The sequence below is a fragment of the Mobula hypostoma genome, chromosome 2 (genome assembly GCF_963921235.1).
Source record: "Mobula hypostoma chromosome 2, sMobHyp1.1, whole genome shotgun sequence".
Classification (NCBI taxonomy): Eukaryota; Metazoa; Chordata; class Chondrichthyes; order Myliobatiformes; family Myliobatidae; genus Mobula; species Mobula hypostoma.
In genome coordinates this window covers 144,370,265-144,514,443 of record NC_086098.1, presented here as the reverse complement: position 1 = coordinate 144,514,443, position 144,179 = coordinate 144,370,265, and the positions used below count along the sequence as shown (strand labels likewise).

General features: G+C 42.3%; 2 protein-coding genes and 1 long non-coding RNA gene across 3 annotated transcripts in view; 1 reads left to right on the top strand and 2 right to left on the bottom strand.

Annotated features, from left to right (window-relative positions):
* LOC134359628 (uncharacterized) overlaps positions 1-11,086 on the bottom strand; it is a 22,816-nt gene extending 11,730 nt beyond the window's left edge. Inside the window, exons 1-3 of the long non-coding RNA XR_010021155.1 lie at positions 9,642-11,086; positions 7,524-7,612; positions 5,528-5,693 (exon numbers count right to left, since the gene is read on the bottom strand). This is a non-coding gene — a long non-coding RNA (uncharacterized LOC134359628). The remainder of the gene's footprint in view (positions 1-5,527; positions 5,694-7,523; positions 7,613-9,641) is intronic.
* A 17,776-nt stretch (positions 11,087-28,862) lies between these two features.
* On the top strand, positions 28,863-39,503 carry mrps25 (mitochondrial ribosomal protein S25). Its single transcript, XM_063040832.1, has 4 exons — positions 28,863-29,029; positions 34,615-34,721; positions 38,854-38,941; positions 39,288-39,503. The coding sequence occupies exons 1-4, from the start codon at positions 28,881-28,883 to the stop codon at positions 39,478-39,480; spliced, it is 537 nt and encodes a 178-aa protein (XP_062896902.1). The 5' UTR covers positions 28,863-28,880; the 3' UTR covers positions 39,481-39,503.
* Positions 39,504-45,943: 6,440 nt separating this feature from the next.
* On the bottom strand, positions 45,944-110,694 carry LOC134357470 (uncharacterized). Its single transcript, XM_063069085.1, has 8 exons — positions 110,291-110,694; positions 109,535-109,720; positions 103,439-103,592; positions 89,492-89,694; positions 84,291-84,504; positions 81,638-81,737; positions 71,278-71,309; positions 45,944-45,999 (listed from the first exon to the last, which is right to left on the bottom strand). Exons 1-8 carry the CDS (start codon positions 110,630-110,632, stop codon positions 45,944-45,946), a joined length of 1,287 nt encoding a protein of 428 aa, XP_062925155.1. The 5' UTR covers positions 110,633-110,694.
* Between the last annotated feature and the right edge of the window lie 33,485 nt (positions 110,695-144,179).

Genomic DNA, 144,179 nt, shown 5'->3' with positions numbered 1-144,179 from the left:
TGTGGAACATTTGCGGTGTGAATGCCATAGGTCACTTGATACCCAAAGCAGAGATGTTTGTTATCGTTATAAACCTAGACAGAATAGAAGGAACAACAGTCTCACCTTGCAGAAGAATCCAGAACCAGATGACGTCCAACAAAAGTGATCTCTTAAAGAACCAAAAGACACAAGGAGTTTTAAACACAAAATAACCTGCAGATGTTGGGATCAAAGTAACACTCACAACATGCTGGAGGAACTCAGCAGGTCGGGCAGCATCCGTGGAAACAATGAGTCGATGTTTCGGGCTGGAACCCTTCGTCAGGACTGTAGGGGGAAAGGGCAGAGGCCCTATAAAGAAGGTGGGGGAGGGTGGGAAGGAGAAGGCTGGTAGGTCCAGTTGAAAAACCAGTAATTTGAAAGACAGAGGGGTGGGGGCGGGGAAGCAGGGAGGTGATAGGCAGGAAAGGTGAAGAAGGAACAGGGGAAAACACAATGGGTAGTAGAAGGAGGCGGAACCATGAGGGAGGTGATAGGCAGCTGGGGGAGGGGGCAGAGTGAAATAGGGATAGAGGGGAAGGGAATTACCGGAAGTTGGAGAATTCTATGTTCATACCAAGGGGCTGGAGACTACCTAGACGGTATATGAGGTGTTGCTCCTCCAACCTGAGTTTAGCCTTATCATGGCAGCAGAGGAGGCCATGTATGGACACAAGGAGTTTGTTTATCCCATGCAGCTCTAATTGACAGTTTAATTCACCAGAAGTTGGACCCAGTTCTTTCCTGTAGGCCTCAGTCTCAACTATTCCTATTATCTACCAGGGTATGAACATCAGCTGGTTCAGGATATCAGATCTGATCTCAATGTTCCACTTCAGTTGGTGGAAAATCAAGAACAAGATCTCAGCTCTGTCTGGGAGTTCAATCACATCCATTCCTGGAGCCTTTTTCCCAATGAATTCATACACACCTTGTGACACAACTTTAAACTCCCAGTGCATGTGTACTCGATTCACAGTGATAGTAAATTCTGAAGCTCAGAGATTTCTGGGTAAGAACAGAGCCATTGGAAGTGTTTACAAGAATTGCCTTCACTCTGCCAAATGACACCAGTCTATGTTATGAGAACTCAGTAGCCAGTTTAACACAATAAGCACTGTACTCAATGTCAACAGGCATTATGTCAACAAAGCCAATCCAATTGTTTTTCTGTCAATCAGCTTCCAAATGTTGCTCTAGTATTCATTGCCACGGACCCCCTGTTTTATTTCCCTGCTCCCTATCATATGCTCTTACACCTACCACTGAACAGAGCCCAAAGCTCTGTGCTCTGCTGACCAGTTTCTGGTTTCTAACCCTGCTCCATTGAACATCGAACTAATGGTTCTCCATTCTGCTTTCAGACTTTAGAGGACAGTGCTGTATTCTAACAACTCAGCTGTGTGAGATACAGTCCTTTTGAAGCAGTGAAAATGACCCAATCCATTCAAAAGAGCAGGGAATAATGAGAGAGTTATATGGATGTACCCTTGTAATAATGATCAGAGAGGTGCAGAGAGAATCTGTATTTCCCAACAAGTAACCTTTATTGTCTCAACTGAAAAGCACCTGGGTTCACAAATTAATTAACTGTGTGCACTCTGACTAGAATTCCCTGACCCTCCACGAACAGTCAATGAAGAGAAAAGGTATTACACAGCAAAGGAGTCTACGCTGACCAGGCGTTCCTTGTGATCCTCATCTCCACGTGTCTGTGGGGTCTTCCTCAGCCATGATGGTTGGACTCTGGTTGCTGGAGTGTTATCACCATTATATATTTGGATCTCCTGACTCTTATTGTGTTCATCATCAGTTGAACTGATGGATCTTCATCCCCATGGCTCAAGATCACCTAACCTACTGTTGTAAGTGCAGGGAAAGGGAGGACCCAAATGCAGAATGCAAGCACGTCCTGAAGCGTTAACAGAATAGAGTTTATTAATAGTTACTAGAAAGGTTGGGAAGCAAGGGTTGATCAGAGTGAAATCCAGGAGAGAGAGCTAAACAGAAGCGGGAAGAAGCAGGCTGATTTATACTTCAGCGTCAAATTGCTGCTGTAGGTACGGCATAGCCGCGAACCCTATGCAGTGCCTACACGGTTCCCTACACCACAGCCTGACGCGCACCTCTCCCAAAATGTAAATACGCATCGCCGCAACACAGACCGCAACAACTGTGATTGGTCCGCTTGGTAGCATCGCATTTCCTCCTACACTGAAATAGATTCCCATTGGACGTCTGAAGGGCAGGAAGGAACTCTGGCTGCAATGCTTTCCATAAAGCTTTACAGACCTCCAAAATTATGGAGGACCCTGTGCTTGACGCCAGTTTGTAGCTAGCTGCTACAGCCTGTTGACCTCCACCTGAAGCTAAAACTCGAATGGTAATTGCCAGTCTCTGAGTATACTGTGTGTACACTGATGCGAAATAAATGGTTGGAGATTCAACACAAAGAAACTCAACACAGTGGCACAGAAACCCCACCACCAACTAGCATTTTGGCGGTGAATTGCCGACCAATGCAGACATACCAACACACAAGTATAAATGCTTACACGGCGTAGGCTACTATGCAGAAGCATAAATCAGCCTTTAGACACAAGACGCAGTATGCTGAGAGACAGGATTCCTTACTTCAAAGTAGGGGCAAACGGCCGGACCTACTCAGTGGAGGCAAGGACACGAAGAGACAAAACCACACAACGATAGACAGTTCTTTTAACTTGACATGAAATGGCTCCAAGAAGCGACGAGCTCACCACTCAGCCCGGGAACTAAAGACAACAACTAGTGCCTCACTCTGGCAGGTTAACTTGACGGACCCACTCCAGTGAGGCTGAGGCAACATAGGAGGCTTGCATAGGCGAGGAGAGTCGACTTACTGGAATTCACGCCGGCAATGTAACTTGGCTCGTTCCAACAAGATGGCTTGTCGCACTTGCTTCGGTGACGATCTAGCCCTGAGCAGCTGAAAACCCAAAACTGTATAGTGCTGGTTCAGCTGAGAATCAAGTACCTTTAATTACATAGCCCGAGAAACACAGAGAAACAATGAATAAAGGAGAACAAGGAGTAAATGGTCCCAATCGTGACACAAACAAAGGAAATTTAAAGGGAATCAGGGAATTGCCGATCAGGACCGTGACACCTACCTGGGTCAACTTCTTACTGGTTCTAGTCCAGGGCTACACCCAATGTTGTTCCATGCTTTCTCCCTCCTCCCACCCCAGCCTTCTGAATATGTGTCTTTCAACTCTGACTGGTCCAAACCAGTTAAACTAGGTGGCTCAGGCACTCAGTCTAATGAGATTATAGATTGCTTTTTTGGTAGGTATGGCACTTTACATAATAAATAGCAGCTCATCTGAGAATGGTCTCAGGTTTAGCAGGTCATTATCTGAAGCTCCTCGTCTCCACATCCAATTGCTGTGATTAGATTACCCCAGAGCAAGAATCAGTTCGGAGTTCACAAAATGAGGGAAACAAAGACAATTGGTTCATCTGCGTCCCCCTGTTCTCGATTCATCTGAATCCACTGATTTGTAAACTGCTGTTCCTTCTGGCCAAGATCTCCCTACTCTTGATCAAAAGATATTTACCTTAGGATCCTTTCCTCCTCTCATTCAGTTGGCTTCCAAGGAACCCCAGTTGGTGTGCAACATTTACATTCTATAAATTATACTAACACTTATTTCCTAAATTTACACACTTCATAGTCTCTACTGTTTCATGAAAATATTATCCTAGGTTTCGCATTATTTCAGCCTTCACCTTCTCAGTTGATATCAGTGTACATACAATTTGTATTACAGCAGCATGCAATACTATTCTTACCCACAGATGTATTTCAACATTTGTTCCCCAATTCCAAAACTTACTCCAAAAGGCTAGCTCCCACAATATTTCATTTGCCTTACCAGCATGTGTTTTAATTATTTTAGTGTGTTTAGTCTATTGGTGGATCATCTCCCTCGCCCCCTCCACAACACTTGTCCAGATTGCAGTCAAGTGAGGAACTAGTGGCAACTCAGTAACAATCTAGTCCCACAGATATTGATCCGCATCAGAGCATTGGATCTTGATGTTCTCCTTCATTACTGTCTCCTGCTGGCTGAGGCAAAGTTTATCCTCCAATGGCCAGATCTAATGTCGCATTCCCAGTGGCAACATAGTGACTTTCCAAACGGCATACAGCTTTGTATCACTTGTGTCCACTGTTGCTGTATAATGTCTGTCCATCAATGCATATTGTAAGAAAGACAGATTATTCACAGGCAAAGTAGACAATGAACAGTTTTCTTGAGAACTGAAACCACAATTTGTAAGTTTCTGTTTTGTCATTTCTTCCGGACAGGACCAGTGGCCTCTTGATAAATCTATCCCTTTCCCAGTACCATTCCTAACAATAGCATGTGTTGGTGGGGAACAGAAGGATATCCATGCAGACCCATTCTTCTAGCTGCTCATCCGATACCCAGTTTGGTACTTCATGTGCATCAAGTTATAATAAATTAGTGCCAATCATGGTAGAAACCAACTAGTATTTGTAGCACAGATCTCAGCTTTATGCATTTTCTTAGACATTAGGTCTATGCGGTCAATAATCATATTTGTTGTATCTTGAAGGGGCTTCAGAAATTTAACCACATCCAGAGTTAGCTGGGATACATTTCAACCTATCAGGATACTTTGTACCTAATCTTTATAATTTTCTCCAGTAATATCTCATATTTTCTGCTGGAGAGACTGTATCTGGCTTTCTAATTCTGCTATATCTAGGATGATGACTCTCGCTATCCCTTCTACTTTTGACGGACTCAAATTCACTGATGCCTAGTTATCCTCCAAAAAGGTGAGTAAATAATTGCTTCATTGTTGGTGAGCACCATTATTTCAGTGAGATTAAAAATTACCTGCAAATGCTGGTACCCTGGTACTGAAGTGACAAATTCCACATATCTTCTAACACTAACCCTTTGTATTACACTGGTTATCAGTACATTTAGGCTCTGGTGTAGTTTCCATCCTTGAGGGTGTGAGGTAGAGATTTTTCTAATTTTAAAAACCTGGAATGGGCCTGGGCCCTGACAGAAACTCTTTCCCATCTCCTTTAGGGCTTTCTCCATTCTACTCTCCCAGTGTATTATATTCTCCTGTGGACAGTTTATAATAATAGAAGCAACCCTTGAGAAACACTTGGAATGGCCAGCCCAGTCATCATACCTCTTGTATAGCTCACTACACCACTCAAAATTCTCTTGAGTGTGATCCCATGGAACTGTAATCTTACCATGGCCATCATTACCTGAAGGCTGCTCAGTAATCGGACCTAAAGACCGATTTATGATTATCCCCTCTAGGATACTGAATAATGCCACTTCTTGAATTTTACCACATAGGAATTGTAGCTTTGTACCTGCTGGAATACCTAAGGTTTTGTCAAGCCTTCTACCCCAGTAAAATGCAAATTCGAGTCCTCCATTTCTCCTTTGTTGGTCCACATTACCTGTATCCATTGAGTAGATTTGTTTTTGTTCACTGAGTGTTCTCGAAGCAATGACCTCACCATTGATATGTTTGTGGAATAGCTCTGGAGCAAGACTGGCCATGGCTCCAGTCATGGTTAATTCCATTGCAACAAAATACATTTTTCTCTCCATGTTGAATTAAACCTGTAACACACAATGGTAATTTCTCTTCTTATTTCAAGTTTAAATCTTAAGTTATTTTATGTCTAATTTTCGATTTGTTTTTCTATACCATCCAATCTGGACTCCCAATTGTCTTTGGACTCAAGGTGTCCATTTTTCTTCACCCAACTTAATTTCAAGATAAGAGAGACAAGCACTAGCACATTTTCCTTTTCCTTTTTTTTGACAGAACTCCCCCAGTTCTCAGGATGAGTTAACTGAAAATCACCTCTTGCTGGGACCTGTCCCCATCTTCTTGGAAAAGTTGTTCCATCCTGAAGTCTCCCAAATCAGGGCTACATCAATTGTTATGTACCAATGGTCATAACATTCCCGTTTCTCGCCCACCCATTTCAACTGGTTTACATGGTACCAACCCACTTTTATATGGAGAAGTCAGTACTTTGTACACTGAAGGACTTACTTTGTCTATAATGTCATAGACCCCTGCAAACCTTGGATTTAAAAATGAGGTGGTTTGGTGTCGTTGAATTATCACTCATTGTCCTGGGCTTAATACTAGGAGACTGACTTTTGAGTCACAGTAGGCTTTACTTTTTTACTACTTTTTTTTCCTGTTTGGTGGGCTGCCACATAATTAGGCTCTTTCGCTGTCTCTACCAATTGTTGTACCCACTTTTCCAACACAACCCCATCAATTTCGTATTCTGACAAATCTAATCCTAACAACTCCTCCAATCCTTTTATTTTTATTTTTAAAAATCCTTTTGATACATAATCTTCTACAGCTTTAAAGTAGTACAAGATTTCAGCAAATTGATATACATAGTTAATAAAGCTGAGGAAAAAAACTTATCAAAAAGAATAATATATGATAATGAAAAAAAATTTTTAGAAAGAAAAGAAGGAAAAAGAGAACCCCAACTACTAAAAGAAAAAAAACCCCAGTAACTACAAGAGAAAGAAAAAGAAAAAAGAAAAAAGAGAGAAAAAAAAACTATTAGGAACCAACTCCCAGAGCAATACGTCTTACAATCATCTATATATATAAAGAAGAAAAATCATCAACCGCCAATTCACATTTATATAAAATAAGAATTGGAAGGAAACAATATAAGTTAATTAAAATTAAGTGATAATATTTGGCAGAAGAGCCCCATCTTCTCTCAAAATGGAATCCAGGATCAAAAGTTCTACTTCTAATTTTTCCAAGCTAAGACATAACATTACTTGTAAAAACCATTGTAATGTAGGGACAGAGGTATCTTTCCATTTCATCAAAACAGCCCTTCTTGCCAACAGTGTGACAAATGCAATTACATGTTGGTCTGAAGATGAAATGCCCTGAATATGATATGGAACTATTCCAAAGAAGACAGTCAATGTATTAGGTTGTAAATTAATTTTCAGAGCTTTAGAATTTGTAGAAAATTCAGATTTCCAAAAAGATTTTAATGAAGAACATGACCAGAACATATGTGAACAAAGTGTCTACTTCATTTTTACACCTATCACAATAGTTGTCTATGTTAGGAAATATTTTGGATCGTCTCTCCTTCGTTAAATAATAACGAACAATTTTGAATTGAATTAAACAGTGATTGTCACATATCGAAGAGGAATTGAACACTTTCAAAACTTGCAACCAATCTTCATTAACAAAGGTCATGTTAAGTTCTCTCTCCCAATCTTGTTTAATATTTAGTGAGAGGTTATCTTTTTGTAGTAAGAATAAATTATAAATTCTGCCAATGAAACCTCTCACTAAAGGATTCATATTTAAAATAGTAGCCAACAAATCAGATTCTTGCATATATGGAAACTTAGATATTTTTGTAAAAAATGTCTAACCTGAAAATATCGCAGGAAGTGTGTCTGAGAGAGAGAATATTTGTGAATTAACTCTTCAAAAGTCATCAATCGACCATCACAATATAAATCTGCAAAAGAACAGATCCCGTTATTTCTCCATAAGAGAAACATGGGATCAGTTATTGATGGTTTAAACAAAAAATTTCGATATGAAGATCTAGACAATTTAAATTGTTTAAAATTTCAAAAGTTGCAAAAATTGAAATCAAATCCGTAAGGACTGTTTCATAACAGGGTAGTCTGGAATCTTAGCAAGTTGTAAAGGTAATGGACCTCCTAATAATTAGGTTAAAATAATTGTTTGATAGCTTTTAATTCCAAATCAATCCAAGCTGGTTTTTGTCTCTTGCCTCCAATCCTTTTATATCCTTTCCAGTCATGAGCTTATAAGGGGTGTAACCTGTTGAAGATGCCTCTGTATTCCTTATCATCATCAGGGCATAAGGCAAAACTACCTGCCATGTTGCTGCACCATTTTTTGCAATTATATTTTTTAGTGTTCGATTCATCCTTTCCACAATTCCACTGGACTGTGGTCTACAGGGTATATGAAATCTCTGCTTGATCCCTTAAACTGCCATGACATCATCTTGCATTATCTGGGCTATGAAATATATGCCTTGATCCCCAGCGAGTGAATATCCTTTCCAATAAGATTTTTACAGAGCCTTTGCTGTGTTTCTCTTAGCTGGGAAAGCATCCCCCACTTCACAAAGGTCTCTATTATTACCAAAATATACTTGTACCCCCCTGGGGTGGACAGTTAGGGACAACTTAATCTATCTGGAAATTAGTCCAAGGCCCTTCTACTGGTCTGGTGTATTGGAGGGCTCCTTTCTTTACGTTTCTGTCAGGATTATATGGTGCACAGATCAAGCACTTCTTGACATACTGCCCCATGTCATCCTTCATCTTAGGGTACCAGCACACTTCCGATATCTTTTCCAGAGTGCTTTTGCACCCCTGATGTCCCCATAGATGATATAGGACTACTTCATCTTTAACAAACACTCCCTTGTTGTCTTTCTATATTTTAGACCCTGCTCTTTCTATTAATTGTTTGAATTCTTTATCTTTTTTCTGGTCCTTGGTTAAATCCATAATCTGTCATTCCTTCTGCCTCCCAATCTCACCAATGTAAAGTGCTCCCTTTGGTAGGATGTTGGTGAGAGTTCCTTAGCAAAATTAAAACATTCATAATTATCAAATCCATTATCTAGTGGCTTCATCTGTGAAATCATACCAATTAATATCTCCAAATTCACCTTCCTCCCCTCTTTCAGATCCGAAAGCACATATTATTCCTCGCTGCACAGCAGGTTGGTCCTGCAGCTTTTGTATCTGCTTTAAACACTTTGCATGATCGCCAGTGTTACTCTTTCTTCCCTGTGCTGATTTCCTCAATCACATTCATTGCCATCTTCAAATCTTTAACCTATCTTAGTCAGCTCCTACTTTATGCCGATTTTCTAATATTTCCTGTTGTAACCTATCTCACTTGGCTTCTGCTTTATGCCAACATTCGTTTTCTGTTTCTAATCTGTGCAGTTCTGCCTTAGCATTCTGTGGTAATTGTATCAGATCCTCAATTCAACAGCCAACTGTGACTGGTTTTAGTAGTTGTTTAAACTTTTTGCCTGACAGCTTTCTTGGGCAATTTTCCAAAGGATATACCCAGTAGTTTTCCTTTCGTAGCCAGGATGACAAACCATCCCTCATATTTTAGCCAGTTCCTCAACACAAATTTCGAGAGCAACCCCTTCCAATCAAAACAATCCAAGTCCTTCGAACTTGCAGATTTTCCTGAAATCTTCATTCGGGTTAGTAACTGCTAACTACCTATCTCCATGGCCCGACTTGAACAAAAAGAAAGATTTATCATCAAACCGCCAACAGGGATGCCAATTTTGTTATACGGATCTTGTAATAATGATCATTATTACATGATCAGAGAGGCAGACAGAATCTGTATTTACCAACAAGTAACCTTTATTGTCTCAACTAAAGAACACGTGGGTTCACAAACTAGCTAACTGTGGATATCCACTAGAATTCCCTGACCCTCCATGAACAGTTAATGAAGAAAAAAGAAATTACCCAGTAAAGGAGTCTACGTTGGGCAGGTGTTCCTTGCGGTCCCCATCTCCACGTGTCTGTATGGTCCTCCTCATCCGTGATGGTTGGTCTCTAGTTGCTGGTGTTACGTAACAGCAGCAGTAGATCACAAATTGAGTCCGGTTTTGATGTTAAACCACTATATTTATTAACATCTACTCAAAAATATAGAAAATTGAACAAACTACTATCTTAAACAGAACCTAACAGTGTTATGCATCTGTAGCTCCCAAACAGTCAAGCTTATTAACAGTTCTTAACAAATCTTACTCAAGCACAGTCTGAGAATGGCAATTTAGAAAGTTCCAGTAATCCGCAAGGTAGGTGAGAGGAGAAACTTGTAAATTCACAATGCAACGAAGAGGCGATCACAAAGTCTTCAAAAGGGTCCACGCTGGGTAAACGAAGTAACAGTCACCAAAGATCTTATCCGTCAAGTCGTTCCGAAATCCACATAGAGATATCACATGGTGACAGTCACAGACTATCTCTTAGCACGAGTGGTTACCATATAACATACCTGAAACCATACAAGGGTTAACAAAAGTGGTTGCCACAAAATATTCTAATGAATCCACATATAGATCATACGAAGTGACAGTCTCATCTCCAAAATGCACAGTGTGCTGCTGATTAACCCAATCCTTTGGGCATGGGTAAGTATCAGACTTCACCCTTTTCGGTAGCGAGCCGTTCCCTGACAGCTCGAATTCCACAGTCTTAACACTCTCGCTCTTTCCTTCGAAATGAAAGACTCCAGCAATCTGTCCGCATGTCTTTTTATACTGACATCATGTGTCATAAAGTGACACTCTCAGAAAACGAAACTGTGAACTCACAGAAAATGAAACTATGGACACGTCACACTGGAGAGTTATCACCATTATGTATTTGAAGCTCCAGACTATTACAGTTTCCCTCATCAGTTGAACTAATGGATTTCCATCCGATTGGCTCAAGGTCAGCTGACCTACTTTGGTCACCTTCTTACTGGCTCTGGTACAGGGCTACAACCAATATTGTTCCATGGTTCCTACCCCTATCTTTGTGTATTTGTGTCTTTTAACTCTGACTGGTCCAAACCAGTTAAACAAGGTAACCCAGACACATTATTACAGATTGCTTCTTTGGTAGGACTGGCACTTTACATAATAAATAGCTACTTGTCTGAGAATGATCTCAGGTTCAGCAGGTCATCACTTGAACCTCCTTATGTCCACATTCAATTGCTCTGATTAGATTATCCCCAAGCAAGTATCAGTTCAGAGTTCACAAAATGGGGGGAAACAAAGACATTTGGATTGTCTGCTACTTCTGTCCTGATTCATCTGAATCCACTGATTTGTAGACTGTTGTTCTTTTTGTCTACTTCCACTGTCCCTGATTCATTCAAATCCAATAATTTGTAGACTGTATTCCCTTCTGGCCAACAAGGATATTCTTCCCCAGACAAGAGATCTGAGAGAGAAACATAACTGCAGTCAGCTTGTCTTCTTCTTCAGTCTGTAGAAAGTCACGCAGGAAATTCAAGGGAAACCTCTTCACCCACAGTGAAGACTGTCTGGAACCCATCACCAAAGGGAAATTCAGAGGTGAACAGCAGGATAGATTTAAAAGGATTATCATGGAGCAGAAACACTGGAAGGGTCGAGCTCAGTGGTCCCCAACCTCCAGGCCACAGGCCGATACCAGGCCGCGAAGCATGCAGGGGTGCAGCGGTAGCCTGAACGCACCCAGCACATCTTCAAGAAAAAAGCAGAAATAAACAAGCTAATGAATTAGGGGCCACCTGGCACGTAAATGTCGGCCCAGGTCAGAGGCAATCGTTGATTTCACTTGCTCTACACAATTGTACCTTATTGATTACCTTGTTTATTTCGGCTTTTTTCTTAAAGATGTGCTGGGTGCGTTCCGGCCACCGCTGCACCCCTGCTTGCCTTCTGGCCCGATATTGGTCTGTGGTCCGGAGGTTAGGGACCACTGGTCTAGTTGGACTGAGTTGACTTCTTACTACACATGGGGTGAGTTGTAAATTCAGCAACTACCTGAGGCAAAGCTTAAAATAGAGACTTCCACCTGCGGCTGGATGGACTAATACATAAATTTTGCAACTGCCTTTAATTCCTCCTTTTCCCCAGTTTAAACCTTGAATTTTAAAATTTTATTTCTCAGATCTTAGAGGGAAATAGTTGTCATTATGTCATATCCTTTAAGAAGTGGAAAGCTGCCTTTTGAATCCAGCAATGGAAAGGGAAAAACTTTGAAAGAAAACTCAGAAGATATGCCTGACTGGGCTGAGCATTTGGAATGTGCGTTGATGGCTCTCGACAACAAAATAGACAATAACACTTCTGAGTTGAAGTCGTTCCGACATAGTTTTCAGACTATTGAGGAAAACATTATTTCCTTGAATACTGAGTTTAAAGAATCGAAACGTCAGATTGTGGATATTTCAACCTGCTTGGAACAAGCTCAACGTAAAATTGTCGATTTAGAGGCGAAGTTTCGTCGGAATAATATACGAATTATCAGACTCAAGGAAGGTTCTGAGAGTGGGAATTTATTGGACTCTTTTGCCAATTTGTTTCAATCTTTGTTTCCAGATATTCTCCCTCAACCTCCCGATATTGAAAGAGCTCATAGAATTTTCATATCAAATTCTCAGACTTCAGGCAAACCTCAGCCTATTTTGGTCAACTTTCTTCGCTTTAAAGTTAAAGACCAAATCATAAAATGTGCAAGGAAACAAGAGAGTTTTTAAATTTAACGGTTCCGAGATCCGTTTTTACTAAGTTTATCCACGGGAAATTATGGAATAGCGGATCAAATTTGCCCCAGCGATGAAAATTGCTCATGCAAAGGGATTTTTTCCATTGCTTTGCTACCCCACTAGATTAAAATTATTTCCTAAAGATTCTACACCACGTGTGTTTTCAGATCCCCAAGCGGCATTGGACTTTGTTAACTCTGTCGTGGAGTCGGCTGACGCTTGAAGGATATTTGGGTTGCTGAATAATTTTCTGAAAGAAAACAGGCTTTGAAGATTTTTGATATGCTGAAGATTTCCTTTGATCGATGAACTATTTAAACAAGAGGTGAACTTCTTGGTTTGACTAATGAATGACTTTTTTGAAGTCTGTTTGGTATATGGAGTGAGCTAACACAGTGGACAGATTATTAACTGGTTTGATTATCTGCTTCTTTCTTCCTTTTCTTTTATTAATTAAGTGATAGCTTTCATAGTTTATATAGACTTTTGCTTATATAGTGAGGAGTGTTTGGAATAGATAATTAGCTTTAGTTTTAAGCTAAAGGAATAATGGTGTCTTTTTCTTGTTAGAGAATGTATTGTTTAGGTTTAATAGCGTTGTTTTGACGCCTCTGAAGACTGTTTTTGCATTCCTATTTTATTTTCAGTAATTAACTATAAACATCTTTTTTCTGCATCTCTGCTGAGCTTCTTATCTTAGGGTCATGTGATTTCTTCGTAAAGGGGAGGGAGGGGATTTGGGAGAAAAGCTTTTAAATCACTATTTATATTGAGCCGTACGCGGAGTTCTGCTTTTCTCTTCTCTTTGGGGAGGTATTCCTGCTTTTTCCTTCCTTTTTGCCGGATTTCTACCTTTTGGGGTGGGGGGAGGATTCGGTTTTTTTTGCATTTTGGGATTTATTATAGGATTTCTTTTTCAGGTTTTTCCCCATCATGGAGCTCCGGAGCATGCGTGTTTTCTATATGGTTCTATTTATCACCGCCATCTTTGATTAGCCCACGATGGTATGCGTGTATTTTCATGTTTAAAACAATATACTATGGTTATTAAACAGATAAACGTTATTAGTTGGAACGTACGTGGCTGGAATCACCCTATTAAGCAAAAGAAGACTTTTAAAATTATTAATCGATTCCTGCCCGGTATAATTTTTGTTCAAGAAACGCATATCAGAATGGGCGATCAAAATAGATTTTTTAAAACGTGGAAGGGCCTTCAATATCATGCTACTTGTCAAAATAAAACAAAGAGAGTATCTATTTTATTAAAGCTAATATTGTATTTATCCAAGAAGATCTCGTCTCAGCAAAGGTAGATTTTTAATTATTAAAGGAACAATTTGTAACAGAAAATTGTTTTGGTTAATCTATATGGACCTAATGTAGATGATCCTTTTTTTAAAAATGTATTTGGTTTATTACCAGATTTAAATGAATATATGTTGCTGATGGGAGGTGACTTCAGCGGTTGTTTAAACCCTTTGATTGACAAGAGTTCAACCAATCAGCAGCTTCCGTGGTGTTCAGCGTCATTTATTAATTCCTTTTAAATTGATTATGGTTTGATAGAAATGTGGAGAAATCTACATCCTAATGATAGAGATTATTCTTTTTATTCACATGTCCATAACAAATACTCGCGAATTGATTATTTTATAGCTGATTTCCGATTTTTGTCCAAAGTCCAGAAATGTGACTATGATGCTATTGCTGTCTTGGATCATGCATCTTTATGCTTAACTTTTGAATTGAATGATGTTAGTAATGTAAACTTGCCTTGGCGTTTTCCAGAAAACTTATTACAAAGTTTGGACTTTGTCAAATTTATAGAGATTCAAATAATAGACTTTTTTCTTTTTAATAACACAGAAGATATGTCGAAATTGATTATATGGGATACATTAAAGCGTATTTGCGAGGTCAGATAATCTCCTATTTGGCTAAGCTTAAGAAACATACAAAAATAGAGTTAGATAGGATTTCAAAACCAATTAAAGATTTGGGTAACACTTATGCAGTTTCTCCCAATATTGATTTATTTAAACAAAGGGTTGAACTTCAATCACAATATAATTTATTATTAACATCCTATTGAAATAAATTTGCTTAAATTAAAAAGTCAATTTTATGTGTTTGGAGATAAAAGTAATAAGCTACTCGCATCCCAACTAAAAGCAGTTAGAGCTAAAAGACAAATTTTAAAAATTCGTAAGGGAGATGGTAGCTTTGCTTGTAACTATGAAGATATTAATAAAAATTTTCAAGATTGTTACAGTAAACTCTATAAATCAGAGTTTCCAGCTGATCCTTCTAAAATGAATGCCTTTTTACAGAAGATTGATTTTCCTAGAATATCTGTTGAAGATCAACAAATTCTTGATACTCTTTTTACTGAAAGAGAAATTCAGAAAGCTATTTTTTCCAATGCAGTCTGGTAAAGCTCCTGGACCAGATGGTTTTTCTGTAGGATTTTATAAAAATTTTGAAAATTTGCTTACTCCTTCTATGTTGGAAATGTTTAAAGATTCTTTTTTGTTAGGAGAGTTACCTTCTACATTTTATGAAGCTTCTATTTCTTTAATTCTTAAGATAAAGACTCTACGGATTGTGCTTCATATACACCTATCTCATTATTAAATGTAGGTGCCAAAATTCTTTCAAAAATAATGGCCAATCGGTTGGAGAATATACTAGCTAAAATTATTTCTCAGGACCAAACAGGTTTTATAAAAGGCCATTATTCTTTTTCTAACACTTGGAGACTGTTAAATGTTATATACTCATCCCCCTCGAAAACTCCCCAATGTGTTGTTTCTCTTGATGCTGAAAAGGCATAGAGTTGAATGCAAATATTTATTTAATGTTTTAGAGAAATTTAGCTTTGGTACTAATTTTAATAAGTGGATTAGAATGATATATAAAAACCCTATTGCCACTGTGATTACTAATAATTGTAGATCCCCCTTTTTTCGACTTTTGTGGGGTATGAGACAAGGATGTCCGTTAAGTCCTTTGTTATTTAATTTGGTGCTGGAACCTTTGGCTATTGCACTTCGTGAAACTAAGGATATTCAAGGAATTTCCATAAATGGGATTATTCAAAAGATTTCCCTTTATGCTGATAATCTCTTAGTTTATATTTCGAATCCTGAAGAATCTATTCCTAGTTTATTGAAATTATTAAATGAATTTGGAAAGTTTTCAGGATATAAATTAAACCTGCATAAAAGTGAATTATTTCCTTTAAATGATTCTGCTTTTATATATGATGATATTCCTTTTAAAGTTATGGATTCTTTTAAATATTTGGGTACTATTATCACTAAAAATTATGGAGACCTTTATAGAGCTAATTTAGTTCCCTTAGTGGATTTTATGAAGCAATTATTTTCTAGTTGGAATCCTCTTACACTTTCATTAGTTGGTCGAATTCATACAGTTAAAATGATGATCTTACCAAAATTTTTTTACGTATTTCAAAATATTCCTATTTTTTAACTAAGAAATTTTTTGATCAGGTTGATTCTATTATTTCATCTTTTGTTTGGAATAATAAAAGACCAAGAATTGGAAAATGTCATTTACAAAAATTAAAAAAGGATGGAGGCCTTGCCTTGCCTAATTTAAGAATGTATTATTGGGTGGCTAATATACGCTATGCGTGTTCTTGGTTATATTGGACCAATAAAAATGAACGTCCACCATGGGTTAGAAGCATAGAAACATAGAAAATAGGTGCAGGAGTAGGCCATTCGGCCCTTCAGCCTGCACCGCCATTTATTATGATCATGGCTGATCCTCCAACTCAGAACCCCGTCCCAGCCTTCCCTCCATACCCCCTGACCCCCGTAGCCACAAGGGCCATATCTAACTCCCTCTTAAATATAGCCAATGAACTGGCCTCAACTGTTTCCTGTGACAGAGAATTCCACAGATTCACCACTCTCTGTGTGAAGAAGTTTTTCCTAATCTCGGTCCTAAAAGGCTTCCCCTCTATCCTCAAACTGTGGCCCCTCATTCTGGACTTCCCCAACATCGGGAACAATTTTCCTGCATCTAGCTTGTCCAATCCCTTTAGGATCTTGTACGTTTCAATCAGATCCCCCCTCAATCTTCTAAATTCCAACGAGTACAAGCCCAGTTCATCCAGTCTTTCTTCATATGAAAGTCCTGCCATCCCAGGAATCAATCTGGTGAACCTTCTTTGTACTCCTTCTATGGCAAGGATGTCTTTCCTCAGATTAGGGGACCAAAACTGCACACAATACTCCAGGTGTGGTCTCACCAAGGCCTTGTACAACTGCAGTAGTACCTCCCTGCTCCTGTACTCGAATCTCTCGCTATAAATGCCAGCATACCATTTGCCTTTTTCACCGCCTGCTGTACCTGCATACCCACTTTCAATGACTGGTGTATAATGACACCCAGGTCTCGTTGCACCTCCCCTTTTCCTAATCGGCCACCATTCAGATAATAATCTGTTTTCCTATTTTTGCCACCAAAGTGGATAACTTCACATTTATCCACATTAAATTGCATCTGCCATGGATTTGCCCACTCACCCAACCTATCCAAGTCACCCTGCATCCTCTTAGCATCCTCCTCACAGCTAACACTGCCACCCAGCTTCGTGTCATCCGCAAACTTGGAGATGCTGCATTTAATTCCCTCATCCAAGTCATTAATATATATTGTAAACAACTGGGGTCCCAGCACTGAGCCTTGCGGTACCCCACTAGTCACCGCCTGCCATTCTGAAAAGGTCCCGTTTAGGAAAAGGGGAGGTGCAACGAGACCTGGGTGTCATTATACACCAGTCATTGAAAGTGGGCATGCAGGTACAGCAGGCGGTGAAAAAGGCAAATGGTATGCTGGCATTTATAGCGAGAGGATTCGAGTACAGGAGCAGGGAGGTACTGCTGCAGTTGTACAAGGCCTTGGTGAGACCACACCTAGAGTATTGTGTGCAGTTTTGGTCCCCTAATCTGAGAAAAGACATCTTTGCCATAGAGGGAGTACAAAGAAGGTTCACCAGATTGATTCCTGGGATGGCAGGACTTTCATATGAAGAAAGACTGGATGAACTGGGCTTGTACTCGTTGGAATTTAGAAGATTGAGGGGGGATCTGATTGAAACGTATAAGATCCTAAAGGGATTGGACAGGCTGGATGCAGGAAGATTGTTCCCAATGTTGGGGAAGTCCAGAACGAGGGGTCACAGTTTGAGGATAGAGGGGAAGCCTTTTAGGACCGAGATTAGGAAAAACTTCTTCACACAGAGAGTGGTGAATCTGTGGAATTCTCTGCCACAGGAAACTGTTGAGGCCAGTTCATTGGCTATGTTTAAGAGGGAGTTAGATATGGCCCTTGTGGCTACAGGGGTCAGGGGGTATGGAGGGAAGGCTGGGGCGGGGTTCTGAGTTGGATGATCAGCCATGATCATAATAAATGGCGGTGCAGGCTCGAAGGGACGAATGGCCTACTCCTGCACCTATTTTCTATGTTTCTATGAATCCTTTCCCACAATTTGAGCAGGTGAACAACCACTCCCCAGTGTGAACTGACTGGTGTCTCAGAAGATCAGATGACTGAGTGAATCCCTTCCCACAGTCTGAGCAGGTGAATGGTTTCTCCCCAGTGTGAACTAACTGATGTGTCTGCAGGTGAGATGGGCGAGTGAATCCCTTCCCACAGTCTGAGCAAGTGAATGGTTTCTCCCCAGTGTGAACTCGCTGATGTCTATATAAGTTGGATGAGAAAGTGAATCCCTTTCCACAGTCTGAGCAGCTAAACAGCCTCTCCCCAGTGTGAACTCGCTCATGTACCTTCAGCTGATATGATGATTTGAATCCTTTCCCACAGTCTGAGCAGGTGAATGGTTTCTTACTAGTGTGAACTCGTTGATGTAGCTTCAGTTGAGATGACCGTGGAAATCCCTTCCCACGGTCTGAGCAAGTAAATGGCATCTTCCCAGTGTGAACTGATTAGTGTGTCAATAGGTCAGATCCCACATTCTGAGGTGAACAGCCTCTCCCCAAAGTGAACTGAACAGTGAGCCAGTTGGTCAGATAACTGAGTGAATCCCTTCCACATGACAGAACGAGAATGATATCTCCCTACTGTCAATTCTCTAGCAATTCATTGTCAGATGCCTGACATAGTGACTCCCTTGTGCAATCAATGCAGTTGAAGACCTAGTGTTCTCAGCACGTCAGTTCTCGTGGATTCACTGAGTCACAACAGAAAACTTCACCTCAGTCACAATGCAAATTCCCAGCTGGAATGAGATAATTCTTCATCTCCAAGGATCAACAATAAATATATTGGTGTTACAGAGGAACTATCTGGTCACTCCCTAAAATGTGCACAGAGACAGCAAACCTGAGGTGCTCGAGTTTGAGATTCCCGTTCACAAATTCTTCGCCATTTCTAACCCTGTAAGATTTATAAAAGACATCAATGTGTGAGGGACAGCATTTTAGATGTGATAATTTGAATCTTTATGGTGAGTTCTGACATCACACTGTAACAGCGTAGTTCAACCCACGTTGAAGGAACACCTCTTCCTCCTCTAACTGGGCACAGATCACTCATCTGGACTGACCATCAAATTCTCTGATTGCTCTTCTGTCTGTATCAGAATGAGCCATTTCTGCCCATCTTCAACCTGTGTTCGGAGTTTTAGAGGTCAAGGAAGAGGAAGTTTTGGGCCTTCTGAGGGGTATTAAGATGGATTAATCCCCAGGGCCTGATGGGATTTACCCCAGTTTACTAATGGTGGCCCTTGACCAGTATTTTTGTGTTCTCTCTAACAACAGGCGAGGTCCTGGAGACTGGAGAGTGGATAATGTTGTACCTGTACTTAAGAAGGGAACAAGGGAAAATCCTGGGAACTATAGACCAGTGAGTGTCACGTCAGTTGTAGGGAAATTGTTGCAGAAAATTCTTAAGGATAAAATATATAAGCATTTGGAAACATATGGCCTAATTAGGGAGAACCAGAATGGCTTTGAGCACGGCAAGCCAAGGCTTACCAGCTTGATTGAGTTTTTTGACAAGGTGATGAGAGAGATTAGTCATAGTCATACTTTATTAATCCCGGGGGAAATTGGTTTTCCTTACAGTTGCTCCATAAATAATAAATAGTAATAGAACCATAAATAGTTAAATATTAATATGTAAATTATGCCAGGAAGTAAGTCCAGGACCAGCCTATTGGCTCAGGGTGTCTGACCCTCCAAGGGAGAAGTTGTAAAGTTTGATGGCCACAGGCAGGAATGACTTCCTATGATGCTCTGTGTTGCATCTCGGTGGAATGAGTCTCTGGCCGAATGTACTCCTGTGCCCACCCAGTATATTACGTAGTGGATGGGAGACATTGGCCAAGATGGCATGCAACTTAGACAGCATCCTCTTTTCAGACACCACCGTGAGAGGGTAGTAGGGCAGTGGCTGTTGTCTACATGGATTTTAGTAAGGCCTTTGACAAAGTCCCTCATGGATGAAAGTCCCCCAGAAGATTAAAATGTATGGGATCTGCAGCAAGTTGCCTGTTTAGATTCAGAACAGGTTTGCACATAGAAGACAAGAGGGTAATGGTGGAAGTGACTTATTTGAGCTGGAGGTCTGTAATTAGTGGTGTTCCACAGGGATCTGTGCTGGGATCTCTGCTGTTCGTAATGTATATGAATGACCTGGATGAAAATATAGATGAGTGGGTTAGTAAATTTGCAGATGACACCAAGATTAATGGAGTTGTGGATAGTGTAGAAGACTGGCAAACAATACAGTACAATGTAAATCAGTTGCAGATATGGGCTGAGAAATGGCAGATGGAGTTTCACCCAGATAAATGTGAGGCGTTTCACCTCGATAGGCAAATATAAGGATACAGTGCACTGTTAAGGCCAAGTGTTGCTGAGCAGAGAGATCTTGGGTTCAAAGTTCATAGCTCCTTGAAAGTGGCTTCACAGGTTGACAAGGTGGTTAAGAAGGCTCATGGAATGCTTGTTTTTATTAGTTGAGGCACTGAGTTCTAAAGTCAGAACGTTATGTTGCAACTTTATAAAACTTTGGTTTGGCCACATCTGGAGTACAGTTCTGGTCATCCAACTTTAGGAAGGATATTGAGACTTTGGAGAGGGTGCAGAAGTAGTTCACCAGGACGCTGCCTGGCTTAGAACACACGTGCTATCACAAGAGGCTGGATAAACTTGGGTTGGTTTCTCTGGAGCATTGGAGGCTGAGAGGAGATTTGATACATGTTTATAAGATTATGAGAGGCATAGATAGAATGGACAGAGGGTACGTGTTTCCCAGGGTTGAATTGCCAAATACCAGAGGGCATGCATTGATGGTGAGAGGGGGTAGGTTAAGGGGGTGGGAGGGGTAAGTTTTTTACTCAGAGTGATTCATGCCTGGAATGCACTGCCTAGTATGGTGGATTTCGTTCTATTTCTCCATACAGCACTAATTGGTATTTTAAGTGACTGTAAATTAAGATTCCTCATTGGAGATTAAATTGGAACGATATTTTTGTTGCGAGTCCCTAATCCTTGGAATTCGGTCGCTGGAACTCGGGAGTTTTTGGAGACCCATGCACTCATATTCCCTCCGCCTGTGCTGCCAAACACACCCTACGGACTGGTACAGAAAGTGGTAAAATGTCACCCATGACAGCCACTTTACCCAGAAATCCCCACGAATAAGATACCCATCTATCCGTCACGCATCTAGTAATGCGCATGCGCAGTGTAATGGCGCCAACTCCATTGCAGGTCAGCAGAAATCTCAGTGGAGCCCGAATTCGGAGGTGGGATGACAGACAGGGAAAGGAGCGAGAGTGTTCCGAATTTGCGAGGCCACCATATTTCCGGAACTCACAGGAGTCTTCCCTCAGCCGCGGTGCCGACACCAGTACTGATGGATCCCCAACCCGCAACCCTGCCTCTACCTGCCGCCGATCCGCCAGAGCCGTTTGTCCGCTGAGCGCATGCGCAATTTCGGGAACTTTCATCACGCTTCACGCCTGCGCATTTGATCGCTGGGTCATTGACGGCGACTTGTGTTGAGCGCTACGCTGTTTGGAGCTACAAACACGAAATGTTGGAGAAACTCAGGCCTCGGCCCGAAATATCAACAGGCATCCCCTACCTTGAGAGAAAAAAAACTGACTATCTGCTTTATTTACACACTTAGTGATAATATATACTTCTGCATCATCACCCTGAGCGTCTTACGTTCTCAGGAAAACAATCTGTGACAGAGACGGAGAACACTCGTTCAACGCACTTTGTACACACACACACACACCTGTAGTTCTGCTGTCATTCTTAGAAGGTATTGGCTTTATGGTACTTCCCCGCCATATACGGGGAAATGTTCTGTTTCTTTAGTGATGGGATGTGCAAATGTGTATATATTGTTTGTGTGCTGTATGTAGCGTTGATACTTTTGTTTATTTTGTAATATGATTGTAACTACATTGTGGCGTGCATCTAGTCTAAATCGTGTGTAGTCCTAATTTAACTTTGTGCATAATTGACAGGGTTCTTCGCTCTCAGATCTGCTGCGATGAGTTCAAACTGGACAAATAACATGGAGCTGTTTATTGTGTCGTGATAGATATCTTTTTGTAAATATTGGCAGTTTTCTTTTCGCTAATTTTTGTAAGCTTGATTTTTGACACGAAAGTGCAAAGCGACTCCAGTGGTTTTTTCGCTTTGGTCAGAACCCACACCTTTAACACAGTCGCAGTGTATCCAGCTTTCCTTTGTAACTCAAGCTCTCCAGTCCTGGTATGAATCTTTTCTGCACCCTTTCCAACTTAATGACATCCTTTCTGTAGCTGGGAGACGAGAACTGTGTGCGGTATTCCAAGTGTGGAATCACCCTTGGGTATTTGCGAGAATGGTTCTGGGATTGAAAGGTTTATCATATGAAAAATGTTTGGTGGCTCTGCGCCTGTACTCACTGGAATTCAGAAGAATGACGGGGAATCTCCTTGAAATCTATTGAGTGGTGAAAAGCCCAGAAAAATTTGACGTGGAGAGTATGTTTCCTTCAATGGGGGAGTCTCAGACCAGAGGGCACAGCTCCAGAATAAAGGGTCATCCCTTTCGAAAGGGGAGGAGGAGGAAGAATTTCTTTATTCAGAGAGTAATGAATCTGTGGAATTGGTTGCCACAGGCGGCTGTAGAGACCAGGTCATTGGGTATATTTAAAGTGGAAGTTGATAGGTTCTTTATAAGTGAGGCCATGAAAGGTTATGGGGAGAAGGCAGGAGAATGGAGTTGAGAGCAATAAATCAGCCATAATGAAATGGCAGAGCAGACTCAATGAGCTGAGTGGCCTAAGTCTGCTCCATGTCTTATGGTCTTACAGGCTCAAGCCACACCATTATCCACCCTCCATTCATCTGGCCTAAAATTACATAAATTTCTCTTTTAGGACACATACAAACACTTTCGTTGCTTCTCCACAGCATCCAAGGATAAACTTGATCAAACATTGGTGATTTATTCTCCTTAATGTGGCTTAAAGTTTCCAGTACTCCCTGTTTTGTAATATCAATATGCACAAAGACATGATGATTCATTCCCTTAAATCATTAGCTTTCATCATATTCACTGGACTAAATACAAACAAGAAGTATTCATTTAAAATCTCTTCCATCCCCTGAGCTTCCACATGTGGATGACCACACTGATCTATAAGGGACATGTCTCTCACTTATTAAAGATTAGCTCTCATTATTTGTCAGGTATACATCAAAACATTAAACCATACAGTTAAATGTGTTACTTGCATCAGAGATATGCTGCGGTCACCCACATATGTCGCACCACTTCCGGCACTAACATAGCATACTCACAACTTCGAACCCTAACTCATGCATCTTTAGAAGTGGGAAGAAAGTTCAAAATGCCTTTATTAAATTTTAGAGTAAAATTATCAGAATACATACACATCACCACGTACAATCTTGAGATTTTTTTTTCCTGCAGGGATACTTAGGAAATCTATAGAATAGTCACTGTAAACAGGATCAATGAACAACAAACTGCGCAAATAGAAATAAATTGCAATAAATAATGAGCATGAAATATAAGATAAAGAGCCCTTAAAGGGAGACCACTGGTTGTGGGAACACCTGAAATCGAATGATTATCAATGATTAACACCAAAATCGAATGATTAACACCTGAAATCACGTGAAAAATCAATCAATTTACACTTTCAAACTTATTGATATCTTTCCTATAAGTAGATAACCAGAATTGTGCAAAATACTCCAAATATAACCCACAACTCACCCATCACTCCCAAAAGTAGATAGCATAGGACTAAATGAGAGGGGGAAAATTTAATTTTGTCCAATGCATACCAGTTCAAAAAAAATTGAATTTTGTCCAATGTATACCGGTTCAAAACAGTCGAACCAGGTCAGCCAGACACTGGGCCCAGATGACCAAATCACAGGCTGCTCCTTCAAACCTGCTGTTTTACATAATAAACAGCATCCTATCAGAGAATGCTCTTAAGTTTAGCAGATCATTAGCAGAACTTCCACTTCTCGAAGTTCTCCGAGTTTTTTTCTAGCCAACATACGAATTTGCAGAACAAGGATTTTGTTAGGTCTCTTGTCTGAAGGACCTTTACTTGCTGAACTGCATTTTTTCAATTTCTCGGATGCTTCATAATCTTCTGGGGCTCAAAACAAAAGGCTTTTCATTTCTCAGTGTCCATTTGTCCTATAATGGTTTTGACAACTGAGCAGTCTGGTATGAAAGCTCTCGTGTAATTCAATAATTCTTGGGTTAATTGTAAGATTAGATTATGAGGACACTCAGTCCTCATTTATTGTCATTTAGAAATGCATGTATTAAGAAATGATACAATGTTCCTCCAGAGTGATATCACAAAAAAAACCAGAACAAACCAAAGACTAACACTGACAAAACCACATAATTATATAGTTACAGCAGTTTGATAAAGAACAGAACATGGGCACAGTAAAAAAAAGCCTCAAAGTTCCAATCGACTCCCGATAGTCGGCGGCAGAAGGGAGAAACTCTCCCTGTCATAATCCTCCAGGCGCCGAGAACTGTCGATGCATTGGAAGCACCAGACCACAGCTGACTCTGAGTCCGTCCGAAAACTTTGAGCCTCTGACACCGAGCACTGAGCACCATCTCTGCCGAGCGCCTCGACCCCGCCCCGGCCGCCGAGCAACGAGCAAAACCGAGGACTCGGGGCCTTCTCCTCCAGAGATTCTGGATCACACAGTAGCAGCGGCAGCGAAAAAGGCATTTCAGAAGTTTCTCCAGATGTTCCTCCGTTCTCTCACGCCTGTCTCCATCAAATCAGGATTGTGCACGGCGCCCTACTTGGCAGATTACAGATATCATTCACCGGAGTGGCCGCTGCGCGCTACATTGCACCGCCATCCTTTCCTCCTCCTCCTTGGATATCTCTAGTTCTAGTCCCACTCAAACTCTGCGTGAAAAGCCTGCTTCCATTTACCCTATCTATACCCTTCATAGTTTTTGTATATCTCTATTGAATCTCCTATCTTCTGTATTCCAAGGAGTAAAGTCCTAACCTATTCAATCTTTACTTATAACTCAGTTCCTCCAGACCAATCACCATTTTTGTAAATTTTCTCTGTACTCTTTCAACCTTTCCTGTAGGTAGGTGACCAAAAGTGCACACAATTCTCTAAATTAGGTCTCACCAATATCTTATACAGCTTCAACATAACATAACATCTCCTGTACTCAGTACTTTGATTTATGTAGGCCAATCTCCCTCAATGTCTAAAAAATGAGACTGATTGTGGATTACAGGAGGAACAGAGACAGGCTCGCCCTGATCAATATCAATGGGATTGCTGTTGAGAGAGTGAGTAGTTTCAAGTTCCTCAGTATACACATCACCAAAGATCTTACCCGGACAGCACAACAGCGTCTCTACAGCGACTGAAGAAGTTCGGCATGAGCCCTCAAATCCTCAAGACCTTCTACAGGGGCACTATTGAGAGCATCCTGACTGGCCATGTCACCACCTGGTACAGGAACTGCACCAACCCTGATCGCTGGGCACTGCAGAGAGTGCTACGGACAGCTCAGTGTATATGTAGATGTGAGCTTGCCTCCATTGAGGACATTTACAGCAGCAGGTGCGTAAAGAAGGCCTGGCTGATCATCAGGGACACCAGTCACCCCAACCATAAACTGTTTCAGCTGCTTCCGTCTGGCAAATGGTACTGTAGCATTAAAGCCAGGACCAACAGTCTATGGGACAGCTTCTTTCTACAGGCTATTGGACTTATAAATTCACAGGTCTGTACATTGTGACGGAGTCATAACGCAAAGATTTTTACTCCCTCGCATTGTGGGGTGGATGTGCAATTTAAATAAAGTCAATTCAGTTGTTCCAAAAGCTTTCTCTACAACCCTATCTACCTGTGACATCACTTCCAAAAAATTATAAACTTGTATTCCCAGATCCCTTTGTACCACTGCACTCCTCAGTGCCCTGCCGTTCACTGTGTTTGCCTGGTTTGCCCTACCAAAGTGCAACATCTTGTCTGCATTATATTACATCTGCCATTTTTCTAGCTGGTCCAGACCTCACTGCAAGCCAGATAGCTTCCTCGCTGTCCACTACACCCTAATCTTGTCATCCCCAAATATTCTGATCCAGTTATCCACTTTATCATCCGAATCATTGATATTACCAACTGTAGACTAGATCCCATTTACGATCAGAAACTAAACACTTAATATTAGTTGGAACTTTAACTTATAATTGTTTGATCTTTACAAGTGGCAGCTGCTGTATTTAGAAAAGCAAAGCTTGGCAAAAACAAAGCACCCCCAGCCCAGCAAGCAAATATCCATCACAATGATAGGAATTTATGGGAGACTTTTCAGGTATGCATGACTGTCTGTGGTGAGGGCCGTAAGGTCTGGGTCCTATGAGCAATTCTGGACAAGTGGGAGGTTAGCTAGTCAGGATCACCCAAGATTCATGAGCCCTCTCAATACAGGATGGCAAGAGGCCTTGGAGACAAGACCCATGTAATAGCACTAAGCCGATCACAGTCTGGTAAAAGACAGACAACACCTGCACAGCCCACTGGCTGATGTTTACCACCCAGACTGTTAAAAGACTTCACAGTGCTGCCATTTAGGAAGAGTTGCATGTGCACAAATTTCTGCTGGATTAGAAGGTGGAGACTTGCAACTTGGAATCAAATACACAGCAGCCACTGTTCTTAGCAAAGAGACTCCAAACCATGGCAAAGACCCATTGCTTCTTCAACCAAAACAGAAAATGCTGCAAATATTCAGCACTTCAGGCTACATCTGTAGGAAGAAAAATAAAGCCAATGTTTCAGGTCAAGAAACATTCAGGTTAAAAAACCTAATTGAAACCGTTTAACTCTGTTTCCCTCTCCACAAATGTGGCTTCATATGCTCAGTATGTCGATTATGTTCTGTTTTTCAGTTTTCCAAAGCTGCATTTTTCTTTTTTTTCAACCAGTGTTTAAATCCAAAAATCAAATGGGACTAAAGTGACCCACTGTGACCACTACATGGTGGGGTGGTGGTGGTGAAGAGGGTATCACAGTTGGAAAGAGCTGCAGTGGAGGTATATTAGGGCAAGATGGACATTCAATGCCAACACACACACAATGCTGGAGGATGTAAATAATCAACACTTCGTGCTGAGACCCTTCATCAGAACATCATTCAATTGCGTTATACTTTGCCGAATTTATACTCCAAAATTAGAACCACGAAACATAATATGAAATGAATTACCAATAATTAAAGTACGTAACAAGTCAATCACAATTATATAATCAAGATTGTGGGTGCAGGACAACGAGAGGAATAGAGGCCCAATCAGTCCTTTCAAGTTTGGTGACACTTCACCTGTGAGTCCGTTGGGATCATCTACTATATCCCATGCTCTAGGTGTGGTCTCCTGTATATCGGTGAGGCCACGTCGGCGAGCAGCTTCACTTCATCTGCCTCAAAGGGTAACATTTCTCGGTGGCCACCCATTTCAATTCTACTTTCCATTTCCATTCTGACATTCAGTCCATGGCATTCTCTACTGTCACGATGAAGCCACCCTCAGGTTGGAGAAGCATCACCTTATATTCCATCTTGATAGCCTCCAATCTGATGATATGAACATCGATTTCTCGAACTTCCGGGTAATGCCCTCCCCCTTCACGAACCCCCAATCTCTTGTCCCTCTCTCCCCTTATATCTTTACCTGCCCATCACCTCCCTCTAGTGCTCCACCCCTTCCCTTTCTTCCAGGGTCTTCTATCAGATTTTCCTTCCAGCCCTTTTCTCTTTCACGAATGGACTTTCCAACTCTTTACTTCACCCCTACCCACCTCCCCGTTTCACATATCCCCTACTATCTTGTACTTCTTCCTCCGCTTCCCTCATCTTCTTTGACTGACTTCTCTGCCTTTCCAGTCTTGGTGAAGAGCCTCGGCCCGAAATATCTGCTGTTTACTCATTTCCATAGATGCTGCCTGACTTAGAAACATAGAAAACCTACAGCACAATACAGGCCCTTCGGCCCACAATACTGTGCCAAACATGTACTTACTTTGAAATTACCTAGGGTTACCTATAGCCTTCTATTTTTCTAAGCTCCATGTACCTATCCAGGAGTCTCTTAAAAGACCGTCATAATCGCCTTCACCACCGTCGCTGGCAGCCCATTCCACGGACTCACCACTCCCTGCGTAAAAAACTTACCCCTATGGACTTGGACCCCAAGATCCCTCTGATCCTCCACACTGCCAAGAGTCTTGCCATTAACACTATATTCTGCCATCATATTTGACCTACCAAAATGAACCACCTCACAGTTATCTGGGTTGAACTCCATCAGCCACTTCTCAGCCTGGTTTTACATCCTATCAATGTTCCGCTGCAACCTCTGACAGCCCTCCACAGTGTCCACAACACCCCCAACCTTTGTGTCATCGGCGAATTTACTAACCCATCCCTCCACTTCCTCATCCAGGTCATTTATAAAAATCATGAAGAGTAGGGGTCCCATAACGGATCCTTGAGGCACACCACTGGTCACCGACTTCCATGCAGAATATGACTCGTCTACAACCACTCTTTGCCATCTGTGGGCAAGCTAGTTCTGGATCCACAAAGCAAGGTCCCGTTGGATCTCCTGCCTCCTTACTTTCTGAATAAGCTTCGCATGGGGTATCTTATCAAATGCCTTGCTGCGTTCGTCCAGCATTTTGTGTGTGTTGAGAGAAATAGCGAAATCAGAGAACGCAGAACGAGCAAAGCCGGCTTTAGCATTGTACGCAGGCGCAAGTAAGATATCTATGAGCGCATGCGCACGCAAGAGCACATCAGCGCATGCGTGGAAGCGAGGATGCCTGATGGATGACAGAGGCAGCCATGCTGATGAAAGGACGATTCCCGGTACGCCGGACACTGGAGTATCTGCGGAGTGGGGCACTGGCACTTAAAGATTCGGTGAAGGTGATGACTGTTAATTATAACACCCATGGGCAGCTGAGTGAAGGAGCAAGGTGAGTGTCACGAAGGAACACTGGAACTGAATGGAATAGTCCACAATGGCTTGGATTTGGGGAAACACAGAACAGCGCAGCACAAGAACAGGCTCTTATGCCCACAATGTAGTGCTGAACCAGCTTAAAAAGGAAATAAAAATTCCCCAAAAAACTCATCCCTCCAAACTATGCAATGTCTATATTCTTCCGTCTTCCTTACATCCCCGTAAATGTCTCTTAAAAGCCTCCAATGTATTTTCCTCTACCGTCATACCAGATATCCACGAATCTGAGTCAAAAACTTCATCTTCGCGTCTCCCCTTGAATCTATCCCCCTCTCAGCTTCAATGCGTGCCTTCTGGTTGAAACATAGAATACCTACAGCACAATACAGGCCCTTTGGCCCATAAAGCTGTGCCGAACATGCCCTTACTTTAGAAATTACCTAGGGTTACCCATAGCCTCTATTTTTCTAAGCTCCATGTACTTATCAAGGAGCCTCTTAAAAGACCCTATCGTATCCACCTCCACCACCGTCGCCGGCAGCCCATTCCACGCGCTCACCACTTTCTGCGTAAAAAAACTTACCCCGACCTCTCCTCTGTAACTACTTACAAGCACCTTAAAACTGTGCCCTCTTATGTAACCTCTGACAGCGCTCCACACTATTCACAACACCCCCAACCTTTGTGTCATCGGCAAATTTACTAACCCATCCCTCCACTTCCTCATCCAGGTCATTTATAAAAATCACAAAGGTTAGGGGTCCCAGAACAGATCCCTGAGGCACTCCACTGGTCACTGGCCTCTATGCAGAATATGACCCATCTACAACTACTCTTTGCCTTCTGCGGGCAAGCCCTTTGTGGACCCACTAAGTAATGTCCCCTTGGATCCCATGCCTCCTAACTTTCTCAATAAGCCTTGCATGGGGTACCTTATCAAATACCTTGCTGAAATCCATATACACTACATCTTCTGCTTTACCTTTATCAATGTCTTTAGTCACATCCTCAAAAAATTCAATCAGGCTCGTAAGGCATGACCTGCCTTTGACAAAGCTATGCTGACTATTCCTAATTGTGTTATGCCTCTCCAAATATTCATAAATCTTGCCTCTTAGGATCTTCTCCATCAACTTACCAACCACTGAAGTAAGAATCACTGGTCTATAATTTCCTGGGCTATCTCTACTCCCTTCCTTGAATAAGGGAACAATATCCGCAACCCTCCAATCCTCAGGAACCTCTCCCATCCCCATTGATGGTGCAAAGATCATCGCCAGAGGCTCAGCAATCTCCTCCCTCGCCTCCCACAGTAGCCTGGGGTACATCTCGTCCGGTCCCGGTGACCTATCCAACTGTATACTCAAGTATACTGTATATACAGTATACGCAAGCTTTTCAGTCCGCTGTAAGTCATCCCTACATTTCCGAGATTCTATTCCATAGTGAATACTGAAGCAAAGTATTCATTAAGTACCTCTGCAATCTCCTCTGGTTCCATACACACACTTCTACTGTCACACTTGATTGGTCCTAATCTCTTACATCTTATCCTCTTGCTCTTCACATACTTGTAGAATGGCTTGGGGTTTTCGTTAATCCTGTCTGCCAAGGCCTTCTCATGGCCCCTTCTGGCTCTCCTAATTTCTTTCTTAAGCTCCTTCCTGCTGGCCTTATAATCTTCTAGATCTCTATCAATACCTGGTTTTTTGAACCTTTTGTAAGCTCTTTTTTTCTTGACCAGATTTAGAACAGTCTTTGTACACCACAGTTCCTGTACCCTACCATCTTTTACCTGTCTCATTGGAACGTATCTATGCAGACCTCCACGCAAATATCTCCTGAACAGTTGCCACATTTGTTCCGTACATTTCCCTGAGAACATCTGTTCCCAATTTATGCTTCCCAGTTCCTGCCTAATAGCTTCATATTTTCCCTTACTCCAATTAAATGCTGTCCTAACTTGTCTATTCCTATCCTTCTCCCATGCTATGGTAAAGGTGATAGAACTGCAATCACAGTCTCCAAAATGCTGTCTCACTGAGAGATCTGACACCTTACCAGGTTGATTTCCCAATACCAGATAAAGTACAGCCTCTCCTCTTGTAGGCTTATCTACATATTGTGTCAGGAAACCTTCCTGAACACACCTAACAAACTCCACTCCATCTAAACCCCTCGCTCTAGGGAGATGCCAATCGATATTTGGGAAATTAAAATCTCCCACCACGACAACCCTGTTATTATTACACCTTTCCAGAATCTGACTCCTTATCTCCGCCTCAATATCCCTGTTACTATTGGGTGGTCTGTAAAAAAACACCCAGTAGAGTTATTGACCCCTTCCTGTTCCTCTCTTCCACTCACAGAGACTCCGTAGACAATCCCTCCATGACTTCCTCCTTTTCTGTAGCCGTGACACTATCTCTGATCAACAGTGCCACGCCTCCTTCCCTGTCCTTTCTGAAGCATCTAAAGCCTGGCACTTAAAGTGACCATTCCTGCCCCTGAGCCATCCAAGTCTCTGTAATGGCCACAACGTCATAGCTCCAAGTATGATCCATGCTGTAAGCTCATCCACTTTGTTCATGATACTCCTTGCATTAAAATAGACACACCTCAAACCACTGGTCTGAGCGCGTCCCTTCTCTATCACCTGCCTATTCTTCCTCTCGCACAGTCTACATGCTTTCTCTATTAGACATTTCAACTTTGAGAAACAGATACTTCCAGTCTACTCTATCAGAATCAGAATTGGGTTCAATATCACTGCATATATCGTGAAATTTGTTAACTTAGCACCAGCAATACATGATAAATATAGAAAGAAAACTAAGTAAATGAATTGCAGTAAGAAATATATGCATATTAAACAATTAAATTTAAGAATAGTACAAAAGAGAAATAATAAAAAAGTGAGGTAGTGTTCATGGGTTCAATGTCCATTTAGAAATCAGTTGGCAGAGAGGAAGAAGCTTTTCCTTAATCACTGAGTCTGTGCCTTCACGCTTCAATACCTTCTTCCTGATGGTGAAGAGGGCATGTCTTCTCACACAGTTGAAGTCAGAAGTTTACATACACCTTAGCCAAATACATTTAAACTCAGTTTTTCACAATTCCTGACATTTAATCCTAGAAAACGTTCCCTGTCTTAGGTCAGTTAGGATCAGTACTTTATTTTAAGAATGTGAAATGTCAGAATAATAGTAGAGAGAATGATTTATTTTAGCTTTTATTTCTTTCATCACTTTCCCAGTGGGTCAGAAGTTTACATACACTTTGTAGTATTTGGTAGCATAGCATTGCCTTGAAATTGTTTAACTTAGGTCAAACGTTTTGGGTAGCCTTCTCACAGTAAGTTGCTGGAATTTTGTTCCATTCCTCCAGACAGAACAGGTGTAACTGAGTCAGGTTTGTAGGCCTCCTTGCTCGCTCACGTTTTTTCAGTTCTGCCCACAAATTTTCTGTCGGATTGAGGTCAGGGCTTTATGATGGCCACTCCAATACCTTGACTTTGTTTTCCTTAATCAATTATAGGACGGGAGGCCTAGGGAGAAAGAAAGCGGGAGGGGGGAAGTGCAGAGGATGGGCAAGGAGTATAGTGAGAGGGACAGAGGGAGAAAAACAGAGAAAAAAAAATAATAATAAATAAATAACGGATGGGTTATGAAGGGGAGGTGGGGTATTAACAGAAGTTAGAGAAGTCAGTGTTCATGCCATCAGGTTGGAGGCTACCCAGACGGAATATAAGGTGTTGTTCCTCCAACCTGAGTGTGGCTTCATCTTGACATTAGAGGAGGCCGTGGATAGACATATCAGAATGTGAATGGGACGTGGAATCGAAATGTGTGGCCACTGGGAGATCCTGCTTTCTCTGGCGGACAGAGCGTAGGTGTTCAGCGAAACGGTCTCCCAGCCTGACTTGGTCCAACCAAACAGAGTTCACTGCCAAGAAGGCCCACCAGCGCCTTTACTTCCTGAGAAAGCTAAAGAAATTTGGCCTGTCCCCTAAAACCCTCACTAATTTTTATAGATGCACGGTAGAAAGCATTCTTCTCGGGTGCATCACAACCTGGTATGGAAGTTGTCCTGTCCAAGACCGAAAGAAGCTGCAGAGGATCGTGAATACGGCGCAGCACGTCACACAAACCAATCTTCCGTCCTTGGACTCACTTTACACCGCACGCTGTCGGAGCAGTGCTGCCAGGATAATCAAGGACACGACCCACCCAGCCAACACACTTTTCGTCCCTCTTCCCTCCGGGAGAAGGCTCAGGAGCTTGAAGACTCGTACGGCCAGATTTGGGAACAGCTTCTTTCCAACTGTGATAAGACTGCTGAACGGATCCTGACCCGGATCTGGGCCGTACCCCCCAAATATCCGGACCTGCCTCTCGGTTTTTTTTGCTCTACCTTACTTTCCATTTTTCTATTTTCTATTTATGTAAATTTAAATTTTTAATATTTAATATTTACTATTTTAACTATTTTTAATGTTTAACATTTGCAATCCAGGGAGCGGGAAGCGCAGAATCAAATATCGCTGTGATGATCGTATGTTCTAGTATGAATTGTTTGGTGACAATAAAGTATAAAGTATTCTGTCATATTACGATCACAGCCTTTTAAGGTTTCCATTACCTTAAACTCCCTTATCAAATCTGGTTCATTACACAACACTCAACCTGAAATTGCCATTTCCCAAGTGGGCTCCTCCACAAGCTGCTCTAAAATGCCATCTCATACGCATTCTTCAAATTCCTTCCCTTGAGATCCAGCACCAATCTGATCATCCATTGAAATCCCCAGTTACCTTGATAACATTGCCTTTTATACATTTCCTGTTGTAATATGTACCCAACATCCTGGCTACTCTTTGGAGGCCTGTATATATAAACTCTCATCAAAATCATTTTTAGCTTTGCAGTTTTATAATTCTACCTGCAAGAATTCTACATGTTCAGATCCTATGACATCTCCTTCTAAGGATCTGATTTTGTTTTTTCACCAGCAGAGCCACCCTACCCCTCTGTCTGCCTGCCTGGCCTTTATGTACAATGTGTATTCTTGGATGCTAAGGTCCCAACTGTAATCGTCTTTCAACCAGGACTCAGTGATGCCCGTAACCTCAATCCTGCCAATCTCTAACTGCACTACAAGATCATCTGCTTTTTTCCATATACTGTGTACATTCAAATGTAACACCTTCAGTCTTGTATTTATCACCCTTTTCAATTTGTTACCTGATTGAACCACTTTTAAATATAAGCACTTAAGATACTGGAAATGTCAGGCATCAGTCACACCAAAAGAAACATTGTACACAAATACCTCTAATCTTGCTGTTCCATTGCCCTGCTTTTAAAACTGCATTATTCATTCATACTTTCTTGTCCTTCTGAAAGTAAATTGTCTACATACTCTTCCATACTGAATTATTGGCCAGTTGTCAAAAGAAACTCTTTGTGGTTTTTGCAGGTTGGTAAAAGCAAACCTAATGGAGTACTCTGCTTTGGAAAGCTGTGTTGATACTTATTACAAATATGATATAAGCTTATTAAGATTGTGGTGCCAATGTGTTTAAATTTGTCTTTTCAGAAAATTTGTTTTTTTCAACATACCTCAAATCCAGTATCAGAATCCTTGGGTTCAGATTGTTATGTTCAAAAACCAGACCCCGTCATCATTTCTGAGGTTTTATTTGGGTAAGTTTTTCTTTTTCCCATGTTCTGAAGGTAGTGACACTACTTTGAAACCACGGGTAGACAAGCTGTGTGGACCAGTTATATGCTACTTGGCTGGGAATGGGAGGAGGGGAAGGTTGCTGTCAGATACTTCAGAATGTATGTATGAGAGAGCCGTGACAGCGCAATTGGACAGTCTTGAATGGCAGTGAGGGAATATGTGTGTGGAAGCAGTTTTGGGAAGGGATGGGGAAAGAAAAGGCATGTTGGGATATCTCAGTCTGTCTCACTGTGTGCTGTCACATAGATTCAGTGACACATGGCCAGATTGTTGAGATGCTGGGTAAGCCCGGTTTGATGTTCTCACACTACCTGTCGTGAGGTACAGCTAAAGAACAAAATATGAAGACTTGTGTCCCGATCGCTGCCTTGGGACCACAGTGTCTCACTTTGAGGGCAAATGAACGCATGCTTGAAGACCACATCACCATGGAGGGATTGGTGCATGAAGGTGCATCTTGTACATGATATATGCATACTTCTTGAAACTGGGAGGAAGGAATGCTGGTATGGATGTTACGTTGCCTCCCATGTGCCAGGGTCAGAGATGTTATGGATTGGGTCCACAGCATTCTAAAGTCATGGTACATATCAGTTCCAATCATCTACTGTAGGTAGGAAAAGGGAGGAGGTCCTGAAGAGATAATGTAGGGAGTTAACTAGAAAGCTGAAAAGCAGGATATCCTTGGAAGTGAAGTCTGGATTGCCATCTGTGCCACACGCAGGTGAGGGTAAGAATGGAATGATTTGGCAGATGACTGCGTGGCCGAAGAATTGGTGTAGGGGACAGGAATTTGGATTTCTGGATTATTGGGATCTCCTCTGGGTCACGTATGACCTGTACAGGAAGGACCAGTTACAAATGAACTCGATGAGGACCAATATCCTTGTGGGCACATTTGCTAGAGCTGTTGGAAAGGGTTTAAACCAGGGGTTCCCAACCTTTTTTATGCCACGGACCTCTGCCATTAACCGAGGGCTTCATGGACCAGAGGTTGGGAAACCCCTGGTTTAGACTAATTTGACGGGGAAGGCAACCGGAGGGATGGTGCTGAGGATGTGGCAGTTGGTATACAACTAGATGCAGTGGGTAGTGAACCTGTGAGGAAGGATTGGCAAATGACAGGGCAACATTGCAGTCAGTAGAATGAGTTGAAGTGTAAAAAGGGGACAAAATTGAGAAGGATGATGAATACAGGACTGGAGGTGTTATATTTGAATGCACGCTGGAAATGGAATAAAGTAGATGATCTTGTAGCGCAGTTCATGATGGATAGGTATGATGTTATGAGCATCACTGAGTTGTGGCTGAAAGATGATCATAGTTGGGAGCTTAACATCCAATGACACGTTGTATCAAAATTATAGGCGGGTAGGCAGAAGGGGTGGGCTGGCTCTGCTGGTAAAAATTGAAATCAAATCCTGAGAAAGAAGTGACAAAGGATTGGAAGATATAAAATCTTTGTGGGTGGAGTTAAGAAACTGCAAGCGTAAAAAAACCCTGATGGCCTCCAAACAGTAGCCAGGATATGGGCTAGCAGTTACAATAGGAGATAGAAAAGGCATGTTAAAAAGGGGAATGTTGCCATAGTCATGGGGTACTTCAGTATGCAGGTAGATCGGGAAAATCAGTTTGTGTTGGATCCCAAGAGAGGGAATTTGTAGAATGCCTACAAGATGAGTTTTTAGAACAGTTTGTGGTTGAGCCCACTTGGAAAAAGGCAATTCTGAACTGGATGTTGTGCAGTTAACCTGTTTTGATTAGGGAGCTTAAAGTAAAGGAAGCCTTGGGAGCCAGTGACCATAGTATGATAGAATTTGTCCTGCTGTTGGAGAGGGAGAAACTAAAGTCATATATATCAGTATTACAGTGGAGTATAGGGAATCACCAGAGGCATGAGAGAGGAGCTGGCCAAAGTTGATTGGAAGTGGTCACTGGCAGGGATGATGGCAGAACAACAATGATTGGGGTTCCTGGGCAGAATTCAGAAGGTGAGGAAGGTACATCGCAAAGTACGAAGAATAGTACCGCACAGTACAAACCCTTCGGCCCACAATGTTGTGCCGACTCTTAAACCCTGCCTCCCATATAACCTCCCACCTTAAATTCCTCCCAAAGATAAAGAAGTATTCTAAAGTCAGGATGAGGCAACCGTGCCTGACAAGGGAACCCTTTAAAAACCAACAGAAACGAACTTGGAAAAAGCCACGGAGAGAGAAAAGATGAAGTCTGAAGTTAAGCTAGCTAATAATATAAAAGAGGAAGCAAATTTTTTCCAACATGTAATGAGTAAAAGAGAGACTAGAGTGGATATCGGATTGTTGGAAAATAACAACGGAGAGATAGTAATGGGGAATAAATAGATGGCGGATGAACTTAATAAATATTTTGCATCTGTCTTCACTGAAAGATATTAGCATAATGCCGGAAATGTGAGCATGTCAGGGGGCAGAAGTGAGTATCGTTGCAGTTACTTAAGAAAAGGTGCTTGGGAAGCTGCAAAGTCTGAAGGTAGATAAGTCACCTGGACCAGATGGACTACGCCCTGGGGTTCTGAAAGAGGTAGCTGTAGAGATCGTGGAGGCATTAGTATTGATCTTTCAGGAATCGCTAACTAGATTCCGGAATGGTTCTGGAGGACTGGAAAGTTGCAAATCTTATTCCACTCTTGAAGAAAGGAGGAGGAAGAATTATAGGCCAATGAGTAGAAAGATATTAAATCTGTTAAGGATGAGGTTTTGGGGTATTTGGAGGCACATGATAAAATAGGTCAGGGTCAACATGGTTTCCTTCAGGGAAAATCTTGCCTGACAAATGTGTTGGAACTCTTTAAGGAAATAACTGGCAGGTCAGACAAAGATGTTGTTCATTTGGATTTTCAGAAGGCCTTTGACGTTGCTGCAGATCAGGCTGCTAAACAAGATAAGAACTCATGGCATTGCAGGAAAGGCATTAGCAAGGATTATTGGCTGACAGAAGGCAAAGAGTGGGGGGAAAAAGGGTGCCTTTTCTGGTTGGCTGCCAATGACTAGTGGTGTTCTGCAGAGGCTGGCATTGGGACTGTGAAATTAACTTGCTAGTTGAGTCAGTGGTAAGGAAGACAACTGCAAGGCTAGCATTCATTTTGTATTCATTAGAATACAAAAGCAAGGATTTGATTCTGAGGCTTTATAAAGTGCTGGAGTATTGTAAGCAGTTTTGGGCCCCTTGTCTAAGAAAAGATGCACTGGCGTTGGACAGGGTTCACAGGAGGTTCACAAGATCCCAGGATGAAGGGCTTAACATGTGTGGCTCTGGGCCTGTACTTGCTGGAGTTTAGAAGAATGGTGGGGGTGGGGGGGGGTCTCATTGAAACTCATTGGCTATTGTATGGGCTCGATAGAGTGGATGTGGAGAAGATGTTTCCTATGGTGGGGGGAGCCTCGAGCCAGAGGGCACGGCCTCAGGATAAACGAGCATCCATTTAGAACAAAGACGATGAAAAATTTCTTTAGCCAGAGGGTGGTGAATCTGTGGAATTCATTGCCACAGATGGCTGTGCGGGCCAAATCATTGGGTTTCTTTAAGGCAGAGGTTGATAGGTTCTTGATTAATCAAAGGTTGCAGGGAGAAGGCAGGTGAATGGGATTAAGAGGGATAGCATATCAGTCGTGAGAGAATGGTGGAACATACTCGATGGGCCAAATAGCCTAATTCTGCTCCTGTACTTTGTGGTCTTATGGAATGCAGGGTGTGGGAACAAATGTTCCTGGGATCCTTTAGCTTTTCTTGGTTTTGGTGATGAGGATGATGTTTCTCACAGGATGAAACTGACTAAAAGGGGATGTGGTAGGCAGTTTGCTTGTTCAGCATCTTGGGTGGTAGCTTTCACAATCATACTGGCTCTGTTATCGGGTAAGGTGGGTTCAGGTGCAGCATTGCAGCCCAAGGGATCAGAGCGATGGTCTTGAGGGTAATGGTAGAGTTCATGGTGAGCGGTCCAACTTGAGGGTTGGGCTTACCTGTGTGATGCGCCGGATAATGTCATCCTCTTCTACAGTAGGGGCAGATTGATCAGTATAATGTCCAAATTAATGTCTTTGGCTTCCCCAGGTGACGGCAAACAAGTCTTGGTTGACGTAGAAGGAAAGAATCACAGAGAAATCACTGAGCATGTCAAGACAATCTTGGGAAAGAGCCCGTAAGCCTTTGTTTAGTTCTTCCTTGGAATCGTATTGTATTAATTTGGAAATTGCGCCAAAATATTTCATTAGCCTAATACCTTGACCAGTTCTTTCCCAATAACATTTCACATTTAGAAATGACTGAAGTTATGTCCTTTCAATATAGACTGCTCTATTGTGAGGAAAGGCTTTTTGTTAACGATCTGTGCTTCTCATAATTTGAGAAAAATAACCCAGCCTTGTAGATCTCTTCTCAGAACTTAAAACCCAGATGTGATGCCTAAACCCAGTGCAATTCTTCTGAATTAATTGCCCTTCTAATTTGTTGAGTAGCTCCTGACTATGTCTTCTATCTTTCCACAGAGAGTTGCAGCATGCAGAAGAACTAGCAAAGAATGAGTATTCACACCCTGCGCACTTTGGAAATAAAAAGTACTGTCTGCGGGAATGCATTTGTGAAGTAGAAGGGCAAGTTCCCTGTCCAGGTCTGGTACCTTTACCCAAGGAGCTGACTGGGAAATTTCGTGCTGCCCAGCAAACAGAGAAAACTATGTAAATAAAGCTTTCAGCAAGAATTTACTATTTCCTGAAGCCAGTGACTTGTCATTATATTTGTCCATCTATGCTCATTCAGTGTAATTCAAAGTTGAGTAGTTCAGGGCAAGATCAATAAGGACTATTAAGTTTTTGATTCAGAAGCAGACATATTTGTGTTGTCACATAATCCTTGTTCAAGCAGCATTGTGTTCCTAAAATGAAAACAAATGCTGAAAATCCTCAGCTCATCAGTCAATATCCTCAATATATATACAACATGGGGACAAATTATGCTGGCTATCAAATTTATTTTCTTTCCAAGATTTTTTTTCTCAAACTTATCCTGTGAACCAGTGCAACCCAATGGTTCTGCGGTATGAGTGATAGCTTAGAGCTGACCTTTTGAGTCACATAGCATTCAAGTAGGCTGCTTGGTCCAACTTGTTCATGCCAACTAAATTGTCTACCTGAGCGAGTACTATTTGCCCTATCCCTCTTTATCTTTCCTGTCCAGATAACTTCTGAGCATTGTAGTTGCTGTCATCTCTGCAATTCCCATGCACGTGGCATGTTGCAGCTCATCTCATGTTTGCATCATCTTCTGAGTAGAAGTTGTTGCTCTTTGGGCCCTGTTTAATCAGTTCTCTCTCACTTTAGACCTACCCTTATCTCTGCCCTGCATGAATTTACATGTTTCTGTAAAGTCAATCCTCAGGCTCCCACACTCCAGGGAAGAAAGCCCCAGCCTGTCCATATAACTCGAGCCACCTATTGTCAGTCTCTTTGGCACTCTTTCCAGCGGAATGACATCCTTCCTCTAGATCAGCAATCAGAAATGCACCTTATACTAAAAGTGTGTTCTTACCAACATCTTGTACAGTTGTAACGTAAAGTGACATCACAGTTCTTGTATTTGAAAAAAATGTACTATTTTCAGTTGGAGTGGTGCAGATGAAAACAAGATTGCCATCATTCCTGAAGTTGAACAGTGTTTGTTTCACAGAGTCAGTGGTATTATTCTGACTACAAGCTACTAATTATCTTGCAAATGCCTGCTAGAGTATTTGCAGTCCTCCAGAACTGAGGCACACAACTTCATAGTTGACACCAGCGGCACTTTAATGAAAGAGTCTGATGCGCACAAGTTGGAGTTCTCAGTTTCCCCTTCGCCGATCCTCCTTCGATCTCTCCGGGCTTCGTCAGATCATGGCCCCGCTCTGGGTCGAGTCCTACGACCTCTTCTCCTTCCATTTCCCGCCAAACAAAAAACAGCTCACCCCAGTGTCAGGCACAGAACACAAAAACCTCCTCCCTTCATTGGATGGCTCACATTCCAAAGCTCCTGTTATCTGCCATTTCTCTGCCCACGTCTGCAGCTGATCTAATTGTGCTGTATTCTTTGCCAGTCTTCTACACCATCCACAACTCCTCCAATCTTGATATCATACGCATACTTACTAACACACCCATTTATGTACATCTTCATCCAGGCCATTTGTATGTGCATCACAAGCAGCAGATGTCTCGGCGCAGGTCCCTGCAGAATACCACTAATTACAGACCTCTAGCTCAAATAAGTCCATTCAGCCACGACCCTCTGACTTCTATACACGAGCCAGTTCTGAATTCCCATGCATCTTCATCTTACAGATTAGCCTCCCATTAGGTACTTCCTCAAATACTATTAAAATCCATGCCCCAGAAAAGCCATGCTGGCTTTCCCTAATTAGGCCTGGGGTATTTTATATGCTCATACACTGTATCTTATCCATAAGAATTTTCTCCAGCAATTTCTCTACAACTGAAGTGAGACTCACCAGGCTATATTTCTCAGGATTTTCCCTGGTTCCCTTAAAAGCAGAGGTACAACATTAACCACTCATCTGTCCTTCAGGACCTCACCTTTGCACAAAGATACTGGGCGAGGCCCAGCAATCTTGTCTCTTGCTTCCTTAATAACCTGTGGTAAATCCCATCAGGCACTGGGGACTTGCCCACCTTAATACTCCTGAAAAGGCCCAGCACTCCCTCTTTGATCTCTAAATGCCCTAACATATTTATACACTTAGCACTGATCTCCTGGTCCTAATTAGGCCTGGGGTTTCCATATGCTCATATACCAGCTGTTTACCATTTACATTGATGATTTGGAAGAGGGGACTGAGTATAGCGTAGCAAAATTTACTAATGATACTAAACTGAGTGGAAAGCAAATTGTACAGAGGATGTGGAGAGTCTGCAGAGGAATATAGATAGGTTAAGTGAGTGGGCCAAGGTCTGGCAGATGGAATACAACATTGGTAAATGTGAGATCATCCACTTTGGAAGGATTAATAGAAGAGCAGATTATTATTTAAATGGTGAAAGATTGCAGCATGCTGTTGTGCAGAGGGACTTGGGAGTGCTTGTTCATGAATCGCAAAAAGTTGGCTTGCAGGTACAACAGGTTATTAAAAAGGTAAACGGAATGTTGGCCTTTATTGCTAGAGGGATTGAATTCAAGAGCAGGGAGGTCATGCTGCAACTATACAGGGTACTGGTGAGGCCGCACCTGGAGTACTGTTTGCAGTTCTGGTCTCCATACTTGAGGAAGGATATACTGACTTTGGAGGTAGTGCAGAGGAGGTTCACCAGGTTGATTCCAGAGATGAAGGGGTTAACCTATGAGGAGAGATTGAGTCGACTGTGACTATGCTCTCTGGAATTCAGAAGAATGAGAGAGGATCTTATAGAAACATACGGCATTTTGAAAGGGATAGATAAGATAGAAGTAGAAAAGTTGCTTCTATTGGTAGGTAAGACTAGAACTAGGGGACATTGCCTCAAGATTCAGGGGAGAAGATTTAGGATGGAGATGAGGGGAAACTGTTTTCCCAGAGAGTGGTGAATCTGTGGAATTCTCTGCCTAGGGAAGCAGATGAGGCTTCTTCACTAAATATTTTAAAGATACAGTTAGACAGATTTTTACATAGTAGGGGAATTATGGGTTATGGGGAAAAGGCAGGTAGATGGAGCTGAGTTTATGGACAGATCAGCCATGATCATGTTGAATGGTGGAATAGGCTCGATGGGCCAGATGACCTACTCCTGCTCCTATTTCTTATGTTCCTCCATATCCTTTCCCTTGGTAAATATGAGAACAAAGTATTCATTAAGTACCTCACTCACATTCTCTGTATCCAAGCAAACGTTCCCCTATTTACCCTTAAGTGGTCCTACTCTCTGCCTAGTTATCCTCTTGCTGTTGGTGTATGTATAGAATAGAATACCTTGGGATTCGCCTTAATGCTACTTGCCAAGGACTTCATGGCCCTTCCTGGCTTTCTAATTCCTTTCGTTATTTTTTTTTCTGGCTTTTTTTATACTCCTCACGTGCCTTATTTGATCCTGACTTCTGAAGCTTTGCATAGTTTTCCTTTTTCTTCTTGACTACTTTCATCATTCTCTGGACATCTAAGGTTCTCTTTTCTCTCCATCCCTGTCCTTTCTTCTAACAGGAACATACCTTTCCTGTAATCTGTGCAATTGATCTTTAAACACCCTCCTCCACATGTCTGATGTGGACTTGCCAGAAAAAATGTCTTCCCAATTAACTCTTCTTAGTTCCTGTGTAATGCCCTCATAATTTGCCCTACTCTAATTTAAAACTCTCCCACAAAGACCATACCTGTCCTTATCTACAGCTGTCCTGAAAGTTGAGGGTTGTGGTTACTATTCTCTAACTGCTCAACCACTGAAAGATCAGTCACCTGGTCATTTTTTTACAGTACCAAGCTTTATGTCTTTACACCAAAGCTTTCTTTACCACTCTGTCTATCTGTGCTTTCACTTTCAAAAACCATATCCTTGTATTCCATGTCACTCTCTTCTACAACACCCCAGAGCCCTGTCATTCACTGTGAAAGTCCACATAGAATCGACTTTCCAAAATGCAATACCTCACACTTATCTAAATTAAACTCCATTTGCCATTTGTTAGCCTGCTTGCTCTCTTTCAGTATTTTTATTAATATTATATAAGTTGCATGAATACAAATACAAAATTCATAAGGATACAAGTAATATGAATTACATTACATTTAAATCACAGTAATGTGATCGCAGTATTCCATATTCCAAATCAATCATGTAGAAAAATAAATTGAATTATGAAATGAAATAAAATAAAATTATTTTATTAAAAATAAATCTACCCCCACTACCAAAATGAGCTGGTTGGTTAAAAAAAAAGAGAAGAAAAAAAACATGTAATATTATTATTATATTGACTCAGATCCATACTTTAATAACAGTTCAAAGATTATGAAAATAACTCAGAATGGGTCCCCATAACATTAGAAAATCATGTTTAGAATCAGAAATCAAACAACAAATCTCTAGATCTAGGCATAACAGAACATCCGATAGCCATTGAACATGAGTGGGCGAGTCGGCCTCCTTCCACTTGAGCAAAATCGCCCTCCTGGCCATAAGAGACATAAAGGCCAATACCCGCAAATTAGATGGCTTCAGTATTGTAGCACTATCCTCAACAATACCAAACAAGGCAGTCAGAGTACTGGGCTTAAAACTAACATTGAAAAGTACAGAAAAAGTTTGAAATACATCTTTGCAAAATTTTTCAAGGCTCGGATATGTCCCAAACATTTGAATTAGTGTGGCCACTCCATTAGTACATCTATCACAGTAAGGGGAGATATCTGCGTAGAAACGAGAGAGCTTGTCTTTAGACATATGGACTCTATGTACCACCTTAAATTGCAATAAAGAATAACGAGCACAATGATGAAGAATTAATCAATTTTAAAATAATCTTCCAGCTCACTTCAGATATGAAAATCCATAAATCCTTTTCCCAGCCTCCTTTAATTTTATCTAGAGAAGTCTTTTTCAGTCCCAATAGCAGATCGTAAATGTAAGATATTGAACTGTTGTCAAAGGGTTTCAGATTAAAAATTGTATCTATTATATTCTTATCTGGACTTGTAGGAAATGTATGTAATTGAGATCTTAAAAAAATCTCCAATCTGTAAGTAACGAAAAATGTGGATATTGGAAAGGTTAAATTTCATTGAAAGTTGCACAAAAGAAGAGAGATTCCCTCCATCAAACAAATCCTGAAATTCTTTAATACCCAATCTATCCCATTCTTTAAAAGATAAGCCAATTATAGATGGTTTTAAAAAACAATTAGAAAAGATGGGACTTGAGAGGGAGAATCTCAATAAACCGAAATGTTTTCTAAACTGTAGCCAAATCCTCAAAGTACGTTTGACCACCACATTGTCAGTTAGTTTATTTAAAGATAAAGGAAGCAAGGATCCAAGTAAAGAAATAATGGAAAATTTCATAACAGAGTTGACTTCCAAAGAAACCCATATAGGACAATTCTCATGGTTAATGCAATATATCCAGAACGTAATATTTCATATATTAACTGCCCAATAATAATATAACCTAAAATTGGGTAACCATTCTGTTTTTGGTTTTTGAAGGTGAGCTTTATTTATTCGAGGTTTTTTATTCTTCCATATATAGGAAGAAAGAATTGAATCCAAAGAGTCAAAAAAAGATTTAGGGATAAAAACAGGCACAGCTCGAAAAAGGTATATAAATTTAGGTAAGATATTCATTTTAGTAGAATTAAGTCAGCCAATCAACGATAAAGAGAGAGGCAACCAATTAGAAAGTGTTTTTTAACATAATTAATTAAAGTTTAAAAATTTTCCTTAAATAAATCTTTATAATTCTTGGTAATCCTGACCCGGATCTGGGCCGTACTCTCCAAATATCCAGACCTGCATCTCATTTTTTTTGTACTACCTTACTTTCCATTTTTCTAATTTTTCTATTTACGATTTATAATTTAAATGTTTAATATTTACTATCGACTTGTAATCCAGGGAGCGGGAAGCGCAGAATCAAATATCGCTATGATGAATGTACGTTCTAGTATCAATTGTTTGGTGACAATAAAGTATAAAGTATAAAGTAATTGTTACTCCTGAATACGTAAATTGTTTTCTTAAAATTTTAAAAGGAAGGTTAATATCAGTTGGTATTAAATTGTTTAAAGGAAACAGTTCACTCTTATGTAAATTTAATTTATATCCTGAGAACTGACTAAAATTAGTCAGTAAATGGAACAGAAATGGTAAAGAGGTTGTAATATTAGATATAAAAGGCAATAAGTCATCAGCATAGAGTGACACGTTATGAGTAGTACTTCTCCTTGAAATACTAGTAATCTCTTTAGACTCTCGAAAAGCAATTGCTAAGGGTTCTAATACCAAATCAAAAAGCAGAGGGCTTAAAGGACAACCTTGTCTAGTCCCACGTTGGAGTTTAAAGTGTTTAGAATTCTGAAGATTACTAAGAACCCGAGCGGAGGGAAATAAATAAATTAATAAAGTAATTAAAGTACAGTAATAAAATTAGGTCCAAAATTAAATTTTTCAAAGGATGTAAAAAGATAATTCCATTCAACTCTGTAAAAGGCCTTCTTCGCGTCCAAAGATATCACACGTTCCGATATTTCCTTAAATGGAGAATGCATAACATTTAACAAATGCCGTATATTAAAATGGGAATATCGATTTTTAATAAATCCTGTCTGATCATCCGAAACTATAGAAAATATTATATTTTCAAGTCTGTGAGCCAACACTTTAGATAAAATTTTAGTATCAAAATTGAGTAAAGAGATAGGTGTATATGAAGAACATTCAGTAGGATTCTTAATTCTTTTTAAGAATAAGTGAAATGGAAGTTTTTTAAAAAGACTGCAGTAACCTTCCTACCTTAAAGGAATCTGTAAGGGTACAACATAAATGTGGTATAAGCAAGGAGGAGAAAGCCTTATAAAACTCTGCAGAGAATCCATTGGGTCCTGGGGATTTCCCAGAATGCAATTCTCGAATAGACCCCGCTTGCTCAACTGTTCAAGATGCCATGGCATTCATTGTTTGCTATACCATGTGTTTTACTGTTATCTGCAAACTTACTAACCATGCTTGTACATTCTTATCCGTATCATTGATATAGGTGACAGACAACAAAGGTCCCAGCACTGATTCCTGAGGCATACAGGCCACTAGTCTGAAAAACAATCTTTCTACCATCACACTCTGTACTCTGCCATTAGGCTGATTAAACAGCTCTCCCTGGTTTGCATATGATCTAAATTTTCAGAGCAGTCTACCATGTAGAACCTTATCAAAGATCTACTGCCTCACCCTCATCAGCTTTCTTCATCAGGTTCATAAGATTGATCTCCCCCACACCATGCCATGCTTATTAACCCATCTTTTCATCCCTCAGAATCCTCTCCAGTACCTCACCTACCACAAGTATTATACATTGTTCTATAGTGCCCAGCTTTTTCTTTGCTGCACTTCTGAAATAAGGAGTTAGCATTAGCTACCTATCAGTCTATCAGAACCTCACCCTTGGCCAATGATGATACAAATACTTCAGCCAGTGCTCCAGTAATTTCTTTGTAATTTCTCCAGTAATTTCCCAATCCTCTTTGATATAGCTGGTGGGTCTTGGAGATTTAACTACCTTAGCAACTTTTAAAACATTTAGTACCTACTCTACTCGAATGGAGACAATCCCCAAGACCTTCCCATTTACTTTTCCTAGTTGTGAAGTCTTCATGTCTTTCTCGACAGTCGAAACAGAGGAGAAATATTCATAAAGGACCTTGCCCATTTCTTATGGCTTCATCCAAAGATGTCTATTGTTACGATGGGTGGGTTTCAACCCAAAGAAGGAAAAAAAATGGCTGGAGTCACTTATCATTTTCATGCAAGGGTTTTTATTCAGTGCATCTAATAACAAACTTACAAAAATTTGTGAAAATAGTGAAAAGAAAAATGCCAATTTTACAAAATGATTTCTGCTAGAAAACAATAAATTGCTCCATACTATTAGACCAGTGTAAACTCCTGGCAGCTCAATCTCTCCACTCTGCTTTTTTTTAGGCACCAGGGTATACCATTTCTAATTGCCCAGAAAGTTAACTTAAAACCACACATAGACTGTGATTCATCCCATAATGTAGTTTACAATCACATTACAGAATAAACAGAAGTATGTAGCCTAAATTCAACTTACAAACAGTATATACATATTTACACATCACCATTACTAAAGAAATTGAATATTCCACCATGTATGGTCGGAAAGGCACCATAAAACCAAACCCTCAAGGACCCATTAGTCGAATAAATCAGGAAGTGTGCACACTCAGCTCACGACAGCAGAATGATAAGGCAGTGTTTGTGTGTGTAAATGCGCATGTTACAGAGTGCTCTCCATCACATCCACTTTGGCCCTATTCTCTCTTGAATTACTATCCTCCTTTAACTTACTTACCAAATCTCTTTGGATTCTACTGTCAAAGCTATCTCATGTCTTTTTTGGTTTCCTGATTTCATTCTTGAGTAAGCATCTGCACCTGTACGTTCCTCCAGGGATTTCCTTGATCCCAGTTGCCTGTTCCTGACTCTTGACCCCTCTTTTTGCCTGTCAAGAGCCTCAGCATCCAAAATTAACCAGGAATCTCTATTCCTATCAGCTTTGTCTTTCACTGTAATGGCACAGGTAAACCTTGAGCTCTCTCTAACTCCCCTTTAACATCCTCCTACTTGCCTGTGATCCCTTTGCCCTCCTCATAACATCCTTTGGAAGATCCTGTATCATACTGCCAAAATTTGCCTTGCCCTAATTTAGCTCAAATTCATTTTAATTAGCATTCAACCATCCATAAATACAGCCAAACGAAACAGCGTCCCACTGGGCCCGTGATGCAAAACACAGTACTGACAGACACACACAGATCAAGGCACATATACAGCACATATAAGATAGCAGTTACACAAAAAATATACAGCCCAAGTTCCTAAGTGACATGTCCTGTAAATTGATAGTGCATATGTGTTATCGACAAGAACAAGTAGTTCTCAATAGTCCGTAGACAAATATACGAATGCAATCCAGCTTGTCATTCCATTAATCGAACACTGGAGGGCAGCACCAGCACAAGGGGCCAGCTTCCAACCCAGCATGAACACCATGCTACACTGCCTCTGATGATCCCTCTCCTGGACTGTTGTAACAGGCAAGCCCATAGCTTGAGGCCAAGTCCTTGCCAGGCAACTCTCCCACCGTCTGTCTCACAATAAACAAGGGAAACAGATTTGCACCATTTTATATTATCAATGTCCAACAGGGTCTTGCAAGAGAAACATCTGGGACAATCATTTGCTGTTAGACCACACACACTGCCTTCACACATTGACTCTGTTGTACCAAGCAGTAACACAATCCGCACCAGGTCCAGCTCCTCCCCCAACAAGTAGCTCACTGATGGGGTCGACCTGCAGTACCTTAACTTCTTAATGTCCAGCAATTGTAAAAATAAATGTTTTAAAAAGATTTTTTAAAAAGCACCTTTGTTTGGCCGCCGCGAGAGGTGCCTGCATCCAAAAGCACCTCCCTCTTGGTTATCCCCCATTTGGAATTTAAACCTGGGGAGTATTACCGTCCCTTTCCACAAATAGTTTAAAACTAACTGAATTGTGGCTGATTCCCTCTAAGAGCTCTCCCATTATCCATTCAGTCACCTATCCCACCCTATTACACAAGCATAGCTCGAGCTTTCCCCTCCTTCTGGTATGACCCTCTACATTTTGTCTAAGGAAACTTTCCTGAATACACTCATACTACGCCCTATCTAACTCCTTAATAGTATGGCAAGTCCCACTCCATGTTAGGAAAATTAAGATCCCCCACTATGACAAATGGTTGGCAGGGTGGAGATGAGTCTTTACCAAAGGAGGTGTAAGGCAGTCCTTCCCTCTGCAGGTCACCCTTGGGCAAGGTATAGCACCTGCTCAGCCCCACCCCTTCTCCATGATCAGGGTCACATGAAGCCATGGGAGCAGGTGGTGGATGATCGGATGAGCAACTGGTGCATGTCACAAGTCCTGGTTATGCGATCACTGATTCCAGGCAGGCAGTCTCTGGAGAGTATCGATCATGGCTGGGGTTACCCGTCATGTAAAGACACTGCCCAGAAGGCGGCAATGGCAAACCACTTCTGAAGAAAATTTGCCAGGTCATGTACTATGATCACTTACACCATACAACACAGCACTTGACGATGATGATAATGATGACGATGACCATGAAAAAGCTAGTGTTTTGAACTCTTGTTGCATATTTGCTTTTCTAATTCCCAGTGACTCTTAGAGGACCTATTATAGTAGAACCTCAAAATGTTATCAACCCCATCTTACTTCTCGGATCCATCTCTAAAGCCATATGACATAGAGCAGAATTAGGCCATCCTGGCTGATTTCTTATCCTTCTCAACCCCATTCATCTGCCTTCTCATCGTAAACTTTGACACCCTGACTATCAGCTTATCAACCCCTGCTTTAAATATACCCAATGACTTGGCCTCCACAGCCATCTGTAGCGATGAATTCCACAGATTCATTATCATCTGGCTAAATAAATTCTCTTCATCTCTGTTCAAAGTGGATGTCCCTCCACTGAGTCTGCTCCCTCTGGTCTCCCCCACTAGAGGAAACATCCTCTATATATCCACTCTATCTGGGCCTCTCCATGAGATTTTTCCTCATTGCCCTAAACTCCAGTGAGGACAGAAGAGCCATCAAATGCTCCTCATACATTAACCCTTTCATTCCTGGAATCATTCTTGTGAACCTCTATGCAGGGGCCCAAAACTGCTCACAATACTCCAAATGTGGTCTGATCAATGCCTCAGCATTACGTTTTTGCTTTTCTATTCTATTCTAGTTCTCTGGAAATGAATGCTTTCCTTACCAACCTGCAAGTTAACCTTTAGGGAATGCTGCACAAGGACTCCCAAGCCCCTTCATACAGCTGAATTTTTAGTTTCTTCCCCATTTAGCAAATAGTCTATGCCTTTATTCCTTCTGCCAAAGTGCATGACCCTACACTTCCCTGCACTATATTCCATCTGCCACTTCTTTGCCCATTCTCCTAATCTGTCTAAGTCCTTCTACAGACCCCCTGATTCCTTACACCTATCTTCATTACATTTACAAACGTGACCCCAAACACATCACTTCTGGTAAGACGGCAGCGCATTTAGACACAGTGACTTCTTGGAGTCCAACCAGAGGTGTTTTTGTCCTTTTTCACAATTGGAAGACAATTCTGGACTTTAAGAACCTTGGATACTTCAGGCCCACCCCGTCAATAATCTGCCTGTTGGTGGAGGAGCTGGATCTGATGCAGTTCGCGTTACTGCTGCTACAGGAATTGGTGTACAAAGGAGGTGTGCAGTGTAACAGTGGGTGTTTGCTTAGGACATTTCTCTTGTGATCACAAGACCCTGTTGGACATTAATGATATAAAATACTGCATGCCCGTTTCTCTTGTTTGTTTGGCGTGACAGAGATGGGGGAGCTGCGTGGCCTTGGATGTAGTGCTACAGTTCAGGAGAGGAGACACCAGGGGTTGTGTAGCGTGGCATCTATGCTCTGTTAGGGGCTGGCAGCTCCTGTCATTGCTGCCCTCCAAAGTTCAGTTGGTGGAATGACAACCTGGATCGCATGTGTGCATTCGTGTGTGGCCTGCTGGGAACCGCACCACCAATTTGATTTTGGCTTATTTTATCCTGTACCTTCAAGTACTCCAAACCACATCCTTAATAATTGACCCCAACATCTTCCCATCCGCTGAGGTCAGACTAAATGGCATATCATTTCCTTTTTTCTGCCTGCTTCCCTTCTTAAAGAATGGGTGACATTTTCATTTTTTCCAGTCATCCAGAACCATTCCAGAATCTAGCAGATTCTTGAAAGATCGTTATTAAGGCCTCCAAAATCTCTTCAGCTACCTCTTTCAGAACCCTATGGTGTAGTTCACCTGGTCCAGGTGACTTATCTACCTTTAGATCTTTCAGCTTCCCAAACACCTCCTTAGTAATTGCAACTACACCCACTTTTGCCCCCAACAGTCTCAAATTTCTGGCATACTTCTAGTGTCTTCCACAGTGAAGACTGGTGCAAAATAACTATTAAGTTTGTCCACCATTTCTTTGTCCCACAGTACTACCGCTCTAGTGAGATTTTCCAACAGCTGATATCCATTTTTGCCTCTCTTTTACTCTTCATAAATCTGAAAAACTTTTGGTATCCTCTTTTATATCATTGACTAGTTTACCCTCATATTTCATATTTTCTCATCTTATAGCTTTTTTAGTTGCTTTCTTATCTTACTGCCCATTACGCCACTGGAGTTTAGGACAACAATGAAGGTTCTCCATCTCTGTCTGTCCATACTGTTGCACATAGATGTAAAAGGATACTTCATTGTTGTTTCCATAACAATTTTTTAAGCAGTCTGGGTTATCTGCCTTGAGTTGAACCCCCATATTTGGAAGATTGGTGGACCTCTCTTAATCTGGCCTCTACCCTTTGACCTGTTTGGCATGGGTGACCCTACCAAGAGCCATAGCACAAGGCCCTGACTCTAGCCAATATAGCTCTTCAGGTCACTGAGGCATGCAAGCCTCCAAACCACGACAAGATTGTGGTCCTTTTGGAGGTTAGTTGCCTTCTGTTGTTTTTTTTTAAAGGTTTCCTGTCCTCTAACTTCACACAGATTTTTGCTATATTATATTTGCCCATTTTTGCTTTTATACCCTCCTTAACTTCCCTTGTCTACCACAGTTGCCTCATCCTCCCTTTAGAATACTTCTTCAACTTTGTGATGCATCTATCCTTCGCCATCTGAACTTCTACCAGAAACTCTAGCATTTGCTGCTCTGCCATCATCACTACTAGTGTACATTTCCAATCAACTTTGGCCAGCTCCTCTCTCATGCCTCCATAATTCCCTTTACTTCACTGTAGTACTGAAACATCTGACGTTAGCTTCTCCCTCTTAAACTGCAGTGCAAATTCTGTCATTGTATAATCACTTCCTCCTAAGTGTTCTTTTACCTTAAGCTCCCTAATCAATTAGAGTCACAGAGTCATAGAAATGTGCAGCACTAACATAGGCCCTTTGGAGCTTCTAGTCTGTGCCAAATCATTTAAACTGCCTAGTCCCATTGACCTGCACCTGGACTATATCCCTCCAAATCCTACCATCTACTGTATATACCTCCAAGCCTCTCTTAAATTTTGAAGTCAAGCTTGCATGCACCACTTGCACTGGCTGCTCATTCATACTCTCACACTCTTATGACCCTCTGAGTGAAAAAGTTTCCTCTCGTGTTCCCCCTAAACTTCTCACACCTCGCCCTTAACCCATGACCTCTAGTTGTATGCTGACCTAACCTCAGTGTAAAGTGCCTGCTTGCATTTACCCTGTCTGTATCCCTCGTAATTTTGCATACCTCTTTTAAATCTTTGCTCAATCTTCTATGTACCAAGGGTGAATTCTGTCATGTAATGATTACTTTTCCTTAGGGGTTCCTTTACTTTAAGCTCTAATCAATTCCAGTTTGTTCCACAACCCAATCCAGAGTACCTGATCCTCCAGCGGGCTCAGCTATGGGCTGCTCTAAAAAGCCATCTCAAAGGCACTCTACAAATTCCCCTCTTGGTACCCAGCACCAACCTGATTTTCCCATTCTACCTGCATACTGGAATCCCCTATGACTATTGTAATAGTGCCCTTTCGACATGCACTTTCTATCTCCCATTGTGACTTGTAGCCCACATCTTTCCTACTGTTCAGAGGAGGACTCCCATCTGGGTCTTTTTATCCTTGCAGTTGCTTAGCGCTACCTACAACGATTCTACACCTCCTGATCCCATGTCACCTCTTTCTAATGACTTGATTTAATTTTTTGCCAACAGAGCCACCCCAATCCCTCCGCCTACCTGTCTGTCCTTCCGATACAATGTGTATCTTTGGACGTTAGCGATAATGTTCTTTCGGCTATGATTCAGTGATGCTCACAACCTCTTACATGCCAATCTGTAACTGTGCTACAAGTTCATCTACCTTATTCCATTTACTATGTGCATTCAAATATAACGCCTTCAGTTCCGTATTCATCACCCTATTCGATTTTATCCTTCTTTGACAATACAACTCATCCCATTGACTGCACCTTTGCCCTATCATTAGCCTCTCCTTGGCGGCAGCCTCACTATATACTGCCTCTGCTTGTAAACCAACTACCCTGTTCTCAGCCCGATCACTCCAGTGCCCATCCTGCGCCAAATTAGATTAAACCCTGCTGAACAGCTTCAGTAAACCTGCCCGCAAGGATATTGGTCCCCCCTCAGGTTCGAGTGTAACCTGTTCCTTTCGTACAGGTCATACCTTTCCCAGAAGAGATCCCAATGATCCAGAAATCTGAACTTTGCCCACTGCACCAGTTTCTCAGCCATGCATTCATCTGCAAAATCGTCCTATTCTTTACCCTCACTGGTGTGTGATACAGGCAGCAATCCGGAGATTACTTCCCTGGAAGTCCTGCTTTCCAGCTTTCTACCTAGCTCCCGTAAGATCTCTCATCAGGATTTCCTCACCTTTCCTACCTATGTCATTGGTGCCAATATGTACCAAGACTTCTGGCTGCTCATCCTCGCCCTTGAGAATGCCATGGATCCGATCCAAGACAACCCTGACCTTGGCGCCTGCATGGCAACATACCAACCGGGTGTCACTATCACATCTACAGGATCTTAACTCTATTCCTCTGACAATGGAATCTCCTATCTCTGCTTCTTCACTTCTGAGCCACAGCACCATATTCAGTACCAGAGACCTGATCACTGTGGTTACCCCCTCAACAATATCCAAAGTGGCATAGGGAATGGTCATAGGGGCACTCTGACTTGGCTGCATATTTCCCCTTCCTTCTCCTGACAGTCACCCAGTTACCTGCCTGCTGTAACCCAGGGGTGACCACCTCCCTGTGGCTTCTGTCCGCCTGTAAGGAGTCTGTACATCCTTCCTGTGACCGTGGGGGTTTCCTCGGCTGCTCCGGTTTCCTCTTACAGTCCAAAGACATCCCGGTTGGCAGGTTATCAGCATGTGGCACGGGTGGCAGTCCTGAGGTTACAACGTTCCTTTAAATTAACTCTTGGAACTCACTTTGCAGGGCCTCACCACTGTTCCTACCTGTGTCATTGATAATGACTTGTACTACGATATCTGCCTGCTCACCCTCACACTTAAGAATGCCACGGGTTCAATCTAACATGTCCCTGACCTTGGCACCTGGAAGGCAACATAGCTTCCTGGAATCTCGTACTCAGGCACAGAATCCCCTGTTGCCCCAGCCAATGAATCCTCCATCACTGCAGCCGGCCTCTTCTTCTCCCTTCCCTCCTGAACCACAGAAGCAGAATTAGTGCCAGAGACCTAACTACTGGGGATCCCTTAAAGAAACCCAATGACTTGGCCTCCACAGCCACCTGTGGGAATGAATTCCACAGATTCACCACTCTTTGGCTAAAGAAATTCCTCCTCATCTCCCTTCTAAAAGAACACCCCTCTATTCTGAGGCTGTATCCTCCAGTCTTAGACTCCACACCCACACTCTCGAGCCTTTCAACAACCATCATCAAGGAGAAAGTATATAGTTAATGGTAGACCCCTTTAATAGCACTGAAGTACAGGGGCATCTTGGGCCCAAGTCCATAGTGCACTGAAAGTGGCTACACAGGTGGATAATGTGGTAATGAAGGCATATTGCATGTCAGAAGGGATGATGAATATAGGAGTTAGGAAGTCATAGAGTCATAGAAACAGACCATTCTGCCCATCTAGTCCATGCTAAAACCATTTAAATTGCCTACTTCCATCGACCTGCACCGGGGACCCCTACCATCCATCTACCTGTCTAAATTGTGCTGAACATTGAAATCGAGCTTGCATGCACCACTTGCACTCTCACGCCACTCCGAGTGAAGAAGTTTACCCTCGTGTTCATCCACCTAACCTCAGTGGAGAAAGCCTGCTTGCGTTTACCCTATCTCTATCCCTCATAATTTTGTATACCTCTAACAAATCTCCTCTCAGTCTTCTATGTTCCAGGGAATAAAGTCGGAACCTGTTCAATCTTTCCCGATAACTCAGGTCCTCCAGACCCGGCGACATCCTTGTCAATTTTATCTGCGCTCTTTCAACCTGATCTACACCTTTCCTGTAGGTAGGTTATCAAAACTGCACACAATCCTCCAAACCAGGCCTCACCAGTGCCTTATACAATTTAAACACAACATCCCATCTCCTGTACTCAATACTTTGATTTATGAAGGCCAATCTTCAGCGAATTAAGGATCTATATTCCCAGACCTATATTCCCAGATCCTGCAATGCTGCAGCTAACTGCAACTTTAGTTAGAGCGCACTTGGAGTATTGTACACAGTTCTGGTCACCCCATTGTACAGAGGACGGAAAAATGCAGGTTTACTGGGATGCTGCCTAGATTAGAGGGTATGAACAATGAAGGCAGTTCGGACAGACTTGGATTATTGTCCCTGAAGCATCGGAGGCAGAGGGGAGACCTGATAAATGCTTTTAAAAGTATGAGACAGCTAGAATCTTTTCTCCAGTGTGGAAATGTCAAACACCAGAGGATGAGTTTTCAAGGTAAGGCAGGGGTGGTTTAAAAGATACCTGTGGGGCATTTTTTCTAGGCAGAGCATGATAGTTGTTGGAATGGGTTGCTAGGCAGTTTAGATAGAGGCTTTTAGATAGGCACATGAGTAAGAAGAGAATGGAGCGAAAAAGATGATGAACAGGAAGAGGATATTTAATATAAATTGGCACCAGAATCAGCAGAATATCATGAGCCAAATGGTCTGACCTGTGCTGTATGGTTTGAAGAGGGTGCAATAGAGATTTACCAGGATGGTGCCTAGAATAGAGTGTGTGAGCTGTAAAGAGAGTTGGACAGTACTTTTCTGGTGTGGTGAAGTTCGAGGGAAGAACTGAAAGAAGTCTATAAGATTATGAGAGTAGTCCACCCGTTTACTCGAGGAAATTCCCAGGGAAAGGATGGTAGGTGAAAGGAACTACAGTTGACAAGAGAGGTGGAATGCACAAGAAAATGAAAGAAGCACATTTGATGATTAGGAAGTAAATTTCAGACAGGGCTCTTGAGAGTTATAGGGTAGTGAGGAAGGAGCATAAGGAAGAGCTAGAAGAGAGATGACTGGCTGACAAAAAGAAGGCAAAGAGTGGGAATAAAGGGAGCCTTTTCTGTTTGGCTGCTGGGGCGAGTGGTGTTCCTCAAGGTCTGGGCTCAAATCATTATATGACCAATGACCTATGGTTCTAGTTTCACCCAACTTCAGTGGAAAATGCCTGTTTGCTTTTACCATTTCCCTATAACTCACAACCCTCATGTCCCGGCAATATCATTGGAAGTTTTCTCTGTCGTTTTTCAAACTTATTGATATAATCTATATACTACTAAAACTCTCATGCTCTGTCTGTCTGTCTGCGACCTTCAATTAGCGCAAACGGTGCATTACAGCAACACTTTTTTTGGCTAAATTGAATTAAAATGCGCTAACTTACAGAATACAGGCAAAGTTCAGGGTTATATATTCGTATAAAATTTCTCACTCGCCAAAATCGACAGGCTTCCTTCCACCCAAGAGCCAATCCGCTATCATGGAAATTGGGACGCAACAGCCCGACGCATGCACACGGCCAGCCTCAGCAGCGACACCCACCAGAGCAAAATGGCAGGGCAGCTCTATTTAGAGAGGCATAATATGATTAGGAATAGTCAGCATGGCTTTGTCAAAGTCAGGTCGTGCCTTATGAGCCTGACTAAATTTTTTGAGGATGTGACTGAACACATTGATGAGGGTAGAGCCGTATATGTAGTGTATATGGATTTCAGCAAGGCATTTGACAAGGTACCCCATGCAAGGCTTATTGAGAAAGTAAGGAGGCATGGGATCCAAGGGGACATTGCTTTGTGGATTCAGAACTGGCTTGCCCACAGAAGGCAAGTGGTTGTAGATGGGTCATTTTCTGCATGGAGGTTGGTGACCAATGGTGTGCCTCAGGGATCTGTTCTGGGACCCCTACTCTTTGTGATTTTTATAATTGACCTGGATGAGGAAGTGGAGGGATGGGTTAGTAAATTTGCTGATGACACAAAGGTTGGGGGTGTTGTGGATAGTGTGGAGGGCTGTCAAAGGTTACAGCGGGACATTGATAGGTTGCAAAACTCAGCTGAGAAGTGGCAGATGGAGTTCAACCCAGATAAGTGTGAGGTGGTTCAGTTTGGTAGGTCAAATATGATGGCAGAATTTAGCATTAATGGTAAGACTCTTGGCCGTGTGGAGGATCAGAGGGATCTTGGGGTCTGAGTCCATAGGATGCTCAAAGCTGTTGTGCAGGTTGACTCTGTGGTTAAGAAGGCATACGGTGCATTGGCCTTCATCAATCATGGGATTGAGTTTAAGAGCCAAGAGGTAATGTTGCAGCTCTATAGAACCCTGGTCAGACCCCACTTGAGGTACTGTGCTCAATTCTGGTTGCTTCACTATAGGAAGGATGTGGAAACCATAGAAAGGATGCAGAGGAAACTTACAAGGATGTTGCCTGGATTGGGGAGCATGCCTTATGAGAATAGGTTGAGTGAACTCAGCCTTTTCTCCTTGGAGCGATGGAGGATGAGAGGTGACCTGATAGAGGTGTACAAAATAATGAGAGGCATTGATTGTGTGGATAGTCAGAGACTTTTCCCCAGGGCTGAAATGGCTAGCACGAGAGGGCAGAGTTTTAAGGTGCTTGGAAGTAGGTACAGAGGAGTTGTCAGCGGTAAGTTTTTTATGCAGAGAGTGGTGAGTGTGTGGAGTGGGCTGCCAGCGGGAGTGGTGGAGGTGGAAATGATAGGGTCTTTTAAGAGACTTCTGGTGGCTACATGGAGCTTAGAAAAATAGAGGGTTATGGGTAAAGCCTAGGTAGTTCTAAGGTAGGGACATGTTCGGCACAGCTTTGCGGGCCAAAGGGCCTGTATTATGCTGTAGGTTTTCTATGTTCTATTGAATAGTTATATTAAATAAGTAGTGCAAATATTAAAATAAAAAAGTAGTGAGGTAGTGTTCATGGGTTCTATGTCCATTCAGAAATCAGAAATCAGATAGCAGAGGGGAAGAAGCTGTTCCTGAATCACTGAATGTGTGTCTTCAGGCTTCTGTACCTCCTTCCTGGCGGTAGCAGTGAGAACAAGGCATGACCTGGGTGACGGGGGTCCTTAATGATGGATGCTGCCTTTTTGAGGAATTGTTCCTTGAAAATGAACTTAGTTCCATCATGGGCTACGGAAGCTAATGTCCATGATGGAACTAAGTTTACAACTCTGTGCAGTGTATTTCGTTCCCCACCACCCCTGCCCTCCCCATACCAGAAGGTGATGCATTCAGTTAGAATGCTCACCATGGTTAATTCGTAGAAATTTGTGAGTATCTTTGGTGATACACTAAGTCTCCTCAGATTCTTAATGAGGTATAGCTGATGCCATGCCTTCCTTGTAAGTGCATCAATATGTTGGGTCCAGGATAGATCCTCAGAGATGTTGACACCCTGTAACTTGAAATTGCTCACTCTTTCCACTATTGATCCCTCCATGAGAACTAGTGTGTGTTCCCTCATCTTACCCTTTCTGAAGTCCACAATCAGTTCTTTGAAGTTATCTGAATAAAAGAAAGGATCTAGTGCTTTCCCGGTGTATATGATGAATAAACTCTTCTTGGGCTTGCAGCCGGGTGCAAGTATCAATTTTTACCGATAAACAAACCGATGACAAACTCTGCCATCTTCATCAGAGATGATGCCTAGACATGTCTAGTCCAGTGGTATATATACCCGCATCTTCTGTCCCTCTTGATTGGTTAATCTTCAACCAAACAGGTTTCTGCTTTGACGTGCCTAGGCATCATCCCTGATGAAGACGGCAGAGTTCTGTGGTTTATATTTGTAATTAATTTAGATCACTTTGTAGAGATCTGTTTTCACTTTGACACAAAAGAGTCTTTTTCTGTTGATCAGTGTCAAAAAAAGCCAAATTAAACCCACTGTGATTCAAAGTTGTAAAACAACATAACATGAAAACTTCCAAAGTGGGGGGCGGGGGTGGTGAATACTTTTTATAGTCACTGCAGGTCAGTGGAGGGGGCAATTGGTGTAGAAGTAAATGAAATGTCTAGAGAGACTGTGAGGGAAGACAGGCAGTTGGTAGGGCAAAATTGTATTCAGTGGGATGAGTTGAAGTGTGTCTATTTCAATGTAGGAAGTATAAGAAACAAGGGTGATGAACTTAGAGCACGGAAGTGCACATGAATCTATGACATTTTGACCATTACAGAGACTTGGCTGTCACAAGGGCAGGAATGGTTGCTGGATGTTCCAGGGATAGATGCTTCAAAAATGACAGGAAGGGCATTAATAGAGGTGAGGGACTGGCATTACTAATCAGAGATAGTATCACAGCAGCAGAAAGGGATTCTGGTCGATTTGTCCCAATGAGGCAGGGTGAAGGAAAAACGCTTGACAAGAAATGTGAAACATCTAGTCAAGAGGAAGAACAAACTTTACTTAAGGTTTAGGAAGCTTCCTTAAGGTTTAGGGTAAGATTGATTAGGGATATAAGAGGAAACATATGCCTGGAGTTGAAGGAGGTCCACAATGAATACTTCTGTTCACTATTTACCAGTGAGAGGGAATTTGATAATTGTGAGGACAGCATAAACAGGCTGATACACCAGAACATGATGACATTAAGAAAGAGAATGTGCTGGAGCCTTTAAAACAACATTAGGCTAGTTAAGTCCCTGGAGCTGGATGGGACACACCCCATGTTACATTGGGAAGCAAGGTGAGAGACTGCTGTATACTTGGCGATGGTCTCTGCTTCCTCACTATGACAAGGGAGCGGTACCAGATGATTGGAGAGCGGCAAATGTTATTTCTTTTTTTCAAAAAAAAGGGAGTAGGTTATAGACCAGCAAGTCTTACCTCAGTGGTGGTCAAATTATTGGAGAAGATTGTTGGAGACAGGATTTATGAACATTTGGAGAAGCAAAGTATCATTGTGGATTGTCATCAAGGTTTTGTAGGGGCAGATCATACCTCACAAGCCTGATTGAATTCTTCAAGGATGTGATAAAGCACATTGGTTGAGCTGGGGATGTGGTGCATATGGATTTTATCTTGGTGAGGATCCCTATGAACCCCATTCATTCAGGAATTCAGGAAGGCATGGGATCCAGGGAAATTTGACTGTGTGCATTCAGAATTGGCTTGCCTATAGAATGCATGGGGTGGTTCTAGACTGAGAGTACTCTGCCTCGAGCTCAGTGACCAGTGGTGTTCAGCAGAGATCGTATAACAGTTTTAACAACTGAGCATTGTCAGGTATGAAAGTTCGAACATAATTCAATATGAGAAGGGTTTTGAGGCTTTTGAGAGTCTTTGGATAACCCATCTGAGTGACCTTCAGTCTAAATTCAGGGGCTAAACTATGTCCCTGACTGGTAATTGTCATACCTAGGAAATATATTTCTGTATGAGAGTTGAGATTTTTTAATATTAATTACATAGCCTCTGTCTGTTACTTTCAGAAAGTGGGTGTGACCAGAAGCCATCAGCTAGATCTATGCAGGTTTTATACTTATAGGAGTCAGTATTTGTAGTAATGTCTGTTGCTGGACTGAATTAATTTCTGTGTTTATTCAGGACAATGTAATCACCATCACCCATCAGATTTGGCTATGAAGTACATGGGCAAGGTAAACCGAGAAGGTTCTTTCTCAAAACACTGTTTTTCAAGGGAGTTTACAGTTTCCTGCAGGGATTACTTTCCTCAATGTTTTGGAATATACCATTATTCCTGGTTAAGATATTAATGTATGTGGTTGAAATATTTGCACAAAATATGTTTCAATTTTGCTCTAATTGTTTTATCCTGATGACAGTTAAGCTGTTTCTGAATATGTAGGTGCATTTCATTCATTTGGTGTAGTTGCATTGGTTGTTCAGTTTAGTATGTATCCAACAGGAAGTTTCTGTTGTACAGTATGTGCTAGTTTGTTACAATCTCGAGCAAGCTAGTGTAAAACCTTTAATCCCATATATCCGTATGAGAGCTTTATAAATTGGGCACTCTTGTGCATTTCGATGTATGCACACAATTATAATTTTCCTGTTAGCTGCCACAGTTTGTCCTATCAATGGAGATGCACTATCTACCAATATCTTTTATAAACCAACTGATTCCCACAGCTATCTTGACTATACCTCATCCCACTCTGCCTCCTGTAAAAATGCTATTCCTTTTTCTCAGCTCCTTCAACTCCAATGCATCGAGTCCCAAGATGAGGCTTTCCATTCCAGGACATCAGGGATGTCTTCCTTCTTCAAAGAATGGTGTTTCCCTTCCTCCACCATCAATGCTGCCTTCACCTGCATCTCCTCCATTTCCTGGACATCCACGTTCACCCTATCTTTCTGCCACCTTAACAGGGATAGAGTTCCTTTTGTCCTCACCTACCACCCTATAAACCTTCATATCCAAATCATAATTCTCCACAACTTCATCATCATCTTCAATGGGACCCTGCCATCAAACACATCTTTACCTCCCCTCACTCATTCTCTGCTTTCCACAGAAATCACTCCCTTCATGATTCCTTTGTCCATTTGTCTTTCCCCACCAATCTCCTTCCCGGCATTTATCCCCACAAGTGGCCAAAGTGCTACACCTGTCCATTTACCTCCTCTCTCACCTCCATTCCGGGCCCCAGTTCTTCCAGGTGAGGCAATACTCCACCTGAAAATCTGTTAGGGTCGTCCACTGTATCCAGTGCTTCCAACGCAGCCTCCTTTACATTGGTGAGATTTGACATAGATTGGAGGCTACTTTGTCCAGCACTCCAGCTCCATTAAAACTCTACTCTCCTAACAGCTATCTTCTTCTCCAGCCCTTTGCCTTTTCCACCTCCCAGCTTATTACTTCATCCTCCCCTCCCCACCACCTGACTTCTCTTTTCACCTCCTACCTTGTACTCCTTACCCTCCTCCCACACCTTCCTATTCTGATATCTCCCCCCTTTCTTTCCAGCCTCAGGTCTCAGCCCAAAATGTTGACTGTTTATTCATTTCCATAGATGCTGCCTTCCCTGCTGAGTTCCTCCAACATTTTGTGTGTGTGGCTCCGCTAGTTTATCGCCCTGAATAATATAAGAATTTAGCATTGAAATGTCCGTACCTGTATCAAAATAGCAGCGTTGAATTTTTCCAATAAACTACAAGCTTTGACACGTGGAAAGACGAGACTGGATTTACCTGTATCCTATTCATCAGCTGGAATATTTTGAGTAGAGCTGTCACTGAAATTCTCCTGTGTGGTTTCTATTACATTACCATTGACCTTCCCCTTCTTTACAGTTTGCCTTCCCTGAGCTGCAGAGGTTGGAGTGGAGATTTTGGATGTGCTTTGTCCATTTGTATACTTAAAGGGTGGAGGATGAAACAGGCCTCACGGTGTGTGCTCAGCTTCATATTCTTCTCCAGAATAATGACGGGGTCTCTGAATATTCCCTCTGTCCCAGGAGTATCTTGGTCTAAGACTTTCTTCTGCGAAGAAAAGGGATGAAGCTAATGGTCATGATTTGATGTCTAGCCATCAAAGTGAGTGAGTATCTCTTCCTTAGGGAGGTGGTCTCCAGGGAACTTGTTTGGTTTGTTGGTTCAGACTTCCCTGCTGAGGGGCTGCTGTAGGATGCTGTGAATGTTATCCTTTGAGTTGCTTTGATGACTTTGTTTCTGACCCTACATTCCCTTTAGAGTTAAAAGGGGGGGAGCCTCTGCTGGCACCACGTTGCCCTCGTGTGGGAACGAGCAGTAATCCTGCTACCATCATGTCAGTGTGCAGGACCTCTTAAACAACCTGAAATCATTCATGTATTGGGTGTTGATGAATGGCACAGAGATTTTCACTGGGATAAAGGGGTAACATTACAGAATGAACTGGATCTCCGTCTGCCCTTGCCATTTCTTTTACAATCTTATAAACTGTTATTAAGCCCTGGCTTTTGACTATTTTACTCAATACAGTACCAAGTCCTCCACATACATCTCCAACATTTATTTGTTTATAAATCCACGTACATCTGATACGGATTTCCACACTCGTGTGAAGGTGGTATTTAGGCTATGGGAAATCTATTTAATTAATTAGTTAATTAATTATTGTGATACAATGTGGATTAGGCCCTTTTGGCCCTTTGAGCTGTGCCACCCAGCAACCCCCCATTTACAATGACCAATTAACCTACCAAAATGTGTGTCTTTGGACCGTGGGAGCAAAATGGAGAATTCAGGGGAGACCCATGCAGTCATGGTGAGAATGTACAAACTCCTTAAAGAATTAGTACTGTAAAATGTTGTGCTAACCATTACATTACTATGCTGCCCTAATAACATTAATGAGAATTGCTGAATATGCTGGGGAGTATGACTGGCCCAGAAGGCCCGTAACCTCCCAGCATTCTGAAGTAGCTACTTCAGAATACCTTCAGCATCAACTGGAGATGTGTGCATACTACCTGCAAACTTTGAATAGTCAAAGGTCCAAAAACTTGATGGGGAGTTTGCACTGGGGAAGCTGCAATGGCTTCCTGTCTCAGGATTCTTCTTTTACTGGCCATAGTCAATCTTTTTTTAGTAATTCTAGTGCATGTTCCCAAGCATCTGTTCTCCAGATTTTATTAGTACCTCCAGGGTTTGCTGAGGTGGGCGCTACCTTATGTGTATCTGGAATGAATACATGATGTCCCCAAGGATCAGGATTAAGATATGGGTCATCAGGTTCTATCACATAAAGACATGGTCCCTACCATTTCTATCTAAAAATGGGCCATTTTGTTGTCTCCGGGCATGGATTATTGCTAAATCTGGTACAAACTGCGATGGTCCAAGTCCAGTTGGTTATACAGCGGAGTTTGGTACTTGAAGAATAAAATATTTGAGAAGCAGTTGTGGTATTATCCAATACTTCTGCTATATTATTAAGACTTTCATGATTAAGACTTATTATATTGACTTGCGCAACTACCAGAACCAGTATGTCAGTCATTTGATAGTACCAAGTACAGTGCCATTGCACTTGTCAAGAGCTCCAGGAGTTGGACTATGCTAAATAATAATTCTTTTCAAAACTATACTTATGGTATAATGTGACCACTTTGGGTGCCAACTATAATGGTATTGGATTTGCTGACTGAAATTCCAAACTCAGATGAAGACCTTAAGCTTTGTCAGATATAAATATCCCTCACTAACTATTATTATAACTACCCAATCTTCCCATACTCCTGGGTGTTTGGGGTGTTCAAGGAGGGGTGGCGGGCTTGTTGTGCTCCGCTCAGGGGAAGCTCATCCGACTTTGATCCGCAATTGCCACCCAGCTCTCACCTGTGGCTCCAAGTAACTGTTTGCATGTGACAGTGGCCACACCCGGGCACACTGCTTCTACAGGTGGGCTAAACCAGCTGAGGGTAGCTGGGAACCTCCAACCCTGGCGAGATAGGGATATGTCTACCCCAGCAGGTGAAACCAGTTCTGGCAGACTGGGCAGATGAGATCAGCTACAAGATCCAATGGTCAAGAAGGCGGTGCTGCAATACTTCGTGGAGAGTGAAGGGCATGACAAGGCGCTGAAGGCGTCATGGCCAAACACTGCAACCAAGGAAGTCTCCCATCATGACAATTTTTTGTATCATTGGACCAAGATTTTTGAGGCTGAGAGAGTGGAACTGTCCCAGCGCAAAAGCTTTTTCACTGTAAAACTCCTCCTGCACAAGTTTACATCATCGTCGGAAACGACGGACAACCAAGACCCAATCTTCAAAAGCCAATTCACTGGCCCGTTTATTCTCCAAATGTAGGCACTAATACCCACTATTTGAGGGGTGGGTTCCCCACCCTCCCCATTAAGGGGAAGATATTTCTAGCTAACGAAGTAGTTTAAAACACAATTCATTTATTTTCAGTGGCACAAGTTTAAATCCAAACAACATTGCTTAACACTCAGACAATTTCTATCTTATAAAACATTCCCAAATAAGAAAGTGTTTCTAAAACACAAAGGATTTCCAAAACACAGGTGCAATTCTTATAAACTAAAAAGACACAACAATGATGCAGACGATGAATCGTCTTTCGCAGAAACTGAAGGTAGAAAAATGAATGCTGGTTCACCCCATGTTTATTTTACCTCACTCCTAATCAGCCTGAACTATAGTTTACATTTACACCCTTTTTCTTCCACTTAGGTGATTTCATACTTATATATTTCCTCAGATGCCCTTTTTACACAAATGGTCTAAAAGCTTCTTGGAGACACATATCCCAGCTACCCACAATTAATGTTGTAAAGCCAATTTCTTTCTCGTGAATCTTTTTATTAGTTTCATAAACATAAGATAGCAATAATACAAATAGTTGGAGATACATTGTTGTACTTAAAATGAGTAATTATAAGACCAAATGGTATAAGTTGACCAAACTCCCAATCGTGTAGGATAACAATGAATAATACAGGACAAAAAAAAACCTGGAGAAAAATCATGAAAAAGAAAAAAAAAATAGAAAAAAAAACAGACCCCACCCCAAAAAAAAATAAACTAAACAGAATTAGTCAACTAAACTAAAAGACTTGGGCAATTCTAACAACGTCAAAATGGAAGAGAAGAAAACCTTAGTGTCGACGACTCCATTCCTCTCAACCAGCAGTACAGGGAAATAAAATAAGTTTGGAAATGGTCAAATTACATCATATGAAAATGCTGAATGAATGGCCTCCAAGTTTTTTCAAATTTAATGGAAGGGTCATAAACCACACTTCTAATTTTTTCCAAATTCAAACACAACATAGTTTGTGAAAAGCAGTGAAATACAGTAGGAGGGTTAATCTCTTTCCAATTCAGCAAAATGGATCTTCTAGCCATTAAAGTAAGAAATGCAATCATCCGGCGTGCTGAAGAGATTAAATAACTTGAGTCTATCATTGGTAATCCAAAAATAGCAGTAATTGGATGAGGTTGTAAATCTGTATTCAAAACCGTTGAAATAATATCAAAAATATCTTTCCAATATTTTTCCAACAAAGGACATGACAAAAACATGTGAGTTAAAGAGGCTATCTCAAAATGACATCTATCACATATAGGATTAATATAAGATTAATTACAAGATAGTTTATATCTGGACATATGAGCCCTGTGCACTATTTTAAACTGTATCAACACATGTTTAGCACATATAGAGGATGAATTAACCAACTGAATTTTTTTTCTATTTTTCGATCGGTATAATAATCTTAAATTCTCTTTCCCAATCAGCTTTAATCTTATTGGAAACATCAGGACATAAATTCAAAATTATATTACAAATAATTGCTACAACACTTTTCTGAGAGAGATTTAGATCTAAAATTTTTTCCAAAGTATCCATTGGATATGAGTGTGGAAAATTAGGAGAAACAGTAATTAAAAAGTTTCTAATCTGCAGCTATCTAAAAAAGTGAGATCTGGGTAAGTTATATTTATTAGAAAGTTGATCAAAAGACATGAAACAATTATCCAAAAATAAATCACGAAAACATATTATACCTTTGGTTTTCCAATCAAAGTAAGCTTGATCCATAATGGAAGGTTGAAAAAGGAAATTAGATATAATAGGACTTGCTAAAATAAATTGATTAAACCCAAAGAATCTTCGAAATTGAAACCATATACATAAAGTATGCTTAACTATTGGATTATTCATTTGTTTATACAATTTAGAGGAAGTAAAAGGAAGCGAAGTTCCTAAAACCGAACCCAAAGAAGACCCTTGTAATGAATTACATTCAAGATTTACCCGGTCCGGACAGGTTTACAGTGGAATTTTTAAAATTCTTTTCCTCTATTCTCTCTCCAAGGTTGTCTAGAATATTCAAAGAAGCAATCAGTTTAGGTAAATTACCACAGTCATTTTATGAAGCCTCTATCTCCTTAATTCTTAAAAAGAATAAAGATCCTACTGATTGTGCATCATACAGACTGATATCTCTTTTGAATGTAGATTCAAAAATTTTAGCAACTAGGTTGGAGAAGGTATTACCTCAAGTTATATCTATGGATCAAACCGGATTTATTAAAAATCGTTATTCATCCTTTAATATTAGGAGGTTAATGAATATCGTTTATACACTTTCACTTATTACCCCGGAATGTATTATCTCATTAGATGCTGAGAAAGCCTTTGACAGAGTCGAATGGCCTTATTTATTTAGTGTGCTTGAGAAATTTAATTTTAGCTTGACATTTATATCTTGGATTAAATTGTTATATTACTCCCCGGTAGCCTCGGTTTGTACTAATAATCAAAGATCTCCCCTTTTTCGTCTTTTTCGTGGTACTAGGCAAGGATGCCCTCTTAGTCCTTTACTATTTAATATCGCCCTTGAACCTTTAGCAATTGCTATCCGTGACTCGCCCAATATTTTTGGTATTACCCGCGGAAATGAAATACATAAATTATCACTATATGCAGATGATTTGCTGTTATACATCTCTAATCCAGAGAAGTCAATTCCTGCTGTTCTAGCTTTGTTGGCTCAATTTAGTAATTTTTCTGGCTACAAATTGAATCTTAATAAGAGTGAACTATTCTCCTAAATAAGCAGGTACCTATTTATGGACGTTTACCATTTAAATTGGTTACTGACTCATTTATATATTTAGGGATAATAATTACGAAAAAGTATAAAGACTTATTTAAAGCTAATTTTTTACCTTTAATTGATCAGATTAAACTTTTGTTTACTAAATGGTCACCAATTTCTTTGCCTTTGATTGGTCGGATTAATGCTATCAAGATGATTATTTTGCCCAAATTTCTATATGTATTTCAATCGGTTCCAATTTTTATCCCAAAATCTTTTTTTGATAATGTTGATTCAAAAATTTCCTCATATATATGGCAGAACAAAAAATCCTAGGTTAGAACATAGAACATAGAATAGTACAGCACAGTACAGGCCCTTCGGCCCACAATGTTGTGCCGACCCTCAAACCCTGCCTCCCATATAAGCCCCCACCTTGGATTCCTCCATATACCTGTCTAGTAGTCTCTTAAACTTCACTAGTGTATCTGCCTCCACCACTGACTCAGGCAGTGCATTCCACGCACCAACCACTCTCTGAGTAAAAAACCTTCCTCTAATATCCCCCTTGAACTTCCCACCCCTTACCTTAAAGCCATGTCCTCTTGTATTGAGCAGTGGTGCCCTGGGGAAGAGGCGCTGGCTATCCACTCTATTTATTCCTCTTGTTATCTTGTATACCTCTATCATGTCTCCTCTCATCTTCCTTCTCTCCAAAGAGTAAAACCCTAGCTCCCTTAATCTTTGATCATAATGCATACTTTCTAAACCAGGCAGCATCCTGGTAAATCTCCTCTGTACCCTTTCCAATGCTTCCACATCCTTCCTATAGTGAGGTGACCAGAACTGGACACAATACTCCAAGTGTGGCCTAACCAGAGTTTTATAGAGCTGCATCATTACATCGCGACTCTTAAACTCTATCCCTCGACTTATGAAAGTGAACACCCCATAAGCTTTCTTAACTACCCTATCCACCTGTGAGGCAACTTTCAGGGATCTGTGGACATGTACCCCGAGATCCCCCTGCTCCTCCACACTACCAAGTATCCTGCCATTTATTTTGTACTCTGCCTTGGAGTTTGTCCTTCCAAAGTGTACCACCTCACACTTCTCCGGGTTGAACTCCATCTGCCACTTCTCAGCCCACTTCTGCATCCTATTAATGTCTCTCTGCAATCTTTGACAATCCTCTACACTATCTACAACACCACCAACCTTTGTGTCGTCTGCAAAAGGTATTTACAGAAATCTAAAAAGGAGGGGGGGCTCGCCCTCCCGAATTTTAGATTTTATTATTAGGCAATTAATATTCGATATTTAAAATTTTGGTTACGAGATTTGGATGTAAAGCCAATTTCTTTGAGTATATAAAACTCCCAACTTATTTATTAGCTATTGATATGCCAAACAGTTGTCTCCATCTGGCTACAAGCTTCCTTGAACTAAGCAACTTAGCCAGCATTGTCTGTTTAAAAAGAAGCCAAATATAGTTGTTAAAACTCACACTATTTGATCTTTATAAGTGGCAGCTGCAGTGCTTAGAAAGCTAAGCTTGGGAGAAAAACAGAGACCCCCTGGCCAAGGAAGCAAACAACCATCACACCTGAACCAGCATGGACAACTTTACTCGCCACAACAATGAACTGATCATTGAATACAGCCTTTAGACTCATTTTGTAAGGACTCTACAACACAAGTTCTGCTTTATTTACTTGTTTCCTTATGTACTTGCACAACTTGTCAGTCTGCTGGTGTGGAGTTTTTCCTTCATTCTATTGTACTTTGTTCTTCTGTGAATGTCTACAAGAAAACAAATCTCAGGGTAGTATTTGGTGACATATACTTACTTTCATCATAAAATTTATTTTGACTTTTGACTTTGATCTTTTGCTAGTCTGGCTCCCACTCACTTGCAGCTCCAATGCAAATTCCCTGAACAGTACTAGTTTCCCACAAGGACATCGGTCCCCATGCAGTTCAGGTCCAGCCCATTTGTACAGCTCCCAGCTGCCGTGGAAGAGAGCCCAGTGATCCAACAATCTGAAGCTCTCCCTCCTGCATCATTTCCGAAGCCACAAGTTAAACTTCAATACTTTTATGTTTTTTACCTCAATGATTAGTATACTTGCCTCAATGTGTCATGGGTAATAATCCTGAGATCACCACCTTGGAGGTGCGGGCTTTTAACTTAGCACCTAACTCCCTCAAACACACACAAAATGCAGAAGGAACTTAGCAGGCTATATGGAAAGGAGTACAGTCAACATTTCAGGCCGAGCCCCTTCATCATTTTGTGTGTGTTGCTTGGATTTCCAACATCTGCAGATTTTCTCTTGTTTGTAACCCAACTCCCTGAACTCACTTTGCAGGACCTCATCGTCTGCTCATGTTATTGGGACCAATGTGGACCATGGTTTATTGCTGCACATCCTCCCCCTGTTGTGGGCTCAATTTATGGCATCCCTGACCCTGGCAACATACCATCTGGGAATCTCATTCCTAACCACAGGTTAGGAATGTCTGTACCCATAACCAATGAATCCCTTATTATGACTGCATCCCCTCTATTCCTCATTCACCTCAGAGCCACAGAACATCTCAATGCTAGAGATCTGGTAGCATTCCCATAGTAGGCTGTTCCCTGCCCCCCAATAATTCTTATGGAGCTGAATGGCTGTAAGAATACTCTGCCATGTCACTCCTGCACTGGAAACTGAATCACATCTATAAAATGTACACTGTGACAATCATAATGTGTGGAGGTGATGGAAAACTTACAGTGGGAGCATGGCAAGACATTCTGAACACTGAATGGCTTGTGCCATGTGTAGTCCAAAGCCACCGTAAAGTATGTGACTATTGAGGATCCAGTGAGTATATGCATAATATAGAGACACTACGATCTTTGTCAGCCATGCTAATGAATAGAAACGCAACAGCTAAAATTATGGCAGAATCTGTGGCAAAATACTTCATGCCTCAGCAGGGACCTCTTATTCATACCTTTTTGAACCATGACCTTGGCTCCATGCTCTATTGTCAATTAAAATTAAAGATCATAGTTTGCACATTATTGTTCCAATTTCTCTGGGTAAGGAAAAGTTTACCTTTGATGAAGTTGTCACTTGTATGAGAATCCCTGAAAATGGGAATAGAATAGAAATATTAAAAATGAAAACTCATCATGGTTTGACCATGTAATTAATTCGATATGCACCTGTCTCTAGGCAAATGGCCCTTCTGCACAGACAGAACAGTGGGAATGGAACATAGAGCAGTGGTGCTTCTCTTGCATGGCGTGGGAAGTCAGGGAGATCTCCAGTGTCCCTGTTAACACACCTGTGAGAAGTGAATCTGGTTGCAGCTCATTGTAGACCTTGTTAAGAAATTGGGAGCTGGAGATGGACGACCTTCGGATCATTTGGAAGACTAAAAGATTGATAGATAGGAGTTACAAGGAGGCAGTTACATCTAAGCTACAAGAAGCAGGTAGGTGGATTACTGTCTTGGTAAAGAAAAGGAAAAGGCACTCAGTGCCTGGTACCCTTGTGGCCATTCCCCTCAACAATAAGTATATAGTTTTAGATGGTATTGTTGGCACAACCAACCAGAGGAAAGCCACAGTGGCCAGGTCTCAGGGTCTGTAGATCAGAAGGGAAGATGCAAGCAGTAGTGATAGGGGATTCGTTGAATAGGGGATCAGACAAGTGGTTCTGTGGAACATAACAAGACTCCCAGGCAGTATGTTGTCTCCTAGGTGCCAGGGAAGTCTCAGATCGAGTGCACAGCATAATTAAGGAGAATGGTGAGCAGCCAGATGTCATGGCACCAACGGCATAAATAAAAAGAATGATAAGGTCCTTCAAAGTGAGTTCAGGGAGTTAGGCTCCCTGGACAGGAACTCCAGCGTGGACTTGCAAGGTAAATAAGAGGGCCCCAAGAATGCTACCCATGCTACATGCTTGTGAGGGAAGCAATAGGAAGATAGTGCAATTTAACAGGCGGCTAAGCAGATGGCACAGGACAGAGGCTTCAGCTTTATGGATCACTGTGTTCTCTTCCAGGGAAGGTAGGATCTGTACAAATAGGATAGTTTGCTCCTAAACTAGAGGACCACCAATATTCCACCAGGAATGTTTTCTGGTCCTACTTAGGTGGGGGGGGGGGCGGTGGGAATGGGAGTGATTTAATCTAGAGCTTCAGAGGGGTAGGAACCACAGTGACAGGATATCAAATGGAGTGGCTGTGGAAAAACCACAAGTAAAGATGGAAACCAAAAGGTTGAGCATGGTGGGACAAAGGTTCTTGAGTCGTATCAATTTCAATGCAAGGTGTAATGTAGGTAAGGCAGATGAACTAAGAACATGAATCCATATATAGAATTATGATGTTGTAGCAATTAGTGAGAATTGGTAGCAGGAGGGGCAAGACTGGCAGTTCAATGTTCCAGGGTCTATTGTTTTAGACATGATAGAGGTGGAGGCATTAAAGGGAAGGTGTGTCATTACCTATCAGGGAGAATGTCACAGCAAAGTTTAGTGAGGAAATACTGGGGGGCTTGTCTACTAAGGCAATTTGGGTGGAACTGAATAATAATAACAACAATAATTCTGTCCCCCATCGGACACATGTTTAGGTGGCAGATTAGGGAACGCTTCACAGATATTCAGGGCAAGTAGGAAATAAAATACCATGGACCAAATCAGGAACAAATCTAGGCACATCTGTACCCAGATCGGGTGGTGCTTTGGGCAGTGTCTGTTCTCCATGTTAGAGGTGGCTGAAACCAAAAGCTGGGTGTAGGTATAAAAAGCAATACCTTTTCTCTTTAGAAATGGAGGGATGTGTATGGAATAGAGTAATACGGCCGCTGCCTGGGGATCACCAGGGCATGCCAGGAAGCAAAGAGCTAGTGAACTCTGCTGAACAGGCAGGCAGGCATCAGGAAACCCGAAAAAGATATTGCCAGCATTTAAATTAGCCCACCAATGTACGACTGCTGTACGTGTTTCTCAGGGGAGCAGTCCACTTTGAAATGAGACCACTCAAGCAGTTACGAGAAGAAAGGCACCTATTAATTGGTCATTAGAAGTGAACATATTCAAAATCTATCTATATTATTAAGAAATGGAATTCGAGACTGACATGATAGCATACAGTGACAAACTTCAACAGTTTATAGTACAATATCCCTTCACGCAACGAATACAGATCAACATAGACTGATAATAAAAAAATAACATAATCCCTATAGACATATTAAACCAAGTAAAACATGAAATAGCACAAGAACCAGAAAGAAACCAATCCAAAGACAACAATGCTATACTAGAAAATAATTAAGACACCATCCCTCAAAGCACTGATGAAAACAGAATTCTTTCAACAACTTACTCCACAACCTGCAACAGCAATAACACAGATGTAGAGCCTCTATAGAATGCTGATGACAAAGCTAAGCTCACAGACAAAATTATCATTACATTTAAAACCACACTAACAGAATACATAGGCACTGACCCAACAAAAAGATCACACATACCCAAACAAAACGTCATCAAAATTTGCAAAAATTGTTAATACTCTCAACAATGTTACATTACCACACTTGGAGCACTCTGTACAGTTTTGGTCACCCTATCATCAAAAAGGTGTGGTTAAACTGGAAAGAGTACAGAGAAAATTTACTGGGATATTGCCAGGGCCAGAAAGCCTGAGTTAGTTATAGTGAGATGTCAAGCCAGATTAGGTTCTTATTTTTTGGAATGTTAGAGAATGAGGGGCAATCTTTAGAAGTGTTTAAATTATGAGAGGTGGATAAGGTGGACAGTAGCAGTCTCTTCCCCAGCAGAGGAGAGTTCAAACATATGGGGCATAGGTTTAGTATGGAAGGGGAATGTTTGAAAACCGACAGGATGGCAGTTCTCCACACAGAGGGTGGAATGAGCTGCTAGGGGAAGTGATTAATGCAGGTGCAATAGTATCATTTAAGAAACAGTTGGATGGATACAAGGAAGGGTGGAGGTTGAAGAGATATCAAAGTCAGGAAATTATGACTAATTGGGTAGCCAAGTGGTCAGCATGGACTCACTGGGACAAAGACGTGCATCCATGCTGTATTGCTCTATGACTCTGTCTTCATACAATACAAATTTTAGTGATGCTCTGAAATCCACACTGCTTCTTTGGCTGCTAATTCTACTGGATGTCAGCCAGTGCCTTTTTCCCAGGGTGGTGATGGCTAACACAATAGACATACTTTTGATAGTGATTGGAGGATAGTATAGGGGGGTGTCAGAGATAGGTTCTTATATATACAGAGAATGGTAATTGCATGAGATGCACTACTGGGGGCGGAGGCAGAGGCAGATGCATCAAGAACAAATAAATCCTTCTTGGATTTCGAGCCAAGTAAAGGTATCGATTTCAATTGACGTTTCAATGACAAACTGCCATTTTCATCAGGGATAATGCAAAGGCATGTCGAGTCCAGTGGTATAAATACCCAGTCATCCATCCCTCCTGATTGATTCATCCTCATCCAATCGGGTTCATCATATCCACCGGGAAAGCACATTAGGAACATTTAAAATACTTTTAGATAGGCACATAGATGACAGAAAAATGGAGGAGTATGTGGGAAGGATAATTAGATTGGTTTTAGAGCACGTTAAAAGTCAGCATAGCATTATAGGACGAAGAGCTGTTCTGTGTTCTAAGTCCCTTGGAGATAGTCAGCTGTATATCACTGTACGAAAAAATTATTGCTAGTTCAGAATTTGCAATGACATAGAACATAATATAGTACAGAACAACACAGTACAGGCCTTTGTTCCATGATGTTGTGCTGACCTTTTAATCTATTCTAATATCAATCTAACTCTTCCCTCTTGCATAACCCACTATTTCTCTATCATCCAAGTCCTATCCAAGAGTTCCTAAATGTTCCTTATGTATCTATCTCTACCACCACTCCCGGCAGGACATTCAATACAGTCACCACTCTCTCTAAGAAACTTACCTTTGACACATAAACTCTTCTCTGGCTTCCAGCTGGGTACAGGTATTGATTTTAACCAACATTTCGATGACAAACTCTGCCATCTTTGCCAAGGATGATGCCTAGGCATATCTAGCTTGGTGCAATATATACCACTATTGTCCGTCCCTCCTGATTGGTTAGTCCTCAATCAATCAGGTTTCTGCTGTCCCACTTTGTTTACAATCGAATAAAAAGACGAAGGTCTCGCTCTAAGTAAGAACTGGAATGCGATTGTAAACAAGTGGGATGGCAGCAACCTGACTGGTTGAGGACTAACCATACAGAAGGGACAGATGACAGGGATATATATAACTGCCAGAAGAGTCATGCCTAGGCAGCATCCCTGTTGAAGACGGCAGAGTTTGTCATCGAAACATGGTTAAAATTGATACCTGTAACCAGCTGGAAGGAAGCCCAAGAAGAGTTTATTCATCATATACACTGGAAAAAACACTAGATAATTTGTTTTTAAACCTCTGACATCCCCCCCTATACCTTCCTCTAATCACCTTTAAATTATGACTCCTCATCTGAGGTAAATACAGATGTAAAGCATTCAGTTAGAACCTCACTCACATTCCCTAGTTATTCTCTTACCACTAATATACAGTGCCTGTAAAAATTCAAGTTTATTTAAATAGCACATTTAAAAACAACCCACGTTGACCAAAGTGCTGTACAAACCTGAACAAGTAGCTAAAATCACAAATACAAGAAACACAGACATAACCAACAAGGCAAACAATTTATAGGCACAAAATAAACAACACAAGGGCCTAGGCACAAGCCAAAAATCAGCCACATCAGGAAGATTCAAACACTAGTGAATAAAAGTAAGTTTTGAGCCTGGACTTAGAAGAGTCAGTGGAGGGGGCAGATCTAATAGGGAGGGGAATGCTGTTCCACAGTCTAGGGGCTGCAATAGCAAAAGCATGATCACCCCTGAGCTTAAATTCCGATCGCAGGACAGCCAGAAGCCCCACGTCAGCCGACCTGAGGGACCTGGAAGTAGAATAAGGGGACAGAAGATCTGCGATATAAAGGGGGGGGGGTCACCCCATTCAGGGCTTTATAAACAAACAGGGGAATCTTAAAATCAATTCTGAACCATACTGGTAGCCAGTGGAGAGAGGCCAGGATAGGAGTAATATGGTCCCTCTTTCGGGCACCTGTCAGGAGCCTGGCTGCGGCATTCTGAACCAGTTGCATGTGGGACAGGGATGACCAACTAATCCCAGTATACAGGGAGTTGGAGTAGTCCAAGAGGGAGGATATAAGGGTGTGGATGACTTTCTCGAGGTCTTTGAAAGAGAGAAACTGCTTGATTTTGGCAATAGTACGAAGCTGGGAAAAACTGGCTTTTACTACTGCATTAACTTGCTTGTCAAACTTAAAGATGGAATCAAATATCTCACCAAGGGATTTGACATGGGGTTTGACAAGGGTGGACAGGTTACCAAGACTGTTGGTTGTCACTTTGATAGAGACAGGGGGCCAAATAGAACAACTTCAGACTTGCCTTCATTCAGTTGTAAGAAGTTTTTTGCCATCCAACACTTTATATCCTCAAGGCAGTTCATGAGGCTGGCTAGATTTGACTGGTCGTTTGGTTTCATGGGGAGATAAAGCTATATGTCGTCAGCATAACAATGGAAGGAAATGTCGTAGTTTTGAATGATTTGGGGGGGCGCGCAGTGGGCGGAAGAGAGAGCGAGAGAGAGAGAGAAAGAAAAGAAGAAAAGAATGGGACCTAGGATGTCACCTTATGGGACCCCGCAGGAGGGACTAGCGGGGGGAGAAGAAAATTTGCCTATGTTGATGGAGAAGCTTCTATTTTTGAGGTAGGATGTGAAACAGTTCAAGGCAGTGCCATCAACACCAACCTCATACCGGAGACAGTCTTTTAAAATGGCGTGATCCACAGTATCAAATGCTGCGCTGAGGTCAAGAAGAATTAGAATGGCAGAATCACCTAAGTTGATAAAGAGGAGCAGGTCATTGTACACTTTCAGCGGGGCAGACTCTGTGCTATGATAAGCCTTAAAACATGACTGAAATCATTCCAAGATGTTGTTTTGGTGTAGGTAGGGCAGCAATTGACTGAGAATAACCTTTTCGAGAACCTTTGACAGGAATAGAAGTTTAGAAATAGGTCTGTAGTTACTAGGCAAGGTAGGGTCTAAGTTGTTTTTTCTCAGGAGGGGCTGGACCATGGCGCGCTTGAAGCAGGTTGGAACGGTACCAGTGGCCAGGGAGCTGTTAATAATAGAGAGGATGCTGGGACCGGCTATGTCAAAGACGTCCTTCAGGAGGGCAGTGAGGACAATGTCAAGGGGACAGGTTGCAGGTTTCATGGTAAGGGAGAGAAGCGTGATGGGTTGGAAGCAGTCCAGTTTAGATGAACAGACCAGTGAGACAGCTAGGTCACGGGTGGGGGGCGGGGGGTGAAATGTTCATTCTAATGTCAACTTTGCTAATGAAGAACTTTTAAAATTCCTTGCATTAAGCGAAGTATTCACCCCCCTTTGTAAGTTTTCATGTTTTATTGTTTTAGAACATTGAATCACAGTGGATTTAATTTGGCTTTTTTGACAGTGATCAACAGAAAAAGACCTTTTTGTGTCAAAGTGAAAACCAATCTCTACAAAGTAATCTAAATTAATAAAATGCAAAATAATTGACTGTATAAGTATTCACCCTCTTTACTATGACACACCATTTCATCACTGGTGCAGCCAATTGGTTTTAGAAGTCACATAACTAGTTAAATGGAGATCACCTGTGTGCAGTCAAGGTGTTTCAATTAATTGTAGAAAAACATACATCTGTATCTGGAAGGTCCAACTGCTGGTGAGTCAGTATCCTGGCAAAAACTACAAACGTTTGTACATCATGAAGACGAAAGAATACTCCAAGCAACTCTGTGAATAGGTTATTGAAAAGCACAAGTTAGGAGATGGATACAAGAAAATTTCCTAGTCACTGAATAACCCTTGGAGTACAGATAAGTCAATCATCAAGAAATGGAAAGAATATGGCACAGCTGTAAATCTGCTTAGAGCAGGCCGTCCTCAAAAATGAGTGACAATACAAGCAGGGGAGAGGCCTCCAAGAGACTTCTGGAGGAGTCAGAAGCTTCAGTGGCTGAGATGGGAGAGACTGTGCACATAACAACTGTTGCCTGGGTGCTTCACCAGTTGCAGCTTTATGGGAGAGTGGAAAAGAGGAAGTCACCGTTGAAAAGAACTCTTATGCAATCAAGGTTTGATTTTGCCAGAAGGCATGTGGGAGGCATTGAAGTCAGCTGGAAGAAGGTTCTATGGTCTGATGAAATCAAAATTGAACTCTTTGGCACAAGACAAACACTGCACATCATCAAAAACACACCATCCCTACTGTGAAGTATGGTGGTGACTGCATCATGCTGTGGGGACACTTCCTGCAGTTGGCCCTGGAAGGCTTGTGAAGGTAGGGGGTAAAATGAATGCACCAAAATATAGGGAAATCCTGGAGGAAAACCTGATGCAGTCTGCAAAGAACTGTGACTTGGTAGAAGATATGTTTTCCAACAACACAATGACTCCCAAGCATAAAGCCAAAGCTACACATGAATGGCTTAAAAACAACAAAGTTAATGTCTTGTAGTGGCCAAGTCAGAGTCCAGACCTGAATCCAATTGAGAATTTGTGGATGGACTTGAAAGTGGCTGTTCACTCGGGATCCCCATGCAATCTGTCAGAGCTAGACTAGTTTTTTAAAGAAGAATGGAGAAAAATTGCAGTGTCCAGATGTGCAAAGCTAATAGAGACCTATCCACTCAGACTCAAGGCTGTAATTGCTGCCAAAGATACATCTACTAAATAGTAACTTGAAGGGGGTGAGTAATTATGCAATTGATTAATTTGTGTTTAATAATTGAAATTTAGATTAGTATGGTTTTACTTTGACATGGAAGAGTCTTTTCTGTTGATCAGAGTCAAAAAAGCCCAATTAAATCCACTGTGATTCAAGGTTGTAAAACAATAAAACATGAAAACTTCCAAAGGGGTGGGTTGAATACTTTTTATATGCTGTATATCGTCACTTTTTCAAAAAAAAGCTTAAACAATTGAAAAAGACATGACTTGCTTCCAGCCATGGTGGTTCTCCCTAATTAGGCCATGATTTTCCAAATGTTCACAAATCCTATCCCTCAGAATTCTCTCCAGTAACTTGCCTACTACTGATGTCAGACTCACTGGTTTATAGTTTCCAGGATTATCCCTGACAAAAGAAAATCTGCAGATGCTGGAAACCCGATTAGTACACACAATTTTGCGTGTGTTGCTAGGATTATCCCTGGTTCCCTTCTTGAATATTAGCTACTTGCCATCCTTCCGGGACCTCACTTGTGGCTAGAGAGGACACGAAGATATTGGTCAAGGCCACAGTCACTTCTTGAGGAGTTGTTTTGTTGCATCTTTATAATCCTACTGTGCTCTGTTGGAATCTAGCTTCTTCAGCTTTACATGCCTTTTCTTTCTCTTCGTGACTAATTTCATCACCTCTCTGACATCCAAGGTTCTCTTACGTTGCCATCCTTGTCCTTGCTTCTGATTGGAACATAGAGTTCCTGTACTCCTTGCAGCTGGTCTTTTCAAAAACTCTACACATGACAGATGTGGACTTGTGCAAAAAAACTTTCCAAATTAACTCTCCCTGCCTGTTTAATGCTCCCATAATTTGTCCTGCTCAAGTTTAATACTCTCCTGCAACGTCTTTATCTTAGCTTTCTTAAAACTTGATGAGCTGTAGTCACTGTTCCCTAACTACTTAATCACTGAGCACTTGTCACCCGGCCAGGCTTACTGCCCAACACGAGATCCAGTACAGCCCTTCCTCGTGATGGACTATCTACACACTGATTTAAGAAACCCTCCTGGATGCACCTATCAAATTCTGCCCTATCTAAACCTCTCGCATTCAGAAGATCCCAGATTATATGAGGGAATTTGAAGTCCCTATGACAATAATTCTTTTGTTTTTATTCCTTTCCTTAATCTGCCTGCATATCTGTTCCTCAATGTCTCAGTGCTATTGGGGGACTGTAGTACAAACCTATTACAGTGATTGCACCCTTCCCATTTTTGAGTTCCATACATACAGATTCAGTGGACAAGCCCTCCATTATGTCTCTGAGAGGAGCTGTGATATTATCCCTGTTCAGCAGTGCAACTCCCCACCTCTTTTAACTCCTTATCTTTTCTACAACACTGAAACTTTGAAACAGAAAACACATGTTGGATGATGTGATTAAGGGTCCAGTTGTGTATTCAGTACCTAATGGGGTGGACTGCCACCAGCCAAGGACTCTGAAAGCCCTGTTGAAGATGAATTCCATAGACTTTGATAGATTACTCAGGGAATTATCCATTGTTCATCATTATAAACTTCCTTAGCTATGAATCTATTTCTGATGCTGCTAGCTGCGTGACAAAACATGGAAGAACATAGGCAACGAACAATGACTTAGCACTGCAAAATTTGGTATAGAGTCACACAATCATAGAGAGGAAAGAATAGGGTGGAGATTTCAGAGGTAAATTTTCCATTGTACTGAGTCTACTTGAGATAAAACCAACTGTTTACTCCAACTTCTCACACACTGTTCCTTATTGCCAAGAGCTGAATTATCTCGTCTCTATCCAATGCTTTTTTCAATGTTTCTGTTACAATACTTTCTGATCTAAGTTTCTCAACCTTTCCAAGAACAGCAGTTCACTAGATGTGAACCATCTTCCACCACTTCTTGATTAGCATCAAGTGACCCACAGACAAGCAATCGCAAGTAACTTGTTTGACTGACACACCATCAGCCAAAATAAATAGTTATATCTTCTGTCACCATTACACTTCTACATTATCTACCATTAACAAAATACACCTCAATTATTCTCTTGTTCAAGATTGTTAACCACCAATTTCTCAAGGGATATTAGGGAGGGGCAATATAGGTTGTCTCAGATAGAAACATAGAAAATAGGTGCAGGAGTAGGCCATTCGGCCCTTCGAGCCTGCACCGCCATTTATTATGATCATGGCTGATCATCCAACTCAGAACCCCGCCCCAGCCTTCCCTCCATACCCCCTGACCCCCGTAGCCACAAGGGCCATATCTAACTCCCTCTTAAATATAGCCAATGAACTGGCCTCAACTGTTTCCTGTGGCAGAGAATTCCACAGATTCACCACTCTCTGTGTGAAGAAGTTTTTCCTAATCTCGGTCCTAAAAGGCTTCCCCTTTATCCTCAAACTGTGACCCCTTGTTCTGGACTTCCCCAACATCGGGAACAATCTTCCTGCATCTAGCCTGTCCAATCCCTGAAGCTGGATCCCAGAAATGAATATATAAACAAATTGCAACATGGTCTGGCTCCCATTCTCACCTGGTGGAAAGCCGTTGCTTCTTAGTATTATCAGATACTACACCAGTCCCGGATTGTCTTTGCCTCAAACTTTGCTCTAGGTCTCCAGGGTGAAGTAAGGCTGCATGGAAAAGACAATTTGATGAATACACTGAATTGTAATGCTAGATTCAATGCCCCAAGGGGGTCATTACTATACAGCTGATATTTCAAATAACATATAGCACAAGAGCTTTGGACAAGGAAGTTTTGCTGAGCTAATTAAACAAATGATTTCTAATTAATCTGATTCCTCAAGCACACATTGACCATATCCCTCTCCTCTGCATATTCATGTGCCTTATTAAGAATCTATTAAATACTGCTATACTATTTGACTCTACCACCATCTTTAGCTGTATATTGCAGGCCCATACCACTGTGCTTTTAAAAAAAAAACCTCGCACATGTCCTTTGTAATTTTTCCCCTCTCACCTTAAATACATACTCTTTGATACTACATGTTTCAATCTTTAAAGATATATACACAGGCTCTATATTTCACAAAGAGTCATAACATGGAAACAGGCCCTTCAATCTAACTTAAGCAACACACATAAAAGTTGCTGGTGAATGCAGCAGGCCAGGCAACATCTATAGGAAGTGGTACAGTCGACGTTTTGGGCCAAGACCCTCAATCTAACTACTGTTATACCCAGCAAGCTAGTCCCATCTGCCTTTCTTTGGCCCAAAGCCCTCTAAACCTCTCCTATCCATGTACGTATCTAGATTGCTTTTAAATATTGCCAATGTGCCCAACTCAGCTAAATTTCTGGCAGCTCATTCCAAATAATCACCACCTTTGCATGAAGAAGCTGCTCACTTTCAATGACTCTTCATCTCCTGCTCTCGATATTTATTGCTTATTTATTTACTATTATCTTTTGCTTTGGTATTTGCACAGTTTGTGGGTAAATCCAAGAAACACAACAGAATCAATGAAAGACTGCACCCAACAGAATGGACAAACAACCCATGTACAAAAGACAGCAAACACTGCAAATACAAAAGAATAAATTAGATTAGATTAGATTCAACTTTATTGTCATTATGCGGAGTACAGATACAATGAAATGCAGTTAGCATCTGACCAGAAATGCAAAGAATAGTGTTATTTACAAAATAACTGTGAATTTTAAAAAAGTGCTACAGCACACAAATATAAAAGTACTGAGACAGTACAATATGGATGCAATACTGCTTAGCGCTGTGATGAGAGGTTCAGCAGTGTCACTGCCTCAGGGAAGAAGCTCGCAATAAATATCAAGAACCTGAGGTAAAGAGTCCTTGAGATCTCTGATCTTGAACCTATGTCCTCTTATGTTTAGCACTCTTTCCCTGGAATAACTACATGCTTTCACCCTGTCTATGCCTCTCGTCGTCTTGTATATCTTTATCAAGGTATCACTCAGTCTCTTGCATACCAGATAATACAGTCCTAGTTTATGTAACATCTCCTTGTAACTCAGGCCCCCAAGTCCTGACAACATCCAGATAAATCTTCTCTGTTCTCCTTCTGGTTTAATATTATCTTTCCTGTACTGGGATGACCTCAACAATGCCTTATATAATTTCGTCAACTTCCGATCAATGGAGACCAGCATACCAAATGTCTGGAACCTTCCCTTTGACTTTATCCCCATGGGTGACCCTACAGGAACAAAGCGCATTGGTATCGGGAGCTCAGGAACTCACAACCCTCTCCACCACAACAACGTGATGGCCCTCGGAGACAATGATGTTGCCAGGTCTTGAGGGACTGGGTTATGGAGGTAGAGTGAGCAGGTCTGGACTTTATTTGCTGGAACACAGGAGAATGAGGGTTGATCTGATGGAAGTGTATAAAATTATAAAGGGAATAGATCAGGTGAATAGGCGCAGGATTCCCGCATCAACAACTAGAGAATATAGATTTATGTTGAGAGGGTACTGATTTAATAGGAATCTGAGGGGCAATTTTTCATTCAGATTGTCATCAGTATAAGGAATGAGTAGCCAGAGGACAGGAAGTAGTTAAGGCAAATACATTAACAATTTTAAAAGCTACTTGGACCAGTACAAAAAGCAGAGAACAGTACATCACAGTACAGGCCCTTCGGCCCATGGTATTATGCTAACCTTTTAACCTACTCAAGGATCAATCTAACTTCTCACTCACACTTGACTCTGCATTTTTCTTTCATCCATGCACATGGACAAGGTTAAGAGCAGGGGTGGCCAACCTTTTTGTTTTACGCCATAGATCAATACCATTAAGCAAGGGGTCTGGATTCCAGGTTGGGTATCGCTGGGTTTAGAGGGATATGGGCCAAATGCAAGCAAATGAGACTAGCTTAGATGAGACCCTTGTTCAGCATGGCCCAGTTGGGCTGAAGGGCCTTTTTCTGTACTGTAATTGTATGACTCAGAGGCTTAGCTGAAAAAATAGGTAAATTGTGCTTTTATTGTCACATTTATGTAAGTACAGTGAAAAACTGTGCAGATCAATTCATTACAATGGGGCATTGTGTGAACAAGAGGTCAAGTGAGCACAAAACAATGATTTTAATAGTTAAATCAAGTTAGATATTAAGTAGACTACGTTTGCTGGTAGCATTGAAAAGGTGGCAACGAGACGTTAAGATTTAAGTGTTACCTTTCACTAACATATTTTCAGTGAGTGCAATGTCATGTAATTGACATATTTTCAGAGTTCTCCTGTAGTCCTTCAGGCACTGTTTGTAAAAGGTGTTGGCTGCCTCTCCCATTTCTCCTCCCATTGTAGTTGTTAACGAATGGCAGGCAATGGAATGCTCCACTCCTCTCGTATGTAGGCATTTTTCCATTAAATCTTCTTGAAGTTGATTGTTCTACAATAGTTGAAGAGAAAAAACAACGTAAAAATAAATACTGAAGCATTGCTCTCAGGATAGCACATGCTGCAGTAACTGTGCTGCAGTATTCGGGTTGTGGCTTAAAAGACTGGTGAATGAGGTCCACAAAGGAAAAGGTTCTGCTTTGTGACAGGAGGCCGTCCCTCCCTTCAGCCAGGGAATAGTTTGCTGCAATGAGTGGCACAGGCTGCATTATGGAGGAAGAGTGAAATATCATGACCTTACAAGATGCATCAGGGTTAGGATTCTCACACATCAAAATGCACCATGTGCAAACTGCAACAGATTCACTTGGACCAGTCAAACAGCAGATCATGCACCCTAGATACTAAAAGGCTGTTAGATACATGGGTTATGACCAAAGGAAAAAAACAGCTGGAGTCACTTAGTACTTTAGTGCAAGAGTGTTTATTAAGTGTATCAAGAATCAAACTTATGAAAATAGGAAAAAGAAAACTACTAATATTTACAAAAAGATAACTACCAGAAAAACACAATAATAGCTTCATACTATTATTATCCAGGTGAACTCCGGGCAGCCTATCTCCCTGAGGACAATGAGCTCCTTTTTATTCAGCACTAGGACATACTATCTTTAAATACTAACAAAGTTAACTTAAGATTACTCATGAATTAGAATATGATCCACCCCATAAGGTAGTTACAATCATTTTAAAAAATAAACAGAAGTATCTACATTAAATATAGTACACAAACAACATGCACACCTTTACACATCCCCATATTCTGTTGTGTATGGCAGGGAAGGCACCATAAAGCCAGCCTGAGTGCATCTGCTCAGCTTAAGACCGATTATGAGAACAAACCGGGGAAGACACTGATGAGCGTACAATCAGCGCAATGACCGCAGAATGACAGGACAATGGTTGTGTACATGTGTACATGTGCATTGACTGAGTGAAATCCGTCACATTGGCAATTAGGTAGACAGTTACACACACATACCTCTAAGAGAAAAAAGAAACCATAGTAGACAACTTGTCCGCTAATCAATACATTCAAAGATGTCTTTTACCACAGCACACCTTTCCTGCACTTACTCCACATCTCTTGATTTCCTTGACTATGTTCAGTAAACTTATTTACTGAAAGAGAGAGAGAGAGATCCAGACTGGGGAGAAATATGCTGCCAAACAGAGAGAAGGGGCAAAAAACAACTTTGATTATATCCAATAGTCGTAGTCGTCGTAGTAGTCGTCATACTTTATTGATCCCGGGGGAGATTGGTTTTCGTTACAGTTGCACCATAAATAATAAATAGTAATAGAACCATAATAGTTAAATAGTAATATGTAAATTATGCCAGTAAATTATGAAATAAGTCCAGGACCAGCCTATTGGCTCAGGGTGTCTGACCCTCCAAGGGAGGAGTTGTAAAGTTTGATGGCCACAGGCAGGAATGGCTTCCTATAACGCTCTGCGCTGCATCTCAGTGGAATGAGTTTCTGGCTGAATGTACTCCTGTGCCCAACCAGTACATTATGTAGTGGATGGGAGACATTGACCAAGATGGCATGCAACTTAGACAGCATCCTCTTTTCAGACACCACCGTGAGAGAGTCCAGTTCCATCCCCACAACATCACTGGCCTTACGAATGGGTTTGTTGATTCTGTTGGTGTCTGTTACCCTCAGCCTGCTGCCCCAGCACACAACAGCAAACATGATAGCACTGGCCACCACAGACTCGTAGAACATCCTCAGCATCGTCCGACAGATGTTAAAAGACCTCAGTCTCCTCAGGAAATAGAGACGGCTCTGACCCTTCTTGTAGACAGCCTCAGTGTTCTTTGACCAGTCCAGTTTATTGTCAATTCGTATCCCCAGGTATTTGTAATCCTCCACCATGTCCACACTGACCCCCTGGATGGAAACAGGGGTCACTGGTACCTTAGCTCTCCTCAAGTCTACCACCAGCTCCTTAGTCTTTTTCACATTAAGCTGCAGATAATTCTGCTCACACCATGTGACAAAGTTTTCTACCGTAGCCCTGTACTCGGCCTCATCTCCCTTGCTGATGCATCCAACTATGGCAGAGTCATCCGAAAACTTCTGAAGATGACAAGACTCTGTGCAGTAGTTGAAGTCCGAGGTGTAAATAGTGAAGAGAAAGGGAGACAAGACAGTCCCCTGTGGAGCCCCAGTGCTGCTGATCACTCTGTCGGACACACAGTGTTGCAAGCACACGTACTGTGGTCTGCCAGTCAGGTAATCAAGAATCCATGACACCAGGAAGGCATCCACCTGCATCGCTGTCAGCTTCTCCTCCAGCAGAGCAGGGCGGATGGTGTTGAACGCACTGGAGAAGTCAAAGAACATGACCCTCACAGTGTTCGCTGGCTTGTCCAGGTGGGCGTAGACACGGTTCAGCAGGTAGACAATGGCATCCTCAACTCCTAGTCGGGGCTGGTAGGTGAACTGGAGGGGATCTAAGTGTGGCCTGACCATAGGCTGGAGCAGCTCCAGAACAAGTCTCTCCAGGGTCTTCAGGATGTAGGAGGTCAGTGCCACTGGTCTGTAGTCATTGAGGCCACTGGGGCACGGTGTCTTCGGCACAGGGACGAGGCAGGACGTCTTCCACAGCACAGGAACCCTCCGGAGCCTCAGGCTCAGGTTGAAGACATGGCGAAGTACTCCACATAGCTGAGGGGCACAGGCTTTGAGCACCCTGGTACTGACACCATCCGGTCCTGCAGCCTTGCTTGGGTCGAGATGTTTCAGCTGTCTTCTCACCTGTTCAGCTGTGAAGCCCACGGTGGTGGTTTCGTGTGGGGAAGGGGTATAGTCATGAGAGCAGGGTGGGGGACTGTGAGGAGGGGTAGGAGGGGAGAGTGGAATATGTGTTGGTTGGAGGCCGACAACAGATGGCTCATGTGGGGGATGGGCAGGGGCCACAATGTCAAATCTGTTAAAGAACAGGTTAAGTTCATTGGCCCTGTCCACACTGCCTTCAGCTCCTCTGTTGCTAGTTTGCCAGAACCCAGTGATGGTCCTCATCCCATTCCAGACCTCTCTAATGTTGTTCTGCTGGAGTTTCCACTCAAGCTTCCTCCTGTACCTGTCTTTACCCTCTTTTTAGCTTTCAGGATGTCCTTAATGTCCTTTGTCACCCATGGCTTGTTATTTGAATAACAAAGGACAGTTCTTGTTGGAACATAGCTGTCCACACAGAAGTTGATGTAATCAGTGGTGCACTCGGTGAGCCCATCAATATCCTCTCCATGTGGCTCACCGAGTGCCTGTCAGTCTGTCACCTCAAAGCAACCCTGGAGTGCCTCATAAGCCTCCTCTGACCATTTTCTCACTGTCCTCGAGGTTGCAGGTTTACTCTTCACCAGAGGCATATAGCAGGGTTTTAGTGGGGGAGGGGAGAGGAGCTGTATGCATCTTAACGTATGCATCCTTAATGGGAGGTGATGAGAAAGTTTAGGGTGTGTCAACACACAAACTAGCTATTATCAGACCGTAACAATGCTCCATTATGTGCCCTCCAGGGTGCCCTAAATCTCAGTTTGTCATATCACTTGCGGTAGCCAACTCTGCATCAACCTTCACAGGCAGGACGTCCACACCAACCTGAGGACGAATTATTGCTGTGAGATGGCTAGCAAGGGGTGAAGTTTCATACCAGATTCCCACTGTAGCAACACACAGCAGTATGAAAGGAAAGATTTGCTCCGATTTCCTACAACAAGAGCACTTAGTTGAAGTGGATGGCTCTTTTAAAGTACAATGAGGTAACATACAAGTCACTGTTTAGACTGGAGGATGTAAAGTGCTATAATGTAGGTACTAATGTGGATACCTGCATTTTGAACTGGCCAAAAACATTCTTTACTTCATACCAAGCACTTATTTGGCCTTTATTGTTGTGGTGTTTCACTATATTTGTTGGAGAACAGATAGGAGACAGAAGCCAATAAAGCAGATTACTTTTATTCACACAGTGCTGCCCATAGAAACAAGGAAATTAACTGATAAAAATCGTGAGCTCTCTTGAAACTACGACTGCTTATGAGAGCTTTTCAAGACATGGTTGGTCATGGCTTTTACATTTAAGAGGTCCTAATTCCTTATGAAGAGCTTCATGTTCTGGGGGTGGGGGAGCTGTTCATCTAAACCTTGTGGAATTCCACAATGCTATCATTCCATCTCACATTACTTGCTGAAGGGAAAATGTAGATTGCTTTTCCTTGTGTAAAGAGTAAGTGACTTCTTGATGCTCTGTAGAGGAGCAAACTGTGAGATGGGGCACAGATGAGAGACCACTGCAGGAAATTAAAGCTGAGAAAATTGGGAGTAGTTGTGATCTTTAACAAGTAGGCATCTGTGTTCAGTCTGCATATGGAGCCTGCTTACAGAAGGTCAAATAACTCCGCCAGTGATGACTTTGAATCCAGAGATAATGCTCTTCAGACAGATTCAAAATTGAAGCAGGCAGCATCAAAGATAGGTGTAATGGGGACTGTAGATGTGAATCTTTTCAGGCCTTCTCATTCAGAGTCCCTAGCCAAGGCTGTGTTGCCTCAGACTGAACAGAACAATGCTATGTAACAAAAACACTCCTTACTTTCAGGCTGTATTTTACTATTCAAGTCAAAACAAGGAATTCTCATTTTATCTCTTCACCTTTACTTGCACAGATCTGTGTGGAAATATTATTAAGCAACAATATTTCACAGGTTATAACACATTTTGGAAAACTACCAAAACTTACCAAGAGTAAGTAAACACGAGGATTTCTGCAGATGCTGAAAATTCAAGCAACACACATCAAAGTTGCTGGTGAACGCAGCAGGCCAGGCAGCATCTCTAGGAAGAGGTACCTCTTCCTAGAGATGCTGCCTGGCCTGCTGTGTTCAAGAGTAAGTAAAGTTTCATTCAAAAAAACCAATCCTTTGCAAAAAAAACTATATTCAGAAAGCACTATACGCTGTTCTCACCTTTAACATTCTACTTCTATCTTGATTCCTCGGTTCTCGTTGCTCCAATTCTTCAGCTGTAAAAGGCCTGCTTTCTCTCAGATTGACTGCTTGCACCTTGAACTCATGTGGAGATCTGGGTACGTTACCATCTTGCTCGATGGATGCCGTTGCATTTACGAGATTGGTTGATACAGGAATCTTCGGCAAGCTATTCACTGGAGCTAAAATATAACAAAACCCAAAAACATACAAACATCTTAAACAAAAATTATTATGGAGACTACTTTTTGGATGAAAAGGGGGTTGATTTTCAAGTTTACAGGCAGCTCACAAATTGGCAGACTTGTCGATATTACAGAAAGGTCAGTGGATGTTGTTTGCTTGGATTTTTAGAAGACCTTTGACAATATGTCACGCTGAGGCTCTATCAGACCACATCTGGAGGATTGTGAGCAGGGCTGGGCCCTTATCTGAGAAAGGATGTGCTGGCATTGGAGAGGATCCAGAGGAGGATCACAAAAATGAAAGGGCTAGCGTACAAAGAGCATTTGAGGGGGTGATCTCATTGAAATCTATCAAATGTTGAAAGGCCTAGATGGAGTGGATGAGGGGAGGATGTTTCCTGTAGTGAGCGAGTCTAGGACCAGAGGGCATGGCCTTAAACTAGAGGGGTGTCCATTTAGAACCAGAAGAGGAGAAATTTCTATAGCCAGAAGGTAGTGAACCTGCAGATTTTAATGCCATGGGTGGCTGTGGAGGTCCAGTTATTGAGTATATTTAAAGTTGAGGTTGATAGGTTCTTGATTACTGAGGGCATCAAAAGTTATGGGGAGAAAGCAGGAAAATGGGATTGAGAGGTGTTAGAGTAGATTTCTTTTTGGGTAGATGATTTGTTAACACTTAAATGACTTTGGCCACCAGACTTCTATTTTAACTGCTTGACAAAGGACTGTGGATTGAGTCCACCACAATGGGCTTCCTAAAAGGTGTAAATACCAGATGCTTCTGGTGCCTGATGCTGTAGTTTCGAAGACAGTATTATCTATACATTATAAATATTAATTGTCTTCTATGTTAGCACGTAAAATGCCAAATCAATGTATTGTGGATTGAACTAAAGGCTGTGGATACCAACACAGACATGTTGGCGTCAGAAGGAAAGGATGAAATCCGAAGGTGTGATGTTTGTATGTAACTTCAAAAGGAAGCATAGTCTGTAGCTTTTTAAGTAGCGATTGCCTTTGTGTTTAACATATAAATATCGAGCCCACATTTTAGCTCACAGACCTTTCTGCGGAAAGCGTCTCGAGATGCCTGCTGTACCTCGTTCTGTCGAATAAAGAAGCTGCTTTGTATCTACCAGTAACAGTCTCTCCAGTAATTTCATCCACGCTACAACAAGAGGGATAATAAATTACCAGTCCATTGTCCAAATGGCTTAATTTTGCTCCTAAATCTTGTGATCTTATTACAGGCCATTTGGCCCATGATGTTGTGGTGACTTAATCTACACTCAAGATCAATCTAACCCTTCCCTTATACATAACCTACAATTTTTATATTATCCAGGTGTCTATCTAAGAATTTCTTAAATGCCCCCAATGTATCCACCTCTACCACCAACCCTGGCAGGACATTTCACACACCTACCACTCTCTGTGTAAAGAATTTACCTTTGTCACCCTATTCCCCCCCCCCACCATATTATCCTCCAGTCACCTTAAATTATGCTCCTTTTGTATTGGCCATTTCTATCATAGGGAAAAGTCTCTGACTATCCACTCTTTCTGTGTCTTAGCATCTTGTACACTTCTATCAGATCATCTATCATGTTCCTTCGCTCCAAAGACAAAAGCCCTAGACATGGCCTCTGGTCCAGGCAGCATCCTGTTAAATTTCCTCTACACCCTCTATAAACCTTCCACATCCTTCCTATAATGAGATGAACAGAACTGAACACAATATTCCAGGAGTGGTCTAACCAGGATTTGCAACATTACCTTATGGCTCTTGAACTCAGTTCCCCAACTAATGAAGCCCAACACAGTTAATTTTCAATGCAAGTAACAAATTGTATATTGCCATTTTTTTGCAAAGAGACTGGAATACAGGAGAAAGGAAATCTTGCTGTCATTAAGCAAAATTTTGGCAAGGCCACACCGGGAATATTGAGTGAAGCTAGCTTTAAACACCACAGTACTGGGTGATTTCAGGAATGCGAGGGTAATCCTGGGGAAAAATAGAGTGGGCTTTTCACATTGGAGTTTAGAAATAAGAGTAAAATATATCTCATTGAAATTTGTATGATTGCAAGATGGATTGTTGTCTGTGAAAGGGCTATTTCCCCAGAGCACAATCTTAAACTAGAGGAGTAAGGTAAGGAAGGATAAGGAATCAAATTCATTATCTGAGACAGAGAATTGCTGTTACTCATGAAGGTTACAATTTCTATCCCAGAAAGTGACAGCTACATAGATATTGATTATATTAAATAGGTAATTTGGTATGCAAGAGGAATTGATGGGTTTGGGTTTTGGTTGTGGATAACGTCATGGAATAGAAGATAGAAGAGTACAGCACAGAAACAGGCCCTTCAGCCCACAATCTTGTGCTGAACCAGGTAAAAAGTAAATTTTTTAAAAACCCAAAACTAATCCCTTCTACCTATACAATGTCCATATCCCTCCATCTTCTCCACATTCATGTGCCTATCTAAACGTCTCTTAAAAGCCTCCAATATATTTGCCTCTACCAGCATACCAGGCAGCACATTCCAGGCATTCATGATTCAAAAAAATCAAAAAACTTGCCCCTCACATCTCTTTTGAACCTACCACCTCTCACCTTCAATGGATCCCCTCAGGTATTAGACATTTCAACCCTGGGAAACAGAAACTCCCCATCTACTCCCATGGTAGGGGATTCTAGGACAAGAGGGCACAACTTCAGGATTGAAGGACGTCCTTTTAGAACTGAGATGCAGAGAAATTACGTTAGTCAGAGGGTGGTAAATCTGTGGAATTTGTTGCCACGAATGGCTGTGGACACCAAGTCATTTGGTGTATTTAAGGCAGAGATGGATAGGTTTTTGATTAGCCAGGGCATCAAAGGGTATGGGGTGAAAGTAGGGGAGTGGGGATGAATGGATGAAGTGGATCAGCCCATGATTGAATGGCGGAGTAGACTCGATAGGCTGAATGGCCTACTTCTGTTCCTAAATCTTATGGTCTTACTCTGTCTATGCTTCTCATAATCTTATAAACCTCTGTCAGATCTCTCCTCAGCCTCCACTGCTCCAGAGGAAACAAGCCATGTTTGTTCAGCCTCTTGTGATAGCACATGCCCTCTAAACCAAGTAGCATCCTGGTGAACCTCTTTTGCACCCTCTCCAAAGCCTCAACATCCTTTCTCTTGTGGAGCGACCAGAACCATATGCAATATTCCAGATGTGACATAAACAGAGCTCTATGAATTTGCAACATAATGTCAGAATACTCTGAGGGATAGATTTCAAGAATGTCAAGGTGAATTCAAAAAAGCAAGAAACATAATTGCTGAGGCCTTGGCCAAGATCTTTGTGTCTTCTCTAGCCACACGAGGTCCTGTAGGCCTGACAAGTAGCTAAAGTTGTTCCTTTCTTCAGGAAGGGAAATAGGGTAATCCTAGACATTTAATAGTGGTGAGTCTCACATCAGTGGTAGGGAAACTATTGGTGACAATTATGCAAGATAGGACTTGCGAGCATTCGAAAAAGCACACGCTAATTAGGGATAGTCTGCATGGCTTGTGCGGGGCAGGTAATGTTTACAACCTGTTTGAGTTTTTCTTGAGGAGGAAAAGCAGGTGATTTATGAAAGTAGAGTAGTTGATGTTGTGGACCTGCAATTTAGTAAGGCATTCAACAAGCTCTTTCATGGTAAGTTATCCAGGAGATAAGTTATTTATATAAATAATTTGGATATAAATGTACAGCTTGATTATTAAGTATGAAAATGACTGTAAGTTGGGAGGTATTGTTGATAGTGAAGAAGTTTGCAAGAAGTTGCTGATCATTTATGGAAGTAGACTGAGGACTGACAAATGGATTTTAATACAGGTAAATGTAAAGTGATGCACTTTGGAAAGTCAAACCAGCATAGGACTTGAACTATGAATGGTAGGCCATTAGGGAGTGTAATGGAATAGAGCCACTTGGGAGTACATGTATAGTTCATTGAAAATGATGTCACAGGTAGGCAGGATGGTGAAAAAGGCATTTAGCAAAGTGGCATTCAGTCAGTCAGATATTGTGCTGCAGCTATATAACCACTGGTGAGGTGGCTCTTGGAGTACTGTGTATCGTTTTGTTCACCCCATTTTACAAAAGATTAAACTGAAAAGGATGCAGAAAAGATTTACAAACATGAAAGGAGAAAGATTTAAAAGGTCTTTGAGGGGCAAACTTTGTACGTAGAGGGTTGTTAATATTTTGAATAAGTTGACAGAGAAAGCGATTGAGGAGAGTTCAATCGTATCATTTTAGAAACACTTAGGTGGGTACGTAGAGAGGCAGGGGTGACGGGGACATAGGCTAAGCACAGGAAATTGTGACTAGTTGGATGAGCATTGAGGATGAGCTGCATTGCTCTGTGACTATGACTAAGATGCACGAGATCCACTTAACCATTTGGATTTACAATAAGAATATGCTTGCCCATAGATAAGATGGTTGATACTGTCCATCTGGCTAGGCAACTAAATACTTTATTTTTAACACCTTTACTGTGGAAAATTGTGGTAAATGATCACCACAAACAATGAAGATGTGAGGCCAACCCGAGGGTCAAGGCGTGCGGATGCAAGCGAGGTTGAGGTGAGGTCTGTTCGAGAATACGTCAGGGCTGGAGCGGATGAAGCAGAAAAAGTTGGAGCCGAGGAGTTTTGGAGCCTGTCCACCTGAACCGAGAGCAAGGTTTGATCGATTGAAGTGGTGGGCCAATTTGGAAAGGTCGGGTACAGGCTGAAACGTGGGGTCCAGACCCAGAGTGCATCAATGTGACAAGGCCTGGGTCCTAAAGCAAGAGATAACCAGGTGTTTGGACGATTTAAATACTAGGCCAGATGGATTGAAAAGGCAAGGGTCGTGCCAGTACTGCTTCCTGCTCCGCTCTCCGCTGCAGTGAGATTGAGGTTGTGGGCCTGCTCTGCCCTTCCTGTCTGCAAACTATATTTCGTGCCTTGTGTGATGAATTGAGGCAGAGGCTGTGGGCCTGCTCCAAACGTCATGTCTATGGATTCGCATTCACTCTGAATGCCATTGCTTGCTTTTATTGTTTGCAGAATTTGTGTTTACCACGCCACCCCCCCCCCGCCCCACCTTCTCTGTGCATTGGCTGTTTGTTGGTCTTTCTTTTAAATGTGTGCTTTCATGTTTCTTGTTTTGTGGCTGCCTGTAAACAGACAAATCTCAAGGTTGTATATAGCATACATACTCTGAGAATAAATGTATTTCGAATCCTTTGAACTTGGCTGAACCATGACTCATGGATCTCCACAGAGACAGTAGGTTACCTACTAGGAACTCTGCTGGTTTTATAGTTAAGTTTCATATATAAAGTAATTAATGTAGTAATTAAACACCTAACTAAAATACTCCCATCTGTTTACACAATATGCATGTCTCTCCATTCACTGCACATTCATGTATCTCTAATATCTTAATGGAAAACTATGCAGCTGGAGTATTGCATGATTTTACTGATTTGAAGTAACATTTCAGATATTGTTGGTCACTAATACAGCCATCAAGGTAAGAGAAAAGCCATCGTTGATTCATGCCTCTTACTGTAAGAAGGTGCCCAACAACGTAGGAAAAAAAACCACTCAGTGTCCTAATGATGGCGGTTGGATTAGCTCTTGTCCTTTCCCTGACAGATGTGGACTGACTCAAGCTGGTGGGTTTGTATGGCTGTCTAGCACATGTAAAAATGGCTGTGTCCCTTTTACCCATGCCATAAGACCATATTCTTGGAGCAGCATTAGGCCATTTAGCCCATCGAGTTTGATCCACCATTTCGTCATTGCTGATCCATTTTTCCTCTCAACCCCAATCTGCTCACTTTCCCCCCGTATTCCTTCATGCCCTGACCAATTAAGAATCTATCAACCTCTGCCTTAAATATGCATAAAGAGTTGGCTCCACAGCTGCCTGTGGGAATGAATAATCCACAGAATAATTACTCTCTGGCTAAAGAAATTCCTCCACATCTCCATTCTAAAAGAACACGCATCTATTCTGAGGCAGTGTTTTCTAATCTTAAGACACTTCCACCATTGGAAACATCCTCTCCACATCGACTCGAACAAGGTCTTTCACCATTCCATAGGCTTCAATTAGGTCACCCCTCATTCTTCTGAATTCCAATAAATACAGGCCCAAAGCCATCAAACGGTCTACATATGAAAAGCTGTTTAATTCTGGAATCATTTTTGTGAAGCTCCTTTGAACCCTCCCCAACTTCAGCATATCCTTTCTAAGGTGAGGAGACCAAAACTGCTCACAATATTCCAAAGCCTCACCAGTGCTCTACAAAGTCTCAACAATACATCCTTGCTTTAATATTCCAGTCCTCTTGGAATAAATGCTAACATCACATTTGCCTTCCTCATCACAGACTCAACCTGGAAATTAACTTTTAGGGAATCTGCACAAGGACTCCCAAATCCCTTTGCTCCTCAGATTGTTGTATCTTCTCTCCATTTAGAAAGGAGTCAACACTTTCATTTCTTCTACCAAAGTGCATTGACCATACACTTCCCAACACTGTATTCCATCTGCCACTTCTTTGCCCGTTCTCCTAATCTGTCTAAGTCCTCCTGCAGCCTCTCTACTTCCTCAAAATCACCTGCCCCTCCACCTACCTTTGTATCATCTGCAAACTTTGCAGTCAAACCATCAATTCCATCATTTAAATCATTGACATATAACATGAAAAGAATCAGTCCCACCGCAGACCCTTGTAGAACAACACTAGTCATCAGTAGCCAACCAGAAAAGGCTCCCTTAATTCCCACTCTTTGCCTACTGTCAGTCAGCCACTGCTTTAATAGCATGGGCTTGTTGCTTGTTAAGTAGCCTTGTGTGTAGCATCTTGTCAAAGGCCCTTCTAAAAATCCAAGTACACAACATCAACTGATTCTTCTGTGTCTATCCTGCTTGTTATTTCTTCAAAGAATTCCAACAGATTTTTCAAGCAAGATTTTCCCTTTAGGAAACCATGCTGACTGGGCCTATTTTATCATGTGCACCCAAGTACACCAAAACCACATCCTTAACAATTGACCCCGAAATCTTCCCAACCACTGCCCTGTAATTTCCTTCCTTCTGCCTCTCTCCCTTCTTCACAATTTTCCAGTCTTTCAGAACAACTCCAGAATCTGGAGTCTATCCCCAACTTCCTAACCGGAAGACCACAATCTGCTGATTGGTGATATCTCCTCCTCGCTGATGATCAAAACTGGCACACATCAGGGGTGTGCACTTAGATCACTGCTCTACTCTCTCTATTCCCATGACTGTGTGGCTAGGAATAGCTCAAATGTCGTTTCTATAAATTTTGCTGATGATACAAGTACAGGTACTTTTGGCAGAGTACAGGAGCGAGATGTAGCAGTTAGTTGAGTGGTGTCGCAGCAGCAACCTTGCACTCAATGTCAGTAAGACCAAAGAGTGGATTGTGACCTTGCACTCAATGTCAGTAAGACCAAAGAGTGGATTGTGGACTTCAGGAGGGGTAAGATGAGGGAACACAAACCAATCCTCATATAGGGATTAAAAGTGAAGAGAGTGAGCAACTTCAATTTCCTGGATGTCAAGATCTCTGAGGACCTAGCCTGATCCCAATATATTGATGCACCTGTAAAGGCGGCAAAACAACAGCTGTACTTCATTAGGAGTTTCAGAAGATTTGGTGCGTCACCTAAAACACTCAAAAGCTTCTGTAGATATACCATGCATTCTGATAGGCTGCATCACTGTCTGGTAAGCGGGGGGGGGGGCTACTGCACAGGATCGAAAGAAGCTACAGAAAGCCGTAAAATTAGTCAGCTCCACCTTGGATACTAGCCTTTGTAGTATCCAAGATATCTTCAAGGATGGTGCCTCAGAAAGGCGGCATCCATTTTTAAGGACCCCTCATCACCCAGGAGATGCCCTCTACCCATTGTTACCATCAGGAAGGAGGTACAGAAGCCTGAACACACACACTCAGTGATTCAGGAACAGCTTCTTCCCCTCTGCATCCGATTCTTAAATGGACATTGAACCCATGAACACCACCTCACTTTTTGTTTTTCTGGTTTTTGTATTGTTTCTGTTTTTGCACTATTTTTAATTTAACTACTGTAATGATTTATTGGCTTTTTTTAAAAAAAGAAAATTTCCATATTACCATACATGTATTGTGTTGTACTGCTGCTGCTAAGTTAACAAATTTCACGACATGCGCCGATGATATTAAACCTGATTCTGAAGGAAAACTCAAACCTTGTGAACCTACCTCCACCTTGCACAGCTTCTTTGTTCAAGCTTGAGAACCAAGGCCACCAGCCATACCCAGACAAGGTAATGCTAATGAAAGCCTGATGGCATTTACTACCTATTGAACAGTTATTTTACTAATTCTCAATAATACTCGTGTTTAGCATGTAGAGTTTATTGGTTATCAACATCTGAAATATGCATTACAATTGGTACTTGAATATGCAATGAATGGGATTCAGAAAAGCACTTTTGTTTCTGTTTGATCAAAACTTGCATAGAAGTTGGCAATTTTGAGCTGTAACTTTAGAACAATTCAATAATGGGCTGAGCTCCTTCCTTGTGCACAAGTAAATAAAGTTTGCAAGATGTCAAAGTCCAAGTAATCTGCGATGACAGGCCTCCAATTTGAGATTTGAGCTTTAAACATCACACTTATCACTAAGCAAATTCTGAATCCACCTCACTAGCTCTCCCATAGAATCCCATGTAACCTAACCTGTCAAAACCCTTATGAAAGCCCATACAGGTAACATCCTAAACACAAGAGATTCTGCAGATGCTGAAAATCTTGAGGAAACAGCCCCAAGCTGTTTATTCAGCTCTATAGACAACTAAACTACCACTGCCCTGCCTTCAGTGCTTCAGTAACCTCTTCGTATAATTCCAAAATGTCTATCAGAAGTGACCTCCCACAAACAAAACCATGCTACTATTCCTGATTAGACCTTGACTATCCCAAGTGATGGTAGATATCCCCCAGGTAACTTCCCTATAAATGAAGTCCCTACAACTGAAGTCAAGCTCACCAGGCTGTAGTTTCCTGGTCTGCCCTTGCTATTTTTCTTAAACAATTGAACAGTATTAGCCACACACCAGTGGAACCTCACCAGTGGCTAATGATGAAACAAGGACTTCCGTGGTTTCTTCGCTGACCTCCCATAAGGTCTGAGTGGGGTTGGGGGATGCACTTGGTCATGCCCAGAACCACCTTCTAACAGATGCATGCTGTCTCTGGATTTTGATTGGGCACGAGATGCTTTGTGGGGTGAGTGTGTGGGTGCTTCGTGACATGATGAGCTCCTTTTGCCATTTATTTCTGTATGCGCCCCATAGATGGGCTTGAGGCACTCGTTATTGTTCTAAATATTCTTTCTCCATTTTGAACAATAATGGGCCAAAGATTCCCGGAATCAGTGGTGATATTACATTGTTAAGAAAACTTTGAAAACATCCTTAAATCTTTCCCCCCATGGCAAAACTCATAGAAGTCTAAAAATGTCTGCTGTCAGAGTCTGATGTCAAAGTATACAAACAAAATGCCCTGTTTAACACAGCCCATGTAACACCATGTCCTGTATGGCCCCTCCTCTTGTTGTATACTGATTTATGAAACCAACCTGAAAGCGTCCAACAAATTGTGTCCAATCTAATCTCCTTACACTGATGAGCTCCCATTCTCCATTAGGAAAATTGTAGTCACCCACAATGGCAAAATCACCCTGTTGATTTTGCACTTTTCACCTGCATATCTGTTCTTCACTGTCTCAGTGACTACTGCGGGGATGGGGGGTGGGCGGTGGTAGGATACACAATCTCAGCAAGTTGGCTGCACCTTTCTTAGTTTTCATTTCTACCCAGAAATTTAGCGGATTATGTTGCTGATAAATTATACGAAATTTCCCCTCCCCTTTTACTGCCTTCTCTATCTTTTCTAAAACATCAAAACTGTGTAACATTAAGCATTTAGTCCCATCCCTCTCTCATCAAGTCTCCTTTATGGCCATAACATTATAGTTCCACTTCCTAAGTTCATTACCCTTACCTTAATACTCCTAGCATTAAAATAAACACACTTCAATCCATCCATCCCATTGTTGCTACTACCTTGCTCTGCTTGTTCTTTCTGGAGATGAATCTACCTTCCTTTCAATTCCTCTACTATCTGCCCTCGTGCTCTGGTTCTCATTCTCTTGTCAAACTACCAGTTTGAAGTCTCCTGAGTACCATGAGTGAACCTTCAGTCACTACACAGACATTTTCCCCCTTTCTACCTATGCCATTGATGCCATTCTGCACCACAACCTTTGGCTGCTCATTCCCTCCCTTGAGAACGTTCTGCAGCTGGTCTTGCAACTGCTAGGAGGTGTTTGTTTATTAAGTTAGGGGTACACCACTGTAAAAGCCCCTTGTCCGATTGGCCTGTGGCACCCAGTTACACCCATTTTACCAATTAACCCTAGTACTTGGAACATGGGGACAAGCCAGAGCACTCAAAGGAAATCCATGAGGACATGGGGGAGAACATACAAACTCCTTACAAACAGTGGCTGAATTGAACCTGGGTCACTGGTGTTGTGTTAACTGATAAGCTACCATGTTGCAACATGTTGTGGTGTCTTTCAAATCTTGTTAAATGTCTGATGTTGATAGCCTAGGGCACGAATCACTGCTGCTCAGTAGAGCATGGGTTTAATGTCTTGATCTTCAAATACCCTTTTTCTTCAATTGACCAAATGCTATGTTGCAATTGACCAAGAACATTAAAGATAATGGTGAATTTCATCATCTACACCTACCCAATAAGAAATGGCTTCTGAAATATGGGAAGAGGTCCATATTTTCCAGTTTCTCATCCTGACCATTTATTAGCTGAAAGCAGTGCCGTGTTTTGGGAGCAGGATGATAAAGGCCATTTCACTTGTAAAATCTGCATAGAAAGTTCTTAATTTTATATACGTCAGTGAATGAGTCAACAACTGGTTGATACTCTGTTTCTGAATGTCCACATATAGCTTGCATACTACAGCTTGATCATGGAGCTGCACTGACCTTGGTTTTGTAGTTGCATCTGGTTGAACAGTTTCCATTAGTTCTCAAGACCAGCTCCATTCCTGCAAGAGGGCTGAACCTTCTCCTATTGAACAATACTGCACTCCCACAATAATGTTTGAAGGCGAGGTGCAATACTTCAATAAAACAATTGAGGATTACATCAGGGAAACTACACTGAGATTTGGTCTGTTGCAGATTTAAGTTTGTTGCATGATAGCAAGAGTAAAAGATTAAAAAAAATCTTCTGGAGGAATAGTGTGTCAAACAGCATACTTGTGGGGGGTGGGGGTGGGAAAGGAAAGGAATTATGAAAGCTTCAGATCATTGGGACTGATGAAAAATCCTAATGCAGGGGTTTCATCCAAAATGTCAAAAATTCTCTTCCCACCACGGATGTTTGTAGAACCGCCGAGTTCTTGCAGCAGTTGATTTGTTTATTGTTTCATATTCCAGCATCTCCTGTCTTTTGTGTCTCCATTATACTATTCAACTTCAAAGACTCTTCAAGACATACTGACTTTGAAAAAGCTTTCCTCCTCCCTTTACAGGGGAGTTCTGTGAGAAGCCCCTCACTGTTCCTGCTCTGTGGTTTCTATTGCTCTCTGGTCACGTTCTTATCGAGAAGCGCTGCTACAAACAAGAGAAAATCTGCAGATGCCAGAAATCCAAGCAACACACACAAAATGCTGGATTCCGAAGGGTCCCGGCCTGAAACATCAACTGTACTTTTTTCCATAGATGCTGCCTGGCCTGTTGAGTTCCTCCAGCATTTTGTGTGTGGTTACAACAACCCTCTGTACTTGTCTTTACTGCTGTTTTGTCCCACGTGGCTATTTCCAGGCCTCCCAATAAAGCCCCAGCCAGACTTCAACCCCACCCCCAACTTCTACCCCTCTGATTCTGAGCGATCAATCCTTTAACAAACACCTTACCTTTGTACCCACGTGTCCAAAAAGTCCAAGGGCCGTTGTCTCACTAATAAACTGTCTCCTGCACCATATGAGATCTCATCACATCAGATGATCAGCCTCCAACCTGACAGTTTCCCAAACCCACACTTCCTCCTCCTAGAGGAGGCTCACCACTATGCTACTTGGCTTATCGAGAGCATTAGCTTCAAGGAGAAGTTGGACAAACCTGTACTGTTTTCTTTGGGGTGCTGGAGGTTGAAGGGCGATCTAATAGAGGTTTATAAGATTATAAGAGGCATAGACAGGGTGGAAGCTCAAATTTTTTTTTTCCCCCCAAGATAGTAATGTTAAATACTAGGGTGTATAGCTTTAAGGTGAGATAGAGAAAGTTAAAAATCTGTGAAGTAATTTTTATTTTATCCAAAAAGTTGTGGTGGATGTAGATAAAACAGTGGCAGTTAAGAGGCACTTAAACAGGCAGAAAAATGTGCAAACAATACAGGAACATCAATCATGTGCAGGTAGATTATGTTTAGTTTAATTCTGGATCATAGTCAGTTCAGATATCATGGGCCACAGGGCCTGTTCCCATGCTGTACTGCTTTGTGTTCCCTCTTTATTCCTGTACCCAAGATCCATGCCAGGGCTGTTCTGTATTCCTGTGTGCTCTTGTCCCACTGAACTTATCTCCTCAAACCATGACTTTGTCCTGACCTTCCTTGTCTAGTTTCTTCCAACCTATATCCAGGACACCTCATGTCCTTCACCATTTTGACAATTGATGCAATAAGACCAAAAGATATAGGAGCAGAATTAGGCAATTTGGCCCATCGAGTCTGCTCCACCATTTCATCATGGTTAATCTGTTTTCCCTCTGAGCCCCAATCTCCAGCCTTCTCTTCATATCCCTTCATGTCCTGACTAATCAAGAATCTATCAACCTCTGTTTTAAATATACCCACCTGTGGCAATGAATTCCACAGATTCACCACTCTCTGCCTAAAGAAATTCCTCATCTCTGGTTTAAAAGGACACTCATCTGTTCTGAGGATGTCCTCTGCTCTTAGACTCCCGGACCATAGAAAACATCCACTCTATCAAGGCCATTCAACATCTGATAGGTTTCAATGAGATTTCTCCTCATTCTTCTGAATTCCAGTGAGTAGAGGACCAGAACCATCAAACTCTCCTCATATGACAAGACTTTCAATCCTGGAATCATTTTCGTGAACCTTCTCTGAACCTCTCCAATGCCAACACATCCTTTCTTAGATAAGAGGCCCAAAACTGCTCACAAGACTCCAAGAGAGGCTTCACCAGTTCTTTATAAAGCCTCAACATCTTTGCTTTTATATTCTAGTCCTCTCGAAATGAATGCTAACTTCACATTGCCCTCCTCACCACTGACACCTCCACAACCTGGATCAACACACTGATGTCACAGAGGCTTGTGTGCTTCACGGACTCCATCATTCCAAGTATAATTTTTGTACCTACCATGAGCTAGCAAAGAACTAAACAGGGATTCTAAAGGGATTACTTTGACTGAAAAGTTGATGGGCAGTGCAAGAACATAACTCTCCTTTGGAATGGGGAGCAAATGGAAATAAAGTGGAATGGTTTCATTGATGTTGTTAGTTTGTTTTAACAGTTTTGTGTTTGACCTGGATACACAGTATTTAAGGGTATGTTTTTCTTTACCTTTCTTGAAATGCTTATTTCTGTTTTCTTGCCGCAATTCTTCTTTCCAGGCATTTAGCGCTTGCGCAAGAACTTTGTAACCGATGTGGTTTGTGTGATCACCAAGAGTTTCTGTCAATTCATTCATCTGCAGATCAGTGATTGGAAGATTGACCTATTTAACAGATAACATATCAAACTATCTGAAAGTGTACGATATAGAAGTGAAAATCAAATCAGTCACAGGTGTGTGTCAGAAGGGGTTAGAATTTGACACTTAAGCAATTAACAATGGCCAATAGTCCACCAATCTACATATCTTTGATATGCATTTTAAATCACAAGTCATAACATTAATTAAGACACTTCCAACTGTTCACTATGGAGGAAAAACTAGCACCCAATAAGTAATCAGATAGATTGAACACAGGACAGTGCTGGCTCTTCTGCCCATGATTTTGCATCTACCCTTTAACCTACTCCAAGATTAATATAACCCTTTCACCCACGTAGCAACCATTTTTCTTTCATCTGTCTGCCTATCTAAGTCTCTTAAAAGATCATAATTTATCCACCTCTACCAACACCCTGGCAGCAGGTTGCATGCACTTGCCGTTCTCTGTTTTTTTTTAAAAAACTTACCACAAACTTCCCCCTATATTTTCATCCAAACATTCTAAAATTTATGTCCCCTTGTCTTAGCCATTTTCACCCTGGGAAAAAGCCTCAGGTTTCTCAGTCTATCTATGCCTCTATCAAGTCACCTCTCATCCTCCTTCACCCCAAAGAAAAAAGCCCTAGCTTGCTCCACCTATCTTCATAGGACATGCTCTGTAATTCAGGCAAAATCCTGGTAAATCTCTCCACCTTCTCTCGAGGCTCCACATCCATCCTATGATGAAGTAATAAGAACTGTACACCAAACTTCAGCATTGGTCTAACCAGAACTTTATAGAGCTGCAACATTACTTCACAGCTCTTGAACTCAATCCCCCAACTAATGAAGGCCAATACACTATACACCTTCTCAGCTACCCCATCAACTTACACTGCAACTTGGATGGTTCTATCAACGTGAAAGCTAAGATGTGTTTTTTCTTCCACGTTTTCTGGGTTGAACTTCATCTGCTATTTCTCAGCTCAGCTCTGCATCCTACCAATGTCCCTTTATAGACAATAGACTATTGTGCAGGAGTAGGGCATTCGGCCCTTCGAGCCAGCACCGCCATTCACTGTGATCATGGCTGATCATCCACAATCAGTATCCAGTTCCTGCCTTATCCCCATAACCTTTGATTCTGCTATCTTTAAGAGCTCTATCCATCTCTTTCTTGAAAACATCCACAGACTTGGCCTCCACTGCCTTCTGGAGCAGAGCATTCCACATATCCACCACTCTCTGGGTGAAAAAGTTTTTCCTCAACTCCGTTCTAAATGGCCTGCCCCTTATTCTTAAACTGTGGCCTCTGGTTCTGGACTTACCCAGCAGCGGGAACATGCTTCCTGCCTCCAGCGTGTCCAATCCCTTAATAATCTTATATGTTTCAATCAGATCCCCTCTCATCCTTCTAAATTCCAGTGTATACAAGCCCAGTCGCTCCAATCTTTCAACATATGACAGTCTCGCCATCTCCGGAATTAACCTTATGAACCTACGCTGCACTACCTCAATAGCAAGAATGTCCTTCCTCAAATTTGGAGACCAAAACTGCACACAATACTCCAGGTGTGGTCTCACCAGGGACCTGTACAATTGCAGAAGGACCTCTTTGCTCCTATACTCAATTCCCCTTGTTATGAAGGCCAGCATTAGCTTTCTTCACTACCAGCTGTACCTGCATGCTTGCTTTCAGTGACTGATGTACAAGAACATCTAAATCTCGTTGTACTTCCCCTTTTCCTAACTTGACTCCATTTAGATAATTATCTGCCTTCCTGTTCTTACCACCAAAGTGGATAACCTCACATTTATCCACATTAAACTGCATCTGCCATGCATCTGCCCACTCACCCAGCCTGTCCAAGTCACCCTGCATTCTCATAACATCCTCCTCACATTTCACACTGCCACCCAGCTTTGTGTCATCGGCAAATTTGCTAATGTTACTTTTAATCCCTTCATCTAAATCATTAATGTATATTGTAAACAGCTGCGGTCCCAGCACTGAACCCTGCGGTACCCCACTGGTCACCGCCTGCCATTCCGAAAGGGACCCGTTAATCGCTACTCTTTGTTTCCTGTCAGCCAGCCAATTTTCAATCCATGTCAGTACTCTGCCCCCAATACCATGTGCCCTAATTTTGCCTACTAATCTCCTATGTGGGACTTTGTAAGCTATGACAACCTTCTACAATATCCACAATACCATCAACCTTCATGTCATCTGCAAACTTACTAACCCACCCTCCATTTCCTTGTATGTCATTTATACATTAATTATCACAAAGTGTAGATGTCCCAGAACAGATCCCAGCAGAGCACTACTGGTCATTGGCTTCCAAGCAGAATTGCTCCATCTTCTACCACACTCTGCCTTCTGTAGGCAGTCCAATTCTGAATCAATACAGCCAAGTTTCCCTGGATCCCATTCCTCCTAACTTTATGAATAAGCCAATCATGGGAATCCTTGTCAAATACCTTGATCAGATGGGAAAATGGGCCAAGAAGTCTCAAATGCATTTCAATACTGGTAAGTGTGAGGTGATGCATTTTGAAAAGTCAAACCGGTGCAGGGTTCATACAATGAACAGTAGAGTACACTCTTTGCTGACACTCCTATAGAGTCTAAATAACAAAGCCCTGGAGTAAGTGCATAGTTCATTGAAAGCAGCATCACAGATAGACAAGGAGGTGAGAAACATGTTCAGCACACTGTCTTTATCAGTCACGGCACTGAGTACAGGAGGTTATAACTTTGACAAGCTTTCATAGATGCACAGCAGAGAGTATCCTGACTGGTTGTATCGCAAGCTGATATGGAACATCAATGCCCAAAAATGGAAAAGCTTACAAGTAGTGGATACAGTCTATCACAGGATAAGTCTTCCCCAACACTGAGCACACATCTACAACTAGAGAGCATGGCAGCATGGCAGGGACCACACCATCCAAGTTATGCTCTCTTCTTGCTGCTACCATCGGGAAGGAGATATAGAAGCATAGGGTCCCACATCATCAGGTCCAGAAACAGTTATTACCCTTCAACCATCAGGCTCTTGAATCAGTGTGGATAATTTTGCTCACCTCAATACTGAATTGATTTCACGAACAATGGACTTACTTTCAAGATGCTACAACTTGTGTACTCAATATTACTTATTTATTATCTTTCTGTATTTGCGCAGTTTGTTGTCTTTTGTACACAGCTTGTTTGTAAGTGTTCGTGTAGTTTTTCATTGACTCTGCTTTACTTTATGTTCTACTGTGAATGCCCACAAGAAAAAAATGAATCATATGGTGACATACATACTTTGATAATAAATTTACATTGAATTTTGAGTTATGTATGTTGGTGAAGCTACACTTGTAGTACTGTATACCATTTGGCCCCTCTACTATAAGGAGCATCTGGTTAAACTGGAAAGAGTGTAGGTACGATGTTGCCACAACTAGTAGGCAAGAAGACTAAAGACTAGAAGCGGGAAGTTGGTTTCAGGTATTTATTCCCTGAAACACAGCAAAATAAGGGGTGATCTTATAGAAATGCTTAAAATGATGAAGCATATATAAGCTGTATGGTGGGTGGTAAGTCTCTTCCCAGGTTAGGGGAATCTAAAACTTGGCGCACAGGCTCAGAGTGAGAAGGAAAAGATTTAGAGAGACCTGAGGAGCATCGTTTTCATGTGGAAGATCATCAGCAGTTGCAATGGCCTAACAGAGGAAGTGGTTTAGGCAGGTACAAATGTATCATTTAAGAAGCAGGGGCGGAGTTTGGAGGGATATAGGTTGAATACCGGAGCTGGGAGCAGCTGGGTGGGCACAATGGTCAGAATGGCCAGTTTGGGCTTGGAGTTATATGTCTTTGGTGAGGCTGTATTGCTCTGTGACTTTATATCTTGCATTCTCCTTAAAAACTGCTTTTAAAATTTTTTCTGCATCATATCCTTGGTGATGTTCTGCAGGTTTCTCAGATTCTTCAAACCATCAGCTTTTTCTCCTCATCTTGGCAACATTAGTTGCACTTTGCCTGATCTGGTATGAACCTTAAGGATTTCAATGCTGATGATTTTAATGACAGCTTGCTGCATGTTTGAGTGCTCAGTGGGGGGAGGGGGGGCGCTGATGCTTTTTTTGCTGGTGGGGGAGGGGGGATCGTTGCTTTGCTGCTGCTTACGTGTGGGAGGGGGGAGCTTGTGGGGGCTCTGGGGTTTCTAACATTTAACTGTCATTCATTCTTTGGGGTACTCCTGTTTTCGTGGATGGTTGTGAAGAAAAAGAATTTCAGGATGTAATATTGTATACATTTCTCTGACATTAAATGTACCTTTGAAACTTTTGAATGGCTTGTCATAAGAGCATTTGATGGGTCCAGGCCTGTATTCACTTGAATTCAGAAGAATGAGGGTGACCTCATTGAGACGTATTGAATGGTGAAAGGCCTTGGTAAGAGTTGCTGTGGAGAGGATGCTTCCTATAGTGGTAGACTCTAAGACCAGAGGAAATAGCCTCAGTATAGATGGGTGCCCTTTAAGAATGGAGATGATGATGAGGAGTTTCTTTAGCCAGAGACTGGTGAATCTGTGGAATTCTTTGCCACAGGCAGCTGTGGAGGCCAAATCTTTACATATATTTAAGGCATAGGTTGATAAAGTTCTTGATTGTTCAGAGCATTAGGGATACGGGGAGAAGGCAGGAGATTGGGACTGAGAGGGAAACTGTATTAGCCATAATGAAATGGTGGGGCAGAATCGATGGGCCAAATAGCCTAATTCTGCTCCTGTATCTTATGTCTTATGGTCATTCAACGCACATTTGAGTAATGTTGATTGATTGTGAGAGCTCCTTGAATATTGCTGGAGGTGTATTCAGAGTCACAGAGCATAGAAATAGAACCTTCAGCCAACCAACACTATTTACACTCCTTCATAATCCTTTTATCTATTCTTCCCATGTTATCATCATTCAGATTATTACTCATCTACACACGGTCGTAATTTATGGTGGCAAATAGCCTACCAATCTTCTTGTTATCACTGCAGGGAGATAATATGAGAGCTTGAAGACATACATTCAATGATTAAGGAACATCATCTTCCCCTCCACCATCAAATTTCTGAACCCATGAAACTCGTCCAGCACACTCATTGCAGGAACTCAGCAGGTCAGGCAGTATCTACAGAGGGAGATGGCAGTCATATTCAGATCAAGACGAGAGATTAACCATCCATTTCATCCATAGATGCTGCCAGACCTGCTGAGTTCCACCAGCATTTTGTAGGTGTGTGTTGCTTCAGATTTCCAGCAGGAGCTCTGTCTCCAACACAGTCTCATTATTTCTCTTGTTTTTTTTGCACTATTTTTGTAATAATCTGATTCTGATTTTTTAAAAAATTGGAATACAGTGCGGAATAAGCCCTTCCAGCCCTTCGAGTCAAGCTTCCCAGCAATCCTGGGCTGATCACGGGACAATTTACAATGACCAATTACCCTATCAACCAGTACTTCTTTGGACTGTGGGAGGAAACCCAAGCACCCGTAGAAAATTCATGCGGTCACGGGAAAAACATACAAACACCTTAGAGGCAGCGGTGGGAATTGAACCCAGGTTGCCTGTACTGTAAAGCGTTGTGCTAACCATTACGCTACCGTGCTGCCCCGAAGTGGGAGTGAACTAGAGCACCTGGAGGAAACTTATTCAAGCACAAAGAGAACATGCAAACTCCACACAGACAACCCGAGATTAGGATTGAACCTCGTTTCCTGGCACAATGACACGGTGGCTGTGCTAACTGTGCCATCCAGATATCTAAACCAGTGAAGAGTATTTCATTACATCTCTCACTTGCGCACTGCAGACGATGAAATAGTTTTGGGGTGTCAAGTGAATTACACACAGCATGATAACCAATTCTGCAACATCTCCCATCACCAATCTCAAAAATTAAGATTGGGTTCACCTTTTTAAATGCTACCAATAGATCATCTTTTGAGAGTTTCCCTTTCATTCCTCGATCATTACTTCGGAAGAAATCTACAAATCGTAGTCTTTTTTTGATTAAATATTCATGGAGTAGCTTAACCGGCTCCAGGGAAGGTAGATTAATTGATGAAGGTTTGTCGTAAACCTTCCTTGATGTATTTTTCTGTAAAACAAGAAGACAAAATATTAATGAAATCATTCAATTCCTCTGTTTTTATTAAATTAAGTAAAATCATTGAGTTGTGCAGCACAAAAACAGGCCCATGTTTTGGACCATCTGCACTAATCCCATTTGCCTGCATTGTTTTTAAAACATATTAATTAAATTATCCATAAAATGTAAACAAAAATTTATTATCAATCTTAAACTACCATGGGAGAATTATTATTGTGGGTAGATGGGGGGGGTGAGGTAGATGGGAACTGGAGAGGCATTCGGGGTTGAGAGGTGAATTAATTGGGTGAAGGAAGAGGAAATTACAGGGTGGAGGGGAAGATAATTGCAGGGGTGAGGATGGAGGTGATTGGGGCAGTGGGGGGGAGGCAGGGAGAGGGACATGGCGATGAGGGGAAAACAGATGGGAATAATGGGGCAGATGGAGTTGAGGATGGCGGTGGGGATGATGGGTGTAGATGGGAGGCAGACTGGTGGCTGAAGGAGAGGGTACCGTGTATTGTGGAGCCCAAGTTTAAAAAGCTGGGAAAGTTCATTACGTGGGTGGTGGTCGCAGACCTGGGTTTTGGGTTGCTGTTTCGGCTCAGGCCCCGGCTCCCCTGCTTCTGACCTCCGCTCTAGCCTCTCCAGGACTCGTAGCTCCAGGTCTGTGGCCGCGAGTTTGCTGTTGAGCCAGCTCTTCACATCCGCCATAGCCTCCAGATCGGCCCTCTGCCGCCTCTTCATCGCCAGGTACAGAGCGTAGTCCGTGTCCGGCTCCCCACCAGGCGACCGCTCCTCGGACAGCTCAGATAGGGGTACAGTTTCCGGCCAAGAGCGGGCCCGGTACCGGGGTGGAGTGGGAACTGCCGTTATGACCCTCTTGCGGCTCCTCGGAGGGCCAAATGTTTTCACAGCCATTCGTACGAAATGCGATTGTTCTAACTGCCTCTGGCGATAAGACCACGGGACCGAGATCTGCGCCTCTCGCTGGCCTCGCTCCATGGCTGTGCAACACGCCTACTCGCACGTTGCCAGGACAACTGCCTGCCGAACTGAGCGGCTAATGCCACAGAAATCATCAATAAACACGTAGGATGGGTTATTTGATTTTTAAATATCACAAATAAAAGAGTGGAATTTGAATTGTTCAATTTATCTAGTGAGTTAAACACTTCCCCACTATATTATGAGAGCATAGGATTATAAATGCAGTAGCAATCAGGGTCGGAAAAAGTTACGCAAATTAAAAATTTAAATGTGAAGGTTTGTCACTTCACAAAACACAAAACATTTATAACTACAGAAGATGCGTCGGCACGAATCTAATCCCGCAACAGGGAAATCGTTGTTAGGTGAGGAGCCCTGGAACTGAACATCCTATGTTGATCGGAATTTTGGACAATAGTGAAAAAAATATTTTGGGTCAAATAATAGATTGTGATGGACAGAAGAAAGAAATCATTGAGGGTAATCAATATTGTCTTCTAGACATTGGGAGATAAGGTCCAATAATCTAGAAGGCCTTCCAGTTTGGGACACCAAGGTCCTAATCATGTTGGAACTTTACAATGCGCAGTTGATCAGAAAAGCCTCTCAAAGTTGAACGCAACGTCGCCATTGTGAGAGGTGGGAATGGGTAAGGTCGGCCAAGCGAGTTCTGGTGAAGCTGCAGAGGCCAATCCCCTCCATAGTGGATACAATGGATTACAGAAACATTGAACACCATCAGCTTTGAACAATGGAGACAGGAAGTCATCAATGGTTATGCTCCACTGGGAGCTAAGGGATCAAGAAGAAGATGAAGTTGGTCATAATACTAATCATGACATAATGGAAGATTTTGATGAAGCTAACACAATAACTATTTATCTCTGAGCGAATCAATTTATAGAGGTACAATAGATGGCAAATGCTGAAATCTGCAGCAAAATAAAAGAAATGCTGGAGGAACTCAATATCTGTGGGGTGGGGGGAGATATTGTCAACATTTTGGGTCAAGAGTGAATGAAAAGAGAAAGAGAAAATAGCCAGTATAAAGACGAGAAAGGGAGGGATGAGATGGGGGCCAATTGATAATATATAGACCAAGGAATTTTAAGGGATGATGGGTGGAAGGAGGCAGATAGAAAAGAATGAATTTAGAAGACAGAAGCAGGTCCCTGGATAAGACAGAGGATAGCTGGATACAGAAAAGGAAAGGGAGATGCAAGATTCTGGAGCAACACCCAAAGGGGCTGGTGGAACTCCATTTGGTCAGACAGCATCATTGGTGGAAAATAGAGTGTCAACGTTTCAGGTCAAGGCCATTCAACGGAAAGAGGGGAGAGAGAACCAGTATGAAAAGATGGGGTGAAGTGGTGGAGCAAGAGCTAATTTGATGATAGGTGAATCCAAATGAAAGGGATGATTGGCAGGTGAGGTAGGGAGGAGAGTGGGAAAGATATCAAAGCTGGGAAGTAATTGGTGGAAGTGACAAAGGGCTGAAAGAAGATGGAATCTAATAGGAGAGAACAGTTGACCATGGAGTAAAAGGAAGGAAGTAGGAGTGGAGGAAAGTGTGGGTGATGAGCAAATCAAGATGCAGAGAAGGAGGCAGATATAAGGTAATGAGGCCTGTGGGATCAGGAAAAAGGGGAATGGATTCAGAAGCAAATGTTCATGCCTTAAGGTTGGAACCTACTCAGGCAGACCATGAGGCACTGTTCCTCTAATCTGCATCTGTCCTCAGCCCGGCAGTGGAGGTCACCATAGACAGACATGTCTGAGGAGGAAAAGAAAGTCAGATGGAGCTAGATAGGCTAAGGGGAGGGTAAAGTGGACACTGGGGCAAATAAGCTACAAGTGCTAGAATCCCATCAGTAAGGAGTGTAACAATGGTAAAGGAAAGAGTGATGAAGGATAGATGAAACCATATGTGTGAAGGGATCCAGAGGGTGAGATATATAAGTGGTAATTAAATGGAACCAAGAGAAGGAAGGGTACAATAATGGATGATAGGTTGTAGAAAGGGAGGAGGAAGTCTTAGGGAGAAATGGGAGGGCTGGAGGTACATCGGAAGCAGAAAGAGGGATCACTGGACAAGAGGGTTACCTACAATTGGAAAATTCAATATTCATGCAAAGAGAGACAGAACAGCTTGGAAAATCAAGAATAAAGTTAAAGGCAAGGAGAGTGTACTAGATGTTTTGGAAGTCACCACATTAAAAAAGCAGACAAAAAGTTTAGAAATGGATAAAAATTTTACTTCCAGTAACATGAAGACAATATTGAAAAGGGTGATGAATACAGGACTAGTGGTGTTATATATGATGCACACTGTTTACAGAATAAAGTAAATGATCTTGTAGTGCAGTTAGAAACTGGCCGGTGTAATGTTGTTTGCATCACTGAGTGATGGCTGAAAAAACACAGTTGGGAAGTTAACATCTAAGGATACATGTCATATAGAGGACAGACAGGTGAATAGAAGGGGTTTGGTGACTCTGATGAAAAAAAAATGAAATCAAATCCTTAGGAAGCAGTGTCACAGGATCAGAAGATGTAGAATCAGTGAGGGTAGAAGTTAAGAAATAGAATCTTGTTCCTCTTATCCACCCACCCCCCACTTTTTGATCCTTTGGTCCTCCCATTCTTGTTCCCCTTCCCATCCTTCTCCAGACTCTCTTCAACCATCCTTGACCCCTTCCACCTCCTGGCTCCATCCACCTATTTCACACATGGGTTTCCCCCAGCCCCCAGTCAGGTTGCATCTGTCAATCAACTCTCCCTTCTCGCCTAATGTTTCCAGTTCTCTCCTCCTTTACTTATACAAGTCTGGCTCTGGTAGCATTTTGTGTTCCTGCTTGTCTCCCTCCAACAGCTGTTTCCCATCTTCATACTCCGAACGTCCTACCTTGCTCTATCTTTTGGCATTTTTTTTTCTTTTTCCTCTCTCTGTCTGCCTCCATCTGTTCTACACCCACTATAGTCTTCCATCTGCAGCCCTATTCAGTTCTTCTAAGCTGCCACTACCTGCCTGTCATCTTATGCCCCTCCCCTGTCTACCTACTTCCTTTGACTCCTATCTTGCCACTCTGCTTCTCATCTCTATACAGGCCATCTCACCTCACCTACTCTCAGTCCTGATGCAGGGCTTCCACCTCAAATGTTGACAGTTCCTTTCCTCCTGCAGACGCTGCTCAACCTGCCGAGTTCCTCCAGCGGATTGTTTATTTCTCAATGCTCATGCCATTGGTTTGTTGCCCACCCAGTTCTCCTAGTTTGGGCTAGAGGAGGCTGAGGACAGATGTGCCAGCATGCGAGTGGGAAAGGAAACTAAAATGGAATGCAACCAGGAGCTCAGGATGGGCACTGCAAACAGAGTACACATGGTCTGCAAACTAGTTGTCTAGTCTGCGCTCTTTCTCACTAGCAAAGAAGGTATCATATTAGGAGTACTCTGACTACAGCTGATGTATTACTGCATTTTGTGCTCCTGATGTGTCCTCCTTTACATCAGTATAAAGATTCCAGCTCTTATAGATCTTGTCCCTGTATATCACCCTCCAGTCTCCATCTCCACCTTTGCCTTCCTCTCCATGCAACTGATCCCATGTGATCATTTTATTTCCCCTAGACTGCTTCCATCAACCTGCCTCCATCTTACATTTCATTCCACCCGTCATCCCTCAACCTTCCCTGATCCACATCCACCTGCTGGCTCCAGTTTTCCTCTCTCCTCTTTGTACCAGCTGCCTTCCCTCTGCCCTGATGCAGGTCCCAGCCTGAAACATCAACAATTCCTTTCTCTGCAACAAATGCTGCTTGGCCCACTGAGGTCCTCTAGCAGCTTGCTTTTTGGTAAAGGTATTGTTGAAAACAAGTTCATATATTTCAATCAACACTGTTCCAAGGAGCAATATCAATCCATCTTACACAAAGTACTGGAGAAACTGGGCAGGTCAGGCAGCGTCCATGGAAATAAACAGTCACCTGAAATGTCAACTGTTTGTTCATTTCCATCGCGGCTGCTTTATCTGCTGAGTTCCTCCAGCACTTTGTGTATGTTGATTTGAATTTCCAGTATCTGCAGAATTCCTTGTGTTTAAGCTATTGTTAACCTGGTAAACTGTATTCTAACTGAATTGGGTATTATGTGGTTAACAGAGTACTAGGAAAGCAGGGTCAAACGATTTTACATTTCGTTAGAGAGGCTACCTCAGAACCAATGCTTGAAGTAAAGACCAAAGCAGAGTTGGCTAAAGTGAGTTACCTGGTGTGGGAGATTTCAGCGACCATATTGTTAGAAGTGTACATCCTACCTCAGGCCAGTGTCAATCAGGCTCTGGATGAACTGAGCGACATAATAAACAGGCAAGAAAAAGCACAGCCTAATGCCTTCCCTATCATTTTGGGGGATTTTAACCAGGCCAGTTTGAAAAAACCTCCAAATAACTATTACCAAGATATCACTTGTGATACCTGAGGAGGCAAAACACTAGACCACTGTTTTACTACCATCAAGGGTGCTTATCATGCCATTCCATGCCCACACTTTGGAAAATCTGATCACCAGCTATATTTCTACTCCCCAAACATAGAAAGAGACTGAAAACTGCAGCACCAGTGGTGAAGAAATGGTAAGCCTCAGGCTCGCTCAACTCGTTTTCGTCTATGGGGAGCAGCCTTTGGCCCCGCCAAACTGGGTAATCAAGTTTGTGTGGATGCTGTGTGATGTACCCCAGCCCGCCAAATCACAGACAATACACCATATGCAATTAAATGATTACACTTTATAGATCTTGAGGACCCCGTTGACCCACCACCTGGGACTAACCACGGTGGTCGACTAGATGCTCTGTACGAGTCTGTTTTTGTCTCTTCTCCTCGCCAAAGACCCTGGGTCTCGGACTCCCACTCGGGGTCCATCTCACCGCCCAGCTTACGGCATCGCGTCTCCTCTCTCTTCCCCCATCCGCCTTCTGCCTCAAAGCCCGCAAAAAACAATAGCTTACAGACACACAAGAAAGTATTACATCTATCCCAATTGGTTTGTTCTTCCTCTTATCAATAATATAACCCAAACAACCTACGAAAGAGAAGCACTTTCTCAGCAGTTAACATAACAAAGAAGCCATTTTATTCTAACATGACAAAGAAGCCATTTTCATTAGCCTTAGCAGTAACATAAAAGAAGAAACCCCTTACAAGACCAAGAAGGTATGGACAAGGGAGGCACAGGAGTGCTTACAGGATTGTTCTGAATTGGTGGACTGGACTGTATTCAGGGATTCATCTTCGAGCCAATGAGTACACACAGTTGTCACTGACTTCAGTAAAACCTGTATGGATGAATGTGTGCCTATGAGAACATACTATACATACCCAAATCAAAAACTGTGGATGAACCAGGAAGTCTGTAGTCTGTTGAAGGCTAGATTTATTTATAGTGCCTATAAATAAAGTACCCATCCCCTGGAAGTTTTCATGTTGTATTGCTTTACAACATTGGATCACAGTGGATTTAATTTGGCTCTTTTGCCACTGATCGACAGAAAAAGACTCTTTCATGTCAAAGTGTAAACATCTCTGCAAAGTGATCTATATTAAATACAAATATAAAAAACACCAAATAATTGATTGCATAAGTATTCACCCCCTTTAATATGACACACTAAATTGTCACTGGTGCAGCCAATCGGTTTTAGAAGTCACATATTTAGTTAAGTGGAGATCACCTATGTGTAGACAAGGTGTTTCAATTGATTGTAGTAAAAACACACCTATAACTGCAAAGTTCAACTGCCAGTGAGTTAGTATCCAAGCAAAACCTACACTATGAAGACAAAAGAACACTCCAAGCAATTCCATGAGGAGGTTATTGAAAAACACAATTCAGGAGATGGATACAAGAAAGTTTCCAAGTCACTTAATATTCTGTGGAGTGCAGTTAAGTCATTCATCGAGAAACGGAAAGAATATGGCACAGCTGTAAATCTGCCTTTCTCAAAAACTGAGTGACTGTGCAATAAGGGGACTAGTGAGTGATGCCACCAACAGACCTATGACAACTCTGGAGGAGTTACAAGTTTCAGTGGCTGAGATGGGAGAGACTGTGCATACAACAACCGTTCCCTGGGTGCTTCACCAGTCACAGTTTTATGGGAAAGTGGCAAAGAAAAAGCCACTGTTGGAAAAAAAACTCACTTGAAATCTCAGCTAGAGTTTACTAGAAGGCACGTGGGAGACTCTGAAGTCAGCTGGAAGAAGGTTCTATGGTCTGATGAAACCAAAATTGAGTTTTTTGGCCATCAGACTAAACGTTATGTTTGGTGTAAGCAAAACACTGCACATCAACAAAAACACATCATCCCCACCGTGAAGCGTGGTGGTGGCTGCTTCATAACTGTGGGGATGCTTCACTGCAGCAGGCCCTGGAAGGTTTGTGAAGGTAGACGGTAAAATGAATGCAGTAAAATACAGGGAAATCTTGGAGGAAAACCTAATACAGTCTGCAAGAGAACTGATTTGGCCGAAGATTTGTTTTCCAGCAAGACAATGAACCCAAGCACAAAGACAAAAGCTACACAAGAATTGCTTAAAAACAACAAAATAATGTGCTGGAGTGGCCAAGTCAGAGCCCAGTCCTCAATCCAATTGACAATTTGAGGCTGGACTTGAAAAGGGCTGTTCACTCATAAACTTACATAGAAAACCTACAACACAATACAGGCCCTTCGGCCCACAATGCTGTGCTGAACATGTTCCTACCTTAGAACTATCTAGGCTTTACCCATAGCCCTCTTATTTTTTCTACATTCCATGTAGCTATCCAGGAGTCTCTTAAAAGACCCTATCACAATTGTTTCCACCTCCACAACAGCAGCTGGCAGCCCATTCCACACATTCACCTCTCTCTGTGTAAAAAAACTTACCCCTGATATCTCCTCTGTACCTTCTTCCAAGCACCTTAAAACTGTGCCCTCTCATGCTAGCCATTTCAGCCCTGGGAAAAAGCCTCTGACTATCCACACGGTCAATGCCTCTCATTATCTTGTACACCTCTATCGGGTCACCTCTCAACCTCGGTCATTCCAAGGAGAAAAGGCCGAGTTCACTCAACCTGTTCTCATAAGTTATGCTCCCCAATCCAGGCAACATCCTTGTAAATCTCCTCTGCACCCTTTCTATGGTTTCCATGTCCTTCCTGTAGTGAGGCAACCAGAACTGAGCACAGTACTCCAAGTGGGGTCTGACCAGGGTGCTATATAGCTGCAACATTACCTCTCGACTCTTAAACTCAATCCCACGATTGATGAAGGCCAATGCACCGAATGCCTTCTTAACCACAGAGTCAACCTGTGTAGCAGCTTTGAGTGTCCTATGGACTCGGACCCCAAGATCCCTCTGATCCTCCACACTGCTTAGCATTAATGCTGTATTCTGCCATCATATTTGACCTACCAAAATGAACCACCTCACACTTAAACACAGGGAAATCTGCAGAGGCTGGAAATTCAAGCAACACACACAAAATGCTGGTGGAATGCAGCAGGCCAGGCAGCATCTATAGGAAGAGGTACAGTCGATGTTTTGGGCCGAGACCCTTCGTCAGGACTAACTGCTGCGTTCCACCAGCATTTTGTGTGAGTCACCTCACACTCATCAGAGTTGAATTCCATCTGCCACTTCTCTGCCCAGTTTTGCATCCTATCAGTGTCCCGTTATAACCTCTGACAGCCCTCCACACTATCCACAACACCCAAAACCTTTGTGTCATCAGCAAATTTACTAACTCATCCCTCCACTTCCTCATCCAGGTCATTTATAAAAATCACAAAGAGTAGGGGTCCAGGAACAGATCCCTGAGGCACACCACTGGCCACCGGCCTCCATGCAGAATATGACCTGTCTACAACCACTCTTTGCCTTCTGTGGGCAAGCCAATTCTGGATCCACAAAGCAATGTCCCCTTGGATCACATGCCTCCTTACTTTCTCATAAGCCTTGCATGGGGTATCTTATCAAATGTCTTGCTAAAATCCATATACACTAGACCTACAGCTCTACCTTCATCAATGTGTTTAGTCACATCCTCAAAAAATTCAATCAGGCTCGTAAGGCACGACCTGCCTTTCACAAAGCCATGCTGACTAATCCTAATCATATTATGCCTCTCCAAATGATCATAAATTCTGCCTCTCAGGATCTTCTTCATCAACTTACCAACCACTGAAGTAAGGCTCACTGGCCGCCAATTTCCTGGGCTACCTCTATTCCCTTTCTTGAATAAGGGGACAACATCCACAACCCTCCAATCCTCTGGAACCTCTCCCGTCCTCATTGATGATGCAAAGATCAGTGCCAGAGGTTCAGCAATCTCCTCCCTTGCTTCCCACAGTAGCCTGGGGTACATCCTGTCCAGTTCCAGTGACTTATCCAACTTGATGCTTTCCAAAAGCTCCAGCACATCCTCTTCTTAAATATCTACATGCTCAAGCTTTTCAATCCACTGCAAGTCACCCCTATAATCGCCAAGATCCTTTTCCATAGTGAATACTGAGGCAAAGTATTCATTATGTACCTCTGCTATTTCCTCCAGTTCCATACATATTTTTCCACTGTCACGCTTGATTGGTCCTATTCTCTCACATCTTATCCTCTTACTCTTCACATACTTGTAGAATGCCTTGGGGTTTTCCTTAATCCTGTCCACCAAGGCCTTCTCATGGCCCCTTCTGGCTCTCCTAATTTCATTCTTAAGCGCCTTCCTGCTAGCCTTATAATCTTCTAGATTCCTATCATTACCTAGTTTTTTTGAACCTTTCGTAAGCTCTTCTTTTCTTCTTGACTAGATTTACAACAGTCAATGTATGTCACAGATCTTGTACCCTACCTCCATGTCTCATTGGAATGTACCTACTCAGAACCCCACACAAATATCCCCTGAACATTTGCCACATTTCTTCCGTACGTTTCCCTGAGAACATCTGTTTCCAATTAATGCTTCCAAGTTCCTGCCTGATAGCCTGATATTTCCCCTTACTCCAATTAAATATTTCCCTAACTTATCTGTTCCTATCCCTCTCTAATGCTATGGTAAAGGAGATAGAATTGTGATCACTATCTCCAAAATGCTCTCCCACTAAGAGACCTGACACCTGACCAGGTTCATTTTCCAATTCCAGATCAAGTACAGCCTCTCATCTTGTAGGCTTATCTACATAGTGTGTCAAGAAACCTTCCTGAACACACCTAACAAACTCTACCCTATCTAAACCTCTCTCTGTAGGGAGATGCCAATCAATAGTTGGGAAATTAAAATCTTCCACCACAACAACCCTGTTATTATTACTCCTTTCCAGAATCTGTCTCCCTATCTGTTCCTCAATGTCCCTGTTACTATTGGGTGGTCTATAAAAAACACCCAGTAGGGTTATTGACCCCTTCCTGTTCCTAACTTACACCAACAGAGACTCCGTAGACAGTTCCTCCATGACTTCCTCTTTGAGCAGTTTAATAAAGAAGAAGGGAAAAATTTGCTGTGTCCAGCCATGCAAAGCTGATGGAGACCTTTCCACAGAGACTCAAGGCTGTCATTGTTGCCAAATGTGCATCTACTAAATACTGACTTGAAAGGATGAATACTTAAGCAATCAATTATTTTGTGTTTTATATTTGTAATTAATTTAAATCACTTTGTAGAGCTCTATTTTCACTTTGACATGAAAGGGTCTTTTTTGGTTGATTCATGTCAAAAAAGCCAAATTAAATTCAATGTTGTATAACAATAAAACACAAAATCTTCCAAGGGGGTGGGGTGAATACTATATTTAGGCACTGTATTTATTTATTTGGTTGTTTATTTATGCATTCATTCAGATACAGTGTGGAGCAGTGTGACCATCTCAGTGAAAATCTAATCTATGAGGCTTTCAGCCTCTTGAATGATCCTGCTCCAGTTCCTTGATCTTGTCAGTCAGGAGCTTCAGTTGGATGCAGTTACCAGGGAGATGATCAGGTACCCTGAAATACCATATCTCACAGGAGGAGCATTCCTCTGCCTGAATTACCACTCTGCTTACACTTCCTATACTTAACTTCTCAAGCTTTATTTCTAGCCTGCATCTGTTCTTGCCTAATCCTGTTGAACCAAAGCCTGACCACTCTAACACTGTCCACTCCAGCAATGGCCACACCGTTTACAGCCTCACAAATATAACTGCATGATAACTTTCCCAATTCCTGTACTCAGTGCCCTGAGTGATGAACACCAGTGTGTTAAATGCCTTTTCCACCATCCTATCTACCTGTTTTAGCACTGTCAGCGAAATATGTACCTTCACTCCTAAATCCCTCTGTAATAGTCCCTAGAGTCCTATCATTCACTGAATAAGTCCTACACTGATTTGATCTCCCAAATGCAATGATGTCATTCATTTGAATTGAAAACCATATGCCAATCCTCAGCCCATATACCTAGCTGATCCAGATCCCCCCGTAATTTTTCATAACCTCCACACAGACTACATCACTACCTATTTTGGTATCATCTGCAAACTTAATAACCATGTCTTTTACATTCATATCAATATCATTTATATAGGGTAGAAATAGCAAAGGCCCAACACAGACCTTTGTGACACCCACTCACTAGGCCTCCATTCTGAGGGGCAACCATGTCAAGCATCACCTCTGTCTCTTATCACAGAGAAAATCCTCTGCCTTCCCCTGTATCCCATGTAATCGAACCTTCCGGGCTAATTTGCCATGGGGTCCCTGTCAAAGGCCTTGATAAAGTCCAAAGAGAACATCCACTGCCTTACCCTCATCCACCTCTTTAGTTACCTCCTATATTCAGCATTGTTATTGCTTTCCCCTTGTACTACCTTGATGTACTGTTCTGATGAAATGATCTGTAAGGATAGTATGTAAAGCAATTTTATACTATACTGTACTGTGGTAAATGTGACAATAATTAACCAATTTCCCAAATGATGTTGATACATTTAGTGCCTGCTCTAAACAATGTGAGTTGTATGCAACTAGGGGTGCCATGCGCTATCCGAATTTGATGGAGACAGCCATGAGAAGCGCAGAGGAACATCTGGACTAACTTCTGAAATGCCCGCTTTGCTGCCGTTGCTACTGTGCGATCGAGAATCTCCGGAGATGAAGGCCCCAAGTCCTCGGCTTTGCATATTGCTTGTTGCCGGGGCCGGGGTCAAAACGCTCAGCAGAGATGGTGCTTGGTGTCGAATAGGTGGACAGAGGCTCGGAGTTTTTGGACGTACTCGGAGTCAGACTATGGTCGGGTGCTTCCGGGATGCTGCATCGGCAAGTTGGCGACGCTGGAGGTATACCATCTGCGTGAGATGATGGGACTTTTGAGAGACTGAGACTTTTACTGTGCCATGGTCTGTTCTCATCAAATTACGATATTGTTTGCACTGTTGTAACTATACATTATAATTATGAAGTTTTTGTTAGTTTTTAAGTTGGTTTGTCATGTGTTTTCGTGAAACCATTCTGGAAAAACATTTTATCATTTCTTAATGCATGCATTACTAAATGACAATAAAAGGGGACTGCATGTCCTCATAATGATAATCATAATTATAATAATATTCTACATTCTGTGCACACTCCCTTCAATAAATACAATATTTTGAGTGATTTCCTGAGACAAAATTAATTAAAATTTAAGGTCTATGAATATACATTGATTTTGACGAAATTCTGTCGACCTGAAACAATAAGCTTTGTTTCTCTTCCCACAGATGTCCCCTGGCTTCTTGAGTACTTATAGTATTTTTTATTTTTGTTTCAGACAAAGCAGTATTTATTTTATTTTAACTTTTTCCAATAACCTATTGGTTTTAATGAGTCGACCGCATGATCATGGGAAATAAATAAAATAGTGTCCAATACTGATTCATTCCAGAGGCCGATCCCAGTCTAAAGTTTTAAATATATATATTCATTTATTGACTTACCTACCATCCCCTGTCTGCCTTGGGCTCTTTCATGGCTTGTTAATCAGACGGGAACAGTGGACTGTAATGTATAGCATTCAACAGTAGGTGCTGCCACACCGAGGGTAGGCACCCAATTTCTTGTCCGCCGTCCGGAGTTTAGGCAAATCGGAAGCTTCATTGCAGTAGTTCCATAGCTGATAACATTGGGAGTGTGTGGGCAATGGGCAAAGACCGATAAAAGAAAGACAAAATGGAGACTGCGCAGGGGAAGGCTGGCTTGGTCCTGCCCTACTGCGAGCGGGGAAGTTTCTGCTCTGACCACCTGCTTCCCATTGTGCTTATTGGAAGAATGTATGTGTAAAAAGGCAGGAGTCCACAATTCTGCAAACAGCTTCTGATTGCTCTCCAGATTGTGTCAGTGGTCGGCTTCTTGGCCTTGGCCACCTATAAATGGGAAATTTGCAGTTTTGGAGCGTCTGGGATCCAGCAACCCTGGAGGAATGTGAAAAACAGATCTAGTGCTTTTCCGGTATATCTGATAAATAAACTCTTCTCAGAAACACAAAATAATCTGCAGATGCTGGGGTCAAAGCAACACTCACAACATGCTGGAGGAACTCAGCAGGTCCGGCAGCATCCGTGGAAACGAACAGTCAACGTTTCGGGCTGGTACCCTTCGTCAGGACTGTAGAGGGAAGGGGCAGAGGCCCTACACTCTTCTTGGAAATCTGAGAAGAGTTTACTTGGAGAGGAATATAGTTCAATTTGGGAAAGCGACTCAGAACCGGAGGAGCAGCAAGAAATTGTACACAAAGCAATTGCCATAGCCGAGGAAGCAATTGAATTGAATTGACTTTATTACTTACATCCTTCATATACATGAGGAGTAAAAATCTTTACATTACGTCTCCGTCTAAATGTGCAATGTGCAATTTATAGTTACTTACAATAAATAGCATGTACAACAATATGACCTGGTGGAAGAAGCTGTCCCAGAGCCTGTTGATCCTGGCTTTTATACTGCAGTGTCATTTCTCAGATGGTAGCAGCTGGAACAGTTTGTGGTTGGGGTGACTCGGGTCCCCAATGATTCTTCGGGCCCTTTTTACACACCTGTCTTTGTAAATGTCCTGAATAGTGGAAAGTTCACATCGACAGATGCGCTGGGCTGTCCACACCATTCTCTGCAGAGTCCTGCGATTAAGGGAGGTACAGTTCCCATACCAGGCAGTGACGCAGCCAGTCAGGATGCTCTCAATTGTGCCCCTGCAGAAAGTTCTTAGGATTTGGGGCCCATACCAAACTTCTTCAACCGCCTGAAGTGAAAGAGGCGCTGTTGTGCCTTTTTCACCATACAGCCGGTATGTTCAGACCACGTGAGGTCCTCGGTGATGTTTATGCAGAGGAACTTAAAACTGTTCCCCCTCTTACCCTCAGATCCATTGACGTCAATTGGGGTTAGCCTGTCTCCATTCCTCCTGTAGTCCACAACCATCTCCTTTGTTTTTGCAATATTGAGGGAGAGGTGGGAGCAAAGAGGGTCCAACACTGCCCTGGACTCCTCTGCTGTAAGGCATAAACACAAGAAATTCTGCAGATGCTGCTTTGCTCTGCAACTTCTTGTCTGAGATTTGGAATAAGCAGAACAATGTTCAGAAAGTGTCCTGGAATATTCATTCAAATGTCATACCAAAATGATAATTTTTGGTGAAATAGCTGAGCTCTCATTTGAATATCTATTATTTTACATAACACTTATATGGCATCATTAAGCCTGATCCAAAACCTTTGCTATAGTGTTAATAATGGGGAAAATTTGCCATTGGCCATACAGGAAGATTGAACAAGGGCAAAAAACTTGTAAGGTCATGAGGTAATGGAAGTTACAGAAACGAGAAGGGTGAGCAAGGAGTTATTCAAAATTGAGGATGAAGTTTGATACTAAAATTGTTTCTACTTCTGACAGGCAGGTAGAGGATCTTACCGTTACACCTGCTTATCTTACTTCTGTTCTTCATCTGTGTGAGGCAATCACTTGGATGATTAAGGAAGGGAACCACGGTTTGATTAGGGCATAGGCAGAAAAGTTTCTGATTATCCGATAAAGATCACAGCTCGTTACGTGTTAGATCAGGCCCAGAGATAAAATTGATTGATGGGGGTATGTCACAGTCTGGTCCATGAAGTCTGCATTCTGGTTCACGGTCCGGTCTGTGGATTCCATATTCCGGCTATTCCTTTTTTCACTTGTTCCATTGGGCACCTTAATTGAGGCACCTGATTCTCGTTTCGGGTTGGCAACATAAATAGTTCTGGGGTCCAGTGATTCCTTGCTGGACCGTCCTCGTCAGTATCCCCATCAAGTTAACCCACTGGAGTGAGACTAGAGCCGCTGTTTGTAGTCCCTGGACCACGTCGAGGGCTTGCCACTACTTGGAGCCTTTTTTGTGTCAAGATAAGAACAGTCTATCATCGTGTGGTTTTGTCTCTCCATGTTCTCTTTTCCGCTGGGTAGGTCTGGGCATTTGCCGCTACCCTGAGGGGGGAATGGTCTCAGTGTTTTGTGCCCTGTGTCTAAGAAGAGTCCCGGCTCTATGTCCTGTGTCCAAGGTGGAGCCCCGGCTCAGTGTTCTGTGGCCTGTGTTTAAGTCAAGTCGACAGCCAAGTCCTAGTTCTAGTCAAGTCTAGACCCAGGTACCGAGTCCCTGCCAAGACCCGAGTCCCAAGTCATGACCTGAGCTCCCTGTCAAGTTCAAGTCCCAAGTCTAAGTCCAGGTTTTCCAGTTTGTCACTCTTCGTCTACCTTCGTGTTATCATTTTGTCCTCGCTCCTTGGCTTCCTTAGCATTCTTTATAAACATAGTCCAGTTCCTAGTACTTCAGTGTCTGTGTCTTGCATTTGGGTCCGTTTCTATCGCTCCCTTATGACAGGGTAGGGCAGTGGATGACGGCCTACCTTCATGATGGACCTCAGTAAAGCTTTTGACAAGGTCCTGAACCAGAAGATGGGATCCACAAAAAATTGGTGGATTGGCCGTAGAAGACAGGGTAATGATAGAGGGGTATTATTCTGACTGGAGATCTGTGACCAGAGTGTGTTATACAGTCATAAAGTAATACAGCATAGAAAAAAGGCCTTTGGCTGAGCTCATCCATAAAGACCAAGATGCCTATGTAAATTTGTCCCACTTGGACACATATCCCTCTCAATCTTTTTGATCCATATCCCTGTCTGAATGGATTTTTGATGCTGTTATTGTTGGATTGTAGAGTGCTACAGCACAGAAACATGTCCTTCATTCCATCTAGTCCATGCCAAATTTTTACTCTGCCTTGTCTGAATGACCTGCACCTGAACTATATGATCCATACCTCTCCCATCCATGTACCTACCCAAATTTCCCTTAAATGTTGAAATCAAACCCACATCCATTACTTCTGCTGGTAGCTCGTACCATGCTCTCGTCACACGTTGAGTGAAGAGGCTTCTTCCTGGGTTTCCCTTAAACATTTCACCTTTCACCTAGCCTATGACCTCTAGTTCTAGCTTCACCAAACCCAGTGGGGGAGAAACCTACTTGCTCTATCTATACTTCTCATAATGTTGTATAGCTCTATTAAAACTCTCCTCAATCTTCTATGTTCAAAGGAATAAAGTCTTAACCAATTCAAACTCAGGTCTTTAATTCTTGGCAACATCTTTGTAAATTTTCTTTGCACACTTTCAATCTTATTTACATTTTTCCTGTAGTTGGTGACTGAAACTGCACACAGTACTCCAAATCAGGCCTCACTATAATCTTATACAACTTCAACATAACATCCCATCTCCTGTACTCAATACTTTGATTTATGAAGGCCAATCTGCTGAAAGCTTTCTTTACAACCCCATCTACCTGTGATACCACTTTCAAGGAATTCTGGATCTGTATTCCCAGATCCCTCTGTTTACCGCACTTCTTAGTGCCCTAACTCATGGAAATGATCATCATTCATCCTGATGAAGGGTCTCAGGCCTAAATGTTGATTGTTTACTGTTTTCCAAGGATGCTGCCTAACCTGCTGGGTTCCTCCAGCATTTTCTGTGTGTGTTGCTTTGGATTTCTAGCACCAGCAGATTTTTTCATGTTTGTGGTACTACTTTACAACTCCATCTACCTGTGACACCACTTTCAAGGAATTATGGATCTGTACTCCCAGATCCCTCTCTTCTACCACACTCCCCAGTGCCCGACCATTCACTGTGTAAGCCCTACCCTGGTTTGTCCTCCCAAATTTGCTGATCCCATTTACCACATTATCATGCAGATCATTGATATAGAAGACAAACAACAAAAGACTCATCACCAATCCATACATCACACCACTAGCCACAGTCTGAGAGGCAATCACCCATTACCGCTGACTGGCTTCCACCATGAAGCCAATGTCTAATCTAATTTCCTACCTTATCCTGAATGCCAAGTGACTGAACCTTCTTGACCAACTTCCCATGTGGCACCTTGTGTAAAGCCTTGCTAAAGCCTATGCTAACGACCTCTATTGCCCTACTTTGGTCACTTCCTGAAAAAAATAACTCTAATCAGATTTGTAAGACTTGACCTAACCCACATAAAGCCATGACTGCCCCTAATTAGCCAATGTTCTTCCAATTATGAGTAAATCCTATCCCTCAGAACCCTCTCCAATTGCTTCCCTTACAGTCATGTGAGGCTCACTTGCCTATACTTACATTTTCCCTATTTATCCTATTTATATGAGTTGGTTGTTGATGCAAACAAGGCACTTCACTGTATATTTCAACTTACGTGTGACAAATAAAGCTAATCTTAACACAAGAGGTTCTGCAGATGCTGGAAATCCAAAGCAATACACACTAAATGCTGGTCAGGCAGCAATCTTTATTCTTACCTTCATCAACAATGAAACAACACTGGCTACTCTCCAGTCCTCCACGACCTTGCCTGTGTCTAGAGAGAATACAAAGATCTTCAGCTCACCAGAAATCTCATATCTGGAGTCTCTCGATATCTTGGGATAAATCCCATCAGTCCTCCATATTTATTCACCTTAATGCTCTTCAAGAGACCCAACACCATCACGATTTTAAAATGCCCTAGAATATCTCACACTGAGCTATACTCCACGCCGTTCACTTCAGTGAACAAGCTGCCATCCTCTAACTCAAGCATCTATTTCATGCATTATCTTCGAGTGGTTCGATCTTCTCCCTAGTTACCCTTTTGTTTTTAATTTATATAAAAAATGCCTTGGGATTCTCTCTAATCCTACCGGACGAGGACACTTCATGTCTCCTTTCAGCCAAGGCAATGGTGAGGCCTCACCTTGAGTATTGTGAACAGTTTTGGGCCCCTCATCTTAGAAAACATGTGCTGGCATTGGAGAGGGTCCAGAGGAGGTTCACATGTCATATGGAGGGGGTGGCTGGGAACGGACCCAAGTGCAAGACACAGACACTGAAGTACTAGGGACAGGACTAGGATACAGGCTGAGGGCAAGGACATGGACATGAAAACCGGGAACCCGGAACAGGACTGGACAAGAGAGCTAGGAGTCCAGGCTTGGACTCCAAGCCAGAGACTGGACAAGGACCCAGTACCTGGGTCTTGCCTCTGGCTCAGACCCCAGAACTACGCAAGGACGAGGCTTGGCAGGAGGCAGGAGGCTGGAGTCTTCAGGCTTGTGGCTAGAGGCTAGAGATGAGGCGAGGCTTGGCAGGAGGCTGGAGTCTTCAGTCTTGAGGCTAGGCAGGAGGCTGGAGTCTACAGGCTTGAGGCTGGAGTCTTCAGGCTTGAGGCTAGGCAGGCTTCTCCTGGGCAGGGCACGGATCACCACCCAACAGAGACAAGGGACAGGAAGGGACAGAACCAACCGCAGGTAATGGCAAGACGGCCTGGCTTACCCAACGGAGACAAGGGACAGGAAGGGAGCTAGGTACGGGGTGGCTCCAGGACAAGACAGCAAGACAAGGCAAGGCTTCAGGCAATGCAAGGCAAGACAGAATGTCAGGCGAGGCAAGAGTTACCGGCAAGACAAGGCAGGGCTTCAGGCATTGCAAGGCGAAACAAGAACTTCAGGCGAGGCGAGAGTTACCAGCAAGGCTTCAGGCGTGGAAACAGAAGGCAGAGGAAGGGATACAAGGAGTAAGGACAGGAACAATCCAGCAGCCACATCCTGGTCTGTGAAGGTATTTATGCAGCCAGCCCCAAAGAGCATCAGCTGGCTCAATTAGAGCTCAACAAGAACAGAAACAGGATAGACAGGAAAAACTGGAGCAAGGGACGGTGGACCGGACCGTGAACCGGAATACGGACTTCACGGACCGGACCATGACATCACAAGGATGATTCCAGGAATGAAAATGTTATCATCTGATGGCTCTGGGTCTGTACTTGCTGGAATTCAGAAGGATGAGGGGTGATCTCATTGAAACCTTTTGAATATTGAAAGGCTGAGACAGAGTAGATGAGCAAAGGATGTTTCCCATGGTGGGAGAGTCTCGGACAAGAGGGCACAGCCTCAGCATAGAGGGGCGCCCTTTCAAGACAGAGATGCGGAGAAATTTCTTTAGTGAAAGGGTGGTGAATTTGTTGCCACATGCAGCTGTGGAGGCCAGGTCATTGGGTGTATTTAAGGCAGAGTTTGATAAGTTCTTGATTGGAGATGGCATCAAAGGTTACAGGGAGAAGCCCGGGAACTGGGGTTGAGGGAGAGGGGAAAAAAAGATCAGCCATGATTGAATGGTGGAGCAGACTCAATTGGCCAGATAGCCTCATTCTGCTCCTATGTCTTATGGTCTTATGGACTTAACCATTAACAGCTGCTCCCAATTTGTTTTCTCAGGATCCTGTCTAATAATGCTGTGATTTGCCCCAAGTGAATTTAATGCTTTCTCTCTAGGTCTATTGTGACTGTGAACCAAGTCACTGGAGAGACAATGAAGTTGGAGGATTTGGAAGTCTTTATTCAGGAAAACAAGCAGCAAACATCATATTCGAGACACTCCTGGATGAAGAGGCCTCCAGACTCAATAATACATGATATTTTTATATACTGAATATCAAAAATAACAGCAGGACAATCCTATAATTAAAATGTATCTACAATGCTTCCTTTGATTTACATATAATTTTCAAATACCTCCATCTTCACACCATCTGGAGAGACCAAAACGAATGATAATCTCCACTGACACTGGGCCGCATTCGTGCATATGCAGGCATCTGAGGTCAAATGAAATGTTTCATTGTTTGCAATCCACCCCATTCTGCAGCTCCAACACACCATTGTTCTGGGTGCATTTCAAACTTAACCTCCAATCAGTTCAGAACTGTGTGAGGTGCTGAATTTTGAGGCCATACCGGAATAGGGCATTTATCATAGGGAAGTGGGGAGTGTTGTAGAAAAGAAGGACTTAGTAGTATAAGTAAATATTCTCTGAAAGTGATGTCACAGGTAGACAAAAGGAGAAAAAGGCATTTGGACACTGATCTTGATCATTCAGAGTACTGAGTACAGGATTGGAATGGTATAACTGTATATGGTGTTAGTAAGGTTGCACCTCAGATTCATATTTTTATTTGTATTTACATTAATATTATTTTTATCTTATTGAAACATAAAGCCAAATGTGTCATTTTGGGTGGTTTTAATTTGCTTTTTAGCTGGTTTGGCACAACATTGTGGGCTGAATGGCCTGTTCCTGTGATGTACTCTTCTCTGTTCTATGTTAACTAATACAGCCTAAGGATGTGCTGGGGGCACCCTACAAGTGCAACCATACATTTCAGGCCAACATAGCATGCTCACAATGCTTGGCAAAATAGCAGAGAACCTAACAAAACAGAACGAACACACACACACAATTCTCCAACCCTAGGACTGTCCGTCTCTGGACTCATGCCTCCGGTGAGTGTGCAGATTTGCAGACATTGGGCTTCAACTCCTCCAGCGGATTCGCAGTGGACTCAGGGCCTCCAGGCACTGGGCATCGACTTCTGGTCTCCCAATCTCTCTTCGGCTGAGAAGGCAGATAGAGTCTTTTTCCCAGGGTGGAACGGTCAAGATCCAGAAGGCATAGCTTTAAGGTGAGAGTGGGAAAGTTTAAAGGAGATTTTCAAAGCAGCTTTTTTTTTGCACAGTGAGTGGTGGGTGACCAAAACATGCGGCCAGGGAGGTGGAGAAAGTAGACACAATAGCAATACATAAGTCGCATTTAGGCAGAAACATCAACAGACGGAGAATAGAGGGATATAGACCATCTGCAGGTAGACGTGCAGATTAAATCGGCATCATGGTGGACACGGGCACGATGAGCCAAAGAGTCTGTTCCAGTGCATTCTGAGTTGATCTTGAAATGCCCTCTCTCCTCAGTTGACCAAAGGCAATGCTGATGTCTTGAAGGCAAAGGTATATTTTGTCATCAATGTCTGCCTTCCATGAGGGGTGGTTTCTGCCATTATGAGGAAAGCACAGTAGTACATCTACTTTCTTGGAAGTTTGCAAAGATTCATCATGTCATCTAAAGCTTTGACAATCCTCTAGAGCTGTGTAACGGAGGGTATATTGACTGGCTGCATCACAGCCTGGTTTGGAAACATCAATGCCCTTGTATGGAAAAGCCAAAGTGTAGTGGATACGGCAAGGTTCATCACAAGTAAAGCCCTCCACAGCATTGGCACACACTGAAAATATATCCTTAGAAGTTATTATTACTAATATTATTTCTTTTTTCTCTATTTCTTTTTGTATTTGCACAGTTTGTTCTTTTTTGCATGTTCGTTGTTGTCCGCCCTGTTGAGTGGGGTCTTTCATTGTGTTCATTCTACTGTGTTTCTTGTATTTGCTGTAATTGCCCGCAAGAGTAGAAATCTCAGGGTGGTATACAGTGGCATGTGTACTTTGATAGTAAGTTTACTTTGAACTTTGAAGATTGGAGGATACCCACATAGTCATAAGAAAAATGTGCAAATTCCACACATACTGCATTCCTCCAGCACAGTACTGAAAGAGGCATCCATCTGCAACTTCTTACAGACGCTTTAGGGAACTGGAGCGAGAGCTGGATCATTCAGGAGGCTAAGGTGTTGTTTGACAGGAGATAATTCCAACTATGGTGCAGGATTTAGGTAACTGGGTGACCATCAGGAGAGGGAAGGTGAATAAGCCACCAGTGCAGGGTACATCTGTGGCCGTCCCCATCGTGGACAGATATATTGCTTTGGATGCTGTTAAGGGAGACAACCTAGCAGAGGAAAGCCAGAGCAGTCAGTCTCTGGCATTGTGTCTGGCTCTTTGACTCAGCATGGAAGGGGGAAGACAAGGTGATCAGTAGTAACAGGGGGATTCATTGCTGAGGGGAACAGACAGGTCAATGGAAGAGGATGAGATTTCTGGATCGTATATTGCCTCCCATGTGTTATGGTTAGGCGCACCTTGCACTGAGTCTTGGGCATTGTTAGGGGGGAAGGTGGGCAGCCAGTTGTCATGGCCCACGTTGGTACCCAAGACACAGGCAGGAAGGGTGAAGAGGTCCTGCAAAGTGAGTTCAGGGAATTAGGTACTAAGTTAAAGGTCAGGGCCTTCAGGGTTGTGATTTCTGAATTTCTACCTGTGGCACATGCAAGTGAGACATACAAGTAGGAAGATAATACAATTAATTCAACATGTGGCTAAGGAGATGGTGCAGGAGGGAGGACTTCATACTTTTTGATCATTGGACTCTCTTCCAGGCAAAGTGGGACTGGATGGTTTGCACTGGAACTGGAAGGGATTTGCCAGTGCTCTCGGGGTGGAGGTGGGGATTAAGCTAGATTTGCGGGCGGATGGAAACCATTGTGCCAAGGTAGATAATGTAGTGGCTCTGGGGAAAGATGCTGTTAAACCTACATACAAAGACTGGAACTGAAAGGTTGAATATGGTGGGACTAATGTTCTGAGTTAAGTTTATTTCAATGCAAGGAGTATCGTAGGTAAGGCAGATGAGTTTAGAGCCTGGATCAGCACATGGAATTATGACGGTGTAGAAGGGAGAGTTCTGTTCCTGTTCCTAATCCTGTTGAGCCAAAGCTGGACGATTCTAACACTAGCCCGTTGCAACAAAGGCCGCTCTGCTTACACCTCCCTTCTTTTTATTGGCACTTGATTGTAGGAGGGGCAGTTCTGTTCTGGCATGAAAGACGGGGAGGTGTTAAAGGGGGAGGGTAGCTACTGGTTAAGAAAAATGTCACGGTAGTGCTCAGACAGGACAGGGGGCTTGTCTGTTGAGGCTATATAGGTGGAAGTGTGGAATAAGTAAGGGATGACTACATTAATGATATTATAGACCACCCAATGGTCAGCATGATTTAGAGGAGCAAAATTGTAGAGAAATAGCAGACAATTGAAGAAAAATAAGGTAGTGATAGTAGGCGATTTTAACTTTCCACATATTGACTGGGAATCCCATACTGTAAAAGGACTGGATGGGATAGAGTTTGTGAAATGTGCTCAGGAAAGTTTCCTTCATCAGTATATAGAGATACCGACTAGAAAGAGCATGATGTAGGATGGCCTGTCAGGGAATGAGACAGGACAGATGACAGAGGTGTGTGCAGCAGAGAGAGTTTGATCCAGTGATCATAATTCCATTAGTTTCAAGATAATTATGTAGAAGGATAGGACTGGTCCTCAGGTTGAGATTCTAAAAAGGTGAAAGGCCAACTTTGATGGCATCAGAAAGGATCTGGCAAGTGTAAATTGGCATAGCTTGTTTTCCTGGCAAAGGCATGTTTGGACTTCAATATGGCTTTTGACAAAGTCCTGCATGGGAGGTTGATCAATCCCTTGGCATTGAAGATGAGGTAGTAAATTGCTTCGTGGGAGAAGACAGGGAGTGGTAGTAGATGGTTTCCCCTCGGACTCGAGGCCTGTGGCTAGTGGTGTGCCACAGAGGTCGAAGCCGTGACCGTTGTTTGTTGTCTACGTCAATGAACTGGATGATAATGTGTAAACTGGATCAACAAATTTGTGGATGAAACAAAGTTTGCTTGCAGTAGCGAGTGAGAGAGCGACATCTTGCAGGGCAGGAGCCATTTGAAATCTGCGAGTCTCATCTGGACTGGGTCTTATTTGAGCCAGTAAAAAGAAGGAAGGTGTAAGTGCAGTGGCCATTGTTGCAGTGGGCTAGTGTTAGAATTGTCCAACTTTTGCTCAACAGGGTTAGGCGAGAACAGACTTAGGCGAGCACAGATGCAGACTCTCAGACTCTAAGTAAGTTTCTAGTAAGGTCCCCCCCCCCCCCCCATTTAGTACATAGCTAATGCACTGAGAATAGGTCCAGGTTTCATGGTATGCTTCCTGTGTGAGATGTGGGATCTTTGGCAGACCTCCAGTCTCTCTGGTAATTACATCTGCACAAAGTGCACCGAGCTGCAGCTCCTTGGAGGAATTTGAGCTGCAGCTTGATGACCTTCGGCTCATATGGGAGAATGAGGAGGTATGATAGATAGGAGTTACGGGGAGATCGTCACCCCTGAATTGCAGGAGACAGATACCTAAATGACTATTAGGAGAGAGAAGGGTAATATGCAGCTCGTGTGGAGTACCCCTGTGGCCAATTCCCTCCGTGGTAAGTATACATCTTTGGATACTGTTTTGGGGAGGGCCTACCAGGGTGAAACTGCAGTGAGCAAGTCTCTGGCGCCCAGTCTGGCTCTGTGGCTCAGAAGGGAAGGGGGAAGAAGAGGGGTGCCATACTGTAGGGTTAGCGGAGCAGACAGGAGATTTTGTGGATGTAAAAAAGACACTCAGATAGTATTTTGCCTTGCAGGTGCAAGGGTCAGAGATGACTTACATTGGGTCTACAGCATTCTGGAAGGGGAGGATCAGCATCCAGAAGTCATGGTACATATCGGTACCAACCACATAGGTAGGAAATGGGAGAAGGTCCTGAATAGAGAATATAGTCCTGTGGTAAGGGTCGGCATATTCGTTCACAGTGGCTTCTATGGGGTCAGCCAAAGGTGTTATTGTCTTTTTTAAATGTATTTTTACACTTGTAAGACCCTGCTGGACATTAAGAACTGAAAGCACTGCAGGTCTACCCCATCAACGAGTTGCTCGTTGGAGGAGAAACAGAAGGAGCTGGGCCTGGTGTGGACCATGTCAGAGAGGCATTGGAGGAGTCAACGCGTGAAAGCGGCGTGCAGTAAATAAAAACGCACGTGGTCCTCTTAGTCACTGTCCTTGCGAGTGCAAGACCCTGTTGGACGTTGTTAATGTGGGATGCTGCCAATCTGATTCACTGATTTATTGGCCAATGGTGGGGCGGATGGCAGGGGAGCTTCATGGCCTTGGTCATAGCAAGGTCCGGGCCCCGAGCCACAGTGTCGCCTGTTTACAGCCGTGCAGGAGAGAGGCGACGGAGCGGGTGGACTTCACTGGAGGCTGTATGGTGCAGCGGCAAAGCTGGATTCGGTGCTCCCCCCAGTGTTGGCTCAGCAGAAGACAACCTGTGTTGTATTCAGCTGCAGATTGTTGCAACAGTTTTGGACTTCTTTTGTGTGTCTGTATTTTACTGATATTTTATATGTGCCTGTTATCTTATATATGCTAGTTGTGCCTTGGGCTGTGTGTGACTGTTGGCACTGTGTTATGCACCTTGGCCCGGAGTAATGCTGTTTCGTTTGGCTGTATTTATGGGTGTTCATGTATGGCTGAATAACAATTAAACTTGAACTTGATAGGGATTTAGAGAGTTAAGTAGGAAACTGGAAAGCAGGACCTCCAGGGTAATAACCTCTGGATTGCTGCCTGTGCCACACACCAGTGAGGGTAAGAATAGGTTGACTTGGCAGATGAATGCATGGCTGAGGAACTGGTGCAGGAGGCAGGGCTTCAGATTTCTGGATCATTGGGATCTCTTCTAAGGAAGGTGTGACCTGCACAAAAAAGGTGGGTTAAACCTTAATCCGAGAGGGGCCAATGTTCTTGCTGGCATGTTTGCTAGAGCTATTGGGGAGGAAGGGAATGGGAATGATAGGGCTGAGGATGGGGCAGTTGGTATACAAATAAGTGCAGTGTGTAGAAAGGACAGGCAAACGTTAGGGCTAAACTGCAGTCAGTGTAGCACTGGGGCAAAATCGAAAACAGTGATGAATACAGGACTGAAGGTGTTATATTTGAATGCACACAGCACACAGAATAAAGTAGATGATGTTGTAACACAATTAGAGATCGGCAGGCACAATGTTGTGGGCATCAGTGAGTCGTGGCTGAAAGAAGATCATAATTGGAAGTCTAACATCGAAGGATACACATTGTATTGAAAGGACAGGCAGGTTGGCAGAGGGGGTGGGGTGGCTCTGTTAGTAAAAAATGAAATCAAATCTTTCGAAAGAGGCGACATTGGATCGGAAGATGTAGAATACATGTGGACAGAGTTAAGAAAATGCAAGTGTAAAATGTCCCTGATGGGAGTTAGATACAGGCCTCCAAATAGTCACGAGGATGTGGGATACAAATTACAAAGAGAGATAGAAAAGGCATGTAAAAAGGGCAATGTTCCGATCACTGTTCCCTCTAAGCTACGTGGGTGTGTGGCTGCACAGTAGCTGAAATACTCCTGCACACAAAGCCTTTGTTGCCGCACAGCTGGAATTTTCTTTTATGTAATGTTAATATAATTTTGAAATCTATGTTAACATAATTGTGAAATACCATGTAATTAATTGTGTTAATGAATGTAATCCAGAAATTTTATAAATAGTAAATGTACCACAACCTTCACTTTGAAAGATTTTAGAGCTTCAATGTATTTACAATGTCAGTGTTTCCAGTTGCAACACTGTTACAAATTGTAACAACACAGAAGGGAAGTTAGTAACTCATTGTTAATATACCTCCAGCCCACTGAACGTTGATGCCGTCTAGTCAAAACATTTAAATTTTGCTATTGTATCTGTCGGTTGTTTTGACTGCCTGACACTGTTAACTTGCAGTTGTGAGGTTGTTTTTTTGAAAAATTCTATATTCTGACTTTTTTGGTTAGTAATCAAACGTATGTGATTTTTCAGTTTTCTTTCTAAATATTCCAATTTACAGAAAAAAAGATGTAAAGTGTCTTGCACTTTTCAGACTGTGTAAAAAGTCCCTGCTCAGAGCAGTGATTGGCCTGCGCAGCTGTACAAAAAAATAGAGATTGTTGGTTACGATATTAATGTGGGATTTCAATATACAGGTAAATTGGGAAAATCGAGTTGGTGCTGGATCCCAAGAGAGAGATTTAGCAGAATGCCTATGAAATTGTCTTTTAGTGTAGCTTGTGGTTGAGCCCAGTAGGGAAAAGGCAATTCTGGACTGAGTGTTGCATAACGAAACAACTTTGATTAGGGAGCTTAAGATAAAGCAACCCTTAAAAAGCAGTGATCATAACGTGCTAGAATCCACCCTGTAGTTTGAGAGGGAAAAGGTATATTCAGATGTGTCAGTATTACAGTGGAATAAAGGCACTTACAAAGGTGTAATACCTTGCAAAAGGTTTCACTGTTAATGTAATGTTTTTTTCTGTAGAAGCAGTGTTTGGGTTATGGCTAGAGATAACAGGGGCTTTGGAATGTGCACCGTCCAATGAAGGGAGTGTTTTTTTCTTGTTCTCTGCCTGAGAATGAGGTGATCTGGGTCTTTTGATAGCTAGATAGATAGATATACTTTATTGAACCCGAGGGAAATTGGGTTTCATTACAGTTGCACCAACCAAGGATAGAGTATATTATAGCAATATAAAACCATATTGTTGAGCGAGAGATGAAGAGAGAAGATGCCAGAAAGGCGAGGTCATAGACAGCCCGATGGAGTGGACTTGGAGTGGGGCTGGAAGTTGACGAAGCCCGGGGAAATCGATGGAGGACCAATGGAAACCGTGAGCTCCAAGTTGTGCACATTAGACTGTTTTATTAAAATGGGCCCTTTTCTTTTTGTTTTTCTTTACTAACCCTTCAGTCAAATTAAGAATTATAAAGCTAAATCATTTAATTGCATATGGTGTACTGTCAGTTATTTCATGGTACTGATTTGTAACGGGGGAACGGATCACACAGCATCCACACCAACAGGAGGTTTTGCACCTCAGATTTCACATGTTTTGGTGGGGTCAGAGACTGTCTCCCCTAGACTAACAGCGTCAGCCAAACCTGAGGGTCACATGAGAAAGAAGTTGGTCAAGGTTGATTGGAAGAGGGCACGAGCAGGAATGACTGCAGTAAAACAATGGCTGGAATTCCTGGGGCAATCGGAAGGTGCAGGATAGATACATCCCAAAAATAAAGACGTATTCTAGAGAGAGGATGAGGCCACCGTGGCTGACAAGTGAAGTCAAAGACAGCATAAAAGGAAAAGAAAAGACATACAATTTAGCAAAAATTAGTGGGGAGTTAGATGATTGGGAAGCTTTTAAAAACCAACAGAAGGTAACTAAAAAAGCCACAGGGAAGAAAAGATGAAATATGAAGTAAACTAGCAATAATATAAAAGAGGATACCATAAGTTTTGTCAGATATGTAAAGAGTAAAAGAGAGGCAAGCATAAATATCAGACCACTGGAAAACGCCCCCTTCCAGCTCTCCTAAGTTCATTCTTCAGTTCCTTTCTGGGTACCTTGTAACTCTCCAGAGCCCTGTCTGATGCTTGCCTCCTAAACCTCAGGTAAGCTTCCTTCTTCCTCTTGACTAAATGTTCCACACCTTACCATCCTTTGTCTGCCTCATGTGACAAACCTGTCCAGAGCCCCAGGCAAGTGTTTCTGAAACAATCTCCACGTTTCTATTGTGCATTTACTGGGATTACGTCCATTCCCAATTCATGCTCCCAAGTTCCTGCTTATTAGCATCATAATTCTCTCTCCCTCAGTTAAATACTTTCCCATGCCATCTGCTCCTATCCCTGTCTAAGGTTATGGTAAAGGTCATGGAGTTGTGGACTCCATCTCCGAAATGCTCTGACACCTGACACCTGACCTGGTTTATAGCCCAGGACCAGTATGGACGCACCTTGAGTTGGTCTGTTTACGCATTGTATCAGGAATCCTTCCTGGACACACCTAACAAGTTACATCCATTCAAAGCTTTGGCACTAATGAGGTCACTCATGGCAACAACCCTGCTATTTTTGCACCTTTTCAAAACCTGCCTCCCAATGCATTCCTCGGTCCCTCTTTTGCTATTGGGAGGTCTATAGAAGAGGCCCAGTAGAGCAGTTGCTCCCTTCCTGTATCTGACTTCCACCTACACTAACTCAATAGACAATCCCTGCTCAACGTCCTTCCTTCTGCAGCTGAGATACTACACGTGATTGGCAATGCCACCTCCCCACCTTTTACCTCCCTCCGTGTCCCTATTGAAATATCTAAATCCCGGAACATTGAGCAGTCATTCCTGCCTTGTGACAGCTAATTGTCCATAATAGCCACATTGTTGTAGTTTCATGATCCAAGTTCATCACCCTTGTTCCTGATACTTCTTGCATTAGACTCACTACAACCCATCCCACTGACTGCAATTTTGCTCTAGCAACTGCCTATCGTTCCTCACAGCCTCTCTACGTGTTGTATCTTCTTGCATACCAACCGCCCCGTCCTCTGTACTATTGCACCAGTTCCCACGCCCCTGCCAAACTAGTGTAAACCCTGCCCAACGACTCCAACAAACCTACCCGCAGGAATGTTGGGCCCCTGTCCTTTTTGTACAGGCCGTATCTTTCCCAAAAGAGATCCCCATGATGTAGAGATATGAAACCCTGCTCCCTGCACCAATTCTTCACCCACACATTCATCTGCCATATCAACCTATCTTACCCCCACTGGCATGTGGCACAGGCAGCCATCCAGAGATTACTACCTTAAGGTTATGATTTTCAGCATCGTCCCTAGCTCCCCCATATTTTCTCTTCAGGATCTCATCCCTTTTCTGACCTGTGCTGTTGGTACCAATTGATACCACATCCTATGGCTGCTCACCCTCCCCCTTCAGAATGCTGTGGTTCACTCTAAAGGAGGGAGAGCAGCCCGATCTGAGACCTCTCACTAACCCTTGTACCGGGGAGGCAATGTACCATCCGAGTGTCTTTTTCACATCCACACAATCTCCTCTCTGCTCCCCAAACTATTTAATCCCCTATCACCACTGCACTCTTCTGCTACCCTTCTGAGCCACAAAGCCAGACTCTGCGCCAGAGGCCTTGCTGCCGCTGCTTTCCCCTGTTAGGTTGATCCCCACCCTCTGCCCCAAAACAGCACTGGAAATGATACACTTGTTGTTGAGGGAAACAGCCACAGGGGGGCTCTGTGCTGTTTGTCTCTTTTTCCTTCCTCTCCCTGGCCTGACAGTCACCCAGCAACCTGCCTCTTGGAGCTTCGGGGTGACCACCTCATTGCAGCTCCTATCCATCACCTCCTTATTCTCTCATACGTGCCGAAGGTTATCCAGCTGCCATTCCCGGTAACCCTGCAGGGGAACTTCTTCATTAAGAGGGTGGTGTGAGTGTGGAAAGAGCTGCCGCGGGAAGTGACAGATGCAGGTTTAACTGCAACATTTCAGAGAAGTTTGGATAAGTACTTTGATGTCAGTGCTGTGGTGCTCCATGATTCTATGTCCCTATATGTGGTTCTACTTCAAAGACAAACCAAAATAACTGCAAAATCACCTCTGAACGCCTTTTTAAATCCATTGCAGTGATGTGTCATCTGGATTATGTAAAGACTGAGTTGAGATCAACGATCATGATTTTCATGGTTGATCTTTTATAAACTATGGCAAAAGGACACAACCATATCATTCAAGTGAAATGAACTGATAAGTGAAATGTAGATTCCTTCTGTGTGAACAAAGTACAGAGTACACTCTCTGCTTTCCATTGTGTGGAAGAGGTTTAGAAATTACCCTACCTGCCTTCAACTTTCCCAGTTGAGCTCTGCTGGAATTTCTGGAATTTCTTTCTATTTCATTGTTTTTTCCCTTCTTGTGCAATCTGATGTAATTTGCTAGACTGTTTAATAATTACACTGACACAAATACAAACCTTTTTCATTATGGTTCTAACATTAGAATGAAATTGAAAACATAGCGGTTGGCAGAATCTGAAAATAATTTATTTTAACTTTAAGAGAGTGGTTGCCAAAACCTAAGTTAAAGAACCTTTGATTGGGAATTCCGTAATGACATCACATAATTTTACCAGTCATTTACTCAGTCGTGCCAGAGATACCTTTTCGCAAAAGTTGTTCAATAAGTTCCAATCCCCCGTTTTTTCAACAAAGTTCTGTATTTTAACCACTTAGAATTGATCCAGTTGCATTTTGTAAATTATGACAGAATCTGTTTTCACTGACTTCTTCAGGTATTTCAAATCTTAAGTAATCTGTGTGCCCTTTTCCTTTTGCTCAACTCCGTGATGATTCATTATGCTTATTACCACCATATACACCTTCTCTTAATTTAATCAAAACCTCCGTGAACACACAATGTTAAGTATTCTCCTACCTGCACTACACTAAGGAAAATAAGCCCAACTTCTCAAATGAGCCGCTTACACCTGGTGCTACAGTGCTGCATTCTATAGAGTCGTGAAGTCAGAGGGAGAAAGACAGTATAGACTTTGTACCCATTCCTACTTTAATCCATTTTTTTATTCTCCCCAGTTCCCTCCAGATTTATCACTTACCCACATACTAGGGCAATTTAGAGTGGCCAATTAACTTACCAACTTGCTCATCTTTGGGACGTTGAAGGAGCTCTTGACTGAAACTCACGCAGTCACGGGGAGAATGTACACACTCTACACAGCAGATTGAATCTGTGTCTTTGGCTGTGAGACAATGGCTCTATTTCTTGCACAACAATGCCACCCTCTCCTTCAGTCTCCTGGTGATTTCAACCAGATTTATATATAATTAGCCTAATTTCTTTTCTTTTGTAGACACCATGATTCTATTTATGAAGTCAAGGATCTTGTATGATTTGTAAACCCTCTCAGGCAAACAAGATTTGTAGATATACACACACTCAACCTCTCTAACAGGACCTCAGAATTTGGTTTATTTTGCCTTCTGTTAATTCTCCCTACTAAATGATTGCTTATTTTCTGCCAAATCTTGTTTTAAATCTGTGGCATTTTTTTGCTCGGACTATGCATATTACAATAGGTTTCCCATTTGTGATCTCATCTTGTATGCCTTACCTGGAGGAAGAGCAGCTCAAACAGGAGTACTTTATACTTTATTGTCACCAAACAATTGATACTAGAACGTACAATCATCACAGCGATATTTGATTCTGCGCTTCCCACTCCCTGGATTACAAATCGATAGTAAATATTAAAAATTTAAATTATAAATCATAAATAGAAAATAGGAAAATGGAAAGTAAGGTAGTGCAAAAAAACCGAGATGCATGTCCGGATATTTGGAAGGTACAGCCCAGATCCGGGTCAGGATCTGTTCAGCAGTCTTATCACAGTTGGAAAGAAGCTGTTCCCAAATCTGGCCGTACGAGTCTTCAAGCTCCTGAGCCTTCTCCCGAAGGGAAGGGGGACGAAAAGTGTGTTGGCTGGGTGGGTTGTGAGAGGTGGAATGAGGAAAAGCAATGGACCTTAGGATGTGGCTGTGAAATGTTTGATGGGTAAAGTATCAAAAACACCTCTGGATTTGAGTGTTTCCTCACTACGCTTAAAGCTTTAATTTGAAACAATGTGGAATTTTAACAAGAAATAATGCCCTTCTCAAAGTTCAGGTCACAGGTCACTTACAAAAGTTAGAAAAAGTGTCATGCAAACTTTGTCCAAAGTCTCAGCACAAATATGGTCTTAACCATATAACAATTACAGCACGGAAACAGGCCATCTCGGCCCTTCTAGTCTGTGCCGAACTCTTACTCTCACCTAGTCCCACCAACCTGCACTCAGCCCATAACCCTCCATATTCCTTTCCTGTCCATATAGCGGTCCAGTTTAACTTTAAACAACAACATCAAACCTGCCTCAACCACTTCTGCTGGAAGCTCGTTCCACACAGCTACCACTCTCTGAGTAAAGAAATTCCCCCTCATGTTACCCCTAAACTGTTGCCCTTTAACTCTCAACTCATGTCCTCTTGTTTGAATCTCCCCCACTCTCAATGGAAAAAGCCTATCCACATCAACACTATCTATCCCCCTCATAATTTTAAATACCCCTATTAAGTCCCCCTCAACCGTCTACGTTCCAAAGAATAAAGACGCAAGCAAATATATCATTTCAGGAACATACTACTTTTATTAATATGCTTTGCTGATATGTGAAGTTTACACTTAACCATCACGGAAGAATCAGTTTGCACAACCATATTGTGTTAGTACTAGATTTTATCAATTAGGAATATCATCTACTACTACCGAATATGTAGAGGCATTAGTAATGAGCTTGAAATATTATCCCCTAAGTATCTACCACTGACTATGATCCCTCACTTTAGGAGGAAATAGATAGTCAGACAGACAGATAGATTGATGTAATTAGACAGATAGAGATGGCATCAGATGTACAGTACGTCAGCTCTGGCAGGGTGAGCACGCCATTACTTCCCACAAGGTGAAGACTAACATCATTAATGGCTGTGCTGCTTCACTCCCAGATGAGCTCAATGTCTTCGATGCACACTTTGAACGGGAGAATAAAACTACACCAGTGCAAATCCCTGCAGCAGCTGGTGACCCTGAGATATGTGTTTCAGAGGCCAACATCAGAACATCTTTCAAGAGGATGAACCTACACAAGGCATCAGGACCTGGTAAGGGTATCGATAGGGTAAAGGCAAGCAGGCTTTTTCCACTGAGGTTGGGTAGGATGACAACTAGAGGTCATGGATTAAGGGTGAAAGGTGAGAGGTTTAAGGGGAATATGAAGGAAATCTTCTTCAGTCAGAGGGCCATGAGCATGTGGAACAAGATGTCACCACAAGTGGTGCATGTAAGCTTGATTTCAATATTTAAAATAAAGTTTGGAAAGGTACATAGATGGTAGGGCTATGGAGGGCTATGTTCCCAGTGCAGGTCTGTGGGAGTTGGCAGTTCAAATGCTTTGGCATGGACTAAATGGACCAAGGATCCTGTTTCTTTGCTGTACTTTCCTTTGACTAATTTGCTGAGCTTCCCCATGCTAAGCTCATTCAGAAAGTCAGGAGGCATGGGATCCAGGGAAACCTGGCAAATATGGATTCAAAACTGGCTTGCCCATGGAAGTCCAGAGAGTGGTTGTAGATGGAGGGTATTCTGCCTGTTGCTTGTTGACCAGTGGCGTTCTACAGAGATCTGTTTTGGTATCTATCACTTTGTAATTTTTAAAAATGATTTGCTTGAGGAAGTGGAAGGGTGGGTTAGTAATTCTGCAGATGACATGGAAGCTGGTGGAGCTCTGGATAGTAAGTTTATAACGGGACCTTGACAGGATGCAGAGCTGGGCTAAGGAATGGCAGAAGTGACACAA

Coding starts and splice junctions, on each gene's coding strand:
- mrps25 (XM_063040832.1), top strand. CDS start 28,881: ATGACAGAGGCAGCCATGCTGATGAAAGGACGATTCCCGGTACGCCGG. Junction 34,722..38,853: donor ATTTCTGAGGTTTTATTTGG/GTAAGTTTTTCT, acceptor TGGCTTCCCCAG/GTGACGGCAAACAAGTCTTG. Junction 38,942..39,287: donor ACAATCTTGGGAAAGAGCCC/GTAAGCCTTTGT, acceptor ATCTTTCCACAG/AGAGTTGCAGCATGCAGAAG.
- LOC134357470 (XM_063069085.1), bottom strand. CDS start 110,632: ATGGCTGTGAAAACATTTGGCCCTCCGAGGAGCCGCAAGAGGGTCATA. Junction 89,695..103,438: donor AAATAAGCATTTCAAGAAAG/GTAAAGAAAAAC, acceptor GTTATATTTTAG/CTCCAGTGAATAGCTTGCCG. Junction 46,000..71,277: donor AAGTGACAACTTCATCAAAG/GTAAACTTTTCC, acceptor TCTCCATTTAAG/GAAATATCGGAACGTGTGAT.